The sequence below is a fragment of the Anabrus simplex genome, chromosome 10 (assembly GCF_040414725.1).
Source record: "Anabrus simplex isolate iqAnaSimp1 chromosome 10, ASM4041472v1, whole genome shotgun sequence".
Taxonomy (NCBI): domain Eukaryota; kingdom Metazoa; phylum Arthropoda; class Insecta; order Orthoptera; family Tettigoniidae; genus Anabrus; species Anabrus simplex.
Window position 1 is genome coordinate 62,322,215 of NC_090274.1, and position 144,179 is coordinate 62,466,393.

Consider the following 144,179-nt stretch of genomic DNA (forward strand, 5'->3'; position numbering starts at 1 on the left):
TGAAATATACGAATTTGATGATGATGATGATGCTTCTTGTTTAAAGGGGTCCAGCAGCTAGTTCTTCGGCCCCTAATGGTACGAAATGAGACGAAATTTTATGACAGTTTAAAAGTCCAAAATCCATCCTCTGACCAGAATTCAAAACGTGATGATGAAGAATGAATGGATGAATATGAATTAAAAATAATCAGCCGATCCAATTCCAAAATCGAACCACTAACTAGAATTCAAAACGACGGCGATCAACAATGAACCAGTAGATCCGACTTGCAATGCCCCCCTTCCCAGAAACGATCTTAAAACAATAGCACTACCTTTAATCGATGATGCTTGTTTTCTAAAGGGTTCAATATCCAGGTCAACGGTCCCTCATAATGGTACTTATCGCTAGTAAACTAGAATCATGGTATTTCTCATGTAGCGGTACTAATCAAACGTAGCGTAGACTCACAGTGTTCCACAAATTATGGTACTATTCACAAATATTGTACGTCGCACAGGTAACGCAAACCTATGATGTTTCTCACATAATGGCGCCACTCGTAGGCAACGCAAGCTCATAGTGTTCCTCACCTACTTGTACTAATCACAGGCAACGTAAGACCGTGGTGTTCCTCATGTAGTGGTACTAATCACAGGTACTGTAAATCCACAGTGAACGCTCTCTCGGCTGCTGCTAATCACAAACCTATTGTGTACCTAACATAGTGTGGTGCTACTCGCAAGTGAAGGAGACCCATGGTGTTCCCCGCATGATGGTACTAATTACAAGTAGTTTCATGGTCCTAATTCAGTCATTTCTTGATCGCCCCTTTTAGTCGCCTCTTACGACAGGCAGGAGATGCCATGGATTAATCTACATCTGCATCCCCAACGCACAGGGGGTAAAATACGAATTTAACTAAATGCTTAGTACAGTATACGAAGCCGATGAGCAACGCTCCTACCTGCGTGGGATGAATCGTAAACTAATCTAATTCAGTTCGGTAGAGAATTTTTGTAATTTCATTTCTGTTCGGAGAATATTTCAGTCAAGCCTATTCATAACAAAATTACAAGCGAGGCATGCAGCTTTATGAATTTTGAGTTTAATTGGAAGCTGTGTATGAATGAAATCTGAGTGCTGGACGCTTCACGGTTATAAGCCCATAGACATGCGTTTGGTCCTGTTATATTAACGACAGTACGGCTTTAGTGCTCATCGTCGACGGGATAATCATACAGAATGTGCAAAGATATCTAAATCGGAGGTGAGTGGCAGCAGGAGTGACCAATTGTATCACAAAAATGTTCATTGTTGTGTTATTGTTGATCAGTAGAGCCTGGATAGCTATGCACTATCAAATCTCAAAATATTCCTGTATTCATGCATTATCATATGGAAAAACATGCCCGATTAACTGGAAAATATGCACTATCAAAATTCAGTTCCTTTCCAAATATTGTACAACAACTAATTTCTCCAAATTGCCTTGAGTTAAGCTCATCAATTTGTCTGTCAGCACATTCTTAAGCACAGAAAATCACTTTTCTACGTCACAAGAAGTGACAGGTACGTACTTAAATGAAGACATCTGGGACAAAGTGATGTAAAATTTTACGTCTTTACATTTTCACTATAATACGTCTTTTATAAGGTTGTCGAATTCAAAATCAGGATTTGAACGAATCACTTTTTTCAACCCATCTGTAGCTGCCGCACCTACTTCTCCTTGCGTTGATTGCAGACATATTTGAATGTTTTCAATAACTAGTAACGTTTGCCTGCTGCGATGACAAAGACGTGTGATGAGTGAGATTTCCGGTAGGAAAATCCAGGATAACAAGGGAAGAGGGTTCAGTGCAAAACCAAGGTTTGTAAGTAACACGGTGTCACAGAAGTACGATACAAGTATTGTTTTGTTCGTCTAACATAGACGAGGAAATGAGCCGTCAATGATTAATACACAATTTACGGTTCGATTTATAGCAATATAACTAGGACAGCTTATTGCTAAGACTTACAGAGATCGACGTGGGGCCTTCCGGCTTTTGGCAATGTTTACTCAAGCAACAGATAAGAAAGTGTTTGGTTAGTTGGATTTTAGGACCTCTACTGCTTGTTCTAAATTTGGTTGTCACATGGGATGCCAAGAATACATTCTGTCCGTCTCTCAGTATTAGGAATACTGTGTAACGTGGAAAAAGGGTCCCAAATTCTGCTCACCAACATTCATAAAAGACACAATCATTAAAGTTTATATACCAGTTAACGTCACAAGAAATGTCATATTATGCAATATTAGCTATTAAATCCAAAATATTCAAAATATGCATTATGCATGTATTTTCTCCTAAAAAGGCGAAAACATGCAAACATGTAGGGAAAAAAGAACGGTTATATGGAATTGCTAAGCTATAAAACGAATATTTACAATGTTTGTGATTTGGAACCAGCTTCTTTAAAAACATGCATTTGCATGGAAATCCGAGCTCTAGTGATCAGTTTTATGAGCTTTCGATGTTGTAGGCATTCACATTTCGTTTTCTTACCACTGTGTTATATTAGGACACCTAATGTAAAGGGAGTATATTCTTCTTTTATGACTCCCTGGCGATCGTTCCTGTATAGTTTTTCTAAATTTTTATAATCATCTTCACAATTATCCTTGTTAGTATGGACCAATGACCCCGCGGTTTTATACATCAAGACAATCATGACAAAAACCATAACCATTTAACACGACTGAACAATATTTCTCGGCGTTGATATGGACTAAGCAAAAAACTCTAAATCCATCAATTCTATCATCAAAGTCGGTATAGTAAAACTATATAAGACATAAATGATCGGAAATCGTATTCTCTATAATTTTTATTATGCAGTACTTTTCGGTAGGACCAATAACATAGGTATTTAAAATTTAAATTTTACTTACCTTCCCTTAAACTACCATTTCATCCAGCGTGAATGAAATGATTGTAGTCTGGACTGTAGTGCCTTATCACCTGACTTTACATACCGATTTTCATTAAATTCTGTTCTCTTATTTTCTCGTGGCTCCGTGTGAGCAAATGTACAGACAAAACTCTTATTAGGTATATACCAGCATATGTACCGCTCTTCATACGGGAATTGGTAATCTATTTCACGATTCCTTCATGAATTTATGCGAAGTTACATGCCTGTGTTCAAACGTTGAATGCGCCATGTTAAACTGATATTCTTCTACGAAAGTGCGTGGCAGAAACGTGAAATACGATCAAGTTGAACAAAGTGGAGACCTTATGGGGATAGATCACAGAGTTTATTGAACGGTACAATTTCCTTGTCCGAAGTTGCGCGTAATTCTCTCTATTTCCCGGCTACACATTGCTGTTCATATGAAACCGGGAGTGGCACTGTACCTGAAGACTCATGAAACCAATCGACCAATCGTTGATGATAACCTGCATTATTATCTGTTCTATCGAAGAGACTAAAATGGCATTTTAGTTGAACCATTTAACTCAACTTGAAATGACATGACAGCCTGTAGAACAGTCCATTAGTGATTACTCCCTTCTTATCCTCCTATCAAAAATGCGCACTTTAGAATCATATTTTTAGATATTGATTTCCATTAAGGTTGGTCATGTATATTTTGTGTGTGTGTGGGGGGGAGGGGGTAAATCACTGTTTCAACTTCCTATCAACCTCCAAACCAATCCGGGATTTAGAAATAATATTGACCCTAATATCTACGGAAGGACAGATATAAAGTTTAGCAGAAATATACAGAGTAGTTTCCCAGTTATAAGAACTCAACGAACGGACGAACGAACTGAAAAATCAACAACAAAATCTAAAAAGGCCGCTTGAACTTAGACTGAAAAACGGTCCGTTAATGATATTTCCCTAATTAGTCCTCGTACCAAAATGATGCATATGAGAAAAAGATTTACAAATTGATTTCCTTTAAGACAGGTAGATTTCCATTCAGTTTGGTTGTGTATATTTTGTGGGAGTGCAAAATTACGGTTTCGGTTTCGGATAAACCCCGAGTTAATTCACGGATTTATAAACAATATTGGCCCTAAAACCTACCCAAGGACAGATGGATTCTAAATATGAAGTTTGGTAGAAATATACCCAGTAGTTTTCGAGTTATAAGAACTCAGACAAACGAACAGACACTTACAATTAAAAACTCTCCAGATGGATAGTATTACTTCTGAAATGGATAACTGAATGAAAATTTTGCCAAAATAATCAATGCACAGACACACGGTTGTTACGATTTTATTTACAAAGATTACAAGCCTGCAACTGAAAAGACTGGTCAACTAACTTCTAACCTGTCAGCGAAATATATTTATCAACAGTATTTTCCACCGGAAGATGAAAGTTCTGTATTGCACTGTAGATCGGCATGCATACATGTAACATGAGCAATGGCTACAATTTAACAGACCTGAAACAATTTAACATTTAACCATGGCCTAGTACACATGAGTCGTTTCCAATGTGCTGAACAGATGGTATCTGAGGGAACAAGATCCGGCGGATGTGGTGGTCAAGGAAGAGTTCCACCATTGAGTTTGGGCGGAGCAGTGAGTCGTGTAGGGAGCGCAAGGCCTCCTGAAATGTTATCACAATCAGTGAACCAGCATCAGCTATGTTAGAGGGCTATGATCTTACTACGTATACACGGTGTCCCAGAATCAGCGTTCATTTTTTGAAGTTATACTACCATGTAGTTGCATGAAACACACGCATTGTTGCTATCATCTTTCTGGGCCTGCAGGGCTGGAAAAATTTTACACAGCATAATTTTCTTACTTTTGGTATTTACTGCACCATCTTCATAATATTACAGAAATTTCCAAGTTCTTTGAAAACATAACAAAAGTCTAGGTAAACAACTGACAGGGAATCAACCATAAATACATATCATTGATGACTGATTAAATTTTATTTCGAACTGAGCCTCTATGAACAGCGTGTTAACCAGCAATCTCATTTTCAGTGTCTGTGTCTTGTTCGTCTGCCGGCTTTGACATCCTGCCAGTGTCTCTTGAGCCCATCGATCAGCACTTTCTTCCGCTCTTTTGGTAAAGTTCCTCTCCGTCTTCTGGGTTCAGCCTCAACCCTAAAACCCTGAAATACCGCGCGAGTTAGCCGTGCAGTTACGGGTGCTCGGCTGTGAGCTTGTATCCGGGAGATAGTGGGTTCGAATCCCACTGTCAGCAGCCCTGAAGATGGTTTTCCGTGGTTTCCCATTTTCACACCAGGCAAATGCTGGAGCTGTACCTTAATTAGATTAAGGCCACGGCCGCTTCGTTTCAACTCCTAGGCCTTTCCTATCCCATCGTCGTCATAAGACCTATCTGTGTCGGTGCGACGTAAAGCTATTTGCGAAAAACCGGAAAGCTTTTCACCCTCCTTCAGAAACTAACCCTGTCATTAATTTCACCCTCCGTAATGCCCACCTCTCTCAGACCGTTCTCACACTCTTGGAACCATCTCAGCTTAGATGCCTTTGGTTTTAGAAAATTCCAGATTTTCTTTGTGAGCCGGTCATTATTCATACGAAGATGTACCCATCAGACAGCAATCTTCTCTTTCTAATTGTTGTTGTTATCGGTTTCATCTTGCTGTACACTTCTTTATTGGATCTCAGTCGAACCTGTCCTTCAACCCATCTGTTGCTCAGGATCTTCCTTTGTAGCCCACGTTCTCCTTTAAACAGTTGATTGACTTGTCTTTTTCGATTCATGCACAGGGTCTCAGTAGCATATAAGCCATATGGTCTAACAACAGTTCTGTAATATCATAATTTGGCCCCGAAACTCACCATCTTCTTATTACATTGGTCACCTCTTATTTTAGCCCATTCCTTTGGATTACTTCACCCTGGTACTTAAACTTCTTGACTCTTCCAGTCTTTTCAAGGTCTGTTAACATCCATTCTGGACCGTCACTGATATTCGTCATGTATTTCGTCTTTTCAAAGGAGATTTGCAGTCCTAGTTTCTCTGCTGTTTCTTTAAGAAGGTTGATCTTCTTTATTGCTGAACTGATGTTATAGGCAAATTTGGCTAAGTTATCCGCGGAAGCCACACAGTCAACACACACTCCTTTGTGTTTGGGGCCGAATCGAAACCGATTTTCTTTTCCTTATTCTTTGTTCAGCGATTTTCTCCATTCTCGAATTATCTTTTCCACTTATTTATTTATTTATTTATTTATTTATTTATTTATTTATTTATTTATTTATTTATTTATTTATTTATTTATTTATTTATTTATTCACAAAGCACAAGATACGGATACACCGAGCGCGTTTCACTTGTACTGTCAACAGACTAATTAACAAATATAAGCTTTCATAATAAAATATAACAAAGATAACAAATAATTAACAAGATCAGGTAGGGCCTACACAACTCGCTGATAACAACTAACCAAGTAGAAAACCACGAGAATTTCCATGTTCATAGCCAAGTCGTCATGGGTGAGGATGGCTGTGGTATAACTACTACACATCAACTTATTCTTAAGATATTGTTTATATTCCCTCTGGATGCTGTATCAAGCTCTTGTCTCCTGTTAATAGTGTTAAAGGGAGTTGGGAGATGAATTAGAAAAGATCGCAGAAATATTGAGTGCTGAGTGTGGAGCATGTCTTTGACTCTGGTGGAGAAGGAAGGAATGAGGAGAGAGAAGATTGAGACAAGATATTCCGAGCAGTAATGCCCATTTCAGATACCGTGGAGGAAACTCAGGTCAGCTTCCCGTCGCCTGATGTGCAGATGTGAAACATTTATTGACCTTAATACCTTCTGCGTAGGCAGACTTCTGAGCTTGGGATTTCTGTTTCTTACAAGTGCAGTAGAGATGGACACTGCTCTATCTAACTGGTTAATGTTGGAGGGGGAGGCTGTTGTCCAAATCGGAGAACAGTAGTTCAAGAGTGGCGAAGAGCAGTGGTTTTAGAAATTTCTGTCAAACGGTAGAATATGCTCAGTAATTCCATAGCTTTGGTTGTACATGTTTGTATGGATGTGGTTTATTTACCCAATAACTTCCATCAATGGATAAAGTGTCCGCACAATAGATAAATGAAAAATGTAAAACTACAAAGCTGAGAACTAACGTGCATTATGAGTAGGCTAATTGAAGGCAGGCCAAATATAAAAATTTGTAGATTATAAACGATGTTCACAGGTTATAGATGTGAGATCGCGCTATTCGCACTGAACCACTCATTATAGATATGACGAGGTCCAAAATCTGTTCTTTGGTGGACTGAACTGTTTACAGAACTCGATGAAGAAGGCTGGCTGGCATTGTACAACAAGCTCCAAGCTTCAGTCCTATTACTTCGATCTCATCACGATGGTATTTTCCATTATAGTAAGGTATCGTTGGTTTATATATGTCCTCTTTCTCACTGATAACTTCGTTAGGCTGGCTTAGAAGATGTTTAAACCTGATAGTCGGGTCTATTACGCAGCTTGTTCATATAGGCAATCATAGATATTTGTCTTGAACTACCATTACATGGTATGTCGTGGATCACTTCATGCACCTTTTGTACGAAGTTCTTCAGCAATGAAGGACCTGAAAAGTACTGGAGCCAATACGCTTCCTTGGGGTGGACCATTTTTCTGTATTCTCCATGAGCTGCGCTGCCATTGGAATCGATATTTGGATGGTAAATGGACGATTTGTTTTTAAAACTCGAAGTTTGGGCGCTTTCTTTGCCATGTTTTTACAGCTCGAACAATTTTGTTATGCGGATGTAAAATGTCAAATGCTCTATCTTTAGGCATCGTAATCTCCTTCCTATATTTTTGGTTTCGGAGTTATAACCTCAAACCAAATGGTCACTTTCTTAAAACCATCCTCACCTTTTTTTGTATTTAATTGAGGCATCAAGTGTCATGTTTTCCCTTATATCACATTTTCTCATTCAAACGGTACCTCAACCATTTGAAATGGTTCTCTTCTATAAATCTGAATGTTAACATTTTATTACATTAACAGTTACCCGCGGCTTCGCTTGCGTGGATTTCTAATTTGATAAGTAATCGTTCCTCGGTACTGTACTAAGACATTATTTGAAAAATCCCCAAAGTATAAAAACTCACCGAAAAATTGAGATTCATTTACCCCAGAAACTCTAGCCTTTTGGGGCTAAGATGACCATGCGACATAGAACTGTACATCTGAGAAACAGTCTTCTCTCAAGGAGATTCCAAATACCAGTTTTCACGTATGTAACATCTTTAGTGTTTTTCAGATATAAGCAACCTCATACACAATTCAACTAATGTTTCAATTCTTTCAACCACCTTAACTGGATTTTCTGAAAAGAAAAGAGTACGTGTTTCTCTATTTTTTAGGATATTCCAAATACCAGTTTTCACGTCTGCAACATGTTACGTTTCTGAGATGTACAGTAGATATATTCTTTTAAAAATTCACCTCTTATGTCACTGCTTTTCACTCCTCTCCATTAATTGGATTTTTCAAAAACAAGAAAATAGCTGTTTATTTTTAAAGGAGATTTCAAACACTTATTTTCATGTCTGTAACATTTTCAGTTTTTGAGATATGAGTATCCTTATAAAAAGTATACAACCAATTTTCCACCTCTTTTCACCCCATTAATGGGATTCCAAAAACAAATAAAATACGTGTTTCTTTATTTTTAAAGTAGATTCCAGCGTCTGTAAACTTTCATGTTTATGAGATATAGATATAGTCATTTAAACAATTCACCCACTTTTCACCCCCTTAGCGACGGAATATCCGAAAATCCTCCCTTAGCGATCACCTACACTCTAATATGAACAGTCAGTCAGTCAGTCAGTCAGTCAGTCAGTCAGTCAGTCAGTCAGTCAGTCAGTCAGTCAGTCAGTCAGTCAGTCAGTCAGTCAGTCAGTCAGTCAGTCAGTCAGTCAGTCAGTCAGTCAGTCAGTCAGTCAGTCAGTCAGTCAGTCAGTCAGTCAGTCAGTCAGTCAGTCAGTCAGTCAGTCAGTCAGTCAGTCAGTCAGTCAGTCAGTCAGTCAGTCAGTCAGTCAGTCAGTCAGTCAGTCAGTCAGTCAGTCAGTCAGTCAGTCAGTCAGTCAGTCAGTCAGTCAGTCAGTCAGTCAGTCAGTCAGTCAGTCAGTCAGTCAGTCAGTCAGTCAGTCAGTCAGTCAGTCAGTCAGTCAGTCAGTCAGTCAGTCAGTCAGTCAGTCAGTCAGTCAGTCAGTCAGTCAGTCAGTCAGTCAGTCAGTCAGTCAGTCAGTCAGTCAGTCAGTCAGTCAGTCAGTCAGTCAGTCAGTCAGTCAGTCAGTCAGTCAGTCAGTCAGTCAGTCAGTCCATGTTATTTTATATATGTATAGAAGATTACTATACTGTTTGAATGTAACTAGCATGATTTTATAGTAATTGGACAATAATTAATTTCTGATAAAGTATGAATATTTTTCCATAACTGCCTGTGTCTGTGGACGGTCGTGGAGCGTTACTTAATTTGGTGGTGATTTCGACATTGGATAAGTGAAGGTGTATTCTGTCTACATCCTACAATGTCTCCCCATTTTTGCCAATTCCTGTGGGATAAATTCCTCTCAGGCACTGAGCCTCTCTAGTTATCACCCCCATACATTTTTCACTGTAAAGTAGCCCCCTCTCATGGCCTTACAGTCCGGATAGGCCGTGGCCAACCAAGCGACCGCCTGCTCGGCCTGAAGGGCTGCTGATTACGAGGTGACGTGCGTCCATCTATTATTCTCGGCTTCCTAGACCGGGGCCGCTATCTCACCGTCAGTTAGATTCTCATATTATTCCCACTTAGGCTGAGTGGACCTTGAAATAGTCCTCAGATCTAGGTAAAAATTGAAGCAGGCTTCCTACACGTAGACCGCAGGATCACCTTGTCTGTATATTAAAAGAGTTAACTGAAAACAGCTTTGGTAAATCCGTCCGTCTGTTCTACTGGACGATTTGCTTCATTTCTGTTTTTATTCTCTCCAGAATTACCTGTCGGTGAATCGTAAGGCATTGATAGGTCTCTAAGTTGAGCCAACTTTGAGAGGTAAGGTAAGGGTTATTCTGCCCAAAGGCAGGTCCGAACCTTCGCAGAGGTGTTCCTGAACCGGAGTTTACGTGCGGTAGGGTGGCCAGTTCCTTTCCGCTCCTCCATTTCATTACCCCCCATCAACAGCGCGTGGCAACCCATCCAACTCCTGACCACGCCCAATGTTGCTTAACTTCGGAGATCTCACGGGATCCGGTGTTTCAACACGGCTACAGCCGTTGGCAACTTTGAGAAACCAAATCATTAAATGATCGCTCCAATGATTGCAGGCGTAGGCTTACCCTAACCCGCAATACATTCCGACATAGCAGGTTGCTAAGTGCCTAACACTATTCTCTGCTAGATACTTTTTGATTCACTGACTTTATCCAGCTTTTGAATATACGCAACAGGTGACAGAACGTTCCTAATAACTTACATGATGCTAAGAGAAAAAGAGTCTACGTACGTACAGACAGGAAGTCGACTAGCCTTCTGTATGAGCATTAATAAAGCGCAGGGACAAGCTCTTATGAAAGTAGGTGTCTACTTCCCCGCACCAGTATTCAGTCACAGCCAATTGTATGTTACACTCTATCGGGCAAGCTCGTTTGAAAATGTTAAAATCCAGATATGGCTGAATGGTCAAGCACAGAGAATATTGTATAGAAATAAATGTTATGAACTAAATTACGAATGAATCAGTTATTATGTACCGGTATGTCCATGAAACTATTGAAAAGGGCAGGAATAAACAATATGACTGAGAGAGGCATGTCAAGAAGAGTTATCTGACCTGTTTATAAGGAAAGGTGCGGAGCAGCGCGGGTCCCCTAGTAAAATGTTCATTACTTTTATAATTACAACTTTTTCCGTAACATATTCTCTTTTTCATGTGTGGCCCTTCTCTTATTATTACTCCTTGTTATGTACCCTCAATACTTTCCATATTTTAATAATCCAGCACTGCCTCCACATTCTTAATCCTACACTCTTCGAAAAGCAGAAAATTTCAATGTTTAATTTGTGAATTTTGAAAATGACAATTATCGCGTATCAAACAGACAGGCAAAACATTATTTAAATACAATATAACCAATCAGCACACAGTATTGCCTTCCTTCTTGAACACCATATAATGGTACTTGATATTTCGTACCATTTCGAAGAGAGGAATTTGACGTTTAATAATGTTAACATGCACTTTTATGTTTTACAAATAAAGTGAACATGTTTCCAAAACTCTCCCCTTCGACATACACAGAAATGTTGGAAGCGCCGTAGCAATTCACATGTTTTATGCTAATGTGTGCGGCTTGGTGTTGTCATGTAGCAACTCGACGCCTGTCGAGAGAAGTTCAGGTAGTTTTCTGTGAACTGCTACCCACAAACGCTCCAATGTGTCACAGTAACTGGCATCTTTCACTGTCACTCCCCTGCTTAGGAAATGCACCACCTGGAGCTACCTCCCTACAGCACCGACATGGCACCTCACGACTTCCATCTCTTTGGAACACTGAAGAAGCCTGTAAAATGACATTTTCACGCTGCGAGCACTTGTTACTTTATTTTGACACAAATATATCTTATGATTGGGAGTCATCTGAAAATTTGCTTTACGAAATTAGCGACACAAGACGTGTGCCTTGATGTTACCTAGCAACCGTGCAGGTTGTGATCTGAATTATTGATGGACAGCCGTGACTGAGAGATATATTATCAAAGAGGAGCGTTAGAGTACAGATGCTAGATGTGATCTTCAGGCTGTGATGTGAAGTATTGATGGATGGCCTTCATTCAGAGACATATTATGGAAGAGGGGCGTTAGAGTACAGATGGTCGATGCGATCTTCAGGCTGTGATGTGAAGTATTGATGGATGGCCTTGATTGAGAGACATATTGTGAAAGAGGGGCGTTAGAGTACAGATCGTCGATGTGATCTTGCAAGCTGTGATGTGAAGTATTGATGGATGACCTTGATTGAGAAACATATTATGAAAGAGGGGCGTTAGAGTACAGATGGTCGATGTGATCTTCAAGCTGTGATATGAAGTATTGATGGACGACCTTGATTGAGAGACGTATTATGAAAGAGGGGCGTTAGAGTAGAGATGCTCAATGTGATCTTCAGGCTGTGATGTGAAGTATTGATGGATGACCATGACTGAGAGATATATTTTTAAAGAGGGGCGTTAGATTACAGATGGTTGATGTGATCTTCAGGCTGTGTTGTGAAGTATTGATGGATGGCCTTGATTGAGAGACATATTATGGAAGAGGGTCGTTAGATTACAGATGGTTGATGTGATCTTGCAGGCTGCGATGTGAAGTCGTTATAGCAACGCATGCGCTCATTATTTTGTAAACATTTTTGATTTACGTCTCAGCGATAGAACGACGATGGGAGAGGAAAGTGCTAGGAATGAGAAAGATGCGAGCACAGCCTTTATTAAGTTACAGCCCCATAATTTCCTGGTGTGAAAATGGGATTCCGTGGAAAACCATTTTTAGGACTTCCGACTGTGGGGTTCAAACCCACTATCTCCCGAATGGAAGCTGATAGCTACGTGAACCAAACCGTGCAGCCACTCGCTTGGTATGGACCCTTTTTCTACTTGCAATAATTTTTAGACATTTTAAACCGAGAGGAAAGGAAATACATTCAAGCTGTCTTTGACAAACTACACGGCCTGACAAAAAAAAAAAAAAAAGAAGCAGCTGAAAGAATTGCTCGGATGTCAATGTAAATTAGTACACGTGCGCACCCAGTGGCGGCAGTACCTTATGTTCTGAAGTGCTGGAGCACATTATCTATCTGAAAAATAAATTACTTTAATAACATTATCTACAATCAAATGCATTGCATTTAAGAAAGACGTCAGCCAAAGAATAGAAATTATTCAACTCCCCTCACGACCAGGTAACAAGTCTTGCTTTCCACGCCGGGTGCTGTGCAGATCACAGCTCAGCGAGAATTTAAAAGCTTTTTGCCAGAAAACAGGAACTGTGTCTTTTGCGCATGCGCGCCCAACTTTTCCGATGTGCTGCGGAAAGAAGAGCCAAGACATCGCTTCATAGCGGGTCTTCGTTCGACCACAGAGAGGCAGCACTTGTCACACCAGCATTCCGATCGAAATGAGAACATGGCAGATGGCACCCTCTTGACCCACCAGTAGTATTTAAGAGGGATTCGCTCAAAGCAAACGGGAAAACAAAATACTGTAGAGCTGTTCCCGCCAGATCTTTCAATACTCCTAACTTGCCTATTCCATAACCATTTTTGTAAATCGATGAACTATAAAAATTGTACCTTTTATTTTGTCAAAATAAGGACATGATATTGTAATTTTCTTTAATTACAAAACATCTAGTTTATAAAGTTCACTATAATAATAATAATAATAGTAATAATAATATGGCGCGTGCTGTGTGTGTTGTGTAGGAGAGCTCTGTGTTACCAGCCTGAATTAGCAAGATTATTAGCAGACAGGTCCGGTGAGTGTGTCTCAGTAATTACACCAGACAACTGACGTCTAGTTCTAGTAAAAACATGTCCGTAAAAAGTGTAAATAAGCGTGTGTCGGACTTTGAAATAAAGTTTGTTAAACGGATGGATGAGTTCCAAGCTCGCTTGGAACAGTTGACATCAGCCAGTGCCAGCAGGGCTGCCAACACTAACGACCGCGCCGATGAAAATCTGTCTTCCCTCTGTTCCGAGTTCAAAGACTTTCGCCAGTACATCTCGGCGGAAATTTCTTGTGTAAAGGAGGAGTTACTAGTTGTTCAACAGCGTCTTGACCAGCACGAAGCCAGGGCTGACGAAGCCGAACAATACAGTAGACGGAACTGTCTACTCATACACGGGGTGAAAGAAGAACCGGCTGAGAATGTCTATGCCAAAGTGATAGAGACAGTAAAGTCTTACCTACAAGTGGAATTATCGATGGATGACATCGATCGCTGTCATAGATTGGGACCTCTACGCAGATCAGCTGCGGAAGTCGTGACCTCGGGAAACAGGCCGATTATAGTCAAATTCGTCCGGTTTCATGTTCGCGATCGTGTCTGGCGCGCTAAGAAGCTCTTCAAAGGCACCAAACTATTGGTTACGGAGTCACTGACTGCTTCTAGAAAAGATCTGTTAAATCGAGCCCGAGACCAGCTCGGAGTGCGTAACGTTTGGACCCAGGAAGGAAGAATAGTAGTTATAGGCAAAAACAAAAACAAATTCACTGTGACCACTACAGCGGAACTAAATGCTGTTATTTCAGGGCTAGGTGATTAGTAGAGTACATGACTCATGGATTTACGATTTAATTATAAGTGGTTTTATTATAAGTTTAGTGTGAGTGAATGTTTAAATGATTCAAGTGGCTTACGTAGGCAAGAGGAAACCATGGTAAGTTGCCCTCTGTTTATTTTTGATTATGGCTAACACAGGTAATAACGTAGCTTTCTCCCTGGGCAGGGTAAACAACCTTCGCCTTGATACTGAACCCTCCCACCCTTCTCTTTCCCTGACCCCCTCTCACCCCGCCCGCAGTCACCTGGAGAGAGAATTCTCGTCCTTTCCCCGCTCATTATTGTGTGCCCATGTCAATGCTCAGTCTATAATTGCCCATCACACTGAGCTGAAAGCTATTTTTGAAGGAAGCATGGTAAATGTTGTAGCAATTAGTGAGAGTTGGATGAAGGACTCGGTCCCTCTGAATTCGGTAAATATAGAAGGATTTAATGCAGTTTTTCACAATAGACCGAAGCGCCGTGGAGGAGGAGTAGCTCTATACTACAAAAATAATTTAACGGGGAAGATTATACATACTTCGACATTATCTACCGATACCTTAACTGAATATATGTTTGTAGAACTATCTGTTGATAAGACTAAAGTACTTATTGGAGTTGTTTACAAACCACCAAAAGCAGGAAACTTCACAGACTTCGAAGAAAATTTACTAAGACTCCTACCTATCTACGAACATGTACTCATATTTGGCGACTTTAACACAAACCTGTTAATAGACTCCGTTGAAGCAAATCGTTTACAGAACATACTTACCTCTTGTAACATGTCAGTGTTGCCACTTAATCCCACTCACCACGTGCACACGGCTAACGGATCCTCACACACTCTAATAGATTTACTTATCACAAATAATCCTCAGAAAATACTAAAACACGGACAAACTTCTGTACCTGGTATTTCATACCACGATCTCATATATTTAGCTTATTCTTTGAAAGTTCCCAAAACAAAGCCGAAGTGGATAACCTATAGAGACATGAAAAATTTAAATCCTCAACAATTGATACAAGATGCTAATCTCTGCCCGTGGGACGAAATACTGCACTTGACTGACAATGACGAAAAAGTAAAGAGGTTTAACACATTATTGTTGGGATTGTATAACAAACATGTACCTAAACGTACTGCTAGGGTGACTCGAAAAGCTGCTCCATGGTTAACAAATGACATTAAGTCCGCAATGGCTGAACGAGATGCACTACACAGATGTTACAAGCAGACATTATCATCTGAAGATTTTGAAAAGTACCGTGTGCTTAGAAATAAAGTTAAACAAATAATCAGAAACAAAAAATATGCGTACTTCCAACAATTAGCCAGTAACTTAAACACAAAAAGTACCTGGAAACAACTCAGATCCGTAGGTATTGGGAGGCAAACTACAAACTCCAATACGCATGACATAAATCCAGATGAATTAAATGCCCACTTTACTAGAGAAATAGTTAATACCCACCCTCATATTATACAAACAACAATAAATTCTCTTCAATCTACTCCATTACCACAACGGCCTTTGTTCAAATTTCGTAAAGTAAATGAAAACGATGTAAGAAGAAAACTAACATCAATCAAATCGCAAGCAATCGGAGTGGACGACATCCCGATATCCTTCGTCGTTACCTTGATAGATGTAGTACTGCCAATTTTAACCCACATATGTAACTCATGTCTTTTGGAAGGCTACTTCCCAACTGTTTGGAAGGATGCCTTAATTTTCCCAGTACCAAAAAAATCTCTAGCAAATTCTCCATCTGACTATCGACCTGTCTGTATACTTTCTTCACTTTCGAAAGTCTTAGAAAAACTCATGCATGAACAACTGCTCCAATATTTGATGCATCATTCGTTACTTGATCACCTGCAATCTGGATTTAAAAAAGGACATAGTACATCTACTGCTCTTCTAAAAGTTACGGATGACGTAAGAAAAGCAATGGACGAACGCAAAGTGACCGTGCTCATTCTCCTAGACTTCAGCAGTGCTTTTGACACTATCAGTACGGACATATTAATAGCGAAATTGCATTCCTACCATTTTAGCCACGCTGCTCTCAAATTGTTCGCTTCCTACCTCCATAACCGACGACAGTGTGTTGTCATGAATGATAAGAGAACGGAGTGGAAGTACAAAGTTAATGGTGTGCCACAAGGTTCTATACTCGGCCCCCTGTTGTTTATTTTATATTTGAATGACATCTCTTCTAAGTTGAAAAACTGCAACTACCATCTCTATGCCGACGACCTTCAAATTTACTGTCACACAAAAGTGAATGACATAAATGCAGCTATTGAAAATATGAACCGAAACTTAGAACAGATCAGCTGTTATGCAGCTGAGAATTCTCTCTCCATCAACCCAACGAAAACACAAGCTATTATACTAGGCCAGAGGAAACTGCTTGCCCATCTACACAGTCTACAAATTCCAGTCATTCAACTAAATGGCGTTGCTATCCCATTCTGTAAATCAGTAAAAAGCCTTGGAGTCACTATAAATGAAACTTTAAACTGGGATGAGCATGTCACTAACGTATGCAGGAAAGTTCACTCATCACTTCATCCCCTTAAGATTCACCAGACCGTATTACCTCTCAACTTAAAAATAAAACTGGTTCAAACATTGATACTTCCAATTTTTAACTATTGTGATGTTGTGTTGCTGGATGCTACCAGTGAACAAAATAGGAAATTGCAGAGAGCTTTAAACTCCTGCATTAGATTTATTTTTTCATTGAATTTTGCCTCGCATGTATCCCCTTTTTATGCACAACTATCTTGGTTAAAAGTAGAGAAGCAGAGGAATCACCATGTATCAACCCTTATCTATCGACTCTTGACCGAAAATATACCTGAATATCTCTCCAGTAATTTCCGTTTTCTATCCTCCTTTCATGACCGTGACACGCGATCTGGGTCAACAATTGCAATACCTTCACATCATACATCTGCCTTCAGTAATTCTTTCCTTGTGTCGGGCGCTAGAATATGGAATACTTTACCCCCTGAAATTAGAAACTGTTCCTCATTAATTACCTTCAAAAGACAGTCTAAAGATTTCCTCTTGAATACGTAGGCTATATCATGTAGTTATGTGTGAATGTGAGAGTGAATGTCTGGAGTAAATAGTTCCCAGAAGTTTACATAAATTACTGTTATATTTTATGATTTCCACCTAGAGTAGTTAATATTGAATTTATTTTTCTAAATTTAGACTTAGGATGTAATCTTTTAGTTTTAGAGTTTATTAAGTTATATTACTATTATATTATATACACTGTGTTAAGTTTGAATATTAAGTTTGGATTCAGTATTAAGCCGCATAATGTGGTTAAGTGTAAGAGAGGGCCAAGAGCCCTAACTTCGCCACAAATAAAGACATCAATAAATAAATAAATAAATAACAACATAAGATGTAATTTTACATTACGACGTTGCTGGTTTTATTGAAATGATTTTGGTAACACTGAGTTCTGTTTTTCTGTTTTCGTGAACGTTTTGTCATTGAAGGTGTTACTGTGTGTTTAATTAGTTTTGTATGAGAAATGTGAATATGTGTTGGGGTTGTTTGTGTGTTTGTTCAGTATTGAAAACTCAGTGAGAGCCTCTTAAAGACCGCATATGTTTTGAAATATTTTTTAATTTCTGGAGGGGAGATCGGTTACAGCACACAACTGATTTTCTGCACCAGCCTCCACTGCGCACACCATCGGCAGGTATGTATATTATTAGAACTGTTCTCTATGAAGGGAAGTACGGTCACCAGACTGCAATAGTGTTGTTACCAGGTCTGGTAGCGTCGTGAACAGCGTCAGATCACTGTGAAGGACACGGAGATGGCGCGTACTCTTTGTGAGACAGCGTTATCAGCACTTGGCAGATTTTGAAAGGTGCCTCACTGTGGGTCTTCACTTGGCCAGCTGGTCGAATCGTACAATATCCAGATTTGTGGGGTATTTAGATTTGTTGTTGGACTGTATGGGAACGTCAAGACAGGCATACTCGTCGTCGAGGTTCCGCTAGACCACGTCTGTCCATCACAAGGTAGGATCGCCGTATTGTTCACCAAGCATATTGTAACCCCTTCACATCCGCGCCTGTTCTTATATACGTGGCTACAAGAATCGCACTAAAAGGACCATTATTCCACGAGTTTAAAGTTACATGAGGGTTGGAACTTAAATAGTGACAACGCTGCTGTGGAGACGCTATGCAACGGAATCTAATATTGTCGCTGATAGCACACGTTGGTTACATACCTACCTTACCTCAGAGCAAATGGACTCGCCCTTCACACATCACCTGCGTGCTCACAAGCGAGAGAAACACAGTCAGGTGTGAGCTAGCGGTCTAATGTAACGTTGTCACTATATTTTCCAAACAGGAACAACAGAGTTGGATAAAGATTGAATGTGCCAGTGGTCGTACAGCACGGCAGTGTCATCAAGGCCTTCAAGAGGTTTGCGGGTATCTGCATTGCCTTACAGAACAGTGGCACGTTACGTAAAAGCCTTCAACGATGGTCGGCAAACTGTGGCGGACATTCATCGGGCAGGTCGTCCTACGAGTGAAGATGAAGTCACTAGACATTGATCGAAAACAGACGATTCGTGAGTATTCGCTTCAGTACTGTTGCAGAGTTTCGACAGGTAGTAGACCGCTCCATTCGCACCATGAACGGGACAGGCTCTGCTAAAGGTATACTACGACTTCCACATCGCTGGAAACGGGTTATACACAACGCTGGTGACTACATTGAAGGACAGTAAAGGTCGCTGACATGTAACTCTCTTGTATCTGTTGTAAATAAATAGTTGCCACTATTTAAGTTCCAACCTTCTCATTTTTACATATTTCGAAGCATAATAATTATTTTGATAAATATTACATATTTTAAATATTTTGACGGATATAGCACATTTGAAAGAAAGCAATTCTTTTTTCACTACATTTTTTTTGCTAGGGGCTTTACGTCGCACCGACACAGATAGGTCTTATGGCGACGATGGGATAGGAAAGGCCTAGGAGTTGGAAGGAAGCGGCCGTGGCCTTAATTAAGGTACAGCCCCAGCATTTGCCTGGTGTGAAAATGGAAAACCACGGAAAACCATCTTCAGGGCTGCCGATAGTGGGATTCGAACCTTCTATCTCCCGGATGCAAGCTCACAGCCGCGCGCCTCTACACGCACGGCCAACTCGGCCGGTTTTCACTAATTTTACATCGACATAAGATAGTTTAAAAAGCCCGTGCGTCTCCAACATCTAAAAACAATTTAACGTGGAGGTATTCTATCAAAGAATCGCAACCCTTAGCTATGTTGACGGTGCAAGTGTTTTGAGCTGTGTATATCAATCTTCCCTTGCACACACTTTGTCACATTGCTCTCCTCTCAGTTTTAGTGACTCTTCTGTTGTGATCCCTTCCTCGGTCCTTGGTTTAATGTCACATGTCATAAGCGCCTGTTCTCTTCCTTTATTCCTTTCTTTCTTTCTTTCTTTCTTTCTTTTCTTTCTTCTTCGGATATTGTCCATGCTTCACTTCCAAACAGGGCTACACTCCATACAAAAGCCTTGAGAAACATTTTTTCTAATAAGCATATCTGTGTTTCATGGTATGAAATTTCTTTTCTCTTAATAAAGACCTTCCTTGCTTCATCAAATTTACAATTAAACATTTCTTTGCCGGGCAATTTGAAATATGGGCCAGTGACTTCATGTGAAGTTGAAAGGTCTTTTTCTCCATATAAGAACATCTTAACAGATAGAAGGCATTCGATGACCGCGGAATGTCTTGTTCACAAATGGCATCTGTTTAGTCACTGCTGTCAGCAACAGTATAATGTAAGCTTTAATTTATTTCTGGAAGATAATCCTGATCATAGAGAGTAGTATTTTTCAAATTCGTATTTCTCATTCTTTAGGACGTGTTTAAACTGTCGCTGGGCTGAGTGGCTCAGACGGTTGAGGCGTTGGCCTTCTGATCCCAACTTGGCAGGTTCGATCCTGGCTCAGCCTGGTGGTATTTGGAGGTGCTGAAATACGACAGCCTCGTGTCGGTAGATTTACTGTCACGCAAAAGAACTCCTACGGAACAAAATTCCGGCACCTCGGCGTCTCCTAAAATCGAAAAGTAGTTAGTGGGACGTAAAGCTAATAACATTATTAAATTAAACTTGTCAGTAAATGGTGTTCCTGCGTTTGCCATTCGAAACTTCAACTACCTATACATTAGGTACATAAAATAATGACACAGTTCAACCGTGACCGAGGAAGTATTACCTACATGTCATGCATTTCAAAAAGAAGTAACTCATACAAAGGTAAACCAGTCGAAAAACACTTCTCCAACTTTCCAGACAAAATCAATAGCAGAAATTGGCCGTCTACCATTCCACTGTAACAACAATAATGGAGCTCGGCGCATTCAGAAGTTGTATTAAGTTTGTAAATTAATTCTTGTCTTCTCCCTTTTAAGGCTCTTAAGATGATAGATTCCGGCCAATTTCAAGACCTGCTCTACAGTTTTCTCGTTTGTGAATGTGTTACTTGTAAGGCTTTGCCCTTGTCATTGAAAAGAAAATAATGTTATTCCATCAGGTCTTCGCTCACAAAGAGCACTGAATATTAAGTTACAATTTCTTGGAAGAATGAAGCTTTCAAAATATTATCGATACTAAACATTACATTTATACCTTTTGTTCAACTTAGCGCTGAATGTTAGAAATTGGCACGTGATTTAACAAGGTAAATTATCCGAAGTTGATGGTATAAACTAGTCTTAACAAACTCATTTTTGTTCAGTCGCACAAGATCACAGACAAATACTCAAATATTTAAACAGATTTCTGTAAATGACGATTGAAATTTTATGGACACATTATGAGGCTAGATGACTATCGACTAACAAAGAAAATATTGATGTACTCACAAAGATTAAAGACGACAACGGTTTGGATTACACAAGTCCAAACTGATCTCAATAATGCCAACATCACACCTACAGATATCGAAGACCGCAAAACTTTCAGTCATAAGATCTACACTTGGGAAGTTGCTTCAGAAGATAAGCCCAGTAGATCTAGGAGAAAATGGACTGACGAACGTCGAGCTAAACATAGCGACATGATGATAGAATCCTGGAAGAACAAGAAAAATAACAACAAAAAAACAACATAATTTGCTTTATGTGGTCCTTTAAGGGTCAAAAGAAACTAAATTAATAAATAATTAAATAAATGAATCATAATATATAATTATATAATGAGGCATTAAAAGCAGAATAATAATATTAATAATAGCTATTAACAGACAGGAATCAATCCAGTTTGTAGAAAAACTCCATGAAATATTAGCCGAAACAGGACACCAAATTGCTTAAGAAAAGACAAATAATAATAATAATAATAATAATAATAATAATAATAATAATAATAATAATAATAATAATAATAATAATAAATTGTAATGTAATATATTATTATTGTTGTTATTCATAATGAGATGCCGTTTATTTCTTGCCATATAATTGGCCATTCCATTATGTAACTTTGCATCTGGTCACATTATTCCTTGAAACGTAAGCAAAATTATAGAGAAACTCTGGAATCTGAAGCAACAAGTAGGATGGATTAAGGGAATTAGAGAGGATGTGGAGGAATTGGAAATAACTCTGGAAGATGTGTAAAACATACCAGAAAAACTGAGAAAATTAAAAAGTTTAAACCAAAAGTAGACAAACGACATACAATGAATGGGGTATTTACAGATGAAGAACGACGGAAAATTCAAAACGAATGAATAGCTGCCGGGAAATTCGGAAAGTAAACTTATGAAAGAAGAAGACCAGAAAATGATTGACTCAAATGGTCCAATGAGACCGTAATAATAATAATAATAATAATAATAATAATAATAATAATAATAATAATAATAATAATAATAATAATAATAATAATAATAATAATAATAATAATAATAATAATAATAATAATAATAATAATAATAATAACTGGTATCCTATATAACAACAAACAGAAAGGAATACAGTCTGTAGAAAAACTCCATGAAATAGCAGCTAAAACAGGACTCTACATTTCTTATGAAAATACAAAGTATATGGAAAGGACTAGAACAGGTTTCAACAATCTACCATCAATCACCAAATATGTAAATATCGCTCACGTAGACAAATTTAAGTATCCATGTGAAATGATTGAACCAACAGGGTAAAATCAACAAGCTAACAAAGAAAGGATTGAAAAACTTCAAAGAGCATACAACATTCTTGGAACAGATACAATAAGAGAACTATATCAAGAAAGGCAAAATTATGACATTACAACACAGTAGTTACAAGTGAAGCACTTTATGCATATGAAACTATTATAATTGGTGGCAGAAATGGAGTAAAGATGATCGAAAAAGAAGAAAGAATAATCCTCAGGAAAATATTAGGACCAAAGTGCAAAAATGGAATTTGGATGGAAAAGAAATCACATGAAATATGTCAAGTTACAGAAAAAAAAATCAGAAAACCGCGATTACAATTTGATGGTCAGTTATATAGAATGGATAATAACAGGCTCACAATGAACATTTTAAACTTAGCCTTATCAATGAAAAATCACAATAATTGGCTAAAAGAAATCAGTGAATCCATGAATTAATGAACTGGCATTAATGAAGAAACCTTCAAGAAAGAATAAATTCAGAACCTTAATTCACAAACAAATTTTTTTTGTAAAGCCTACCCGACTAAATACAGGATGGACTAAAAACGTAAAAAGAAACACAGTGAGAAGATGAAGAGATATTGGGAAGAGAAGAAGAAAAACAAAGAAAAAGTGCTAATAAGATCAAACGTGCTCCTTAGTTGGGTGTAACGAATCAATAAAATAATAATAATAAGCGGTGATGCAAAGCTACCAGTTCATATGGGTTACTTTGCATCAGTTTTTAGATCACAATCAAACTTATAATAGAATCGATAGGTCATTTAAATTATACACACGCGAAAATCTAGTAACCCTTACAGTACTCTTAAAGAGTTTTATGTCTTTTCTCCGAAACAATGTTTCATTTTAGGAATTATAAACAAAGTAATACTGTACATGATCTATTCAACTTCTCTGCAATTTATTTGATAAAGTGTCTCAACCACTTTAACATTCAAGTGGAAAAGGATGTTAGTGGGGTATGTAATATATGAGGCGCAATGAACGTGCAGTGTACGAGAAATTCGATAGGGAAGTGTCAGAGGCGCTCTTGAATGGAATTGCATAAGAAAAGAGTTTATGGCTAGATAGACAGAAACTTCCGCAACATACGATAGATTACTTTGCTCGCGATATTGTCAACAATCCAAGCATGTTGTGAAATCTTTTAAAAATTGTGCATGTCAGAGTGATTTCTCATATTATGCATATGTAATTAATGCTGAAAGATCACGTGCATCAAATATGCCCTCATAAATGAGTCCGTTCTCTAAGCAAATATTTAAATTAGCGTTACGAAGACATGAGAGTTTTAAAATTAAAATTAATTTCTAAACCACACGTGCGACGACAACTCTTTGTAAACAAAAGCTACTTTATATGAGGCCACTTAGTTTCGCAATTAAGTTTCGAAACTGTCTTTTATTTGAACGGGCATGCGTGAATTGCACTTGCAACACTACATTACGACACCAGTAACTTTTAGATTCTTCCAACTTTTCGGGAAAATAAATGGTGATTTTGAGATTATAAACGTGTTGATCCGTTACTTGGTTTGCAAAGTGAAGTGGGGATGTAATGAAACGTCTTGATCTGTGCATAGTCCAGATGGTTAATGGAGGCAAATCAACTGTTACAACATTTAAAAGACAGGAGCGTAAAAACGAAATCTAAGTATACTTTAGATGAGGTAATTGTGCGAAGCGACGTAAAGCAACTAGCAAAAAAAAAAAAAAATAATAATAGTAATAATTGTGTCAAAAGATGGCAAGTGCAAATACTTAGGTGTGAGATTTGAAAGTAATCTGCACTGGAAGGGTCATGTTGATGACATTGTTGGGAAAGCATACAGATCGTTACATGTCATAATGAGGCTATTTAAAGGATGCAGCAAGGAATTAAAGGAGAAAGGTTACTTGGGCATGGTTCGTCCACTATTGGAATATGCAAACAGTGTTTGGGATCCTAATACCTAATAAAAGAAATAGATTGCGTGCAGAGGAAACAGCCAGATTTGTAACAGGGGATTTCAGGAGAAAAATTAAATAGAAATGTTAGAGAAATTTGTGTAGGAAACTTTAAGCAAGAGAAGGGAGACTTACAGGATTATATAGATGCTATACAGGAGAGGAAGCAAGGGAGGGGATACGCGAGAGGCTTCAGTTGGGCCACAAGCATAAAATTAGAAGGGATTGTAGCAGAAGCGATTGGGGTAAATTTTCTTTCATTGGGAAGGCGTGAAGGTGTGGAACAGTTTGCCAGTGTAAGTGTTTGATCCTTTCTCAAAATCTGTACAAATATTCAAGAAAAAAATAAACAGCAACAGAGAAAAGAAATGAAATGTTAGAGGGAAGTCGACCAGTGCAGGTTATTGTAAATAAATAATTTTTGTGAATAAATTAATTCCATCCCCTGGTCTATGGAGATTGGACAGCCGAAGTAGAGGACTGCATGTAGGGGTGAAGTACAGCGGGGACTTCGAGAGCCCCGGAGCTGCTACGGCAGCTGTGAAGGACCTTCACGAACTGTGAAAAGCGGTGGCAAACGGGAATCTGGTTAAGACGTAGCAGGTCGTTATGGATGCTAGGTACCAAAATGGGTAAAACAATGCAATGTAAATTTAAATCTTATAGCAGTTGTATACTATTATGTGAAGTGATTCCACATACTGTATATGAGTTGATTATGTTTGTTGGTGCAGAAGGTATGAGTAGAATTTTGTAAATAATATACACTTATTAAGGATGAGCTGTGTGTTTAATAGAAAATTTGTTAGTGGAAATTATTTAATACTGTATTTTACGAAAATGTTTTCTTCTCGTTTTTAATTTAAAATTTAGTGCTTGATAATAATGCATTTTTTGTGTACCAATTTCCACCGAGGTTGACACCTCATTTGAAAATAAAGTGGTTTTAATTTGATTTGATTTATTTATGGGATTTTAACGATGTTATTTTTAAAATAAAGTCGAATGCATTACTGGTATTGAAATCCATCTGGAAGGTAGCAATGTGGACTGACTGACCGTTGATAACTCAAAAACAAAATCCATTCTGTTACGAATATCTACACGAATGAACTCACAATAAGGAGGATAGAGAGTAGAAAGAAGTCTAATAGTATCACGAAATACATTTCTAAGCCGAGATTACCCCAGTTCAACATTGTTGATTCTCTCCTGATGAAAATATTTTACAAAAGATGCTATTTAAATTTTATAAGTGAAGCTTGCACGGTGTGTAGTGCTATTTAGTTCTTCCTCCTGGTTAAACCTTGTTGTTGTTTCTTGTACATTCCGTACATTTTGCAGACATTTCTAATACCCTGAAGTATTCTTTGTCACGGCGACTGAAATACCCCAACTCGATCCGAGGTAATCAGCCTCGCAGGCATTTAATAAAACTACGAGAGCCTTCAATATTGACTGACGTAAACCTCTAGCGGTCTCATGAGGATTCTGCAACGTTATGAGTCACAGCCAGACGGAGAGAATTGCCAGAGCTATTAGTTAACTTGAGGTTCATCCTACGTGTTTGTGGATGCCTATTATACATAGATTAAGAGATGCAAGTTTGCTTTAAGTACGCAGAGTACACTTCGTAAGCGTTAGTCATCGTGTGGTGTTCACATTGTGGGGGAGGTGTGAGTGAAACATGCCTTTATAGAAGCAAAGAAGGCAGTTTCAGCAGCTTAGAACGAGGTCGTGTAATAGGGCTACGAGAAAGTGATTATTCTTTCAACGGTACTTTAGGAAGACTTGGCAGGGATGTGTCCACAGAGCAGTTGTGTTGGCAACGATGGTCAGGAAGACCGAGGTCCGGCCGCGCACGGGCCTTTGCGGTGAGGGAAGATCGCTGTATTTGCAGCATGGCTGTGATGGATAATACTGCACCTGCAGCAGCCATTAGAGCTGTAGTTGACACCACAATAATACAGCGGTGGTCAGTAACAAATCGATTACTTGAGGGACAGTTCCGAGCCCGACGTCCTGTGGCGTTCATTCCCCTAACTCCGAATCACGGCCATCTATTAGACGCCAGCCGTTTCTGTCTTGGTGCCATGTGATGGCCGTAGGTTATTAAGGAATTGGCTAGGTGAGCGCTTGGAACAAAGCTGTCTGCGGTGCGAACAACCTGACCCTACACCTGCACCAGAAGTTATGGTCTGGTGAGCGATTTCCTTTGACAGAAGGAGCACTCTTGTCGTAGTCCCAAGAACTTTGACAGCGGATTTGTACGTCATATTGGTGACTATCCGGTTATGCTGACATTCAGTCGCAATGTTCAAGGGAGTATTTTACAACAGGATAACGCTCATCCTCATACCGCTGCTGTTACCCAACGTGCTCTACAGAGTTTCGATCAGTTGCCTTGGCCTGCTAGATCACCAGAACTTTCGCCCATTGAGCACGTATGGGACATTATGGGACGACCTACCCAGCATCATCCAATACCAACAATAACCGTTGCTGATTTGACTGACCAAGTGCACAGACGTGGAACTCAATTCCACAAAATGACATACGGCACTTGTACGACACTATGCATACACGCTTGCTTGTTTGCATTCCAAATCGTGGAGGCTACAACGGTTATTAAAGTACCACTATGTCTTCTCACACAGTCTTGAAGCTGTGACCTAGAAACTTTAACCAAAGAAATATATTACCTAGACAACTGCTTAGTGTAAATTTCATTCCTCTAATCTCACGTCTTCTTGGTGTTGGGATTTCATTTTTCGCCAGTGTATATGAATTTATCAGAATCGCCCACTGACATATCTTGCATAATACATCTGATAGTCAGCAGGACGTAACTATGTTCTGATGAAGCCGATAGCCGACATACTGGGAGACTGTGGCCCAAAGAGTTAAAATACAAAGATAAAACAGTGTAATCCATGCTGCAATTTGTGAATTATGAATATTAATTTACTTTATATTTGTATACATTTACCGTTTACGTAGTACAGGGACGGCAGTACTGAGAAATACAGATGACGTTAGACGAGCTATAGACGAGCGGAAGGTGACTATACCTTTTTACTTGACTTCAGTAGTGCGTTTTACACAATAAATATTGACATATTATTAGCAAAAATACAAAGATTTCATCAGAGTCACTCTGCTGTTAAGATCCTTGTTTCATACCTCACCAATCGGTGACAACTTAGTTTTAAATGGTATGACCACGAACTGGAAGACTAAGCAAACAGGTGTGCCACAGGGATCCGTGTTAGGACCTCTTCTGTTTACTATATATACCAATGACATCTCTTCTCAGTTCAGCAACTGTAGCTACCGCATATATGCAGATGATCTACAAATCTATCAGCACTATATAGCTGTTTATATTGAGTTTGGAATTCATCAGATGAATCCTACTTTAAACCTTATCAGCTCCTATGCTAATGAGAACTGTACATTAATTAATCCTAGAAAGACACAAGCTTTTATATTAGGGCAACAAAGGCAGCTAAATATCCTAAACAAGAGTTCGTTGCCTTCAATTTTGTTTTGTGGTGTAGATATACCATTTCAGAAGTCCGTAAAAAATCTTGGGATTATCATAAGTGACGCACTAGATTGGAGTGAGTACATAAGCAATGTCTGTAGGAAACTTCACCCGTCACTTCACCCTAACTTCGCCATGAACGAAGGCATGAAATAAATAAATATAGAAGATCACAGACTCCATTCGTAAGAGGAGACAAGTTATAAGGGAATCTCACAAGAATGAAGGAGAGTCGGCTAACAAAGAAAAACTTTAAATGCATCATCAAATTAAAAGCAACTACTAAATGGGTAGAAGAAACAAGAAAGGACATGGAGGAAGTTGGCATCAATACAAAATAAATCTTTAATAGAGACACGTTTCGAACCTAAAATTAATACACTCAAGGGATTCCAGGAAAAGCAAAATGAAAAGTCCAAGAACATGAGGTCAGAGGAGAGGAAGGGGAACCACAGCGAAATAAAGAAGTTCTGGGAGAAGAAAAACATTAATCTGCAAGTCAATTGTTTACCGTGATCCAAAGTAGGCCAGAATGGAACAAAGAAGAAGAAATACATAGATAATATTTATTTAATTTTTTAACTTTTTACTACATAGTCAAAGTAAATATAAGTGAAATTCCAGAGAATGTAGATAAATTGAGGAGCTATCGTCATATGACTACCTCTCTGACTCGGCGAAATTTTCCGATTTTTTATAACTATCTAGAAATTGAGAAAATAAAAAATCAATTATCTTCTCAGTTTAATTGAAGAGAACACGCAGTAAACTCAGAAAACTTATCATGGAAATTTAATTCTTCATGAAGAACGGCTGGTAGACATTTACACCCACAGAGAGTTATATTTTTTTTACAGCTGAGCTGTTACTGAAGTACTTACTAAGTAAGATTAAAGACCGGCTCTTCAATAAGCTCCCTTCTTAATTAATTAAATGAAAGTAGTTCTAGTGGGAAAAATTATCACGAGATATTGCTCGTAATTATTAATTTTATTACAGCAGTGCGCTCACAGATGTCTCCAACTGGAGTTCCCTTTAATTTCGACAGGAATTGAGAGAGATCAAATTAACTTTCCTTCCAGTGGTATTCATTAATATTGAGACACGTGGTATCTTTTAGTTCAGAGAATGTGAACTGTAATCTCTGAGTTGCACACCAACATCACAGATGCTTATGTAACTATATAAAATTTTATAGAGCATAATAGCAAATCCGCTAGCAAAACGTTTTGGATGGTAAAGTCGAAATCGTTCGGATCACCATGACGGAGGAAAAGACGCGAAAAGTAAGGTCAGAAGACTATGTGATCCTTGAACTGTTAGCGCCAGTCCTCGAATATATTGAATGTAATACGTACGCAGGTGTACGCCGTGTTGCTTACACTGTAAGCAAAATTCTAACAAGTGGTTGACTGTAGTGCATGAGTGTAGGCTGTGTTGCCTACACTGTAGGCGCCAGTCTAACAAGTGGTTGACTGTAGTGCATAAGTGTAGGCCGTGTTGCCTACACTGTAGGCGCCAGTGTACGAAGTGGTTGACTGTAGAACATGAGTGCAGGTCGTGTTGCCTACACTGTAAGCAAAAGTCTAACAAGTGGTTGACTGTAGTACATGAGTGTACGCCGTGTTGCCTGCACTGTAGGCGCCAGTCTAACAAGTGGTTCACTGTAGTGCATGAGATTAGGCCGTGTTGCCTACACTGTAGGCGCCAGTGTACGAAGTGGTTGACTGTAGAACATGAGTGCAGGCCGTGTTGCCTACACTGTAAGCAGAAGTCTAACAAGTGGTTGATTGTAGTACATGAGTGTACGCCGTGTTGCCTGCACTGTAGGCGCCAGTCTAACAAGTGGTTCACTGTAGTGCATGAGTGTAGGCCGTGTTGCCTACACTGTAGGCGCCAGTGTACGAAGTGGTTGACTGTAGAACATGAGTGCAGGCCGTGTTGCCTACACTGTGAGCAGAAGTCTAACAAGTGGATGACTGTAGTACATGAGTGTAGGCCGAGTTGCCTACACTGTAGGCGCCAGTGTACGAAGTGGTTGACTGTAGAACATGAGTGCAGGCCGTGTTGCCTACACTGTAGGCGCCAGTACCATATTTCAAAGGCCTGGATTTTAATTTTATCACTGTCCATGACAGTCCGGCTTTATGACCCATATAGTTTAACACTCCATATAGATGTTTTTATGTAAACTCCCGGAAGAAAACATACAACACCCTCAAGGACTGTGTTCAGGGGCACCAGGGAATAATATGCGCATACTGAGGGGTTCTTGTGTTAGCGATTCATTTGTCACGGATATCGGCGATCAGATGGCCCTCAGAAGGCCTGTCTGTGCGCACTCTGCAGCAAGTAAGAGTTGAACAGTGTTTGAAACATTCATTGTAGGGTCCCGCCGACGAGTACATTGAACAACTGCAGCCATTTGAACACGGTCGCGTTGTAGGCTCACGAGAAGCTGGATGGATGTACCGACGGATTGCCGCACATGTTGTGCACAATGTATCAGTGGTGTGTCGCTGCTTTCAGCAGTGGTCTGAGGAACATTTTCACACCCGTAGACCAAGCTCCGGACGTCCGCGCTCGGGCAAAGTCGTTTGAAAATGTAAAGATCCAGATACGGCTGAATGGTCGTAGCACAGCGAATATTGTGCGTAAAGAAGTGTTATGAACTATATTACCGGTATTAAATGTTCATAAAACTATTGAAAAGGGCAGGCAAAACAATATCATTGCGACAGGCATGTCAAGACGAGTTATCTGACTTATTTATAAGGAATGATGCAGATGAAGATGAAGATGCTTCGATGGTCCATGGGGCTGACCCGATGTGACCACATAAGGAACACGGACGTGCGGCAAAGGTTTGGTGTCGCGCCCATCATAGACAAAGTGAGGGAAGCCCGTCTCCGCTGGTACGGCCACGTCATGAGAAAACAGGACGACTCAGTTGCCAAAACAGTGCTCCACATCAACCCAGAGGGAACAAGACCACGAGGAAGACCGGCAAAGAGATGGACTGACAACATCAGGGCAGACATGCACAGTGTTGGCTTAACACCAGAAGATATCAACGACAGGCAGAAATGGAGGAGATGTAGCAAAGCAGCAGACCCTGCAAGTCGGGATTGATGCTAAGAAAGAGAGAGAGATGCAGAACAGAGCGGGTCCACTAGTTTATATTTTTATAAGTCTTTGTTGGCAAGACTTAGAGTTTACAATGCACTGTATCTTCTGGTATGGGCTAGAGAAAAATTTGTTACTTTCATTGATCTGTCTCAGTCTCATCCTTGGCTTTGACAATATGAAAGTGACTGAGGTATGAGCGATGCTAGTAATGCCATTCTTTCTGCAGCCAGTCTCTGCTCTGAATGGTGTGAAAATGTTGCTCATAGATTCGGCTGGTCCGTGAATTTCAGTGGGCTTCGCAGACTGATATGTAATAACAAATTCTGGCTCAGTGAGGAAAACAACGGGAAACTAACTCACTCTTCATTTGCCTAGTACGCCTCTTCAGTGATGCCATCTATGGCAGCTATTGGTCGAGCTGCTGAGGATCCAACAAGCCTTGGGGCCGAGGACTAAACATACATACATGTATATTTACACTGACTGACAGAGCAAATGCAACACCAAGAAGGAGTGGTTCGAAAGGGATGAAAGTTGGGGAAAAAACAGAGACGGCACGGACGAATAATTGATGTTTATTTCAAACCGATATGCAGGTTACACAATGCGCACGGCATCGACTCAGTAGGATGTAGGACCACCGCGAGCGGCGATGCACGCAGAAACACGTCGAGGTACAGAGTCAATAAGAGTGCGGATGGTGTCCTGAGGGATGGTTCTCCATTCTCTGTCAACCATTTGCCACAGTTGGTCGTCCGTACGAGGCTGGGGCAGAGTTTGCAAACGGCGTCCAATGAGATCCCACACGTGTTCGATTGGCGAGAGATCCGGAGAGTACGCTGGCCACGGAAGCATCTGTACACCTCGTAGAGTCTGTTGGGAGATGCGAGCAGTGTGTGGGCGGGCATTATCCTGCTGAAACAGAGCATTGGGCAGCCCCTGAAGGTACGGGAGTGCCACCGGCCACAGCACATGCTGCACGTAGCGGTGGGCATTTAACGTGCCTTGAATACGCACTAGAGGTGACGTGGAATCATACGCAATAGCGCCCCAAACCATGATGCCGCGTTGTCTAGCGGTAGGGCGCTTCACAGTTACTGCCGGATTTGACCTTTCTCCACGCCGACGCCACACTCGTCTGCGGTGACTATCACTGACAGAACAGAAGCTTGACTCATCGGAGAACACGACGTTCCGCCATTCCCTCATCCAAGTCGCTCTAGCCCGGCACCATGCGAGGCGTGCACGTCTATGCTGTGGAGTCAATGGTAGTCTTCTGAGCGGACGCCGGGAGTGCAGGCCTCGTTCAACCAATCGACGGGAAATTGTTCTGGTCGATATTGGAACAGCCAGGGTGTCTTGCACATGCTGAAGAATGGCGGTTGACGTGGCGTGCGGGGCTGCCACCGCTTGGCGGCGGATGCGCCGATCCTCGCGTGCTGACGTCACTCGGGCTGCGCCTGGACCCCTCGCACGTGCCACATGTCCCTGCGCCAACCATCTTCGCCACAGGCGCTGCACCGTGGACACATCCCTATGGGTATCGGCTGCGATTTGACGAAGCGACCAACCTGCCCTTCTCAGCCCGATCACCATACCCCTCGTAAAGTCGTCTGTCTGCTGGAAATGCCTCACTTGACGGCGGCCTGGCATTCTTAGCTATACACGTGTCCTGTGGCACACGACAACACGTTCTACAATGACTGTCGGCTGAGAAATCACGGTACGAAGTGGGCCATTCGCCAACGCCGTGTCCCATTTATCTTTCGCTACGTGCGCAGCACAGCGGCGCATTTCACATCATGAGCATACCTCAGTGACGTCAGTCTACCCTGCAATTGGCATAAAGTTCTGACCACTCCTTCTTGGCGTTGCATTTGCTCTGTCAGTCAGTGTATATATAATATTTTATATTTTTAAAATATAAATGTGAACATCATTGATGATAGACCATATTCCTGATTCACTACTTTAGAGACCTCTGCTTCCGAGGGCATTTTGAACATGTCTTATATGTATTGTATGCAGTTACGTTCTGTTCCATGTAGAAACTGAGTTTTAACATGAAAATAAAGCGTTTCCAGACTCATGTTCATAAAATATATTTTCTTCCTCTACGTTTGAAGAACGCGTTCTGAACGTTTGGCCATACCTTTTTGTTACACCCTGTATAACTCGTAGATTTAGAGAAGGCATATGACTGATGTTATTGTTTGAGTCATCACTCCATAGACTGGTTTGAAGCAGCTCTCCATGCCTCCCTCGCTCTGATAACCTTTTCATTTCTACGTAACTACTATATCCTACATATTCTCTAATCTACTTGTCATATTCATAACTTGGTCTACCCCTACCGTTCTTACGGCCTACACTTCCCTCAAAAACCAACTGAACAAGTCTTAAGATGTTTACTATTATTTCATACTGTGACCGTTCGTGTGGGACGCCTGGTTCGAAGATATTAATAAATTTCATAATGTGCTCAGCTAGAATTCAGTGGTTTACATGATCCTCTACTCAGGGCATGGCCCTTCGGAGAGAAAGCGGTCACATCCTATCAATAGTTAATCCGATAATGATCCAACATCTGTTCAATACACTAAGTTCACTTAAATTAGGCATAAAATGAGAATTGCAATGAGAAATTGGAAGGATAATAACTTTAATTAAAATAAAATTAACTAACTATAATCAGACAACTGGATAAGCAACGTAATAACAAATATACTCGTGCATTATCAATCGCACTGCACTGGAAAATCAAGTCCTTGAAAATTGTCAATCATTAAATTCTAATCTCATCATCGCACAACACTTTGATTCATTTGAATAATTATGAAATATAATGGAAATCAGCAGTTTAAGTCTCTTTTCCTTCATCTTGTTTGTTCATTCACTAACACATTTATTAGCCGAACCTGTCCTCCCTGCTCTACCTTTTTCTTTCCTTTCGCTTCATTATAACCACCTAACTAACTAAATAATAACTTGAATTTCCTAACGGCTCTTTGTTAACACCGAAAAACATTCCAAATACACAACAATAACATTATCGTTCCATAATTAGGTAACTGCATGTCATCATCCAACCTACGGCATCGCATGGCTGCACCTGAAATCAAGTATTAACTACTGACATATAAAAGGAAATGATCAAATGCCAGAAGGTCTGAGTTGCATCTGCATTTCTCCAACCTGCTGAAAAACAACTCTACAGCACCAACTTACTACCTCAAGCAATGCTACAAGTGTTGATATACAGTGCAGGTGTCAATAATCTCAAAATCCAACTAACGTTCGAATAGCTTGTTGAAGATCCTACTTATGTGTTCACTCAAAACATTCCGCTATTTATGTGATATTAAACTTAACTCATGTCAGCTCGTATGCCTAACCAATCTCTTCGTACGCATTCAATCAATGCTAAATAAATCGCTCATTTATCATACTCAAATATACGCGGCGGAAATACCTTTCAATAACACTATCCTAACCTACTGGTCATCTCGAAGAATTAATTTATTACCGCAATACACAATTCAATAAATCTTTCACTAATTATACCGTCAACTATACCTTTAGATGACCCTACATATTTACGCTACACAGTATACACCGTATAATGAAAACAATCATCATTCCCTAAATAAACGAGCAAACGTCATTGAAGAGCTTCACTATTATTCATACAACCAACACTGATCTGATTAAATAAACACATCACAACACTCCGCGGAATTATTTATATCAAAGGATCACCACATCAGTTATCTCATACACTGGTACATTGAAACTTACCTGTAACATTCATGATCACTCATTCACTTCACAGTTATTCTATAATACGGAAACAACGCAGGAAAGATCGCCTAACTCAAATATTTTCCGACGGTGAACGATATTCTAACATACGCAGACGTATATTACAACGTTAAACTAACACCGTTAACACGTTAGAATATTCAAGTTATTTCACTTTACATCACCTGTGTGATATTAAAAAAATCTACGTCTACTACAAGCAGCTACTAGTAAAGCAAAAAGGGCAAGGTTCGTCTACTCATCTGGTCTTCACTTCATCGTAAGGGTATTGGTAGTCAGATTATTTTCCAGCCATCTCATCCATTTCGGCAGAGCACGGATCCACCAGGATCCTATCAGTTTACTCGAACATTTTCTCCATATAGCTTTCCTGGTTCACAAATGTAAGTAACATCTTTGGCTTCAACATGAAACTTGTACAGAAACGATTAGAACGAATTCATACAGATTTACAAGTCCACTTTCATAGACTAATACTGGCCTGTATAAATTAACGTCGTTTAGAGCTATTTTAAGCTTGTTAAATATTATTTAGCCCTCAACTTTACCAATCTTGGGTGTTTAAATACGTATAGAAGAGCTGTGTTCACTATTTGCTTCTCGATCTTTTTCGTTATTCAAGAATTGACATAAAAAACAAAATTCTAACTTCATTATTTACAACAATAATAACAAGGTTGCTTTCCATGAACCAGAGAGCCACTATCTTAACTTCATTACATGTGATTTTGACATTTAAGGAACTCGTTATCACAGAGATTCACAAAGGAACACACGCTACTATTGTTTATTCTTCTCCACATGAAGTACGTCACACCATACGCCTGTTAGATGGTTAGCTGCATACAATTCCAAGTCACTCCATGGCCTCCTTAACGTCTCTAAGACTAGATATGATGTCTGGCCTTTCTTCTTCTCAGTTGTTACCGTAATTATTTATTGATACCCGCTTGTGACTAAGCTGTTTTTCATGTGGTCCGCTGTATACCACGGGGTTCTGAGCTTGATCTTCCTATTCTCGTCCATAAGATCTACCATAAATTTGCGAGTTGTGTCGACTCATATATTACGAACATATAAATTTGCCGTGCGTCGACAATTTATCTTACTTCCATGCCGTCCACATGCATCTATTTAACTTATGACTTCAATGACGCCCTGACATATAACTATACGTCATTGAAAGGTCATAATACCTTCTTCTCATCAAATTTAACGTCCGACTCGTTGGCTGAATGGTCAGCGTACTGGCCGTCGGTACAGAGGGTCCTGGGTTCGATTCTGGCCGGGTCGGGGATTTTAACCTTCATTGGTTAATTCCATCGGCTCGGGGGCTGGATGTTTGTGCTGTCCCCCACATCCCTGCAACTCACACACCACACATAACACTATCCTCCACCACAATAACACGCAGTTACCTACACATGGCAGGTGCCGCCTACCCTCATCGGAGGGTCTGCCTTACAAGAGATGCACTCGGCTAGAAATAGCCACACGAAATTATTATTATGAAATTTAACCAAATCGATCTCCTCTCACCAATTCGATTCAATAAATCATCATTCATCATTCGATCTACCCATCTTATCTTCAGCCTTGGTCCGACTCGTTGGCTGAATGGTCAGCGTACTGGCCCTCGGTTCAGAGGGTCCTGGGTTCGATTCCCGGCCAGGTCGGGGATTTTAATCTTCATTGGTTAATTCTATTGGCCTGGGGGCTGGGTGTTTGTGCTGTCCCCAACATCCCTGCAATTCACACACCACACATAACACTATCCTCCACCACAATAACACGCAGTTACCTTCACATGGCAGATGCCGCCCACCCTCATCGGAGGGTCTGCCTTACAAGGGCTGCACTCGGCTAGATATAGCCACACGAAATAAATAAAAAATCTTCAGCCTTCTTCTGTAACACCACATTTCAAAGGCTTCTATTCTCTTTCTTTGTGAGCTAGTTATCGTCCATGTTTCACTTCCATACAATTCCACACTCCAGACGAAAGTGTTCAAAAACACCTTTCTAATTCCTATATCAATGTTCGAAGGAAGCAAATTTCTTTCCTTAAGAAAGTCCTTCCTTGCACTAATCCGCATTTTATGTCCTCCTTACTTCTGCTATCGTTAGTTATTCTACATGCCAATTAACAACTTCTGCTTCTTTTAACACTTCACTTCCTAATCTAACATTTCCTGCATCACTTAACTTTGTTCAACTGCACTCCATTTCTTTTGTATTGGATTCATTTTTCATCTTTTATTCCTTTCCCAGGACACTGTCCATACCATTCATCAATTTCTACAGTTCTTCTGCAGAAAAGCAAACCAAACCCCATTGCACTACAGGCCTTGAAAGGCCTTGGCCTACCAAGCGACCGCTGCTCAGCCCGAAGGCCTGCAGATTACGAGGTGTCGTTTAGTAAGCACGACGAATACTCTCGGCCGTTATTCTTGGCTTTCTAGACCGGGGCCGCTATCTCACCGTCAGATAGCTCCTCAATTCTAATCATGTAGGCTGAGTGGACCTCGAACCAGCCCTCAGGTCCAGGTAAAATTCCCCGAGCTGGCCGGGAATCGAACCAGGCGCCTCCGGGTAAGAGACAGGCACGCTACCCCTACACCACGGGGCCGGCAGATCTTCCGCAGGCTCATGTAAAATAACAGTATTATCGGCAAATCTAAAAGTTTTGATTTCCTCTTCTTGGATTGTGTTTCCTTTTCCAAATTCCTGTTTGATTTCGTTTAGAGCCTGTCCTGTATAAAAACTGAAAAAGAGAAAGAGACGGATGAACTGCCGCCTTGCGTCACTTCTTTCTGGATTGCTGGATTTCCAAAGCCCTCAATCCTTATCACTGCAGACCGATTTTCGTATTGTAGAGAATTCTTCTTTCTTGGCATCTGATCCCGATCGCCTTCAGAATCTCAAATAGCTGATCCAATCAACATTATCGAATGCCTTTCCTAGATCTACGAATTGCCCTTCTTAATTCTATCCTCTAAGATCAGTTATAAAATCAGGATTTCTTCACGTGTTCCTACATTTCTTCTGAAGTCAAACTGATCTTCTCCCAACTCAGATTCAGCTTGCCTTCCCATTCTTCTGTGAATAATACGTGTGATATTTTACAGGCTGGAGATACTAAACTAATGGTACGGAAGTTTTTACACTTGTCAGCACATATTTTCTTGGGACAGATAACCAAGGGGAAAAGATGTCCGTGATTCGGAGTGATTATGGGATCAGTGGTAGCTTATTACAGGCAATCGAATGAATTTATGATGGCAATCGAACGTAGTGAGAACTGATGATAGAATGAGATCTTGTTAGAAGCTAGAAGACAAGGCTATAATCTTTCACAGTTTTCGTGGATCATTTAGTAAAAGGTGTAAAGTGGGAGGGAGGGATGTCGTTCGGTGGAAATCTAGTAAGCTAGCCTCTGCCGATGGCTTGGTGTTAATGGCAGACTGTGCTGAAAGCCTGCAATCTATGTGTGGTATCTGGGAACATGAAAGAAGATCCAGCGACAATGATATGAAAATTAACATTTGCACTCACTGAGACCATGCGGAAGTGACTGCAAGCATTTGAAGTGTGGACGTACCGAAGGATGCTGAAGATACCTTGAACAGCTAATATGACCAATATAGAAGTTTTTCACCGTGTGAACAAAAAACCAGAAATTCTTACTACCATCAAGAGAAAGGAGCTGGAATACTTTGGTTATATGATGCGGAACAATAAATACCGCCTTTCACAAGTAATTCTCCATACTCTTATCTTCTTTCGACTTTTCTCATCATTTGTGACAACTATAACATGTAACTTTTGTTGTTTTTTACGAATGAGTGAAGCTTGTTTTATAAAATTACTTGGTACGGTTAAACCAATCGTAGAAAAGGAATATACTTTCCTCGAAGAAAGACGTGAAAGATTACTATTTGGAATCTCCTTTAAAAATAAAGAAACATTTTTTGTTTTCTGAAAATCCACTTAAGGGGATTAATATAAGTGAAAAGCGGGTTGAATCTTTTTATGAGGATATTTTTATCTCAAGAACTGAAGATGTTACAGACGTAAAAATTGGTATTTGGAATCTCTTTCAAAACAAAGAAATACGTATATATATTGTTTGAAAGATCCACTCAAGGGGGCGGGCGGTTAAACAGCAGTGACAAGGGAGATTAATTTTTAAAATGAGTATATCTACAGTAAATCTCAAAAACATAACATGTTATAGTCGTGAAAATTGGTGTTTGTAATCTCCTGCAAAATTAAAGGAACAAGCATGATTTTTTTAGTAAAATCCACTTAAGGGGAAGTGAAAAAGGTGGAGATTTTTTAAAATGAGCATATCTACTGTATATATCAAAACTTTACATCTTACAGAGGTGAAAATTGGTATTTTAATCTCTTTTAAAAATAAAGAAACATGTATTATTTGTTTTCAGAAAAACCACTTGTGGGGTGGGGGAGGGGAAAAAGAACTGAAGCCGAGGTTGGATGCGTTTTATATGAAGCCGATATCTCACAAACTGAGGCTGTTACAGAAGTGAAAATAGGTATTTGGAATTACCTTTGAAAATAACGAATCATGTATTTTTTTCGGTAAATCCACTTTTAAGGGGGTTTCTAAAAGGAATGGAAAAGGAGTTGAATTCTATTTATTGGGATACTTATATCTCAAAAATGGAATTTTACAGACATGAACATTAGTATTTGGAATCTTCCCTGAAATAAAGTAAAACGTATTTTTTTGTTTTCGGAAAATTCACTTGCGGGGGGAGCGGGGGCTAAAAATTATAAGAAGTTGTTTGCACTTAGCTTTAAATACTGTTTTAGACATTGGTAGATAGCTGTGCATGTTTCAGTAATCGCAGATGACAAAAGCTGTGGTGAAATCTCCGCAATAAATTTCATGTCTGTTTACGACCTACCTGTAGCCAGGTAACGGAGCTTTTCTTCAGCACTCACGGATTCCGCGAGGAAAATATTTTTCTGTTCTGTGATGGTTTAACCATACCAAGTAATTTTATAAAACACGCTTCATTCATTCGTAAAAAAAAAAAAACCAACACGAAAATCGTCTGATTTTATTTCCCCGGTTAAGTTGGCATGGCTAAATTTATTTCGTTGTTGATACAACTTCTTTGCCCATAGTCTTTCGAGTTTTTCTCATCATTTGTGGCGACATTAACACTCAATGCTAGTCCGATACGTTGTTGTTTTGAAAGATACAGAGGCAAATTACCCTAGGGACAACACGAACACAACCGGCTGCAATGAATTCGGAGTCTTTACTAACCTCGTCTGGTCTGTAGGTGTGCAGCATCTGTCGAACCTTAGACGGTCTGTCAGTTTTGTCTGGTCTGACAGTTTGTACCGTGGTTAATTAAGGTGACTCGCTTGTCCTCTCTCCCCTACACTAGATATTACATCTTGCTTATAGCTCCATCTGTGTCTGTATAGGTACAATCTATATATTAAAAGAGTGCACTAAAAGAAGATCCGTCCGTTCGTTCTACTGGACCGATTGCTTCATTTCTGTCTTATTCTCTCCGGAATTACCTGCCGGTGAATCACGACACACGGATAGGTCTCTACGTTCAGCCAACTTTGAGTAATCATAAAATCAGTTCATAAAATGATCATTCCAATAATCGCAGGCGAAGGCTTACCCTAACCCGCAGCACATTGTGTACTTAGCAGGTAGTTAAGAGACTAACATGGTTTTCCGTGGTTTCCCATTTTCACACCAGGCAAATGCTGGGGCTGTACCTTAATTAAGGCCACGGCCGCTTCCTTCCCACTCCCAGCCCTTCCCTGTTCCATCGTCGCCACAAGGCCTATCTGTGTCGGTACGACGTAAAGCAAGTAGTAAAAAAAAAAAAAAAAAAGACTAACACTTTCATTAATATTCTGATATATGTGATTTCATCCTTAGTAATGTCATTACATTCAGCCATGTTTGATTGCAACCTGTCAAGCCAGAGAGTATACACTTCCTCTGATCATGGAAGAATGCTATTCTCTGCTAGACACTCTTTGAATCTCTAACCTTTCCTAGCTTCCAAATATATTCAACAGATGGCGGAGCGTTCCTAATAACTTACATGCTGCTAAGGGAAAAAAGTCTACGTACAAACAGACCCTGTCATGACGTACATTATCTGGAAACACCTATCGAAGAATAATCTAGGTACGCTAGAAATAGTGAAGGTCATGAATCTTAAAATAGTTTTCTTCCTGGCAAAAAACGCTCCTTCGAGACTAAATAATAATAATGTTATTTGTTTTACGTCCCACCAACTACTCTTTTACGGTTTTCGGAGACGCCGAGGTACCGGAATTTAGTCCCGCAGGAGTTCTTTTACGTACCGGTAAATCTACCGACACGAGGCTGACGTATTTGAGCACCTTCAAATACCACCGGACTGAGTCAGGATCGAACCTGCCAAGTTGGGCCTTCGAGACTAACCTATGAGCTCACAAAACAACCGTTCTATGGAGAAGAATTGAATTTTTTCTTCTACGAACAATACCAAGCTTTACATCACTACCTGCAGGATTAAAAAGCGAATGTATGGATAGATTTTTACCAAACGGACGACATGATGACATCACAGTGGACAAATTCTGAGTACGGACTGCGGCATACCATAACGCGTTTCTTATTATATGTTCATAAAACCATCGAAAATGGCAGCCAAAACAATATAATTACGACAGGCTTATCGCGACGAATCTCCGACCTATTTACAACGAATGCCGCGGACCAGCAAGGGTCATGTAATAATACTCAGGAGTGTCTGTTCAAAAGTTGGTATTTCCACTTACAAGAAAGTAAATCAGTATTTCGTGCACATGCATTGCAGTACTTGAATGTTATCGATTGCCGAGAGTAGGGCCCGGAGGTAGTAGACATGTCATCTTTTTATTGAGTGGTCAGGTGGTGGTGGTGCTTATTGTTTTAAGAGGAAGTGCAACTAGGCAACCATTCTCTATATAACATTAATCAGAGAGAGAAAAATAGAAGGGATCCAACACTTCGAAAAATGAAGGTAACGACCAAAAATGACAAGGGCCACGAAAGGACGTGAAAATGAAAGGCTCCGTAGGCCTCGAGTGGTCTAATACCGTCGGGATGGGAAAAGAACAAGGGTTGACCAAGGGAGGTCGAATAGGATAGATGAAAATGAGGCGCCTGGCATAAGTAAGTGGGAGCAATGCCAGGACTCAGCTAAAGGCCCCGTGGTCACCCACCCACGCTCCAAAGTTCAGAGCCCCTGGGCCCCTTTTAGCTGCCTCTTACGACAGGCGGTGAATACCGTGTGTGTTATTCTACCGCCCCCACTCACAGGGGGAAGAGTGGGCAGATGCAATGCTCCAATATATACAAACACTGTTTCTGGCATCTCGATTGCAAATATACATTTTTATTTTGCACTAGCTGTAGTACCCGGCGGTGCCCGGATAGTTTCTGAATATTTACCTTTAAGATTTGCATTACCAGGTAGTTATGTGTGATGTGAATTTTTATAGAATTTCTTTTTGACTTGCAGATTGATATGTTATGATCTATAATGTAGTTTTAAAATTATTTAGATGTGTTCGATTTCAAGTTTTAGATTATTTAATTTTCGAGTAAAACTTCGTCCTTATGGAAGCTCGAATCGACTGGGAAGTATTTGTTCCTGTCAAAAATTAATAAGTGATAACTATATGTATTTAGCCGTCGCACTATAGATACGATGTACAGGATTTCAACTGTCAGTGAGACTGTCCCCCTCCCGCCCTCCGCCAATAAGAGATATAAAATCTGGATTGTCACCATTCATCTCAGTGACCCAGAAAACTGTAGATTCGACACTGTTTTCGATTATTTTTATATCTCACTCCCCCTCACCCACACCCCAAAGGGGGCTGAACATGAATTAAAAAAAATTCGGAGTGTCACTAATTATTTCAGCTACCATGAAAACTATGGATTCGATAATATTCTAGATAATTTTTATACCAACCCCTCGCCCCCTGCCCATAAGGGTGCTAGGGGTGTCTTACCCTCACGCGGTTTGTCTCCTGATACTAATTGATAAGTGTACCAAGTTTGGTGAAATTGCTCCAGTGGTTTAGGAGAAGATGTGTCATTTACACACCCACACCCACACACCCACGCACACACATACATCAATTTTTATATATAGTAAGAAGAAGAAGATAATATTTTTATATGTAGTTTTTCGATTATTTGCAATTTGTGCCATTTTCAGTTGTTCCTTTTTTAAGAGCATTTTCTTTGGTTCTGGAGAAATTTTCAGTCATATTTTGGGAATTGTTTCCTCTCCATGCCATTTTGTCCCTTCTTCCACGTTATGGTATTATATTATTTTAAGAAATTAAGTCCGAAAACCTAAACTAATAGTTATACAAATAGTAAAATAAAGCATTTCAATATAATATGAAGTAATTTTATTCATCTTCTTTCGAGTCTTTGTTTCTGGATCGTAATAATATTTTAAATTTTGCAGAAATTAATTTTTCGAGTTGTTTCTTATAATGTTAAAATGTTCTTGTAAACTTTAATTTTACAAATACTCGTTTATTACTTGCAGCTCTTGTCAAATTGTTACTTTTTCAATCAATATTCATTGTATTGTGTATATTTCTTTGTCTTAGAACGGCCTCCAAATCAAAGGTCTGTATTATGCACTTTGTAAGTTTGTCTAACTTTTTTTTTTCCTGAGGGTTAGGGGCACGCAGCCGTGAGCTTGCATCCGAGAGATAGTGGGTTCGAATCCCACTGTCGGCAGCCCTGAAGATGGTTTTCCGTGGTTTCCCATTTTCATACCAGGGAAATGCTGGGGTTGTACCTTAATTAAGGCCACGGCCGCTTCCTTCCCACTCCTAGGCCTTCACTATCCCATCGTCGGCATAAGACCTGTGTCGGTGCGACGTAAAGTCACTAGAAAAAAAAATCTGAAGGGCTCTTAAACATTAATTTTTTAACGCCATTTCTTACATTTTATAACACATTTTCTAAATTTTAGGTCATTTAATGAAGTCATTTTAAACATTTTAAGTGCATGTATTAATATTCTTTACGTCAGCAAAATCTGGGTCTTAGCCTTGAGCAATCAAGACCAGAAGCATACAATTCCTTAAATGTTGTACCGAACCTGGTATAGCAGATGCGCCCATTTTCGTCCCATTAGCAAATTTGGACTTCTAAAATTTCAGGAATATTATGGACAAGGCTAGAAATTGGTATATATATATTTTTCTTACGGCAAGTTACAATGAAACTGTTACTACGTAGGGACCGTAGTCAATATTTGACATAAACACTGCAAAAACCAAACTACCAAAAATGTGTTTGTAATTTCGTCCCCCGCCAAATTTATGAAATGTTAAATTAATTTTAATATATTTTTCCTTTCTAACCTTACCAAACACTTTCCCTATAATGAATTATATGAAGGCCATTTATGAAAATTGTTTTCTTGACATTCTTCTCAACATAGCCTTTGACTGTTGCTCGTGGGATTTTAAACGCTTTACTTGCACGTTTGTAACCCATTGTCCTGTCCTTCACTGCCTTCACAGCCTTTTTCATAAGCTCCTTATCCCACAGCTTGCGTTCTCCCACCTGAGAATTATAATAAACCTCATAAATAACAAATAACATGAAGAGGGACGAAATTACGAGCATTCCCTGATAATGGCCGCCAACCACCTCAGTGTAGCGATAACACGCCAGGAACTACACCATACGACTGAAATGTAGTCCAGTATTTCATACACATATCAGTGCCCACTCTAAGAATTTGAATGCTGCACTAACTCAGTTCAGTACGAAAAATGAATCCTCCTTGTTCACGGAAACTGAAGGTGGTGCAGACAGCCAACTCTCACAAGATAACGGGATGAGGCTACGCGTGTGCGCGCGGCTAAACATTAGGTACCAACCGTGCAAACTGCACGGGGACGGAATTTGGCCTTCCTATCTTACGATCCACATACCTTCAATTTTACGTTTCTGGCGTTTTTTCCAACAACTTTCGTTTCTTTCGAATGAAGTGAAATGGCGTATGGCTTTAAGTGCTGGGAGATCCCAGGACGGGTTCGGCTCGCCAGGTGCAGGTCTTTTGATTTGACTCCCGTAGGCGACCTGGTCATCGTGATGAGAATGAAATGATGACGAAGACAACACATAAACCCAGCCCCCGTGCCAGAGAAATTAACCAATGACGGTTAAAATTCCCGACCCTGTCGGGAATCGAACCCGGTACACCTGTGACCAAAGGCCAGCACGCTAACTATTTAGCCATGGAGCCGGACTCTTTCGAATAAAACGATGATATTTCACTTTTAATTGACTCTTGATTTACGTTGTTAATAATCATAACTGAGAGTTTAAGATTCAGACTTTCCTAATTTTGAAATATTGTTTCGGGACCATTGAAGTCTTAATAGCTTACCGAATCGCATTCAGAACCGTTCAGATTTTAAAAACCGTCCTGTTTGTTCCCTTTGGTAGCTTTGTCTGAATACTTTAATCTTCACAAACTTGATACCTTCTTCTAGAATCATTCAGTTCACAGACAATTATTCTAATTATGTACTTTTGTATCTCGCAGCATTCAGTTGAACATTGAATTGTTTATATCGTTGGTGATATAAACCGGAAATTAATATTTAGTTTATCGAAGTGGAATTTCCTCTCGGCTAACATTCAAGCAACTAACTCCCGAGCTGGTTTATAACTCTGTTGGTATTAAGAGCTGATTTCAATATCTTTATGGTTATGAGCTGTAGCTGATCATTAAAGCGAAATGTGGACGCCTGACTATAAAACAGTTCTCTCGTAATATTTCATCAAAATTACATTTTGCGTCCAATAACCTTCAGATGATGCTAGTCCCAGAATTATGAGACTATATTGTCTTTCTTATATTCTACAAAGACTTAAGTGATACGTAGAACACTCTAAAAGCTAATTCTTTCTTATTCACAATACGTTCTTTGGGAGCTTCTGCGTACTTGTTCGGACGTGTACTAGATTTTGTAAATTTTCATGAATTCTATTTCCTGTTGATTGAAGGCCACTTCGGTATAACGATGAACGAAATCGTAGACTAGCTGGCAAAATAAGCTGCATAAGTGAACGTAGTCTCTTACATCCAGTAACTGCATTCAGACTTCTTGCCCGAGGAATGGTGTGATTATTATAACGTGAAACAATGTAGGAGAGCTTGAATTTATCTAGCCACTTGCCGACTACTACCGAATGTTTTCATTCCTCCCCGCCATTATTTCGTTCTTCTTCATTCACTTTCATTCACTCTTCTCATTCTAATCAGCGCCTCAAATTAGGGATCGAACAGCTGGAATAATCTGATGATGAAGTCTACAAGGTTCAGGAATGTGGTGGCTGGCGAAACATTTTGGAACGTCTCCTGGGTAACTGAATAGGTATGTTGTAAAGGGAAGACTTTCCAACTTTCTTCCTTTATCCCAGCTATTTGTGGGGTCGGTAGATTCATCGAAGCTCATTCCGGTTTTAACCGGCGCCCTTTATTATGCCGTGTGATTTTTGGGATGAAAATCTCAACTCAGAATCAACGGGGATCCGAACCTCAGCCTTTCGGGTGGGACTCCATCAGCTAAACCACTCACCAAAGGAATAGTCTCCAAGTACCCTATATTTTAGAAAATCGAAAATAATAGATTCCTTTGGAGCTTACGAAAGGACACCTATAACAAAAAATCCCTCTCCTGAAATTCCAAGGTCAGACACTATAATACAGTAGTCAAGCCTGCAGCCCTTTATGCTGCAGAAACACTGTCTATAATAACTACATATGGTCCAATGGAAAAGTTAGAGATAAAGCAAAGGAAAATACTGCGAAAACTTCTAGGCCCCAAATTCCATAACAACGAACTTTCACACATCAGCAATGAAACCCTGTATAGGAAAACAGAAAGGATTTCCGACACAATAAGGAAAAGGAGAATTGACTTCTATGGCTACATCCTAAGAATAGACCTGAAAAGGATAACTAAAAGAATCTTCGACTATTTTCGCATTAAGAAAACCAAGCCGAACTGGTTTAAGGAAACTGAGAAGGACCTACGAGAGTTACAAATTACAGAAGAGATGCTTGTAGATGGATTCGTGAAGAAAATAACCGAAGATAACATAAAGAGTTTTCAGGACAGGGTGAAGCCCAAACGACTATACAGAATTTCTGAAGAAGAGAGGAAGGCAAGATCTGAAAGGATGAAGAAGTACTGGAAGGACAGGAAAACACGACTCACTAACCATTGATAGATCTATTGTACCCCAAAGTGGGTGAAACGGACAAGAAGCAGAAGAAGATTATTTTGGAAACACTGATTGTGGGACATTGCGAACATTTAAAAAAATGATCCTCTGTCCATTCGGATTATGAAAATAATGACACACCACGGAATTCACGATATCATCGTATAAGATCTATGATTCGTGGCACCCTAAGAGGAAATAAATACACAGTCTACGAGGAGGTACATGGATTATCTCAGGCTGGGTCAAGCTGCCGGAGTGACATGATAGCTATACCACCAGGCTCAAGAAATGGGTTCATAATAGACCCCACAATTAGAAATGAGGGATCATCTACTCAACCACGTAATGCACACAAGGACAAATCTGATATATATAAACTTAAAATTCCGTATTATGCTGAATATTACCTGGATTCCATAGATATTTTAAGACTAATGATAGGAGCAAGAGGCACCATTGCTTATGTATTTCACAACTTCGCCGACGGCAACTTGGACACCCATCATGTTTGATCATAATCATTTAACTTTCCCCACTTCACCCGCACCACTTCAAAATCATCAGGACAGCAATTCTGACAAAACTTCACAAGCACAATTTTGACAAAAATTATTTATGAAATAATTCACAGAACTCTTCAAAATGAATATATTTCTTCTTATCTTTTGGTTTTTAGTCATTAAAGTTTATTTATTAATTATTATTTTACCCACAAAATAGTTTTTTTTTTTGTAGAAAAGCATATATAAAATGAAATATAGGTTTAAGTCTATATATTTTCGTTCCTTTTTACGCTTTTGTTTTAAAGTAGTAGCACAGTCTATAATTATTACTTCTTCTCCTTCTTCCCCAGTTCCTCCAGAATTCGAAGAATATCTTCAGAATCGCTGTCTCGTTGAACCCTGAACAAAAGAGTAGGTAACTAGGTCGGTAAGTGAATTGCTAGTATTTTCTGGGAAAAAAGCTATATTTCAACGAAAAAATTAACAGGAAAAACTTTATGCCACAACTAGTTTACGGAAAGATGAATATAATTCCGAAATACTATGAAAAATAAGTAAATAATTACATTACTTACATTTTCTGATGAGGGATGAGAAAAGCTTCCGCTCGCAAGACGGCAGCTTGGCCGAGACAGTGAGCTTCCGGGCTGTACTGAGATAGTAGGGACTGGTAGCGACGAGATGACTAACTGAGGAATACCTGCCCCTCCCACGCCTTTCTCAAATATGCGACATAAGACAAAAATGTGGCCAATCTGTCGTCCGTGCGAGCGGATGAAGTTTAAGGACATTGGGTGAAAAGCTCGTTGACAGTAGTCAGAAATAATTTATACTCTTACCTATATCTTTGTCCTATAAGGAGTTCCTCATGGGTTTCTATATTATTGACTGATACGATTATAACTGAGGAATAGGTATAATGTAATATACCAATCATTTATAGACTTTTTTTACACTACCTTTGTTGTTGTCTATTCACATTTTATGTAAGCTTTAACTTTTTGGCAGCCTCCAAATGGGGAAAGCAGAAATAAATGAATTTCTTTGTCTGTCTCTTTTACTCGACTTAGAAAGTGTGCTCGAATTTCAAAAAGTTCCGGCTACCTACCATTTGAAAGAAGGTAGTGGTTCGTACAATCATTAACCTTATTAAAACAATAATCACAGTCTTTAAAATTATCTGGGCCACTCTGCAATCTCCTACATCTCTCATTCGTGGATTAGTGGCTGCTAAACTAAGCAAACACCTCAGTCAGTGTTACATCATTGAATGACTCTTGTATTCAAAGAACACTCATTAAATCTTCACCTGTGATACAGTTAGAATTAACGAGCTCTTCCCTACTCTTGTATGAGATTCCTGTTTCAATTTTTGAAGCTGAAACTAGGTTAAATTTTGAGTGCGAGGAATGTAGGAGGAAGTTGAGAACATACCGTGGTTGTACAGGTCATCTAGGGTAGACCAGAGAGAACTTTGGTGGAATTCCTTAAAGTTTTAACCACATTACTGCCGCCTACCCAAACTTTGGCTACAACTCAATGTAACCAAAATAGAAGTTACATGTTTCTACCTATTTTCAGACAGAACCGTCAATGTTCACTCCAAAGGAAACAAACTCCTTCATAACACAACCTAAAAAGGGCTATTTTTTAAGTAAGGTCCGTTTGTGAACAGAAACAAAACATTAGTATGTCCTCATCGCAGAACACTGCCGCCTGTGACTAAAGCCAGTCTTCAAGTACTGTTTTCACTTCGTTGTTAAATCGTTGACTAGCGAAGAACTGCTTCAGGTAACGGAACCAACGAGCTAAAATAACATAGAAGGACTGTATGCCTGACATCGTGTGTTTTAGGAAGTAAGAAGTTACAGTACATTCTCGCCTTCAAGAATTCCAGCCAGCCGTGTGCTCAGCGTACCGCTGCACTAATTGGAGTAAAGTGATTGAAAATGTTCCCATTTTTCAGACTATCATAAGGGGTGCCCGGATCCACGGCTAAACTTTTAACGTGCTGGCCTTTCGTCACAGGGGTCTCTGGTTCTATTCCCAGCAGGGTCGGGAATTTTAACCGTAATAGGTTAATTTCGCTGGCACGGGGGATGGGTGTATCTGTCTTCTTCATCATAATTTCATACTCATCAAGACACGCAGGTCGCCTACGGGAGTCAATCAAAAGACCTGCATCTGGCGAGCGGAAGATGTCCTCGGACACTCCCGGCAATAAAATCCATACGCCATTTCATTATAAGGCTGACTTCTTGGTAGCCTCTTTATTTTTGTCTTTGAAAGTTCATTTTTGTTACCATCCATTTCGATGCACAGTATGATTCTATGCAGTTTGATATTTAGGTTCTTTCTTTCCTTCTTTCTTTCTTTCTTTCTTTCTTTCTTTCTCTTCATAATGGCCCTGAAGACTTGTCTTGGGCATTGGTTTGATCAAACGTACACCAAGCATGGTGAGTACTGTATTTTACTGGTGTTCCTGGAATTTATGAACTGTTTATTGTACTCCGAGCGAGTTGACAGTGCGGTTAGAGAGCGCTCAGCTGTGAGATTGCATTCGGGAGATAGTGGGTTCGATCCCTACTGTCGGCAGCCATGAAGATGCTTTTCCTTGGTTTCACATTTTCACACCAGGCAAATGCCGGGGCGGTACCTTAAGGACAAGGCCGCTACCTTCCAAATCCTAGCCCTTTCCCATTTTTTCGTCTCGTAAAACCTTCGATGTGTTCGTGTGACGTTAAACAAGTAGCAAAAATAAATAAATACATAAATAATTACATTAAACACTTATAGAGGTACTCAAGGGGATGCAATAGTTTAAAAATACGATCAGCATGAGGTTGTAACCTATCGTAGGTTCCTTACGTTGTAAGGACTTCCTTCATAAATACTCATTTATGTCCATGGTTTTTATCGTAATTTACACTTAATTACAACCACAACGCTCGTGTTATGATTTCGTGGCCTGTTCGTATATCACTGTATGACGATTCTCCTTATGCTTTTCGCACTCTCCTACAATCAACTGATCGTGATGTTCACTTCGCGCAGCAACATGGATGAAGTGGCCCTATTCGCACTCTATGACTATTAATGCTCTAAGCTTTCGGTTAACGGTCTTTAATTTTGCACCAGTGATTAAGGCGTATTATAAGTAGTTTTTTGTTATTCGACAGTCACGCCCCTTTGCTTATGTGACAATGGAAAACATGGCGGACGTTCGTTCAATTAACTTCGGACTCTCTGTGTTATTCTAGCTCGTTGAATGGAACAGATGATGATCGCTCGGCGCAAGGTCCGCTCTGTACGGTAGGTGGTCCATCTGCTATCATCCAGAAGATCGGATTAATCGTGAGTTTGAGTAACAGAATGAGGTCGTGCATTGTCATGCAGCAACAAAACTCCAGGTAACCATAGGCCACGTCCCTTGTTCTGTACAGCATGCCGATGAATGTCCGCAGCTGGCACGTTCTGTGCTGTAAAAACAATATAATAATTGAATCACAGACTTTATTTCACACTCGGCGGGACGCTCAATTATCTGAAACGCTTCAACTGCCCACACCGAACCATACGCAATGATGTTACGACTGAAACTGGTGTCGTCTCATGCCCAAGGCATGTCGGTAAACAGCGCGCGACTGCATTTCGACAGACGCGCCAACTTAACAAAGCTACAGCCGATCGGAGCTTTGTTAAAAAAAATTACCTCGTATCTAGGGGTTACTGTGGACAGGATGCTATCTCACAAGAAACATTTAACCAGTGGCGTGCACTGGGTCGAAGTAAATGAAACACTGCTTTACTAAGCTAAAGCAGCATTCATATTATAGTAGGGCCCTCGAGAGTTGAAGTCTGACATTTGAGCGGCGAAAACAGTAACTACAATGTACGCTGCGTTGTCAAAGTTACCTCCATCTGCGGTATATCACCCTTTATACAGGCTGAGTGTTTAAAAAACATGTTGGCCTAATGCAGTTCAATAAACTGTGACTCGTTACTAAGCTTCTGCTAATAATTCCGTCATTTAAGACTGAACACATCATTGCCGATAAATATGAGATTTCATAGTCACTAACAAAACCTTTTTTTCTGGCAATAACCTTAACAAGTGCACATGTTAAATACGAAAGAGAAATGTACAACCAGACACTGATTAACTTACAAAAGATAAACTAACAAACACGTAAATACATAAAGCAACAACAACTAACACAGTGCCACTCCGAATAAAATTCCAAAAGCGACTGAGAGCAAGCCAACTCACGTGGCGATAACATCCTTAATGTGACATCGCTGTTATCGTTGCCATAGCAACAGACCATTTTCGAGCATTGCTAGTCAACCTTTTCTCGCCGGTGGCGCTAAACCCCAGACTCCAACTCTCCATGGTCTTAATATAGTTTCAAATGTCCCTTACATTGAAATAATAATTGCTATTTTATCTTGTTTGAGTGCTTAGGTTTACACACCATAATATCTGGTAGAACTTCGACTATTAACATTAGTTGGTCTGAGAAAGTGGTTCTACATGATATACACCTTGTACTTCGATCCGGTCGAAGCATCGGTCTCTGCTTTGCGTTTTAGCTAAAGTATCTTTACGGAGAGACTTGAAGGATTGTCCTTTTGGATGAGAGAAGGTTTAGAGTTCTTTCTTGTACAAAACCCTTCGTGAGGCTTTCTCGCTGGCAACGTCGTCAACCTCGGTACAGAAAGACATTTCCATTCTGGTAGAATTTGCTTTATTACCAACAAATAAACGTCAGATGGGTGATTCTTGCGTTTCGGGTGGCTTTCGTGGCCTCGGCTAAGTATCTTAGTGTGTGACTCACATCTAAATCAGTAAAATCGCTGCTTCAGTTAGCGCAAAAGCTTATGCAGTGAAGCTATAGGAGTTTGCTTCTACAACGTCTTAAAGAATGCCCGCTCAATCAGTTGCCAAAAGGATTCCTTAAAGAGGCCGACCAGTTGTTAAAGAGCACGCTCAAGGAGATTTTTTCATTTCCTATTAATGTTCCGAACGTCATGATTTATTCACCTACAAAATTCAAAGTTTGGGCGTTAATTAATGTCCAATGGGAAGCATTTCTTCAACATCTTAACGTGGCAAACATTCTGGAAAACCTAATAGCGTAACTGTGAGAGAAATACTGAGAAAGAAAACAGCCGACTTCTTCCACAATTTGAACATTGCTGCGCGAAAAACAACAACCATAACAATAGCAAAGCTATCAGGGAAAGGTTAAAAAAAGAAGAGTTGAAAAATGGTGCTCTCTTTCTAAAAATAACGTAAATAAATTGTCCTCTTCGCACAGCACCCTAAAGGAAATAAATGGTTCGCAGAAAAGGTATGCCTTTTAACAATGGAGTGGACTGAAAGCGTGGCTCCAGTAAGAAGCTTGTATGGCAGAAGCCAGGAGAGAAAACCACTGCAGGCGTGGCTGCGGTGAGACTGAAACCTTGAGACATGTCCATTCGGCTCATTGCGCCACCGCACAATTCGCCGCCTTCTTGCAAACGCCTTTCGCGATAACGGGTGGGAAGTATATGGAGAAGTGAACTGCTTAGCTGAAAACGGTAGTACAAGAAGAACAGATGTTCTAGCCATCAGTAAAGAGAGAGATCGTTCTGTATTATTGGACCCAACAATACGGCTATAGATCATACCATGTTAAGGAAACAGTATTGCTCTTATGGACCTACAAGGAGTGAACACACTCCCTCTTTGATGCCCATAATTCCTCGTAATTAAGGAATATAATTATGTAATTTATATTGTATTATGAAAGAAAAGATGGGGCATTTTGTGCCCGTGGGTTATTAAAATAACTACTTAACATTCTCTCTTTCATAAATACATTCGCAGGGAGGAAGCTCAATGGCGCGAACAGCCATCGCTTTGTTGCCTTTCTTCATTTTTCTTCTGAATTGCTCTGGTACATGAAACGCGTAATCCGTTCAGCTGTGGATCGCCCGCAGCTTGTCACTGTTAAAGAGAAGTCATTTTTGTGTGTGTGTTTCTTATATTCTCGTAGATGTTACTGAAGATTTTGATGCTGTGGTGTGCAGCGATTCATCACGCCTTGAATTATACTGATACAGAAATTCGCTGTGATTTTTAATTTTGGTTTTGTTATTTAGCTCTTGTTTCTTAAGCGCAATTTTATTTTATCCCATTTTTACTACTTCTTTCTCTAGCGCATTTCAATTTTACCATTCTTTTCGTGGGGCAATATGATGGCGCAGTATTACCCGGTGTTGCCTGGGCAAATTTATTAGATACAATTAATTGCATCCCTCTCACGGCTCCCCCTCCCCCGCCGAGTCTATAAACATTATCTGTTGTCTTTCTGTGTAACGTAACGACTAGTGTTATTAGCTACCGTCGGCGGAGGCCCGGGTTCGATTCATCGTACTGCCAGAAACTTTAAAAATGGCAGGTGGGCTGGTATGTGATTGAAATTGTACATGCATGGGGGGCGGGGGTGTCTGAAAAGAGTTGCACCATCTCGGGATGAGGGTACGAGTTTACTTTAGTTTACTATATGTTTTCTGTTTCTGTACCCTAGATTGAAAAAAATTGCAGCTTAGTTTCTTCCTCTTTTCAATTTGAACTTAAGTATTGAGTTTCACGAATATACCTGCCGTCAATATCCCGTGATGCTGTTAAGCATAACCGTTCGATATGGCAACCCTGTTTTCATAAGTTAAATACAGTTTTTTAAAACATGGAATGACCTATAGAATCAGGCGAATAACAACAACTGCACGATCTGCATTCCGAGAAACAGGCAATTTACAATCCAGTATCGAACTAAATCATGGAGAAATATCATGTAAACTCCGTCGCCGTTTATGGATTGTTAGTGAGTGCAAGATGTATCATACTGGGGATGATGGCCGAGTTGTTGAAGGGGTTTGCCCTCAAGGAAAGCTACCTAGCTCCTTTTGAGGAACCATTTATATTCCTAGACATACAAATTGTACAATTCTGTGTCTTACGGCTGAGGCTCAGTTTCCTGAATGGAGGATTATAACAACAGAGCCTCTCAAACGCCCAAAATCTCACGCGTGCGAAACGAGGCACAGAGGTTCTGTACACCGTGCATTGGTCCGACTCGGCTCGGTTCGGAACAGCGTTTTGTCTCGGGGCAACTCGGCTCATCTCGGCTAGGATGGTGGAGCGGGTGAGGAAGGGGGAAACAGGCGGAGCGACAGGGACAGGCGTAGGGAAAGAGAGAGACAGGGAGAGGAGTGGGGGTCTGCACTCTGATGAACCTAGCGATGTCGTGTTTTGCACCAGTGCATGCAGGCCCTATACTCACTACAGTTCGAAAGTAATCATGCATCGTTTGGCTGCGCTACAACTCTTTCGACAATCACCAGCCAGCGGTAGCTTACAATCATAGAAATATTCACTTCGAGCGTGAAGTCGAGGACAAAAATCTGTCTGAAGGTAGGAAAGGATCTTTTGGTTTATATCCGGGTTGTATTGATGGATACAGTAGTAAAGATTGTGTTCCTACTGTGGAATAGAAAGTATATAAATACTGTTCATTAATCACTTCTGATCTGCATATAGGACAGTCGCCCAGGTGGCAGATTTCCTTACCGAGCCTTTTCTTGACTGATTTCAAAGGAATCGGAAATTTATTGAACATCTCCCTTGGTAAATAAAGTTCAGGAAACTCAATCGTCAAAAATTACCAGTGTTTCGACCCAGTGCGGCATGGGCTCATTTCAGTAGGAAGCCACATTTTTGGTCACGCTAGTCCGGGAGAGTATATATAGCAAGTTGAGATGCAGTTCTCCCCTAGTACGTCGGAACTGCATTGTGCTTATCACATGCACAGCTTGCAGTGGGGTCGCTACTGGCGTGCTAGCCGGTCAGTGTATTTTCTATTTCCTGTACCGAAATTCATGTATTTAATTGAAAATATTTCATTATACTGTAAATATTTTCAAAATTAATGCAATAAATTTAAGATATAAAACTACTTTATCATATTATGCACTATTGTTTATAGTACTAAAACAGTAAATAATTGCAGAGTGGAATTATGCGCATGTGACATTATAAATTGTTGAAATTTATTAATATTTTAAAAATTATTTCTGAAAAAATATATAGCCGTACCTAAAAATACTTCGGTACTAAGAATTGTTTGAAAAGTGTGTTAATATTTCTTGAACTATCAAATGTACTATTTACTGTAGTACAATAATATTTAACACAAAGATTGTAAACCCCTCTTCCTCTTACATATACTTGTAGAATGTATATTTGTTGAGGATATAGCAGTCCTCACAATGTTATGGCTATCACGTGGAACGGAAGTTGCTTTTCCTCTCGTGGTTTCTATCCGAACATCCTAAGAACCAAAGAAGATTATTCTCTTATTTTCCTCTTTTCCAAAAGAAGAACAATTTTTACTATTCAGCAATCTCCGTTTGAAGAGCGAGTTATATTACTAGTCATTACGTAATAGATTATAGAGATTGACATATGTTTTCTTGTTTACTTCGGTAACGTTGTACGATGCGTCAAGTACAAATTAATACTGTTCTTTCCTGTATACTTTTGGCCGGTATTCTGTCATAATAACACAAGCTCACCGTGTTCATTAGTAACAAAGCTACTGCGTGGGGCTTGTTATCTACGGTGTAGAGTATTAGCGCGGACAGCACACAGTACTTTATGAATACAAAAGATAAGGATGGATAGTGGTAATGGTACGGTAGCTAGGTCAGTGATAATGTGCTATGACGCATTCACAAAACTGTCTTCACCATGGGAAGAAAACCGGTAACTGAAAGACTTTCAACTTAAAATTGAGGACATGGAAGGCATCAGATAAGTTCGGCTTGGTTATACAAAATACTACTTCAGAATTCATTATCAATCAATCAGTCATTACTGATCTGCATTTAGGGCAGTCACCCATGTGTTGTTTTCCTAGCATTTTCTTAAATGTTTGCAAAAAAATTGGAATTTATTGAGCATTTCCCTTGGTAAGTTATTCCAATCCCTAATTCCCCTTTCTATAAAATAATATTTGCCCCAATTTGTCCTTTTGAATTACAGAATTATCTTCATATTGTGATCTTTCCTACATTTAAAGACGCCGCTCAATGTTATTCGTATACAAATGTCATTCCACGCTATCTCTCTACTGACAGCTCGGAACATACCACTTAGTCGAGCAGCTCGTCTCCTTTCTCCCAAGTCTTCCAAAGGCAAAGTTTGCAACATTTTTGAAACGGTACTCTTTTGTCAGAAATCGCCCAGAACAAATCGAGCTGCTTTTCTTTGGATGTTTTCCATTTCTCCAATCAAGTAATCCTGGCGAGGGTCCCATACACTGGAACCATACTCTAGTTGGGATCTTACCAGTGACTTATATGCCCTCTCCTTAACATCCTTACTACAACCCCTAAATATCCTAATAATCATGTGCAGAGATTTGTACCCTTTATTTACAATACCATTTATGTGATTACTCCAATTAATATCTTTCCTTATATTAAGACCTAGGTACAGTGACCCCCGAAAGGAACTTTCATCCCATTAACGCAATAATTAAGAATGAAAGGTCTTTTCCTATTTGTGAATCTCACAACATTGTCGAGGCCTTTTTGTAGTTTTTCACAATCTTGTAACTTATTTATTACTCTATACAGAATAATATCATTCGTAAAAACCTTATCTCTGATTCCACTTCTTTACTCATATCAGTTATACATATAAGAAAACGTAAAGATCCAATAATTCTGCCTTGGGGAACTACCCTCTTAATTAATACATGCTCAGATAAAACTTCGCCTACTCTAATTATCTGAGTTCTGTTTTCTAGAAACATAGCCACCCATCCAATCACTCTTCTATTTAGTCCAATTGCACTCATTTTTGCTAGTATTCTCCGTGATCTACCCTATGAATTGCCTTAGGTAGGTTAATCGCGATACAGTCCCTTTGATCTGAATGCAAGATATCTGCTATATCTTTCTGAAATCCTACAAGTTGATCTCTAGCGGAATAAACTTTTCCTTAACCCGAACTGCCACCTTTCGAACCAGTAATTCATTATTTTACTCAACAGATGACAAACAACGTTACTTAATAATGTTTCTAAATGTTGTAGTTATCGCAACAAAGAATCCCGAGATCTAAACAGATGATATACAATTTGAATTTCGAGATGTGAAGATAAACTTATGATGTAAATTATTTAGTTTTTACATGCGAATTAACCACTTAGGATAACGCTAAAACTTAATTTCTTTTTCTTTTGGGAAAAGTTTTCTCTGTGTGCAATACTCCTTCATGCGTTCGCTGGTCTTCGTCCGTTGTTCTTCTGTCCAGACTCTACCAGATTTCTTAGCTCTTTCTTTAGGCTTAAATCCCTTCCAAATTTTTCACTGTGTTTCTCAGTTTATTTCTAACATTTGGACTTCACCTTTACTTATATTCCTGCGTCTCTTTAATCCATGCCGTAATGGTCTTCTTTTTCCAGAAGTAATCAAATATCTGGGAGGTAAGTTTATTTCCGTTCATTTACTGCAAATGTCCGAGAAACGCCATCCTCCTCTTCTTTATGATCTCTGAGATTCTCTCCACCTTCTGGTAAAGTACTGTGCTGATCCCGAGTTTACATCTGCTTTCTGTCTCGACAGCGCCTATAACTTTGCTGAGAGTTCGTCTTTCTAAGACTTCTAGTTTCTCCAAATTATTGCTCATGGACAGGGATTCACGGGCAAACAGGCATTTTCTTTTGATCACGGTGTTGTTATGCTTTATTTTGGCATTCCAGGATATGCACTTCCTATTTTAGTTTTTACTAGCTGATGTAACCGTGCTTCGCGACCCGGAATTCTCAGAAAGATTGTCTTTGCGGGTTTCTCAACTGAAGTCAACATAGATCATTACAATGACGTCAGTAGGAATGTAGCGATTAAAAGCAATGTTATCATATAAAATACTCGATCGAATGAAAAACCGCACATGTTCTCACTTGTAACGAACAGTACTACGGTGCCAACCTAACAGTCCAAAATTCCACTCCTCTACCATTATTCCGCAAAACGTGCACACTGCTCACTCCAGTCAGTGCCTAAGAGTAGGGATTGTTTAGCTGGAATGCTAGGATGAATCAGTGTATTACGTACCAGTAGCATCAGAAAATGTATGAACCAGAGGAATGGCAGGCTAAAGAAGAAAGTTATTTAATTCCCCAACTATTTCCCGCCAACACTTAGGCAGGCTGTTGTAATCGGCACGCAGCAGTAATCCCATCTACCGGAGATGAGTGGCAGCAGAAGACACAAAGCACATCACAAAAATTAATGGTCAATGTAATGTTATTGTTGATCAATATTATCAGCTTTCTATATTGAAGGCCTTTACATTAAATTGTGTTCAACTCTGTGATATGAGGCATCTTATAAAATTATTTATAGCGTCGACTGTAGTTCCTTATTCCCCGAATTTACGTAACGATTTTCATTAAATTCTTGTAATCCATTTTCTCGTGACTCGGCCCTGATACTGACTTAGCTACAACATTCCAAATTTATGAATATCTCTGTTATCAAAGCCAGTACGGTAAAACTGTATAAGACATAAATGATGGGAAATACAATACTGTATAACTCTAGTTATGTAGTATTTATCGACAGTACCACTTCTTCTTCTTCTTCTTCTTCGTCTTTTCCCGCTCATGCAGGGTCGACGTTTTCGACAAGTCTTTTCCATTTTCCAAATGGTCCCAAATGGTGTTTTCAGTTAACTGGTTTTCTGTGAAGTCTTCCCGCACGCACATCTCCTTCTAGGTCTGCCTCTCTTCCTCCTGCCCTTCACACCCAAGTCAAGCACTCTTCTTGCTACACAGTTCTCATCCCTGCGCTTAATGTGACCATACCAGAGCAACTGCCTTTCTTGAACTTTCTGTGATGTTTGAGTTACCTTAACACTGCCTCGTATGAAGCTGTTCTTGATGAGGTCTTTCCTAGTAACACCACACATCCATCGCAGCCTTTTCATTTCGGCTACATCCAGCCGTTTATTTTGTGATTGTACTATTGGCCAAATTTCTGCTCCGTATCATGTCAGGTCTCACCATACTTTTGTAGGCTCTCCTCTTCATTTGGACATTTAGTCTCCTGTCACAGAAGACGCCAGACAGCCTTACTCCATTTACCAGGCAGCCTGAATTCGGTGTGTTATTTCCAGATCTAGATTGCCATCATCAGACACAGTTGATCCAAGGTACTTGAAACTATTTCTTGCGTGGAGTTGATTTCCATCCATTTTCACACTATAATTTTCCTTTCCACCGAGTAACAAGTATTCTGTCTTATTCCGACTGATTTTAAGACCCCTATCCTCCAGTGCTTTTCTCCAGTGTTCTAGTTTAAGTTCAAGTTGTTCTCTATTAGTGCTGCATAGTACGATGTCATCTGAAAAAAGCATGCACCAAGGAGCTGGTTCTCTAAGGCTTTCAGAGAGAACATGCATTATCAGATCAAAGATATAGGGACTCAGTGCAGATACTTGATGGAGACCAACTTCAACCGGTATGGTTTCCCTTAGCCCTACACTGCTTCCAACTTGCGTCTTTGCCCCATGGTACATATCCTGAATGATGCGCACATACTTCTCTGGTACTCCCTTGGATCTCATTCATTTCTATACTTCTTGGCGGGGCACACGATCATAAGCCTTCTCTAGATCAATGTTCATCATATGTAATTCTTTTCTCTGTGTCTTTCCATAAGCTGTCTTAGAGACAAAATGGCATCTGTGGTTCCTTTCCCTGCCATAAATCCAAACTGTTCTTCTCCTATTATTGTCTCCCGCCTAAGCCCACTTTCAATGACTTTTTCCCAGATCTTCATAATGTGCGACATGAGTTTTATTCCTCTGTAATTTGCACAATCCTGAATGTCCCCCTTTTCTTTAAAAATGGGAATTATAGTACTCTTCCACCATTCATTGGGCATTATTTCCTCTTGGAATATTTGTTGGCATAGGTTTAGCAACATATCTATTTCCTCTTCTCCCAGACATTTCCAGGAGTCTATAGGAATTTCATCGGGGCCCGTTGCTGTCCATTTTCATTTTCTTCATAGCAGTTACAACCTCTATCCTGCATATCTGGAATACCATCTTCAAACACAAGCCGTTTATTCTCCTCATTAAGCAGCTTTTTAAAATACTCCTCCCAACTCTTCTTAATAATTAGGCTCTCATCTTGAATTACCGTTCCTTGTTCATTCATTTGCTTGATGTGTGTAAGATCTTTTGATGCTCTGTCCCGTGTCTTAGCTATTCTGAAGAACTTTGCCTCGCCCTCTTTGGTATCTAAATTTTCATAGACTTCATTCCATGTCATTGCCTTTGTTCTTCCAACAGTTCTTTTCGGAGTTTTATTTGCTTGTCTGTAGTGTTCTCTATCTTCACCCACTCCAGATTCTTCCCAGGCTTTTCTGGTTTGTTTTTCATCTTGATCGCATTCATGACCTCATCGTTCCACCCCCATGTTTCTTTATCAAGTGGAGCGCCTTTCCCAGATGTCAAACACAGAACCAACTTTCCTGATAGCTTCAGCGTTTACTGTCTAGCTTTTCTGAACACCTTTCACTAACTGTGTTTGTTGGATCACCTTTTCCTTGAATTCACTTCCCAATATTGGTTCATTTAACCTCCACCGTTTGATTCTTGGAGTCATTTTCCTTACTGCTCTTTTCTTCATCCCTGTGCATTCATAGTCAAGCACTAGCACTGTGTGTTGTGGAGCCATGTCTTCCCCTAGTATGACTTTACAGTTCTTTACCTCTCTCAGGTTCATTCTTCTACACAAGAGGGGCTGCTGATTTCATATGGCAACCAGTCATAAGATATATGCTGCACGGTTGCTAGGTAACATTGTCTGGCCATCCATCCACACCTTACATCACTGCCTGTACGGTTGCTATGGTAACATTGTCTGACCATCCATCCATACCTTACATCACAGCCTGCACGGTTGCTAGGTAACATTGTCTGGCCATCCATCCATACCTTACATCACTCCATGGCTAAATGGTTAGCGTACTGACCTTTGTCCACGGAGGTTCCGGGTTCGATTCCCGGCAGGGTCGGGAATTTTAACCATAATTGGTTAATTCCGCTGGCACGGGGGCTGGGTGTATGTGTTGTTATCATCATAATTTCATCCTCATCAAGACGCGCAGGTCGCATACGGGAGTCAAATCCAAAGACCTGCATCTGGTGAGCCGAACTTGTCCTCGGACACTCCCGGCACTAAAAGCCATACGCCATTCCATTCTACTGAATACACGGTTGCTAGGTAACATTGTCTGACCATCCATCCATACTTTACATCACAGCCTGCACGGTTGCTAGGTAACATTGTCTGACCATCCATCCATACTTTACATCACAGCCTGTACGGTTGCTAGGTAACATTGTCTGACCATCCATCCATACTTTACATCACAGCCTGCACGGTTGCTAGGTAACATTGTCTGACCATCCATCCATACCTTACATCACAGCCTGTACGGTTCCTAGGTAACATTGTCTGACCATCCATCCATACTTTACATCACAGCCTGCACGGTTGCTAGGTAACATTGTCTGGCCATCCATCCATACTTTACATCACAGCCTGCACGGTTGCTAGGTAACATTGTCTGGCCATCCATCCATACTTTACATCACAGCCTGCACGGTTGCTAGGTAACATTGTCTGACCATCCATCCATACTTTACATCACAGCCTGCACGGTTGCAAGGTAACATTGTCTGGCCATCCATCCATACTTTACATCACAGCCTGCACGGTTGCTAGGTAACATTGTCTGGCCATCCATCCATACTTTACATCACAGTCTGCACGGTTGCTAGGTAACATTGTCTGGCCATCCATCCATACTTTACATCGCAGCCTGCACGGTTGCTATGGTAACATTGTCTGGCCATCCATCCATACTTTACATCACAGCCTGCACGGTTGCTAGGTAACATTGTCTGGCCATCCATCCATACTTTACATCACAGCCTGCACGGTTGCTAGGTAACATTGTCTGACCATCCATCCATGCTTTACATCACAGCCTGCACGGTTGCTATGGTTACATTTTGTCGCATCACGTTACACAAATTTTCGGATGATCCCTAGCCGTAAGACAATTTGCCAACATTCAACACTCAAAATTATAATCAAACGTAAACAGTCGTATTCACATTGTCTATAACGGAATTTAAGACGAGTAATTACGTAATGAAGTATTACGATCCTACTTATTGAAATATACTGTGTTTCCTAAGTGCCACCACTACTGTGGTAGAAGGTTATTCGAAGCTGAAAATGTTCAGATATCACTCTATTATTTATGAGGAAACCTTCTGCACCCCCGACATCAAAATGTCTTCTCTAGTGTATACAGTGTCTTCAGATCGAAATACTAATGCGATTTTATTTTGTATTCTTGCATCCTACAAAGGGAGTATGGATCATAGGCATCCTAAAAACGTGCTGTTTCTGGGAACATCATCTACGAACCCCAACACTGAAGATCTTGTGAATGAAATGACAACCAAAAGTCTCACTAACAACTTAGCTTGTTTTGTTTCAAGTTGCTTCTATGGTGTGGGATTTTTTATTTCATATATATATATGTATTATGTCTTCTGGTATGGGCTAGAGGGAAGTTTGTTGACGTGGAATGGAAGCTGTACAGAATAAATAAGAAGAAGCCTTCGTGAAGGTGAGAGGGCTTTTGATATATAAGGCAATCCCTATTGATTTAAGAAAGAGGTTCGCAGAGTGTTTTGCGTGGAGTGTAGTGTCTTATGGAGCTGAAATATGGACATTAAGAAAGAAAGTATTTGGAAAGTTTTGAAATATGGTTGTGGAGAAGAATGGAAAAAGTGAAGTGGACAGATAAAGTGAGCCAACGGCCGTTGAAACACCGGATCCCGTGAGACCTCCAAAGTTAAGCAACATTGGGCGTGGTCAAGAGTTGGATGGGTTGCCACGCACTGTTAGTGGGGGGGGGGGGGGTAAGGGAAAGGAGGAGCGGAAAGGAACTGGCCACCCTACCGCACGTAAACTCCGGCTCAGAAACACCTCTGTGGAGGTTCGGACCTGGCTTCGGGAAGAATAACCCTTACCTTACAGATAAAGTGAGAAATGATGAAGTGCTAAGAAAAGTAGGAAAGAAGAGACACCTGGTGGAAACGATAAGGAAGAGGAAAATATCCTGGTTGGGTCACATACTATGTAGAAATTGTCTTCAACAGAGGGTGATGGGGAGAAAATGGATGAAAGAAAAGGAAGAGGAAGAACAAGGTTTGGAATGTTAACTGATGTCAAACAAGGAAAAAGCTATGAACAACCGAAGCAAGATGCTTAGGACAGAGAATCATGGAGGCATTCCAGTTGATACCTTTGACTGAGGCTGTACAGTATTTGTTATTTATAAAATTTCCAGGAATACTTCTCCGCTATAAAACAAAATCAAAGAAAAAGTAATTAAAAGAGGCCAGCGATCTAAATCTCTTCAGGAGCTGGAGAGGTGTCAGCCAAAATTTAGTATCTACAGTAATCCGCTTTCACTACCATTCCTTACACAGCCAGACCCCGCAATAAATGTGCATGCATTTCAGTGGCCTTGGCGGACTGCTGTGTAATAGCAACTTCTGGTTCAGTGAGGAAAGCAACGTGATACTATGTCACTCCTCAGTTCCCTAGTACGCCTCTTCAGTGATACTTAGGTCATCTGTGACAGCTAATTGTGGAGCTGTTGAGGATCCATCCAGCCATACATGCATAAGTATTTTGAATATGCAGAATTATTTCTTAAGGCGACATTCCGGAGATAGAAATCGATATTTTATTCATTTTGGTGACATTTTAATGACTGAAATGAAAGGATTGAGCTTCTTTTTTCTTGTCACAAAGTTATTGCGCTGAATTCAAACAATTTATCACTGTAATGATTTGTTTGCCAATTGTAATTTTTCATTTAAATCCAATTTTTCTCCCATAATATTCTGCCAAATGTAACAAAATTTGTAAAAACTACACAAACTTTAGTACGATATATCTCCTTATATAAATTATGTACAGACAAATCAATATGTTGTGCTTTTAAAGAAGTATTATCTACCTAATTACAAATTTACATTATCATTTTAATTAAATTTCATGAAGAAAATAGCAAAGTACAAGCAAAGTCACCTCCGTACAGGCCATGAAGGCCCTTGGAGGAGTGGAAAGTAAAGGCTTCCACCATTGTTAACCTCGGCACGTGATGGGGTAGAGTGGTTAGCTCTACGCCCGGCCGCCTTTGCCCCCAGGAATTAACCTGGTACTCATTTTTGGTGTAGCCTGAGTGAACCTCAGGGCCATATGCACCTCCGGAAGTGGAAATCTCGTTTCTTAAATTTTAGGGCTTCCTGACGGGGATTCGAACCCACGTCCTTCCGGGCGAACCGAGCACGCCTTTACCGCCTTGGCCAGGCAGCTCCTCCATGAAGGAAATGGACTTTCAAATTTCAAAAGAAAATTGTTATTTTGGAAAAAAAACTATTAATTGTATATGAAAGAAATGTTCGTGATATCTCTACTTTCATGTAGGTGACATTCCCACAAAGTTTCGTGAAAATCCATGCGTTAGGTAAAAATTTCTTTTTATCTCCGGAGAGTCGCCTTAAATATTTGTGAGGTCCACCTCTGTGGTGTAGTGGTTAGAGTGATTAGCTGCCACCCCTGGAGGTAAGGCGCGAAATTTGAAAAGTGGTACTAGGGTTGGAACGGGGTCCATTCAGCCTCGGGATTTCAACTGAGTAGAGATGGGTTCGATTCCCTCCTCAGTCATCCTCGAAGTGGTTTTCCATGGTTTCCCACTTCTCCTCCAGGCAAATGCCGGAATGGTACCTACAGTAACTTAAGGCCACGGCCGCTTCCTTCCCTTGTCTATCCATTCCAATCTTCCCATCATATCATAGACCCACACAAAGCCCCTGTTTGCATAGCAGGTGAGGCGCCTGGGTGAGGCACTGGTCCTCCTTCCCAGCTGTATCCCCGATCCAAAGTCTCACGCTCCAGGACACTGCCCTTGAGGCGGTAGAGATGGGATCCCTCGCTGAATCCAAGGGAAAAACCAATCGTAGGGTAAATATTAAAGAAAGAAAGAAAGAAAGAAAGAACGTTATTTATGGGACTTTTTTCATTCAATATATTGGAGTCAATATTTGGTATGTTTGGATTGAAATATAAATGCATTTTTGTCTTTTTTTAAAATTTAAAATTTGCTTTAGTTGCACCGACACAGATAGGTCTTATGGTGACGATGGGATAGGGAAAGGCTTGGAGTGGGAAGGAAGCGACCGTACCCTTAATTAATGTGCAGTCCCAGCATTTTCCTCATGTGAAAACGAGAAACCACGGAAAACCATCTTCAGGGCTGCCGACAGTGGGGCTCGAACCCACCATCTCCCGGATGCAAGCTCACAGCTGCGCGCCTCTAACTGCACGACCAACTCTCCCGGTTTTTGTATCCATACAAACTCTTCTGTTGCAATCGTAAGGAAATAACTAGAAACGCACAATGTTAATAGTTTATAGCATCATTAGCTGGAAGGAGGTTGCGATGACATGGAGTGACACATTAAAAAATATCTGAACCTAAAAACTAACACGGTGTCAACTGGAGTTTGGCCAACCCTGTCATAAGACCTCTGCAAAGGGTATAATGTGTTCTGGCTTCTGACAACGCTCAGATTAATATATTATGCATCCATCAACTTCAAAACTAACGACAGTATCAAAATGAAGATCTCATATATACAGTACAAGTAACTTATAAGTTTTCCAGGAACATCTCGCCGCTGGAAAATAAACTTAAAGAAAAAATTAATTGAAGGAAGCCAGCGATCTAAATCTCTTCAGGAGCTGGAGAGGTGTCAGCCAAACGTTAGTATCTAATCCTCTTTCAATCTGATCGCGGCCTTACTCTCCAATAGCTTCCCTTCCCCCGGGGAAGCTGTTTCCCTTGCAATGTCGTTAGTGACGGCATCTCGGGTTCTTAGTTCAACTTCAGTTAAACAGCTTATCTATATCCGCCTGTAGTTGCACGCGGGAAGAAACACTTAGATGGAAAGGACGAAAATCGACCAGCCTTACATTACTTCAAACTTCATTTATGATGAGAAGTAAGTTAACGATTATTTGATAAAATAATAATAATAATAATAATAATAATAATAATAATAATAATAATAATAATAATAATAATCAATCTCTGGTAACTGAGTTTGACAAAATCCCTCAGATAAATAATTTAAAATACTTTTGGGAAGTCATTCAACCGTCCAGATTAAATCGGGTAGCGGACAGAGGATTTCTAAATTACGAAAATCCCATAGAATCACATGCAAGAGGTACAAGAAAATGTCAATATCTTGGATCGTTAAATTAAAACTCTGTAATTAAACTTGAAGTACTAACTAAAGCTTTAGAAAACCAGGAAGCAAAATCCTTAGGAGAAATCTTTGGCCCAGTATGCATAGATTGCGTGTGAATAAAAAAGGAGGTCTTCAGTATTCTGACAAAATATCATATACTATTAGAAAAAGAATAGCCTCCGTGGCTCAGGTAGCAGCGTGCCGGCCTCTCACCGTTAGATACCGTGGTTTAAATCCCAGTCACTCCATGTGAGATTTGTGCTGGACAAAGCGGAGGCGGGACAGGTTTTTCTCCGGGTACTCCGGTTTTCCCTGTCATCTTTCATTCCAGCAACACACTCCAATATTATTTCATTTCATTAATCACATTCATTAATAATTGCCCCAGAGGAGCACGACAGGCTTCAGCAGCCGGCACATTTCGTATCCTCGCCGCTAGATGGGGCTTCATTCATTCCATTCCTGGCTCGGTCAAATGACTGGAAACAGGCTGGAGATTATCATTATCATTAGAAAAATGCGACTGAAATTTTATGGCCATTTTTATAGAATGGGTAATGAAAGACTTACTAAACATATATTTAATTATGCCTTCTCAATAAAAATCAAGAATAATTGGATAATCGAAATGGACAATGTCCGCGTCTGTGGTGTAGTAGCTAGAGTGATTAGCTGCGACACCCGGAGGCCCGGGTTCGATTCCCGACTCTGCCACGAAATTTGAAAAGTGTTACGTGGGCTGGAACTGGGTCCACTCAGCCTCGGGAGGTCAAGTGAGTAGAGGGGTGTTCGATTGTCTCCTCAGACATCCTGGAAGTGGTTTTCCGTGGTTTCCAACTTCTCCTCGAGGCAAATGGGAGGATAGTACCTAACTTAAGGCCACGGCCGCTTCCTTCTCTCCTAATTGTCTATCCCTTCCAAACTTCCAATCTCCAAAAGGCCCCTGTTGAGCATAGCATGTGAGGCCGCCGGGGCGAAGTACTGGTCATCCTACCCAGTTGTATCCCCCGACCCAAAATCTGAAGCTCCAGGACACTGCCCTTGAGGCAGAAGAGGTGGGATCCCTCGCTGAGTCCGAGGGAAAAACCAACCCTGGAGGGTAAAGAGATAAAGAAGAAGAAGGAAGAGGAATTGAAAAGACCCTCAAGAAATCAGCATACCAGGTGAAATTATACGGGACAGTCCTAGCTTTAGAACGTTGGTGACCGGGCGAGTTGGCCGTGCGCGTAGAGGCGCGCGGCTGTGAGCTTGCATCCGGGAGATAGTAGGTTCGAATCCCACTATCGGCAGCCCTGAAGATGGTTTTCCGTGGTTTCCCATTTTCACACCAGGCAAATGCTGGGGCTGTACCTTAATTAAGGCCACGGCCGCTTCCTTCCAACTCCTAGGCCTTTCCTATCCCATCGTCGCCATAAGACCTATCTGTGTCGGTGCGACGTAAAGCCCATAGCAAAACAAAAAAAAAAAAAAAAAAAAAAAAAAACGTTGGTGAGCAAACATCATTTTGCTGAAAAAGCCAAGATGAGAACCAACACAGCATGGAAGGAAGAAGACAAGAAAAATGAGAGCGGAAGGATGAAGAGACTTTTGGAAGAGAAGAAAGCAAATTCAGATGCTAAATAAGTTCAATAGCGCTCCTTAGTTGGGCATCTGTCTGTTAGGTCATCAGCCCATAGGCTGGTTGGATCCTCAAATAGCACCACCAAAGGGTACATAGTTATAAGGAAACCCCAAAAACCAATGGCAGCACAAAAATGAGGTGTACTAGGCAAGATAAGGAGTGAGGTAGTTTGCCATTGCTTTCCTCACTGGGTCAGAAAGTACTATTGCAGCACGACTGACCCTATGAGCATAATGATGTGAAAAATGAACATCAAAACATCAGGAGATCCCCACTACAGACGAAATTTGGAATAACTTCATATGTGTCTTCCTTCAAATATCTGGGAGAAGTCATACTACTTTCTGGACTGGACAGTAAAGCCAATTTAGAAAGAGCCACCAACCTCCAGAAACCGTACGGAGTAACCTGGAATCACTACAATAAAAGAGTGTTATCACGTAATGCGAAACTTCCTCAATACAGGACAGTTGTCTTGGCGGAAGCATTATACGGCTCAGGAACTCCACCTGTAGGAGGCCACTCTAAAATTGATGAAATTTGAAAGCAAGAATGAAAACTTCTTAGGGAAGATTAAAAGAAAAACTACAGCCCTGTACATAGCAACAGATAAGTTTACTCATGTCGTGCGTAGGAGACGCATGAAATTCTATGGGCACATCTGTAGAATGGAAAATAAGTTACTAGATTTACAAAACAAACCTGGTTGGATAAAATTAACCAGGATTTGCAAGAAATAAACGCTACGGGTGATATCATAAAAAAATCAAAGTCTTTGGTATCCTGTTTGCATATCGCACATTCGTGAAAAAATCTAAGAAAGGACTTCTGGTAAACAGTGGACAGAATAACTAAAAAAAAAAAAAAAAAAGCGAAGCTATGAAGGGATTTTGGGATGAGAAGAAGAAGAACTGCATTTGAGTTGAGTTGAATTGAATTTATTGATAATTTCACGCCACTGAGGCTGAAAAGCCCCTTTACGTAGCATCTTCATATAATAATATACAGGTTTATGAACACACTAACTAAATTTTTATATTAAAATATTAAATTGAACTTCTTATTCTTTTCCTACCGCTTTTTCCCCAAACCTGTGGGGTCGCGGGTGCGAACTGTGTCGCACATATAGATTTGGCCCGTTTTACGGCCGGATGCCCTTCCTGACGCCAATCCTATATGGAGGGATGTAATCACTATTGAGTGTTTCTGTGGTGGGTGGTAAGTGTAGTGTGTTGTGTGAATATGAAGAGGAGAGTGTTGGGACGGACAGAAAAACCCAGTCCCCGAGCCAGAAGAATTGACGAGAAACGATTAAAATCCCCGACCCGGCCGAGAATCAAACCCGGAACCCTCTGAACCGAAGGCCAGTACGCTGACCATTCAACCAACGAGTCGGACCAAAAGTAAATTGAACATTAAGCTTAAAAAATTAAAATACAGATACCAAATCCTGTAAAATTAAAACATACATTATGTAATAAGTAAAGCATTAATCCTATTTATTATTTTAGACGGCAAGAATGTAAAGAATCTTAAGCTAAAACAGAGAGCAAAACAATTTTCTAAGAAATATAAATATTTCTGATTGTTAGGCAGAGTAATGCCTGATCTCAGCCCCTTGCGTACTCCTCCAGGAAAAGAGATGGTAAACACCAAAAATCAAACCCCATGGCACTGCAGCCTTGAAGGGCCTTGGCCTACCAAGCGACCGCTGCTCAGCCCGAAGGCCTGCAGATTACGAGCTGTCGTGTGGTCAGCACGACAAATCCTCTCGGCCGTTATTCTTTGCTTTCTAGACCGGGGTCGCTATCTCACCGTCAGATATCTCCTCAATTCTAATCACGTAGGCTGAGTGGACCTCGAACCAGCCCTCAGGTCAGGTAAAAATCCCTGACCTGGCCGGGAATCGAACCCGGGGCCTTCGGGTAAGTGGCAGGCACGCTACCCCTACACCACGGGGCCGGCAAAAGAGATGGTAAGGACTGCTTTAGTTGAGCGCATTTAGTGTTACTTGCGAAACGGTGAAGATTAAAGATGTTAAAGGTACGCGACGCAGTGCAAACAAAGGATTTGTTAAATTGAAGAAGAAGGTAAAGCCGTCAGACCAAGCTAACAAGTTCAAACGCGCCCTTTAATTTGGCATAAAGAAAGAAAATAAATAATAATAAGAAGAAATGAGACTGCTTCTCTCAATCTACTGAGAATTTACCAGAAGAGACGAATACGATCCGTGATGATCCACACAAGATCATCCTCAGAGGTCCGCAAATTCTGATTTTGGAAAGTAAATAAGTTTGTCCTTTTTCTCGATACTTTTTTCTGTTTAAGTATCACCTGAAATAGATATTTATTCAAAATGAATGACACCTCAAAATAAGTGACACTATCCATTATGTTGTTGTACTATGAGAGAAGTATTAAATAAATGCATTATGCAGTACTACTATTTAATTATCCAGTACTAATGTCACGGAAAGTCTTTATATCTTCCATCTACAGATAGTGGAAGCCTTCGCTTTTTATTTCTCCGTGGCCTAAATGGAGATTGCTCCGTTATATTTCTTATGAAGTTATCTGAACCGTAACCAGCAGGCGGGCTGCATGGTATAGATAATAGTTTATCCGTTTAGAAGCCGTACTGATCGCAGGTTGAATTATTACGATGAATATTATGTTGTTTATTGCCAAAGGTAATCTTTGAAATATGTTCGTAGAGATGGCGCACGGCTTATCTCCGCCATACGTTCTATATCTAGTGCATTAATACTGTCATAAATTCTTGAAGTCTTAGTGCAATATGAATTTATTACAACCGACGGAGGTTGTTCGAAATGAGACCGTTTCTCTTAGTCTGCGGAGAATTTACCAGAAGAGACTAATAAGACACTTGATTATAATACTACATGATCATCCTCAGAGGTTCACAACTTCTGATTTTGGAAAATAAATTTGTCCTTTTTCTCTTTCTCTTTTTATCCCCCTGTGGGTTGGGGACGCAGACGAAGAATACACCCACGGTATCCCCTGTCTGTCGTAAGAGGCCACTAAAAGGGGCGACCAAGGGATGATTGTATTAGAACCATAAAACTACTTGTGATTAGTACCACCACGTGGGGAACACCATGGGTCGCTTTTACTTGCGCGTAGTACCACTATGTTAGGTACCAAATAGGTTTGTGGTTAGTAGCAACAGAGTGCGTTGCCGGCTTCTACAGTACCTGTGATTAGTACCACTTTAGGAGCGACACCATGGTTCTGACTTGCCTATGATTAGTACCCACTATGTGAGGAGCACTACGGGATAGTACGAGTCCCTGTCGTTAGTGCACCTATGTGAGGAACACCATAGGTTTGCGTTGCCTGTAAGTGGCACCGCAGTGTGAGAAACACCATAGGTCTGCGTTACAAGCGCGTACTACATTACCTGTGAGTAGTGCCATACTGTGTAGAATGCCACTAGTCTACGCTACTTTTCATTAGTACTGCAACATGACAAATACCATGGTTCTAATTTCCTAGCGATCAGTACCATTATGAGGGGCCGATGACTTGGATTTTAGTCCCCTTTAGACTAAAAGCGTCATAAATTCAGTAATACTATTGTTTCACGTCATTTTCTGTGAATGTGAGGCATTGCGGTCGGATCCACTGATTGTTTTAAATTCATATCCATCCATTCATTCTTCGTCCTCACGTTTTGAATTCTGGTCAGTGGAGGATTTTGGACTTTTAATTTATCATTCCATTTCGTCCCATTTCGTACCATTCGTACCTTTAAACAACAAGCATCATCATCATCATCATCATCATCATCATCATCAACATCTTTCTCTTTTCAAACCTTGAAGTTATAATTGAGGCGCTGAGATCAAAAACGGGACCATTCATCATTTTGATGGCATATGAGTTGTTACTGTGGTTCTTACCTTTATGATTCCGCATCTGTTGATGCTAAACTGGGACTTGCTCAGTAATTCTTTCCCTGTCTAAGTCAGTGTTGTGTCGAGGGAAAGTGAAGTTTAGGACAGTGATCAGGAGTGAAATCAGGCGTCTGACTAAATAACCTGGGTTTCTTTAGTAAGAAAATCCTTCCATATTTTCCCTTTCATGCTACAAGAAGAGGTACTGATAGTTTATTGACTTATCTTTCCATGACAGTGTCGATTTTGACGTATGTTTTGTTATACGACGCACGTTTATACCCTTATTTGGAGGCTATAAAATTGTACGAATTTTGGAGTTAAACTTTATTTTTCGATAAAATGAGTGTTGTTTAAATAAAAAACGGGACTTGTCAATCATTTTCTATATCAATTCCTACCACATGTCTTTATTATATGATTACATATTCTGGTATATGACTTTAATCTACTTAATGAGGGATAGGTTAACTACAAGGTGTAGGAATATTGGTTTCAGAAAGGGAAGAAGCACTCTCCATGCTGTGAAATGCTTACTAGAACATGTTCAAAATACAATAAGACACTCAGGGAAAAATATTTTGTAGTCTTCATAGATTATAGAAAAGCCTTCGATTTCATAAATAGGGAAACACTCATCCGAAAACTCAGTATGTTGATTGGTGAAGCACACCAAATAAGGAAAATACATTCAGACATCTTAAGAACTACTATTTCATCTAAATATCTGATGATATCAGCTTCTCCAAGCGTTTACTTCAAACTAATGGTGTTCTACAAGGAGATTCGATTAGCCAATTAATGTTTAATATTATTTTACAGGATTATATGCAAAAAAATATTGATATGTCTCAAAACTGCCATTCAGTGATATGTACCGTTCTTGATCTCAGCACCTCAATTCAAGACCTCGCGGAATAACAATGTAACCAAGAAATCAATCATTTTTCAGGAGAGAGGAAAATTATTTTCGGGGTCAATTTCATGGTATACACTACTTGAACCAATTGTTTATGCAAATGTAAAAATGAGTTCATCTATTTAAAACAATATGTTATTGTTATAACTTAAGTTTTTAAAAATAATGTATGAACTACGAGTGGTAGAATGGAAAATAATCTGCAAGTATGTCTTATGGTGCATGGCTATGGATTTCCCTTCCAGTCAGTGTTAGGAAGTAAACCTCTTTAGCTTCTTTCAAGAGGTCTTGCCGAGATTATCTATTAAATGTATAACCAGCTTGTGTGAATGCCAATATGAATAATTTATTATTTCAGTATTCTGTTTCCTGAAGTTTATTTTAGATATTATGTGGTTAAGTGTAAGAGAGCGCCGTGAGCATAAACTTCACCACAAATGATGGCATGAAATACATAATAGAAGAGAAATCCTGTACGTGCACTTGGAACAAAAGTGATAGCAAATAATGTTAGTGTAATGAAGCAATCCTGACTTTTTTCCTCTGATCTTAGAGGATCGAATTAACAAGGGCAAGCCCACATACATGAAGTTCATAGATTTGGAAAAAGGAATATGATAATGTTGACTGGACCAAGCTATTTGACATTCTAAAGCTGATCGGGATCAGATACCGAGAAAGAATTATCTACAATCTATATAAAAATCAGTCTGCAGTGATAAGAATCGAGGGCTATGAAAAAGAAGCAGCAATTCAGAAAGGGGTGAGGCAAGGCTGCAGCTTGTCCCCCTCCTTTTCAATGTTTATATAGAACAGGCAGTAAAGGAAATCAAAGAAGAACTTGGAAAGGGAATCACAATCCAGAGAGATGAAATCAAAACCCTGAGATTTTCCGATGATATTGTTATTTTATCTGAGACTGCAGAAGATCTGGAGAAGTTGCTGAATTGTATGGACGGAGTTATGGGTGAGGAGTACAAGATGAAAATAAATAAGTCCAAAACAACAACAACAAGAACAATAATAATAATAATAATAATAATAATAATAATAATAATAATAATAATAATAATAATAATAATGTTATTTGCTTTACGTCCCACTAACTACTTTCTAAGGTCTTCGGAGACGCCGAGGTGCCGGAATTCAGTCCCGCAGGAGTTATTTTACGTGCCAGTAAATCTACTGACACGGGGCTGTCGTATTTGAGCACCTTCAAATACCACCGGACTGAGCCACGATCGAACCTTCCAAGTTGGGGTTAGAAGGCCAGTGCCTTAACCGTCTGAGCCACTCAGCCCGGCAAGTCCAAAACAAAAGTAACTGAGTAACAGTCGTACGAAGTCAGGTGATGCAGGTAATATTAGATCAGGAAATGAAGTCTTAAAGGGGTTTTGTTACTTGGGTAGTAAAATAAAATAACTAACGGTGGTAGAAGTAAGGAGGACATAAAATGCAGATTAGCACAAGCAAGGAAAGCCCTTCTTAATAAAAGTAATTTGCTCACTTCGAACACTGATATAGGAATTAGAAAGATGTATTTGAAGACTTTAGCTTGGAGTGTGGCATTGTATGGAAGTCAAACATGGACGATAACTAGCCCAGAATGAAAGAGAATAGAAGCTTTTGAAATTTGGTGTTACAGAAGAATGCTGAAGGTGAGATGGATGGATAGAATCACGAATTAAGAGATACTGAATCGAATTGGCGAGAGGAGATCGATTTGGCTACATTTGACAAGAAAAAGGGATAGAATGATAGGACACATCTTTAAGACACCCACAACTTGTTCAGTTGGTTTTTGAAGGAAGTGTAGGCGTTAAGAACGGTAGGGGTAGAAGCAGAACAGATGTGGGATGCAGCAGTTTCGTAGAAATGAAAAAGTTTGCACAAGATGGGGTGGTATGGATAGCTGCATAAAACCAATCTATGGAATGATGACTCAAACAACAACACAATAAAAATAACAACACTAACAAAAAATGTGAAAAAAGTTCTTCAAATTCAGTAGTAGACTGATGAGGATAGCTGATCATCGTGTAGACTTCACTGTGATTGTGGCCAACCTCCAGTAATGGAGAAGGCACTGCAAGAAGAAGTATCGAGCGAGTTTGCCGCGTGATGTGTCATCACCTGTGATGAGTTTGCATTCGGGAGGTAGTGGGTTCGAAACCCTTGAAGATAGTTTTCCGTGGTTTCCCATTTTTATAACAAGCAAAGGCTGGGGATGTACCTTAATTAAGGCCCGCTCCTAGGCCTTTTCTATCCCATTGTCGCCTTAAGACCTATCTGCGTCAGTGCGACGTGAAGGAAAAACAGTCATCATCATCATCATCTGTTTACCCTCCAGGTTCGGTTTTTCCCGCGGACTTTGCGAGGGATCCCACCTCTACCGCCTCAAGGGCAGTGTCCTGGAGCTTCAGACTCTTGGTCGGGGGATACAACTAGGGAGTATGACCAGTACCTCGCCCAGGCAGCCTCACCTGCTATGCTGAACAGGGGCCTTGTGGAGGGATGGGAAGATTGGAAGGGATAGGCAAGAAAGCGGGAAGGAAGCGGCCGTGGCCTTAAGTTAGGTACCATCCCGGCATTCGCCTGGAGGAGAAGTGGGAAACCACGGAAAACCACTTCGAGGATGGCTGAGGTGGGAATCGAACCCACCTCTACTCAGTTGACCTCCCGAGGCTGAGTGGACCCCGTTCCAGCCCTCGTACCACTTTTCAAATTTCGTGGCAGAGCCGGGAATCGAACCCGGGCCTCCGGGGGTGGCAGCTAATCACGCTAACCACTACACCACAGAGGCGGACTAGGAAAAACAGTAATAATAATATTATTAGTTCGACGTCCCACTAACTACTTTTACGGTTTTCGGAGACGCGGAGGTGCCGAAATTTACTCCCGCAGGAGTTACGCCTCTGTAAATGAAATGAAATGGTGTAGGCTATGGTTTTTAGTGCCAGGAGTGTCCCAGGACAGGTTCGGCTCGCCACGTACAGGTCTTTTTATTTGACGCCCGAGACGACTTGCGCGTCGTGATGAGGGTGAAGACGACACATACACCCAGCCCCTGTGCCAGTGAAATTAACCAATGATGGTTAAAATTCCCGACCCTGACGGGAATCGAACCCGGGATCGCTGTGACCAAAGGCCAGCACGCTAACCATTTAGCCATGGAGTCGGACACGCCTCAGTAAATCTACCGACACGAGGCTGACGTATTTGAGCCCCTTTAAATACCACCGGACTGAGCCAGGATCTAACCTGCCAAGCTGGGGTCAGAAGGCCAGCGCCTCAACCGTCTGAGCCACTCAGCCCGGCAAAAACAAGAAAAAAAACCGGGCGGGTTGGCCGTGCGTGTAGAGGCGCGCGGCTGTGAGCTTGCATCCGGGAGATAGTAGGTTCAAATCCCACTATCGGCAGCCCTGAAAATGGTTTTCCGTTGTTTCCCATTTTCACACCAGGCGAATGCTGGGGCTGTACCTTAATTATGGCCACGGCCGCTTCCTTCCAACTCCTAGGCCTTTCCTATCCCATCGTCGCCATAAGACCTATCTGTGTCGGTGCGACGTAAAGCCCATAGCAAAAAAAAAAAAAAAGAAAAAAAAAAAGGAGATCTCTTCATTCGTGATTCGATCAGCTGATCTCACCTTCAGCATTCTTTGTAACACCACATTTCAAAAGCTTCTATTCTCTTTCTTTCTAAGCTAGTTATCGTCCATGTTTCCCTTCCGCACAGTACCGCGCTCAAGACGACCGATTCAGGTAGCATAAATGTGGTAAGAGTTATTTTAAAATCCGACTACCTCTGCAAGTTTTGAACCCACTATCTTCTGGTCGGGAAGCCGACACTCAGCCACAGAGGAAGGTAACGGTTACACCAAAAACAGTTATGTGCTTATTGTTACTTAGTATCTTGAGAGAACATTCATCAAACGGACGTCGCAAAGTGAAATTAAATTACTATGCGTTTAACATGAATTTATAATGGAGGTCTGTTGTGAGTATGCCAGAAAAATATAGGCTTTGTTTGTGCTGGCGGCAAGAGATTACACAGTAAAATAGAGGTAATTACGCAGAAGACGCTATCCATCTTAATAAGTTCTGATATTGAATAGGCAAGGATGGATGTGGTCCAAGGAAAAGTTCTTTGTGTAAACAAGACGTCGGTGAGCTGGCAACGCCTGAGTCATGCTGCTTCTTTTATATCAAGAAAGAACTCTCCCTGGAATTATTCCACTTGGGCTGCCAACGAGATCACATAGCCATGAATGTGCGCGCTCGGAATTCCTGAGCCTATTCCACACGCCACAGTTGTTTCGCGGACTCCGACAATCGGCCCGGTGAATGGCAGCTGATTCTGTATCTTGGTGGTCAGTTTTCTGCAAGCCAGGTTTATATTTGTTAACAGTCCGACTCGTTGGTTGAATAGTCAGCGTACTGGCCTTCGGTTCAGAGGGTCCGGGGTTCGATTCCCGGCCGCGTCGGGGATTTTAACCTTCACTTGTTAATTCCAATGGCCCGGGGGCTGGGTGTTTGTGCTGTCCCCAACATCTCTGCAACTCACACACCACATATAACACTATTCTCCACCATAATAACACGCAGTTACCTACACATGGCAGATGCCGCCCACCTCATCGGAGGGTCTGCCTTACAAGGGCTGCACTCGGCTAGAAATAGCCATACGAAATTATTATTATTATTATTATTATTATTTGTTAACAGGAGGGAAGAACAGAGAGGCGTCCGCCTATAGGTTTATTTATTTATTTATTTATTTATTTATTTATTTTGTTCGCTTATTTTTACTTAATTGTATATTCATTAATTTACTTATTTATTTATATATATATTTTATTCTGGCAACATGAAGACCAGGTGACATTTTAAATCTAACCAGGCATTTAACAATTATAATTTATTGCCCCCTGAGCCCATCTTTAAAATGGCGCAGAACAATTAATTACATTATTTGACTATATTTGACTATAGAGATGAATTAGAGATCATCAGCAAAGGGAAAATTCACGGTTTATAGCTACTATAAATTGAATTCTAATATTTAAATATCGTCATATAAGAGCTTTCTTTTGTTTTCTTTTTTGCTTTAGGTCGCACCGACACAGATAGGTCTTAATTAAGGTACAGCCCCAGCATTTGCCTAGTGTGAAAATGGGAAACCATCTTCAGGGCTGCCGACAGTGGGATTCGAACCCACTATTTCCCGGATGCAAGCTCACAGCTGCGCGACTCGAACCGCAAGGCCAACTCGCCCGGTCATATAAAAGCCATCCCTCTCCATGATGCAGTGGTTATTGTGATTAGCTGCCAGCCGCAGATGCCGGTGTTCGATTTCGGGCTCTGACATGAAATCTGGTACGAAGGCTGGAACTGGGTCCACTCAGCCTCAGAAGGTCTACTGAGAAGAGGGTGGTTCGATTTCCACCTTAGCCATCCTTGAAGTGGTTTTCCGTGGTTTCCTCTTTTCCTCCCCAGGCAAATGCCGGGGTGGTATCTAACTTGAGGGCACGGCCGCTTCCTTTCCTCCTCCTTGTCTATCCCTTCCATTCTTCTCATCCCCCCGACAAGGCCCCTATTCAGTGGCTATTCGAGATACCGGTCCTCCTTCCCACTTGTATCCCCCTACCAATTGTTTCACGCTCCAGGACACTGCCCTTGAGGCGGCTGAGTCCGAGGGAGAAACCAACCTTGGACAGTAAATGGATTATGAAAGAAATATAAAAGAATAATGCTAACTTAAAGGTAATCCCAATTGTATTCTTCCTCTTCCTTTTATTCTTGTAGTGCCGTATCCTTCATCAGACGTCGGCGATCATTCTAATTATCATAGTCTTCTTGGTGGATACGCGCAGTAGCGAGGCGGTCGTTTGTCCGTACCTTTGCCTCAGGGTCTCCAACCAAGTCGTGAAGGGTCTCCCAGAACGTTTCTTCCTCTCAATCTTTCCTTGCATTATAATTATTTTTTTTTCGTTCCTAGTGGTTTAAGGTCGCAATAACACATCGAAAGGATGGGATTGGGATGGCAGTGGCCGTGTGGCCGTACTTAAAGTACAACCCCAGCATTTGTCTGGTGTGAACATGAGAACCCATGGAAGACCATCCGCAGGTGGTGCAATTCGAACCTATTTGCCGAATGCAAGTTTTCCGTGGTTTCCTGTTTTAACACCAAGCAAATTCTGGCACTGTACCATCATTAAGGCCACTGTCGTTTCCTAACCTCGTTTTCCTGCTAAACCATTTTCCAGGATAAGTGGTCTCTGTATCGGTGAGACGCAAAAACAAAGGAAAAAAAAAGTTTCTCCAGAGAAGAACGTTCAGAATTCCATGGACCGACCATCGCACAAACTACTCCATCCTAAATATCACTAATAATAATATAACAAAAAATCAATATACAGGAGCGCAAAATTAAGACATTACAACTGAGATATTAAACCTGTACCACTATACGCCTTGATCATTGGAGGGAGATAAGGAAAATATTGAGGAAAATCTTTGCTCCAGTCTACTCAGAGGGAAACTGGATGAAACGGAAGTCTCGGGAGATTTATCAGCATTCTGAAAAAATCACCGACAACATCAGGAAAATGCGATTGAAGTTCTGTGGCCACATTCTCAAAATGAACAATGACAGGCTCACCAAAAGATTCTCAATCTTGCTCTCTCTATGAAAGTCAAGAATGACTGGCTTAGTGAAATAGAGAAAGACATTCAGAAAATTGGCATTAAGATCGACTCCAGTTCAAAAAAAGCAGTCAACAGCCATTATTTTGCTGGAAAAATTAATACCAGGACCAATAAACCATGGACTAAAGAACGGAGGAAAATGTTCATTTCCCAGATGAAGAGATTTTGGGAGAAGAAAAAATCAACATAGGCTAAATAAGTTCTATCGCGCTCTACAGATGGGCATAACGCCATAATAATAATAATAATAATAATAATAATAATAATAATAATAATAATAATAATAATAATGTTTAGACTACCAAAGAAAGTTTTGCATTTTGGGCGAAGAGACTTGGGAACCTCCGATACATTCCCGCATGATGTTCTCGGTCCCCCAGAACCCGATGACCAAGAAAAAGTAGTATGTCTACTAGAGCCTGGGGTAATTATATTGTAGGTTGATTCTTTCATGCTATCAAGTTAAAAGTATTGGGGACCACGATCTATGTCGGTGTCATGGTTACAACTGAAGTAGTGAGCTTCAGATGTTGCTGAAGATGTTGGCGAGCTGTGCAAAACCAGACAAACAGTCATTACTTTTGTAGATTTCAGAAAAGCATATGAATCTATAGTCCGTCAAACACTTTTCAATACTCTAGAAGAATTTCAAGTGGATAAAAAACAAGAGAATTAATCAAACAAACATTAACTGACACTACTTCAAAAGTAAAATTCCTAGGCGAAATATCTTAGCCTTTTCCTGTTAACACCGGGGTCCGTCAAGGGGATGGTTTATCACTGTTACTGTTTAACTTGGTATTTGAGAAAGTAATCAGGACCTGGGAAAAGGAAACTAAAGGAATAACCCTTGGAAAACTACGTAAAGACAGAATTCACGTGCAATGTCTGGCCTTTGCTGATGACATAGCAATCCTTTCCAATAATAGGCATGAAGCAATTCATTGCATTGAAAAACTATATGAAATTGCCATCAAAATGGGACTTCAAATTTCGTATGAGAGAACTCAGTACATGGAAGGAGCCTCATGATACTTAGATGGCCAACCTATGATAACTAAATTCGGCAAAATTGTTCAAGTGAACCAATTTAAATATTCGGGAGAAATTATTCAGCCCTCTGGTTTAAACCGCGAAGCAAATAAAGAAAGAATTTCCAAATTACAGAAAGCATACAGGATCACTTGGAACAGGTATAATAAAAAATCAATATCACTGAATGTAAAACTTAGACACTATAATACAGTGATCAAACCTGAAGCGTTATATGCCTCAGAAACCTTAATCATTGGTGGCGGATCTTTAACCAAAGACATTGAGAAACAAGAAGGCAAAATTTTACGACAAATTTCTGGCCCAGTTTGTATATATATATGGAATATGGAGAAAAATCATCCCAGGGGGTATGTTGTCATTATGAAAAAAATTCTCACACTTTTCGGAAAATACGATTGAAATTTTATGGACACATTACCAGAATGAACACTAACTGGCTAACTAAAAGAATTCTCAACCTGGCCCTTTCATTAAAAACCAAGAACAGATGGCTTCATAAAATTGAAACAGATCTCCAGGAAATCAACATCTCAGAAAACATTGTACAGGACAGATGTAAATTCAGAACCAAAATCGACAATCACCACTTTGAAGACAAACCCAACATCAGAGCTACTATAACTTGGACAGAAGAACGAAGGAAGAAGCTCAGCGAGAGGATGAAGAGATTTTGGGAGGAAAAGAAGGCCAACACATCAGCTAAGCAAGTTCAACCGAGCTCCTGAGTAGGGCATAACGATGTAATAATAATAATAATAATCGCATGTGGCCTCCAGAGACGGCTGGTGCAGGTCTTCCAAGTTGACGGCTTATGGGCAACCTGCGCGTCTGTGAGGATGGGGTCCTCTCTATGATGTATTATAATGTTGAAGAAACACACACACAAATCCAGCCCCCGATCCATCGGAATTAACCAATGAAGGTTATAATTCCCGACCCGGCAGGGAATCGAACCCATGACCCCTTGGACCACACGCCTGCTCGCTAACCATTTAGTCATGGAAGCGGTATTTTCCCAATTGTGTTTTCCTCAGCAGAGATGAATAGATTGTCATGGAATATACAGCACATCCAGAACAAACCTATAAGGTGATCGAATTCGCCAGCCTCAAAAGTCCCCAAACTCATCGTCTGCGAAAAACCAGAAAGATGTACTTCTCTACAAACCTGAACTTCTGAAGAAGATGTGGTGGTTTATTTTTAGTGTTAATAGCAAAAAACCGACGGCTGTCTTACAGATATTCTCTCCAATTTTTTGAACATTTTCTTACAAGTTGCTTTACGTCAGACCGACACAGATAGGTCTTATGGTGACGATGGGACAGGAAAGGACTAAAAGTGGGAAGGAAGCAGGCGTGGCCTTAATTAAGATACAGCCCTCTGGCGTCAGGGACACTCAGCTCGGTGTGTATGTACATATTTCTTTCTTTCTTTCTTTCTTTCTTTCTTTCTTTCTTTCTTTCTTTCTTTCTCAATCCGTTTGCCCTCCAGGGTTGTTTTCCCCTCGGACTCAGCGAGGGATCTCAACTCTGCCGCCTCAAGGGCAGTGTCCTGGAGGGTGAGACTTTGCGATCGGAGATACAACTGGGGAGGAGGATCAGTACCTCTACCAGGTGACCTCACCTGCTATGCTGAATAGAGGCTTTGGGGGGATGGGAATATTGGAAGGGATAGACAGAAAAGAGGGAAGGAAGCGGCCGTGGCCTTAAGTTAGGTACCATCCCGGCATTTGCCTGGAGGAGAAGTGTGAAACCACAGAAAACCACTTCGAGGATGACTGAGAAGGGAATCGAACCCACCTCTACTCAGTTGATCTCCCGGGGCTGAGTGGACGCCGTTGCAGCCTTCGTACCACTTTTCAAATTTCGTGGCAGAGCCGGGATTCGAACCCGGGCCTCCAGGGGTGGCAGTTAATCACCCTAACCACTTCACCACAGAGGCGGACGTATGCACGTATTAATGTGTAATTTTATTGGTGACGACGCTCTTAAGAAATCTCTCCGTGAATCGTGTTGCTGCTCACAATGAGTAATACCAGGCAGCCAGACTTTATTTTGACGAAGGTCATTAACTGGAATATGGGAGGATGTGGTCAGACAGTCAAAGTGGGCCGCTGTGAAATATTTACGACAGGGTCTGTTTGTTTCGCGGCGTACGCCAGACTCTTCTCCCTGCTGCGATCATTTTGCTCTGTGCATGTTGCTTATAGCAAAGGCTAAATCATAATAAACCAAGAAACACGTAGGTAGCTGGGAAGTGCAAAATCATAAACATGCTTTAGCAACCACATTATCAGCCTTCAGGTAAAATAATATATGAGTATCAGTCAGTCAGCATCATTATTAACCGGGCGAGTTGGCCATGCGGTCAGGGGTGCGCGGCAGTGAGCTTGCATCCGGGAGAGAGTGGGTTCGAATCCCATTGACGGCAGCCCTGAAGGTGGTTTTCCGTGGTTTCCCATTTTCACGCCTGGCAAATGCTGGGGCTGTACCTTAATTAAGGCCACGGCCCCTTCCTTCCAATTTCTAGGACTTTCTTATCTGATCGTCGCCATAAGACCTTTCTGTGTCGGTGCGACCTAAAGCCACTAGCAAAAGCATTATTATTATAACTCCGCCATTACCCGGTCCCAAGTCCAGGATGAGAAAGGAGTAGGGTTGGCAACCAGCTATATAACCGCTAACCACCTGTGTGCGGGGGAGGGGGACGCAGACGAAGAATATACCCACGGTATCCCCTGCCTATCAATCAATCAATCAATCAATCAATCAATCAATCAATCAATCAATCAATCAATCAATCAATCAATCAATCAATCAATCAATCAATCAATCAATCAATCAATCAATCAATCAATCAGTCAATCAATCAATCAATCAATCAATCAATTTTGATCTGCATTTAGGGCAGTCGCCCAGGTGGCAGATTCCCTATCTGTTGTTTTCCTAGCCTATTCCTAAATGATTTCAAAGAAATTGGAAATTTATTGAACGTCTCCCTTGGTAATTTATTCCAATCCCTAACTCCCCTTCCTATAAAATAATATTTGCCCCAGTTTGTCCTCTTGAATTCCAACTTCATCTTCATATTGTGATCTTTCCTACTTTTATAAACGTCACTCAAACTTATTCGTCTACTAATGTCATTCCATGCCATCTTTCCGCTGACAGCTCGGAACATACCACTTAGTCGAGCAGTTCTTCTTCTTTCTCTCAGTTCTTCCCAACCCAAACATTGCAACATTTTTGTAACGCTACTCTTTTGTCGAAAATCACCCAGAAAAAATCGAGCTGCTTTTCTTTGGATTTTTTCCAGTTCTTCAATCAGGTAATCCTGGTGAGGGTCCCATACACTGGAGCCATACTCTAGTTGGGGTCTTACCAGCGACTTATATACCCTCTCCTTTACATCCTTACTACAACCCCTAAACACCCTCATAACCATGTGCAGAGATCTGTACCCTTTATTTACAATCCCATTTATGTGATTACCCCAGTGAAGATCTTTCCTTATATTAACACCTAGATCCCCAAAAGGTGCTTTCACCCCCATCAACGCAGTAATTAAAACTGAGAGGACTTTTCCTATTTGTGAAACTCACAACCTGACTTTTAACCCCGTTTATCAACATACCGTTGCCTGCTGTCCATCTCACAACATTTTCGAGGTCACGTTGCAGTTGCTCACAATCTTGTAACTTATTTATCACTCTATAGAGAATAACATCATCCGCAAAAAGCCTATGTGTAAAAGCGTGTGTAAGAAGCGACTGAAAGTGGTGACCAAGGGATGATTTAATTAGAAGCATGACACTACTTGTGATTAGTACCACTTTGCGAGGGAAAATCATGGGTCTACGTTACATAGGAGCAGTGCCATTATTATCCGTTTTCTTTTTTTTTCAATTTGTTTTACATCTACCGACTCAGATAGGGCGACGATGAGATTGGAAAGGCCTAGGAGTGGGAAGGAAGCGACCGTGGACATAATTAAGGTACAGCCCCACCGCACGGCCAACTTGCCCGGTCAGTGCCATTATTTGAGGAACAGCACGAGTTTGGGTGTTGCCTGTGATAAGTAAAATCTCGTGTGTATTTCACCGGTTGGTTCCATTGCGTTCAGAATGAGTTTGCGTTACCTACGAGTAGTATCACTATGTGAGGAACACCATAGGTCTGCGTTGCCTACGAGTAGTATCACTATGTGAGGAACACCATAGGTCTGCGTTGCCTACGAGTAGTATCACTATGTGAGGAACACCATAGGTCTGCGTTGCCTACGAGTAGTATCACTATGTGAGGAACACCATATATCTGCGTTGCCTACGAGTAGTATCACTATGTGAGGAACACCATAGGTCTGCGTTGCCTACGAGTAGTATCACTATGTGAGGAACACCATAGGTCTGCGTTGCCTACGAGTAGTATCACTATGTGAGGAACACCATAGGTCTGCGTTGCCTACGAGTAGTATCACTATGTGAGGAACACCATAGGTCTGCGTTGCCTACGAGTAGTATCACGATGTGAGGAACACCATAGGTCTGCGTTGCCTATGGGTGGTACCATAATGTATGATACGCCGTGGTTCTACATTGCCTATGATTAGTACCACTTTGTGAGCGACACCATGAGTATACGTGACCTGCGATTAGATTCAGTATGTGAGGAACACCACGGGTTCTGCCCGTGATTAGTCCCACTATATAACGAGCACCATGGGTTTATGTTACCTGTTATTGCTGCCGTTATATGGGACGTACCTTGGGTCTACACTACCTGTGATTAGTGCCACCATGCGAGGAACACCATGAGTCTACGTCTAAGTACCACTATAAGAGGAACACCATGGTTTTGCTTTAACAGTGATGGGTACAATTATGAGGGGCCGGTGACTTGGATTTTGGACCCCTTCGGACAACAAGCATCATCTCCGAAAATGAGGAATTGTTTATTGGATCCACTGATTATCTTGGATTCATGGTCATTTTTTCACCATCATTAGTTTTAGATTCTAATCAATGGATACATTTTGAAGTTTTAATTCTCGTTTCATTTCGTTGCACCTCAAACCATTAGAGATCCATGACCTAGATATTGGCCTCTTTCAAACAACAAATATTATTATTATTATTATTATTATTATTATTATTATTATTATTATTATTATTATTATTATTATTATTATTATTATTATTATTGTTATTGTACCGGGCGGTACACCTCTACACCGTTTATTTAAAAGTTGCGCCAGTTGAAACTCCTCTTCTGGAGGAAGGTTGAACTTTATCTACTCTATTAATTCTCTACTTTCTCAGAAGATGTCACCACGTGGAAAATTTTGAGTTTTTGAACGGTGTCACTTTTGATGTGTTTTTGTTTCGCTTGAAGTAAGAAGTGTGAACTTTCTCTTCTAGAGGACACTACTGAAGATCAACAATAGTGCACCCTAGTGCGGAGTCAAAGAACTATTTTGTTGGAGAAATTTTTATTTCAAAAGTTTGTTTCTTGTTAAATTTCTTTCTGTTATGGTTTAAGTTGGCTGTATACCCCTCTTTTTCCCCTTGTTTTAGATTTATCCAATCCCGAATTTCTTTTAGTAATTTCTGACCAATCTGGTGTATCTTCCCCCAACTTGTATCTGTTGCGGGGTCCTATCCAATAAAAACATTGTGGGCGGGTGTTTTCTTTCCCCTAACGCCTAGAAACTTCCGCGAGAGTATTTAAACTGCTGATTTTTGGGTCTCTGGGCCACTTCTGTTCCATCTTTCAGTGTGTTAAGTACCTAGCAGGAGGCGGGAGGCGCCTCTTTCTTCGGCAGCGGTCAACAATAAGGTAATGGCCGATTAATAAATTCTTTCTTTTCTTGCTCAGCAGTTTAACTCTCGGGGCGGGTGCGAAGCGTTCCACCATGTAACCTTTTCCTAAAATGTAACTAGTCTTTTCTTCTATTCTCTTGAAAAGCTACATACTGGGATAGAGAGTGCTAACCCTCTCGAGCTCCCACTCATAATGTTTTGAGGTGAACTTATTGTTTCTCAACCTATTCTTCGATAACGTAAAACAAATTGTTCTTTTCTAAGTCACCTCTGTAGTATGGGATTAGCCCTTGCATCAGTGGCCTAAGAGCCAAAGTAGGCCTTAAAATCAAAGTGTATTAGGAGTGCAAGTTCGCCTCCTCTCAAATTGTTTTAGAGGTCATTTAATTAACCTGCTTTTCATTTAATAGACCTCAGTAGATTGGGTATTTTACCCCTGGGTTTGTGTCCGTTGTGGACAACTTGAAGGTGGAGTTTGGTGTGGCCTGGGAGAGGCTTAAATTAAAGAGCGTGTGGCTCTTTTGGAAACGGAGTGTTGTGTGCCTCGAGGAGGCTTAACTGTGTAATTTGGAGCAAGTGCTCCAGGGTTTGATTGGGGTCTTCTGCCCCTTTGTTAAAATTTGTATATCGGAAAGTTGGGCTAGTTGCTCAAGAATTGTGAACTCAGGGCTCGAAGCCCAAACTCTGTAACCCCTGTAATTGTACATTTCAAATTGTGTTTCGGCTACTAAGTACCTGTTCTTTGTTATTACTTAATATTGAAAAGAAAATATAACCTCGTTAAATTTTACATTAACTTTGATTCCGTAGTTTGAAACCCATTCACGCCCGCACCTTCTTACACCTCTACCTACCGCTAAAACACGGTAACAAGTGGTAGCAGAGCGTGGTTGAATGGGTCTCAATTTAGCCCCTTTTGACGGCTAAACATTGTTTGTTCCGAACTCTAACTATTTTCCCAGTTGCTGGAATTTTTTGAGTTTTTCAAAATTGTTCTGTCACCATGCCCGGCCCTCGCGATGTTCTCCTTCTTAACTATTTGCGCAAGGAGGAGTTGATCTATGAATTAACTATCAGAAATGTGCAATCTGGAGGCACGGTTGCAATAGACACTAACAAGCTTAGAGAGTCCCTTGATTTGCCCATTTCCATCCCCAATTTGGGAGAGAAAGAAATTGACGACTCTCTTTCCACGATCACGGAGAATATTACTGGGCTAGCTTCTGTAGTTAGTTTTTTTGATGAAAATGATCCGTCTCCTAATCAAATTAAGCGTGTGCAAGGCAGGCTATATCATTTTTCGAATAGGGTTAACGATCTGTTGTCTCTAAAACTGAATGACGTTCAGAGGAAGGAAGCTAGTACGCTCCTGGAAAATATTTCTGAATTATCTAGTAAGGTCACTCAATTGTTAACTGGGGAAGTTCCTCCCAAATCTGATCAACCCACCATAGTGAATGCAGGTAGTGAGGAAGCGCCTCCCAAGGGAGAAGTTAATAGGATAACCGTTGCTGCTCAAACTATCCCTGCCCCATTGGACAACGAATCTGAACGTCGTGCATCATTGAGTAACATCCGTTCTGAATTGACTTCCTTGCCATTGAAACCTTTACCTACTATGTCACCCGGATTTAGTAGCTTGCCTCATCCATTGGCAATGTTGCTCAGAGGTATATCTAAGTTTTCTGTTAATACCACCAGTGACGTAATTTCATTTTTAAGATTTCTAGTGGAATTTCAGGATCATGCCCTTGTTTTTTCTCTGTCTCCATGTCAAATCTTGCAAATTATCTATCCGTATGCTATTGGTATTCTCTCCGACAAAATAGTAAGAGCCATAGCTGAACAGTCATCCATCGAAGATTTTCATGCACATCTACTTGCTAATTTTATTCCTGCCCGCGCAAGGTCATCTCTGATTCAGAAATACTATTATCGAGTACAGAGGTTGGATGAAAACTTGGCTGATTTCATACAAGACATTAAGTTTTATACCAGGGTGTTTGCTCTTCACTTCCCTGAGGATCAAATTGTACAAGCTATTGTGGAAGGCATTTCACCATCTTATAGGTCATACTTGTGTTTTGCGGCGTGCCCGCAAACTTTCTCTGAACTTGAAGCGTTGGCCGTCTCAGCGGAAGGAGTTAGATACGCCGATTCTTTGCGTGTAGCGAAAGAACCCCCGCCTTCCTTTAGTAACACTCGGCCTCCACCTCGCCGACCAGTCACACCCCGTAAATGTTATGCTTGCGGGTCGCCTGACCATCTTCGCAATAAATGTCCATTGGTCAAAAGTAGTAGGGCAAATAATGGAGCTGGTTCAGCACAAGGCTGTTTTAAATGTGGGGCCTTCTCACATATCGCCAAGAATTGTCCGAACTCAAATAGCACCCCCTCCTGCTCAACTTCTGGTGCAAATTCCATCTATGCCAATAATAAAAAGTGACTAGTGGCTTCGGTTGAGTCGACTAATCCATCTTCCCGAGACTCAGCCCCTAGTAAACAGATTGTAAATGCAGAGAACGATCAGCCTTCAAATTCATCTTTTGAATGCCCTAAAGAATGTCTTAGGATTGCGGCGGATACCCCCGCACCTGTTCCTTTCCTTAAGATTGAGTTAAATAACGAGCCTATAACAGCTCTCTTAGATTCAGGTAGTGTTTGTTCGATTATTGCGGCTGAATGGTATTCTAAATTGAAATCGGTTTGTAAACTTCCTGACTATGTCTCTTCTCCTGTTCAATACGTTTCGGCTAATTCATCTCCATTAGAAATTCTAGGTTCCTTACTGGTCAAAATTCGTGTTTTTAAGTTTACATGGAAAGTTAAATTGTTTGTGGCCAAGCAATTGTCTTGCCCCATTATATTGGGAGCTGACTTTATTTCTCACACTGGTCTTGTGCTCGATCTCCAGTCTAGGTCGTGCACATTCAAATTTGCTTCTAGTTGTAAAATACCACTATTAAAGTGTAATTCTGTGTCATGTTCTTCTATTTCGCCTACCCAGGATGAGATGTTGTTAGACCTTAGACATCTACCTGAGGAGCAGGCTGATAGTATTCGCAAACTGTGTCAGTCGTTTCCCGAGGTGTTCTCTGATACTCTTGGTGTCACTGACCTTATTGAATACAAAATTGAGGTTACGGATTCGATTCCTGTCCGTTTTCCACCGTATAGGCTATCTCCACCTAAAATGAAGGCTCTGAAGGAAATCATCGATCAGATGTTGAAGGACGGTATTATTAGGCCCTCTAAGTCAGCGTATTCTTCGCCTTTTTTTTCTAGTACCGAAACCCCAAGGAGGCTTCAGGCCTGTCATTGATTACAGGGCTCTCAATCGGAAGGTGGTGTTACAATCTGTGCCCCTTCCCGACCTTCATTCTTGTTTTTCATGGTTTCGTAAGGCCAAGTTCTTCACCATCTTGGACTTAAATCAGGCCTATAATCAAATTCCCCTTGCCGAAGAGTCTAAACACCTTACAGCGTTTGCCACGGACTGGAATTTATACGAATACAACCGCGTGCCTTTCGGGCTCCCCACGGGGGCAGCTGTGCTCACTAGGCTACTAGATAGGGTCTTCTCCGACATCAAATTCGAGTACTTATATCACTACTTAGATGATGTCGTAGTATTTTCAGAGACTTTTGAAGAACACCTAGATCATCTGCGAGAAGTTCTCGATCGCCTTCGTAAGGCTGGGTTAACTGTTAAGTTGTCCAAGGTTGCCTTTGCTAAGCCCTCTATGTCATTCCTAGGGCATATTGTGTCACCCGATGGTGTAGCAGTCGATCATTCTAGAACACAGGCCATCCGTGATTTTAAACCTCCCAAGGACATTAAAGGTATCGCCAGGTTCATTGGTATGGTGAATTTCTTCAGAAAGTTCATTCCTAACTTTGCTAATAGAGCGGCGCCCTTAAACCTTCTTCGTAGGAAAGGCATCAAATTCGAGTGGGGACCTTCTCAACAAGCCGCTTTTGAAGATCTGAAATTAGCTCTCTGTAATGCCCCTGTCCTTGCTATGCCTGATTTCTCGAAGAAATTCATTGTCCAAACCGACGCATCGTCGTCAGCAGTAGCGGCAGTCCTTCTTCAAGAGACTGAACTAGGGAGGCGACCCATCGCCTATGCGTCTAGGACATTGTCGGCTCAAGAAGCCAAGTATTCCATCTATGAGCTCGAAGGTTTGGCAGTCTTATTTGCCTTAGAAAAGTTCCGTCTCTATCTGGAACATGTCAAATTCGACCTGGAGACAGATAATCAAGCCTTAAGCTGGGTCTTAGGTAGGCCGCGTCGTACTGGTCGTATAGCCCGCTAGGCTATTCGTATTTCCGCCTTCCAGTTTGATGTTAGACATATCAGAGGTACCGAAAATGTTGTTGCTGATGGACTCAGCCGTATGTTTCATAACGACGTAGAGACCCACGAACCGGTCGACAGTTCATCACCTTCCGAGTCCATACTATCTGGTGTTAATGCCATCTTAACAGATGCTCCCATGCTTTTTAGGGATATTGAGAAATACCAACGTGAAGATCCGACGCTGGCTCCGATAATGGAAACCCTTTCTTCTGGGGAACATGTTGTCCCTTATGTTCTGAGGAATGGTGTTTTATGTTGCCCTTCGAGGCATGATAAGATGATGAAAGTTGTTGTTCCAGCAGTTCTTGTACCTATGATCTTCAAGTATTATCATGAGACCCCATTAGGAGGGCATCTGGGTATCTTTAAGACTCGTGAAAAGATTCGTGACATGTTCATCTGGAAAGGTATGGACGGTGAAATTCGGGAACTTGTAAAAGCTTGTAAATCTTGTTTGATCAGTAAACCCACCATGTCCACTAAAGTAGGCCTTTTGTCTTCTCATCAAGCGTCGCGCCCCATGGAACGCCTGTATATTGATTATGTAGGACCCTTCCCCCAGTCGAAGGGAAATGCCAACAAATTCATCTTTGTATGTGTAGATGGTTTTACCAGATTTTCTTGGTTATTTCCGACTAAGCTGGCTACCGCTCAGTCCACCATTACCTGTCTAAATTCTATTTTTGCTTCTTTTGGTCCGTGCCAATATATTGTATCTGATAATGCTAAGGCGTTCACATCAAATCTTTTTCGTAAATTCTGTTTTGACTTGTCCATCTCTCATGTAACCACTTCTGCTTATTACCCTCAACCATCTCTGGCTGAACGGGTTAACCGTAATCTCAGGTCCGCACTTATTGCCTATCATCATGAAGATCATTCTAGGTGGGACACGTCCCTGCATTGGTTAGCTTTTGCTTTGAATTCGGCGGTTCATGAATCACACAAGTTTACTCCAGCTTCTTTGATGTTTAAGTTTGTTCCCAACTCGCCGCTCTCTAACCTCTGGTCTCTGAATGACATTCTACCCGAGACAATAGATCCGGATAATATTAAAGATCTTTGGAAGAAGGCTAAAGCCAATCTTAAAGTGTCTCATGAAAAGGTTAGGGAAAGGTATGATCGTGGACGGAGACCCACCCCTTTGAAGGTAGGTGACCAGGTTATGGTCAAGAATTTTGTTCCCGCGGGCAAGCTTGCCCCCAGATTCCATGGGCCATGCATCATTCTCGATTTTCTCACACCGGTTACATTGTTACTAAGCAATCCAGCCACCGAGAGGATATTTAGGGTTCACCTGTCCCAGGTGAAACCGGTGTAAATTTAGTTTCAACTTGCTTCATATAATTTGAAAGGATATGAAGGTTATATTTTTTTTTTGAGTTCAACTCTTAAGGCATTCTGCTCCTTCTATTTTATTTTATATGCAAGCATTTCTTGTAAACCTCCCCCGATTGTTAAACTGCCATCCTGTCCTTGTCACGGCCATTACCACGCTCCCGTCTCCTGCTCCACCACACTCAGTGGCTGGCTTAGATGAAATGCCATGGATATCTGCACGCCGCTGGCCCCTCAATCTCTTTACATGCCTGTGCCCTTAAAAGAAACATGATGGTCCAACACAATTCTGCCGCCTAGCTTTAATGTTTCAGTGCCCCCGCAGCCGCGCAGCGCCGTGCAGCAACTGGGGAGGGGGATGGGCCCCCTCCTCTCCAGCGAGGCTGACATGTGCACGGCGAGCCGGAGCTCTCCTCCCGGCCAAGGCGGATGTGCGGCGCACGACCTGCTACTGGCCCGCAGCCTGTATATGTTCACCGCGGGCGCGGCGTGTTTCAACACCTCTGCTCCCCTCATAGTGCGGGCGAGCGGTATCTCAGGGTACTTAAGGGGTCCGAGCGGCCTCCTTTTGGACGCAAGCTGCAACGGCCGGTCCGGCCATCCAACTTCATCAACATCAACTACATGGACAGTTACTATAAGAGATAACTACACTTGGGAATTCAACAGCAATATTTGGTGGACATTGCAAATTTTTCCTTCACTTTTAAGTATTAAAAGCTTATCTTCAGAAATTCAACTTCTATAAACATAAAGACTTTACTTCACCTGCAACAACAAAATTTTGGAACCGAATTAAGAAATTTCTCAAATACTTCTGCAAGTTATCTTTATCTCAACATCAAAACTTGGAACTTATTTTCAAACAAAAGTTTATGTTCTTCTGTGTTACCCCTTGGAGGAACTTTTGGGGGGGGGGGGGAGGTCTGTACCGGGCGGTACACCTCTACACCGTTTATTTAAAAGTTGCGCCAGTTGAAACTCCTCTTCTGGAGGAAGGTTGAACTTTATCTACTCTATTAATTCTCTACTTTCTCAGAAGATGTCACCACGTGGAAAATTTTGAGTTTTTGAACGGTGTCACTTTTGATGTGTTTTTGTTTCGCTTGAAGTAAGAAGTGTGAACTTTCTCTTCTAGAGGACACTACTGAAGATCAACAATAGTGCACCCTAGTGCGGAGTCAAAGAACTATTTTGTTGGAGAAATTTTTATTTCAAAAGTTTGTTTCTTGTTAAATTTCTTTCTGTTATGGTTTAAGTTGGCTGTATACCCCTCTTTTTCCCCTTGTTTTAGATTTATCCAATCCCGAATTTCTTTTAGTAATTTCTGACCAATCTGGTGTATCTTCCCCCAACTTGTATCTGTTGCGGGGTCCTATCCAATAAAAACATTGTGGGCGGGTGTTTTCTTTCCCCTAACGCCTAGAAACTTCCGCGAGAGTATTTAAACTGCTGATTTTTGGGTCTCTGGGCCACTTCTGTTCCATCTTTCAGTGTGTTAAGTACCTAGCAGGAGGCGGGAGGCGCCTCTTTCTTCGGCAGCGGTCAACAATAAGGTAATGGCCGATTAATAAATTCTTTCTTTTCTTGCTCAGCAGTTTAACTCTCGGGGCGGGTGCGAAGCGTTCCACCATGTAACCTTTTCCTAAAATGTAACTAGTCTTTTCTTCTATTCTCTTGAAAAGCTACATACTGGGATAGAGAGTGCTAACCCTCTCGAGCTCCCACTCATAATGTTTTGAGGTGAACTTATTGTTTCTCAACCTATTCTTCGATAACGTAAAACAAATTGTTCTTTTCTAAGTCACCTCTGTAGTATGGGATTAGCCCTTGCATCAGTGGCCTAAGAGCCAAAGTAGGCCTTAAAATCAAAGTGTATTAGGAGTGCAAGTTCGCCTCCTCTCAAATTGTTTTAGAGGTCATTTAATTAACCTGCTTTTCATTTAATAGACCTCAGTAGATTGGGTATTTTACCCCTGGGTTTGTGTCCGTTGTGGACAACTTGAAGGTGGAGTTTGGTGTGGCCTGGGAGAGGCTTAAATTAAAGAGCGTGTGGCTCTTTTGGAAACGGAGTGTTGTGTGCCTCGAGGAGGCTTAACTGTGTAATTTGGAGCAAGTGCTCCAGGGTTTGATTGGGGTCTTCTGCCCCTTTGTTAAAATTTGTATATCGGAAAGTTGGGCTAGTTGCTCAAGAATTGTGAACTCAGGGCTCGAAGCCCAAACTCTGTAACCCCTGTAATTGTACATTTCAAATTGTGTTTCGGCTACTAAGTACCTGTTCTTTGTTATTACTTAATATTGAAAAGAAAATATAACCTCGTTAAATTTTACATTAACTTTGATTCCGTAGTTTGAAACCCATTCACGCCCACACCTTCTTACACCTCTACCTACCGCTAAAACACGGTAACAGTTATAAATGGCCTAATTACATTTTTACCGTAAGGACATCACTTTAAATTAATGGTCCTTGATACTTTCAGATGATATACTATATTTCACTGACGAAGGGGAATTGATTCTCCAAGAAATGCAAAGGATTTTAGGAGTTTCTCCAAGAAGCAGAAGATGATGTAACGCTTTCTTCATGAAATGCAAAGTAACACAAGTAATGTAAAAGTTTCTTTAAAAAATGCGAAGAATTTCTCCAAGAAAAACAAAATAATCAAAAGTTCCTCTAGGAAATGGACAGGAATTTAAAAATTCCTCTAAGAACTGCAAAGGAATTTAAGAGTTTATTCAATACAATTAAAGAAATTGAAGATATTCTTCAAGAAATTAAAAGTAATTTAGAAGTTCTTCCAAAAAATAGAAAGGAATCCGAGTGTTTCTCAAAGAAATGCAAAAGAATTCAAAAGTTTCTGCAAGAAATTCAAAGCAATTAAAAGGTTTTTGCACGAAATAATTTCAAAGTTTATTCAAGAAATGGAAAGGCATTCAAAATTTATTTTAGAAATGTACAGGCATTTAAACGTTTCCTCAAATAGTGAAAAGTAATATAAAAGCGACAAGAATTTCCATGATTTAACTCGAGACACTGCCCATGACACCGATGCCCAGGTTTGGATTATTGTAACTTATGCAAAGGGATTAGAAAAAGCCATTTTCGACGGTACAACGTCCTTATGCGGAAATGAAGAAAGAATATATTGTTCCATCTACATTTCCCGCGGAAATGAATCTTTAATCTTCTTGAAGCTATTAACTTAATCTTGACGGCTAGTCTAAGCCAGCTGTAATTAAAAGAGCCATGAGCACACAAAGCTAGTCTTCATCACTTTGAGCAGGCCTTGGCAGCAGGTGTCTGACTCCATAGCAACGGGCAACATGTTCATTAGGTGAGTTAAGAATGCGGACCTGTTTTCTATTGTGCATCATGATACAGCCACTGACCACAGTTCATTGTAATCTTACACCACGCTAGCCTTCAACACTGCACGATATACCGAGTACAGGGACTGTGAACCACATATGTAATGAAAAAATTTTGTGTTTTCACTTCAGACCTGTGCCTTATTCTGTACTTCCTTTTGATATATTTACATGGATTTTAAATAAAATATTGGCAATATTGATAGAACACAACATTTAATGAACTAATAAGTACAACTGGATTACATTCCTTCAATGTAGTCATCTTTTGGTAAATGTCGGCAAGCCGCTGGGGACCGTTGGCAAGGCGTTCTCTGTTGATGACAGCGACGGCGCACCCTATTGCGAGGAGTACAGATGCCACGTCAGGAAATGGGCGGCCTCGGAGGGTTTCCTTCAACTTCGGAAACAAGAATCATGTCTGGTGAGTGCGGAGGCTGTTTCAAGACCTCCCAGTGCCACGGTTGCAATAAGAGCTTGAAATTGTTTGCCACATACGATAGGGCGATCGTCTCGCAGTAAAGCTGGGCGTTTGTGCCGCATAGCCGGACGCAGATGTCGCTCCAGAAATGGGCAATAGTAGTCGCTGTTGACGGTTTGTCCCTCAGGCTCAGCATGCGTAAGAATAACAAACTCGTAGTCGCATGTCACAGTCAGCATAAGCTTCACCCGACCGGGTTTCTGTCAAAATTTCTGTGGATGTGGCGAACCTGGGTGACGCCATTCATTAGATTGACGCTGTATTCAGGATTGTGCCCACGTCTCATCAATGGACACAGTACGCTGCAGAAATGACTCTCCTTCGTTGCGGTATCTGTCCAGGTGGATACAGCCAGTACATACCGGTGCCATTTCTGTACGTCGGTGAGTTGATGTAGAACCCAACGGGGGGCCTTTTTCCTCATGTTAAGACATTTTGTCAGTACGTGCCGCACCGTTTGATGTCTGAGAGCTACCAACCTCTATAGATAATTCCCGGACAGTCCATCGAGGATTTACGGAAACAAGACCACTCACGACGTCAATCCGACCTTGAGGAATGGACGGCCGGCCTGTGTGGTGTAAATCCGCAAACTCATTCCAATAAAAACGTTTTGTACGGTAATGCATTCACCCAACAGGCTTCACGTAATCCTCGATAATATTCCTATGCATTTTGTACATAGGCAACCTCGACTTTAATCCATTAACCTTTTGAAAATAGGCTTTAGAGCGGTGAAATGGACACTCTTCACTTCAACGCCCCAAAGCAACAAAACTTCCAACTGGATGCCCGTCAAATGCACACTACACATGAACAACAGCGCCTCCTGACCACTCCCATGCCCCATCTCCTGCGAGTGTCTGGACTACGTTGTCGCTACTTTATTTACAACCCTTGTATGTCTTATGGCTGGGGATCGTCTGAAAATTTGCGTGACGGAAGTGAAACACTAGCAACCATGCAGGGGGTAATGTTAAATTTAGTAGATTTACATCCGATATTTCTGGAACTATCCAAGGTAACAATATTTTTGACAGGACAGAGATTGAAATCTGATACATTTACTGATCTACTTTCTTGGCTCTACAATTATTAGAAATCAAGATATGGATGTTTAAAGTCAAGTTCTTATTTTTTATTAATTTATTTTTAAACACATGTTTATGATCAAACTATGTGTGGTATCTCTACCATTGGAGATCCCTATAAAAACAACAATCCTGTTAATGAGAAGTAAAAATTTCAGAGCTCTAGTTTAAGTGGTTTCTGAGAAAATTTGAAGCATTCCCCTGAAAAAGTAGTTTTTCACAAATCGCACTTGAAAGTGTAATGGCCACTGACAAAACATAGATGCTACCATGTTCCTTATCTCATATACATCAGATAGGAAATAATGTAGCAACCAATGTATCCAAATTATGCAGCAGAATGTTTACTGTAAATCAATATAAATTACTGCCTCCTAGAGCAAACAGTTCCCGGGATATCTTGTCTTAACTGACCGAGTGCTCACGAAATCTGGAGAAATGGTTTGCACAGCATAACATTTTTTTTTCAATTTATAAATACCTGCAGTCATCCAAAATCAATGAAACAGAGATCAAATTAAAGAGGACACTCTAAAGAACAATTTTCCATAAAGAGCTTCAAATCGACATATTTTACCATCGCCACCTTTTATAGTCCTCTTAACAGCCGTACAGGCTTCGTCTTATGTCTGGTTGCCGTCTGAAATTTGCAGCCGTTAATGGATTGCCATGACCGGGGGACATATTTATGATCATTCGATTTTCGTAATGGGAAGAGTGGTTATTTCTTTACCTCTTATTAGGTACTAGTATGTAGGTCTACCTTCGATGACCTAAATTACTGTGTGGGAAGTAATTTGAAATATGAAATGAACATGTGAATGTATCTTATGAATGAAATATCCACAGAGTTGACAGTCATAATTATTTTCAATGCCCGAGTTAACTCGGATGTCAACATGTCTCTCGCTGTCCCGAACACGAGTTAACTCGGATTTCAAGCATTGCGCTCTTCTCCGCCTCCGACATCAGTCTGACGCTGTAGTTTTGTTGTTCATCACATGCTCTGTTTAGAATGCGGACGATTCAAAAATCCCCTTCCCATAATTTGACGATAATTCTGTGCTTTGTGTTTTTCTTTCACTACAGTACTAGAGGACCCATCTTCACAAGTCTGCCGTAATCATATTGTTTTGCCTGCACTTTTTAATGGTTTTATGGACATTTAATAAGAAGTGCGTTATGGTATGCCGCAGTTTGTAGTCAGAATTCATCAGCTCAGTCGTTTTATATAAAATGGTTGTCTTGTGAACTTGTAGGTTAGTCTTGAAGGAGCGTTTTCTGCCAGGCAGAGACCTTTTCTAAGATACATGGCCTTCATTCTTCCTAGTGTAGCTAGGTTATCCTTCGATAGGTGTTCCCAGATAATGTCTAAGGCGTATATCATGATGGGATCTGTTTGTACGTAGACTTTTTTCTGTTAGCAGAATGTAAGTTATTATGAACGCCCTCCCATCATTTTAATATATTTCGAAGCTGGGTAGGGTTAGAAAATGAAAGAGCATCTAGCAGGGAACCGTATTCTTCCATGATCAGAGGAAATGTATACCTCTGGCTTGACAGGTAGTAATCAAACATGGCTGCATGCAATGATATTACTAAGGATGAAAATCACATATCAGAATTCTAATGAATGTTTTATTCGCTTAACAACCTGCTAAGTACAGAATGTATCGCGGATGAGGGTAAGCCTTCGCCTGCAATTATTGCAGCGATCATTTAATGATGTGATTTTATGATTACTCAAAGTTGGCTGAACTTAGAGATCGATAAATGTCTCGTAATTCACCAGCAGATAATTCCAGAGAGAATAAAACAAAAATGAAGCAGTCGGTCCAGTAGAACGGACGGACGGATTTGCCAAAACTGTTTTTAGTAAACTCTTTTAATATGTAGACTATGGTAGAATCCGCCTTGCCAATACACTTCTTATTATTGAAACTATTTATTCATCGAAAATGTTTCGAGAATTATATGCATTCTCTTCATCAGCGATTATTAAAGTCTTACTCAATTACGACATAAAAACAATAGAACAATTTTTATTTGTTTGTACGGCTTGGTACACCTATACGATGCACATTTGAATTTTCCGCCTTAAATTACTCCTCTACAGCTGAAACTCTGAACTTTAAAACTGGATTAATTCAACCGTTTATCTGAAGATGTCACTTTGATAATTTCGAATTGCTTTTGTTTACTAATTATCAAGAAGTGTGGATATTCTCTCACAGATGTCTCTACCAAAAACTTTGATCATGCACCCTGGTGCGAAGTGAAGGAACTTTTCTTGAAGATATTTCGTATTCATAAGTTGTTGTCTTTACTAAATTTCGTTCTTTCGTTGCTGGGTCGGCAATATTAATCCTTTCTTTCTGCCTGTTTTGAATTTACCCAATCAGTAATTTCTGTAATTAATTTCCCTCCAATCACAGGTTTCTTCTTTATTTTTGACTTGTAACTTTTAGCCGACCAATAAACGCATGTGGGTGTGTCTTAATTATTCATGAAAGGTCTCGAATCTTCCACAAGGGGATAAAAGGTGCTGATTTTCTGGTCTCTCGGCCACTTCAACATCTAGCTTAGTGTATGGAAGTATAGCAGGGGGCGGGTTGCGCCTCTTCCTTCGAGCAGCAGCTCTTCAGCAAAGGTAATGGCCTTTTAACATCTTTATTTCTTTCTTGCTCAGCAGTTTAACCCCCGGGGAAGGTTCGAAACCTTTTCAAAGTATCCTGCCTGTTCAAAAATGTAACTTAGTGCCGGCTTATGTAAACATTTTCTTATTACTTTAACTGTAAATCGGGGATAGAGAGTGCTTTACCCTCGCGAGCTCCCCTTCAATTTGGATTTGAGGTGACTACGTTTTCATAACCGATTTTCTTCTCTTCATTAATGTGTTAAATTATTTTTCTTATACGAGTCACCTCTATAGTATGGGAATAGCCCCTGTGTATCGGCTTAGCGCCACTTAGGTTTTAACGAGCTTTCATGTAGGAGTGCAAGTACACGCCTCCATTCATCTTGATTTTTTGGGGCCATTTAATTAATCTGTTCCTTTTCCACGAAGGCCCAGTAGATTGGGTACTGGATACCCCTGTTTCTTGATAGGTGTGCCTTGAGGGCAGTTGATAGTAATGTTGGTTGTTGCCTTTGATAGGCTTGAAAGATTGAGAGCGGTCAGCTCTTTCTGGTATTTTGAAAGGTGCCTCTAGGAGGCTTGATATTACTAGGCGGGAGCAAGTGCTCCATGTAATTAGGGGTTTTCTGCCCTTTGGTATTTTGTGGTTGTGAGCTGAGAGCTCAGAGATGGTAAAAGGTGGGGCTTGAAGCCCAGATCATTAATTTGTCTCTAAATCCTTGCTTTTCTGGTCTTGTACCTGATTGACTTGTTAAGTTTTCAAATTCTATGTAAACATTTGTTAAATCTTGTTGTCTATTAAAAATATAACCTTTATTTAAATTTTAAATTCATCTTTCGGACTTGTAGTTAGACCCATTCCAGCCCGCACCTTCTTTCACCTCTGCTGATCCACCAAAACACGGCAACAGTTAAGCCCAAATTTAAAGAACTATTATATCACAATTTATAATATAAATGAATAAAGAAATATTAGTGGTACATTAGAAAATTACTATGGCACAAAATATTCAATATTTAGATGATATTAAATGAGAATCACTTCTTAAATAAACTCAAGATATCTTATCATTCCTCCTTTTTTGCTTTTCTTCTCTAAATGATTACATGCTAGTTTATATAATGGATGTTCATAATGCCACACTGGCGATCAGAGGAAGGGTGTATACTCGGCTACGAGCTCTGCACATTTGCACAGCACACACAGAAATCACAAACATTTACGCATTCACTGCTACAATCATTAACATTCCATTCAATATACACTCAAGACATACTTTCCGATGGTTGCAACACAGCGGCTCTGGGTTCGAAAAAGAACCCCAAAGTAGACGAGAAACTTGTCTGGAGAAATAAATGGAAAAAATGAGGAAGAAACACTGGACGCAACCAGCCACCAAGACTACATTTGAGAAGGGAGGGATCAATATACAATTGGGCAGGCGCACGTCAAGTGTCTGTTTGAAGTCTTTGAGATGCAGAAAATATTCAAGAGGTAATGGAAAATACATCTGTGACAATTTGAACCCCACTGATGGCTGCCCTGAATGTTTTTTTGGTGCTTTCCCATTTTCATACCACGCAAATGCTAGGATTGCACCACAGTAACTTCATTCTCGATCGTAACCCTTTCCACAGTGGACCATCTCGCGTCAAAACCTGGGTATAATAGAAAAATGGATTTACAATCCTGCACAATTGTGTTTGTTTTTAGAATTTGGGGGTCGCTGAATCTGAATTTAAATTCAATATGACCGATCCAGTATGGCGGATAAAAAATTGTAAATTAAGCGGATTCTAGTAAAACTACGGCTGTAAGGAATTTTGAGGTCGATGATAACGGATTAGATGTCAGAATTACCGTATTGAATTGTTTTATTCGATATTTATATTTTCAGTTGAAATCGTAGTCACATTCGTCGCTTGCGTCATTATCGCTATCGGAAGGATCTTTGTCGTGTTCTACACTGGGAGATAGTTCAAGAAGCAGATCTTTTACTTCAGATGGCATCAGTTTATCTTCTTCAGTTTTCATTTTCTGGAAATTCGAAATAGGTGAATCCGAGGATGCCAGAAGCCGATGGAATACGTCATGCATAGCTTTCTACCCCGGGAATATATGCGCCTAATTATTATTATTCATGATTGCACAATAATTTCCACTAATATTGTGCGTTATTGCACAATAATTTCCACAATATTGTGCGTTATTGCACAATAATTTCCACAATATTGTGCGTTATTGCACAATAATTTTCTATCGTCTGGCACTGCCACCGTCCACCAAAAACGCGCGAATATGCGCACGCAAATACATTTTTTGAACTCTTTTAACTATACTGTTAAGATAGTAGGAGAGCCATTTACAAAACTGGAGTCACGCAAAGGAAATTTTGTATTCAACGATTTCGGATATTATCGGTAGTACGCGAAGCAGGTTAAAATGCACTTTAGTTTTAAGCCGATATACTTCATTACACCGTTTAAAAATGCCATACACATACCTTCTGAATTGCTACCCATCTTATTTTATCCTGACAACTAGGCGGGATCGCTTTCATATATTAATAAAGGACACGTAAAGAAAAAATCGTCTTCCGGTTAACTGTTTACCGGCACGAATCCTACAGACTTGTGTCTGGGAGTGCCATCTAGACAATATTTCGTGGGATGAAAGTCGGAACGTGCACCTTTTAATATTGAAAAAAAATTCTTAACAGACAATCAATCAATCAATCAATCAATCAATCAATCAATCAATCAATCAATCAATCAATCAATCAATCAATCAATCAATCAATCAATCAATCAATCAATCAATCAATCAATCAATCAATCAATCAATCAATCAATCAATCAATCAATCAATCAATCAATCAATCAATCAATCAATACTGATCTGCATTTAGGGCAAGGGTCCCCATACCACGAAAAACATAAAATTAAACACTTTCCTCGATTGTGCCGAAAATTGAAGGGCTAAAGGGTCCAGAAAGATTTTAAATTGTGTGTCTTGGATAGCTCTACAGTATCAAACTAAAAGAACAAATTTCGAAAAATGACTTCCGGTCTAAATGCAGTTCCGGAGAAACAGCCTTAAATCGCTTGTTTCTTTACTTTTCGCTTTGGATTGAAATCGCAGCCAAATGAACTTATTTACATAATTCTTTCTGTAATGCGTTCCTTGGTTCAATACCATCAGGCGTTTTTTTAATTTTGAAAAATGTCCTCTCCGAATGTAGTAACTCATACAAACACTTCTATTTCCAATCTTTGACTACACTTCCGTCACACATTTTCTGGCAGTAATTTTTTTAACGCAAATATTGAGATGGCGCCCAACCATGAGACATATTTCTTGAAAAAACTCAAGACTGAAAGACGGCCATATTTAAATGTGCTATGCTCCAGAAATCGCGGGATTTTTAATGGTTTGGAAAATTTTTCATAGCTAGGGTAAGCCATGATTGTAACAACTTTTGGAATGCATAGAAAGATCACACTTTCTTCTGCACAAAAAATGAGTTTTAATTATCATAATCGTGCAGCAATTTTAAAATATAAATTTATGAAAGTAACATGTTTTACAAACGAAAAAAATTCTGACGCAGCTATGGATGCCAGTTCGGTTAATATTTCGAAATTTGACTTTGTGGGCACATCTACTGAAACACACTAATGCAGGTTCTAACCTAATTAGTCAATTGACTCCAGTATTCTGGTTTACGACAAGGAATTTGCATTCCCACTGTTCTTTATTTGACGACGGTGTTGCATTGAGTTGCTGCAGGTACACGGGAAACACCCACATTTTTAGGAAGCGGTATAGAATAGTATTGCAGAACCCACTTCAAGGAAGCGATGTAAAACTGCGTTACACTTCACACCAATTTGAAACGAGCTCATTTTCTACATTTACTAACCTGAAGCGCCAGAATCATATTTACTTAGTGTGTAATTGTTATCCTCATCCTCATTTTCAGAAATCGTGTCTTCCATAAGAACATCCATTATGGATTCGTTGTCAAAAGTTCGTACACTTGAATTAGACATGCTAAATATTCACAAGAATTACGCAAACAAGCCTGCCTCTCGAACACACTCTTCCTGACCGCATGTACCGTACGTACGTTCCCGCTCATTTCACAGCTGAGAGTCAACGATGGCGCAGCCTTAGGTTATGTAGGAATGTGCCTGTGTTATCAATGCCTTCAAAGAAGAGCTCTCGATTTATCCTCATAACTAGTATATTTTATGCTTATAGAAGCATTCAGCAGTATCTTATTGCAGTCACAGCTCGCTGAAACGGCAAATACAATTTTTTAGCTACAGTGAAATCATGCCCGTAGATTCTCCGAGCTCCGTCAGCAGCAATGAATTAGCGCGCCCGTAGTTTCTACGAGCGGCGTCTCCAATGTGTTAAATGACCGTAGAAAAACGCACCAAATGAACCCCGTCTATCAGTAACTTTCTTCAAACAGCCCCACCTATCTATCGTCCAATTTTAGGCTTCTTTCTTCGTTCCACGAAATTAACACTCGTTCCGGATCAGTACTTCAAATAGCATCGCATCGAACGAATACCTACAGCCATTCATTTCTGGTCTCCGCTACGAGGTTATGGAATACGATCCCGGATGATATTAAAAAGTCTTGCTCGTCTAGGACATTTAAAACAGCCTACCGTAAATTCCTCCAGAGTACATACAGTTGACTCGAATGAATGTAAGAGTGAATGACGTGTGAATGAAACCAAAAATGACGTACTAGATTTAAGTTCTTATGCTATCCCACTTACGTTCTTACTACTCTCATTTAAGGCTATAGACTGTTCATAGAAATAGACTACATAGTAACATCGATTTTAGTACACTCAGATCGTAACAGACTAGTTAATTTATTTTAGCCTTATATTTGAATAAGTTTTCCTTTAAGCTAGTTGTAGATATATTCTTTAGGTTATAAGTTGATATTTTTTTTTGTTATTATCCACTCTAAATTTATCCTATAATTTTTAATCAGTAGTAACCTTAATTAATTGTATTATTGTAATTCCTTATCTGACATATCTCAATAACAGTAATTGATTACAATGATACTTTAGATTAATACTGTAAAAATAAAATAAAAATGTATGTGGTTAAGTGTAAGAGAGGGCCAAGAGCCCTAACTTCGCCACTTAATAAAGACACAAATAAATAAATAAATAAATTATAAGGGCTTAAGTGAAACTCTGCATTCACTCACATTAGCGCTCGTAATGATAGAATAAAACATACTGCTAATCTAATCGACCGCATAAAGATGATTAAGAAAAGGATTGTATTTTTTTAGGAATAAATAAAGAGTATAATTATATTCTCATACTTATTACATTTTATTTAGCAAACTTCGTAGCTCATGTCCCTAGGACGTTTTCAACATTGAATTGCTTGCCAGAAGGGCTAGAACTGTGGATTTTGTTTCCCATTCCGTCCAGCTTTTGAAGCGAGTTGTTGCACCATGCTTCGCTATACAGTAAGACCTATCGGTATCGGTGCTACATAAAATAAAACCTGCACTGCAGAAAGAAAACTGACAACACCGCTTCCCATCCCACTCACTTCTAGGCAGCCCTTGGAGGTGCCACTTGTTTTAACCTATAGAGAAGCACAATAATATACGACGAAGATAGTACCGTGTTTTGTCATTTTGGCAACCCTGGCCGTCACCCTAGGTTAATTCATTACTGAACATACTGATAACGTGTCTGCCTGCTGGGGAAACTTTATCACAGCCGTGCACTTTCACCACAAGTGTCACATACCAGACTTCCGGTTCTGATAAACCGTACTGCGGGATTCACTTCCGTTGACTGTCTACTTTTCGCTTTGAGACAAAATGTTTAAGCGTTCTGCTCCTACAACATACTCGGCATGGATCGCATACGTACTGTCCTTTTTTTATCCACCGCAATACCCCGATTGTTGCTGTGGGAAACTTGGTGGCATACATTATAATGATCCCCACACAACGATCTGTCAATTGCGATCAACAGTATTCTGTAAGAAGGAAGTCAGCTCCCGGAAGTTTGGGTTCGATTCCCAGCTCTGCCATCCTCGAAATCGTTTTCCGTAGTTTTCCACTTCTCCTCAAGGCAAATGCCGGCATGGAACCTAACTTAAGACCACGGCCTCTTCCTTCCCTCTTCCTTGCCTATCTCTTCTAATCTTCACATCCCCCGAAAAGACCCCTGTTCAGAATAGCAGGTGCGGCCGCCAGGGCGAGGTACTGGTCCTCCTCCTCAGTGTTCCCCTGACCCAAAGTCTCTCGCTCCATGATATTACACTTGAGGCGGCAGAGGTGGGATACGAGGGAAAACCAACTCTGGGAGGTAAGCGGATTAAGAAAGAAATATTATTATTATTAATGTATGACATAGATGTATTTCTCTGCGCCCTTCAAGAATGCGACTACCCTGCCAGGTTTGAACCCGCTACCTTGGGATCCGGAGGCCAACCCTCTTCCACTGACCCACAGAGGGAACTAACCAACTATAATTTATGCTGCTCATCTTTCGATCGTAGTTGTCGTTGTTTCGATCATCAGTTCATAGACTAGTTTGATGCAGCCCTTCATGCCACCCTATCCTGTGCTAAGTTTTTCATTTCTACGTAACTATTATGTCCTACATATGCTCTAATCTGTTTATCATATTCATTCCTTGGCCTAACGCGGCACCTACACTTCCGTCAAAAACTAACTAAACAACTCCTGGGTGTCTTAAGATGTGTTCTATCATTGTCTGTTCTTCTGGTGAAATTTAGAAAATCGTTATCCTCTCTCCAATTCGATTCTGTATCTCATCTTTCGTGGTTCTATCTACCCATCTCACCTTCAGCATTCTTCTGAAACACTACATTTCAAAAGAGTCTATTTTCTTTCTTTCTGAACTAGTTATTGTCCGCGTTTCACTTCCATACAATGCCACGCTACAGAAGAAAGTCTTCAAAAACTTTTTTTAAAATTCCTATGTCAATGTTCGAAGTGAGAAAATCTCTTTTCTTAAGAAATGTCTTCCATGCTTGTGCTAGGTTGCATTTTGTGTCCTCCTTACTTCTGCCATCGTTAGTTAATTTACTACCCAAGTAACAATATTCTTTTACTTCCATTAAGACCTCATTTCTTAATCCAATATTTTCTGCATCACCTGAATTCGTTTGACTACACTCCATTACTTTTGTTTTGAATGTTATTTTGATGGCGTATTCCTTCTCCAAGACTGCATCTAAATCATTCAGCAATTTCTCCATATCTTCTGTAAATAACTATATCATCGGCAAATCTCAGAGTGTCGATTTCCTTTTCTTGGATTCCCTCTCGAAATGCCTCCTTGATTTTCTTAACCGCCTGATCTACATAAACTTTGAAAAGTAAAGCGTTGTCTCACACCTTTCAAGATTGCTACTTCGTTTTTCATAACACCGGATTCTTATCACTGCAGACTGATTTTTGTACAGGTTGTAGAGAATCCTTCTTTCTCGGTATGAGATCCCGATCACCTTCAGGATCTCAAATAGCTTGGTCCAATCAATATTATCGAATGCCAAGAAACAGCGGAGCAAGCCGGCAGTTTCTCACCTTAAAGTCAAATAGCACATTGATGGTAAAATAGACTGGTGCGTCATCTCGTCGGTCAACACAGTGTGAGATATGCTCATTCTCTGGGGTTCAGAAGTGAACTATTTCCTAATCACACACAGATGTCCCTTGATTCACCAGGCTATAGAAGACATACGGTCAAAAGAGAGTTTCCCCAACTCAAATCATAATGTGAAGTGAATTATGTTCCATTTATTGAAAGAAGTTTGGATTCTCCTTGTACCAAACGTAAACTTTCCTACCTCTAGTAATTATATAAATATTATATTCATCGATAAAACATAATGTTTTCTTTCTCTGGTTGGGAACTGGTGATGGAGCATCTGACATGCTTCTTGACTCGATGTGAAATCCATACCTGACAGCTCATTCACTGCTGAAGGGCGAAAGGGTGTGACTTTCAAATTCTTTCGGATGTTGTCTCTCATAGCTGGGCGCAAAATATCTAATTTAGAAGTAGGTACTGTAGTCTTACAAGTTGACTTAACTGGAGATCGGGTTATTGAACACCGAGTGAGTTAGCCGTACGGTTATCGTCGCATGGCTGTTGGCTTACATTCGGGGGATGGTGGGTTCGAATTACACTGTCGGCATCCATGAATATGGTTATCCATGTTGACGCAAGTGTAATAGACTAGTATAACTTGGAAACGATATTATCTAACCTATGGCTAATAATGGAAATATCGAGATCGATTTATTATTATTATTATTATTATTATTATTATTATTATTATTATTATTATTATTATTATTATTATTATTATTATTGTACCGGGACGCCTCAACTCCGTGCATTTAAATAAAGTGCCTTCAAGAACGCAATCTATCATATAAAAATTGAAACATCTAGTACAAGAAGTTGGGACGTTGATCAAAAGATGTCACTACTAAAGTGTTAAGAGTAATGTATTATTTTAAAGTTTCCTAAACTGACTGGATTTCTTTTGTTTTTCAGGGCGTATCACAGGTTGCAACAACTATTCCAAGAAGGTGGGACTTTTCTCCATAGATGAGTCTATTACAGAACTGATGTCATGCACTCTGGTGCAAAGTGGTATAACTAGAAATTTAAAGAAATTTTGTGTTTATAGGTTTTCTGAACAGAATTGACTTTCCTCATTTTTGATACTTCTAGGTTTGCAACACTTCTTACTCATCCCGCCAGCTTGGGAGTCGGGCCAATCATAATTTTTGTGTATTTAATTTTCAGCCAATCATAGGCTTCTTGTAACTTTTTTCTGTCCAATAAAAATGAGAGGGTGTGTCCGGATTTTTTCCAGAGCCTTCTCGAACCCTCCTCTCGGGTATAAAAGCTAACGCCTTTTCGAGCTAACTTGTCTTATTGATCGTCGGGTTACTGAGAGAGTATGTTAAGAGAGGAGGCAGGGCCCTAATTCTTTGACAGTCAGAACATCAGATAAGGTAATTAACAGTTTCTAACTTAGTAGTTAGCTCCGTAAGCCGACTCGAGGGGCAAGTTCCAATCTTTAACTCTGTTAACCGTCAATTTCCTAAAATGTAAACTTTATTTCTTCTCATGTAAAAGCTCAAGTAAGTCAAAAGTACTTAACTGAAGTCCGGCTCCATCGCTAAATGGTTAGCGTGCTGGCCTTTGGTCACAGGGGTCCAGGGTTCGATTCTCGACGGAGTCGGGAATTTTAACCATAATTGGTTAATTTCGCTGACACGGGGACTGGGTATACGTGTCGTCTTCATTATCATTTCACGCTCGTCACGACGTGCAGGTCGCCTACGGGAGTCAAATTAAAAGACCTGCATCTGGTGAGCCGAACTTGTTCTCGGACACACCCGGCACTAAAAGCCATACGCCATTTCATTTCACTTAACTGAAAACCAGGGATAGAGAGTGCGTTACCCTCTCGAATTCCTCTTCAGTTAACCTTGAGGTGACTACGATTTTGTAACTATTTTTTACTTGTAAATTGTAAATTAAGTTGTCCAACTAGTCACTTCAGTAGTTTGGGATTAGCCTCTGCATCATCGGGCCACAAGCCCCAGTAGGGTTTTAACATTTGATTTCAAGGAGCGCAAGTTTCAGCCTCCATACATTTTGATTTTGGGCCAGTAACTTTAACCTGTACTTTTCCACAAAGGCCCGGTAGAATGGGTACTCAATATCCCTGTAATATCTCTTTCATGTAAACTTAAAAGACTGCCAATATGGTGTTGTAAATTGTAGGTTGTGCCCAGAGAGGCCTGAAAGTGTATTTTTAATTGAGCAACGACGCTCTTATCACCAATGTAAACTTAAATGTTGCCTTGAGTAGGCTGAAAGGGTGTGGGAGCGTGTAGAGCATTGAGGAACTTTTCATGTAATGTAATATATATTTGTGTAACATTTGAGTGGTGCCTTTGGAAGGCCGTAACTTGTAACCTTTGGAGCAAACTGCTCTGAAAAATTGTGATTTAGAATTTCCTGTGACAGAAATTGGGAGATTCGTCTCCTTGAATATCTGCCTAAACGCAACACTAGTGATGTTGGAATCTTAGTAAATTATGAGCTTGAAGCTCAAAATTGTGACTTACCAATTCTTGGTTTTCCTATTTGTCGAGTTTGTACTAAACTAGCTCTGTACCTGAAATCTTGTTCTTTCACCAAGTGAATAGTTTTGTTAAAATTTAATATATTTATTTTAAAGTTTTAAATTAATCTTCGACTATCGTAGATATACCCAATCCAACCCGCACCTTCTTTCACCTCTGCGTTCCACAGAATACCCCGGAACAATTATTATTATTATTATTATTATTATTATTATTATTATTATTATTATTATTATTATTATTATTATTATTATGACTTGTGAGGTATGGCTGAGAAGTTGTTTAGATGTATTAGTACTAGTATTATTTGTTACGTAGTTCTGTACGAATTTTACTGTATTTGGTATAATCATGATCGTATTATTTGTGAGGTTACGTCATGAAACATCTGCTGTATATATGTTAATATGAGTTCATTTAATGTAAGAACACGTAATTAATAGTATATAATTTATTATTACCTCTGTATATGTGATGTAAAATCCAATGATAGATTGTGCAACACACTGTAATAGTCTAGAACAACGCAATGTGCGACTGTGCGACTTGAATTGTGTAGAAAATTCCTTACACTGTAAATACGCTATTGGAGACTCTCGAAATTACGAGAAAACATGTTGCGTCATATTCTTCTAGAAGCCTGGCCAATCAATGTATATAAGGAGGCAGTCTTGAGGGTAGAGTTGAGTTGTTTTAGTGAGGATTGTCAGTGCAAGTCGTTTGTTATGTTGGTAGGTGGTTAACATACAAGTGTTGCAGTCTCCTATCTTCTTCTTATTCTTCGTAGTAGTGTTTTGTTCAAGGGGGCAGTTACTAGTGTGTGTGTGTGTGCGTAATTTGTAAATAAAAGTGTACACAACTGACAGCATTTCGTGTGTGCGTCTTTATGGTAACATCCTTGTTTTACCACTTTCCACCAGGCAATTGCTGGAACCGGTGCCTTCCCAATTCAAGGCCTTTCCCCCTCCTTCCTTCATGGGAAGTGGCAAAAGTTTCCTAACGCATAGACGGTATCCCACTTCCAGATGCATCCTTTACCGAACATGTCTTAAAAATTTGGTTCCCAGGCCAATTATGTTTTCTTCGATGGTCGCGCCTTCCAAAAACCCAGCCTATGATTTCCTCATAATAAGTACAATTCTTTGCCAATTAAGCGGTCGTTCATGAATTTTCACCGCAGTCCGCAGACTTTCTTCAAGAGAAACAATGCTCAAATTTGCCATATTATCGTTCCCTAACCTGTCCGGTGTTAGATCGATCTGTTATAACAAATAACTGCATAGACACAATTTATATCCAGGAGTATCTATATGTAAAAAAGAGTTTAAGAAAAACAAGTTTGGCAAATCCCTCCACCCGTTCTACTGAACCGATTGACTTCATTTTTGTTTTATTCTCTCCGGAATTACCTGCCGATGAATCATGTGATGTTGATAGGTAACTAAATTCAGGCAACTGTGAGTAATCATAAAATCAAATCATTGAGTGACCACTCCAATAATGCAGGTGAAAGCTTACCCTAACCCTAATGCGTTCTGTACTTAGCAGTTGCTAAGTGAGTAACACTTTAGTTAATATTCTGATATATGATTTTCACCCTAAATAATGTCATTTCGTGCAGCCTTGTTTGATTACTACCTGTCAAGCCAGAGAGTATACACTTCCTCTGCACATGGAAGAATACTATTCCCTGCTAGATACTCTTTGATTCTTTAACCTCTCCCAGTTTCCAAATATATTCAACAGATGACAGAACGTTCCTAATAACTTACATGCTGTATAGAGAAAAAGTCCACGTACAAACAGACACATCATAAACACGCCGTAGACATTATATGAGAACATCTCTCGAAGGAGAACCTAGCTACACTAGAAAGAGTGAGGGCCATGTATTTTAAAAAGTTCTCTGCTTGCAAAAAATGCTCTTTCGAGACTAACCTATCAGCTCATAAGTCCACCGTTCTATACAGAAGAACTGCGATTATAAATACCATTGCCTTCTACGACACAATACCAAACTTTACATCAAGAAGTGCAGGATAAAGAATGTATAGATTTTTACCAAAAAACGCCAGAATGGATGAATTCCGACTACGATCTGCGGCATACCATAAAGCGCTTCTTATTAAATGTTCATTAAACCACTGAAAATGGCAGGCAAAATAATATGACTAAGACAGGCGTATCAAGACGAGTTATCTGACCTATTTATAACGAATGCTGCGGAGGCGGACGGTTCCTTTGGTTTATTTTAAAATCTATATTGAAAACAGGTGTAAAAAACTGTATGTCCACTCTGTATTGGTACCGCACTCTCACACAATACTTCAAACACTTAATTCCTGTTCCCCGATCCAGAAAGCTTATTCGTGCAACGAGTGGCCTGTGAACAATCACAAACAATGACTTGCTGAACAGGACTTGTCTTTCGAAGAGGCAATTCGTCAAGATTTGCTAGCAGCCGGTGAACTTTGACTATAGTGGCAGCGTGTTAAGGCTGGAACCCCACTAATGACGACACACAACTTGTGTTATAGTTTGATCGTTCTTGAGAGAGAGCTGCTTGTGACAGCTTCTCATCAACCTGATTCTAACTCACTGAACCGCACGTGAGTTCAGTTAACCGCACAAGGAACTGATAGCCAATAGCAACAGCAACATTAGCTCCACGGAAGGACTTACCTGACATTAAGAAGCCCCTTCAAACAAACAGAATCGAAACCGAGAAATATTATCAGGTGCAAAATCGTCATCGTGTTGTTCTTCTTCTTATTCTTCTTATTCTTCTGTACAGAGGTGTAAAAATTATTAGACTCAAAGGAAAAGTTACGAAATAGAAAAGTCTTAGTTTTCCACTTCGCCCTCAGTTGTCCATCGAATTCGCACCACGTAACTTCCTGCCTTTCAGTCAAATATTAATTCGACTAAACAAAATTTGTGAAATACGATACCGTATTACTTGTATTTTTTTATCTTTATATTTGGTCAGTTGACAATCCTGTAATACCAGTTTTGTATAGTACAGCAAGTATCACAAAGCCTAAGTAAATCAAAATATCACAAACCACGTCATATGGTTCCATTTTATCTAATCACACTCAACAGAGAGATTAAAATACTCAACAATGGGCTTGAATAGTGGTCCATTATTCCAAATAAGCTACAATACCATCTTCTTCTTCTCCTTTTTATCTCTTTACCCTCCAGGGTCGGTTTTTTCCTCGGACACAGTGAGGGATCCCACCTCCACCGCCTCAAGGGCAGTGTCCTGGAGCTTCAGACTCTGGGTCGGGGGATACACCTGGGGAAGATGACCAGTACCTCGCCCAGGTGGCCTCACCTGCTATGCTGAACAGGGGCCTTGCGGGGGGATGGGAAGATTGGAAGGGATAGACAAGGAAGAGGTAAGGAAGCGGCCGCGGCCTTATGTTAGGTACCATCACGGCAGTTGCCTGGAGGAGACGTGGGAAACCGCGAAAAACCACTTCCAGGATGGCTGAGGTGGGAATCGAACCAACCTCTACTCAGTTGATCTACCGAGGCTGAGTGGACCCCGTTCCAACCCTCGTACCACTTTTCAAATTTTGTGGCAGAGCCGGGAATTGAACCCGGGCCTCCGGGGGTGCCAGCTAATCACACTAACCACTACACCACAGAGGCTAATATTGTTTCCAAATATGAAAAATAATGAGAGAGATATGGGATGATCACACATCTTCAAGGTTGAATAAAATGTAGGATTTTTATTTGGGGAATATCTTGATAGCGAAATTCGTCCGTAGGAAAACTTATTGGGAAGCGCAGATAGGGAAAAATGTCCCCCAACGATTCATTCAGATGTAGATAATCCCGCTTCATTAAAAATGCACTTGTTAGAGTCAGAAACATCTGCGAAGTCTTCTGCACCTTAATTATACTTCTCTCAATTAAGTAGCCATCTTAAAAGAAGTATTCTTATTATGTGATCGATTATGCCTTGTTAATGAATGCATTTATAACATTTCGTGGCGCGAGGTTGTGGTCTGTTTGAAAAGCAGACGAGATGTCCGGTGTTAGATTGTTGTATTCGGGATTGCGACGAATTTCAGAACTGTCTGTTGGTTGCGGTGGTTAGTGGAACGTATAATTATCTAGGGCAATACTCTTATCGACCTGATACGAGGCACGAAACGTTCACGTCATACTTAACACTTGAGATATTGACCAGCCTAACGGACTGCGGCCAACACGAGTTCCAGTGTGGCGACATATAGTCAGAAGATTATGGTAAGTAATAATAATAATAATAATAATAATAATAATAATAATAATAATAATAATAATAATAATAATAATAATAATAATAATAATAATAATAATATTTAAAGAGTGGGAAAAGGATATCAAGGGTGTGAACATCGGAAATTTGGGAAGCAAGGTCAATGTGAAATGTTTAGCATTTTCTGATGATCTGGCAATCATTACGAAGACCAAGGATGAAACAAGGTATGCTATGCAGAGACTACACAATATAGCATCAAAGGCAGGCCTCCAGATATCCCACGAGAAAACCAAGTACATGGAAAATCTACGTCAAAATAGCAAAAGAACTCCGCTAGAGATGGAAAACGGCACAATTTCACACGTGTCCTCCTTCAAATACCTTGGAGAAATTGTACTACCATCAGGATTAGACAGTAGTGCCAATGTAGAAAGAAACACCAAACTACATAAGGCATACAGACTGACGTGGAATTACTACAACAAAAGAGTCATATCGCGTAATGCAAAATTACGACACTACAAGACAGTTGTATTGCCTGAAGCTTTATATGCCTCAGAAACCATATACTTAGGTGGTCACTCGAAAATTACAGAAATTGAAAATCAGGAGTGGAAAATTCTCAGGAAAATGTATGGTCCTACGAAAGAAAATGGAATGTGGATTAAGAGGAGAACAGCGGACCTGTACTCCTTTACCGACAGGTTTACTGATGCCGTACGGAAAAAGACGCCTTAATTTCTATGGCCATATCTACAGCATGAACAGCGACAGACTAACGAAAAGATTATTCAAAGTAATCAACTCAAAGAAGGTCAAAATAAAATGGCTAGAAGAAACTAAGGCGGACCTCCAAGAAATAAATATCACAGACGACATCATGGAAAATCGTGGAGCTTTTAGAACAAAAGTAGCCAATCATAAATTTAGGGAGAAACCCAAAAAGATAACTGGTAGGAAGTAGTCGACAGAACGCAAGATGCAACACAGTGCATTCATGAAGAGATTTTGGGAGGATAAGAAGGCACAAACCATCAAACCAACTAACAAGTTCAAACGCGCTCTATGAATGGGCATAACGAAGAAAGAAAGAAAGAAAAGAAAATAATAATAATAATAATAATAATAATAATAATAATAATAATAATAATAATAATAATAATAATAATAATAATAATTCGCCACAGAGTGCTGAATGGGAAAAATATATTGGTTTCTTTCAATGATCAAAAAAGCCTTTGACTTGGTGGACAGAGGGGCCCTTGATAAGTTCATCAGAGAATTAAAGGTCAAAACCAAACTGGTAAACATTATCAGAGAAATCGTAATAGGCACAACTTCTAAGGTGAAATTCATGGGTGAACTCTCTCAGTCATTTGAAATTAAGGTAGGTGTGCATCAGGGTGATGGATTATCACCACTGCTATTCAACTGTGTCCTGGAGAAGATTGTGAGAATTTGGAATTCCGAACTTGAAAATCAAGGGATAACCCCTCTGCTTAGGGAGAAAATCGGGAGGAATCAAAGTCAACTGCTTGGTTTTCACTGATGATTTTGCGATACTTTAAGAAAATATTGAGGGAACAGCCATACAGATGAACCTCCTAGAATAGATCGCTAGCAAGACAGGACTTAGGATCTCGAAGGAGAAGATCAAGTCCATGATGAATAACAAGCATGGATAACAATTCCTTGAGGCGGAGTTTCGATTAATTCAGGGGATTGGAAAGTTCAAAAATACCTCATACAAGAGAACGGACTAGAGAAAGCTGCTGTAGACGATCGTATCTCAAAAACTGAGAGAGCTTATAGACTGACTAAAAGCATCTACACGAAGAAATACATCTCATAGAATGCCAAAAAAGAGGCATTACAACACTGTAGTAAAAACAAAATTAGTGTATGCCAGCGAATGCCTCTCGAGATTCTAGAAAGAAGAATAATACGGAAAATATTGGGACCAATCCAGACTGAACCCGACTGGACACTTCGGAACAGCAATGAAGTCTACAAAAATGTGGAGAAAATTTCAGAGACCATAAAAAAGAGGAAGTTATCTTTTCTCGGACATTTGTTCAGAATGGACAAAACCAGACTAACCGAAAAGGCCTACCTGTCGAACAAGAAGACAACGAGGGCATGGATTAAGGAAGTTCGTAATGTACTATAGAAGTCCAACATCCAGGAAGTTCAGATGTTAGATAGGAAAGCATTTCAGACCATGATTCAAAATTTGGAATGGTTTAAAGTCGAAAGAACCGCAAGGAGGGGAAACAGCCTGGACGGATGAAGAGAAGAAACAGCATAACGCCCATATCAAGAGAGAAAACATCAGAGAAAGAAATGATTTGTAGCGTAATCCTAAGTGGACAATTCGCAAATAAAATGTTAATAATAATAATAATAATAATAATAATAATAATAATAAAAATAATAATAATTGTTTTAACTTCCCAGTTTTCCGAAGTGTGTTTTTTGTTTAGACTACCAAAGAAAGTTTTGCATTTTGGGCGAAGAGATTTGGGAAGCTCCGATACATTCCTGCATGATGTTCTCGGTTCCCCAGAATCCGATGACAGAGAAAAACTAGTATGTCTACTAGGGCCTGGGGTAGTTATATTGTAGGTTGATTCCATCATGCTATCAAGTTAAAAGTATTAGGGACATCGATCTATGTCGGTGTCATGGTTACAACTGAAGTAGTGAGCTTCAGAGGTTGCTGAAGATGTTGGTGAGCTGTGCCTATTTTTGGTCCGTGAGAGGTATTTTATTTCCCTCAAACCCTCCGGACAAGTCCGGCGAGCCTCCCGATCCGCCACCTGGGACGCACCCGATAGGGGAACAGGCTGAAACCCCCATGGGGGATGATCAAACCTGAAGCGTTATTTGCCTCAGAAACCTTAATCATTGGTGGCGGATCTTTAACCAAAGATATTGAGAAACAAGAAAGGAAAATTTTACGAAACAATTTTGGCCCGGTTTGTATAGATGGAATATGGAGAAAAAAATCATCCCAAGAGATATATTGTCATTCTGAAAAAATTCTCACACTTTCGGAAAAGACGATTGAAATTTTATGGACACATTATCAGAATAAACACTAACAGGATAACTAAAAGAATTCTCAACCTGGCCCTTTCATTAAAAACCAAGAACAGCTGGCTTCGTGAAAGTGAAACAGATCTCCAGGAAATCAACATCTCAGAAGACATTGTACAGGGCAGATGTAAATTCAGAACCAAAATCGACAATCATCACTTTGAAGACAAACCCAACACCAGAGCTACTATAACCTGGACAGAAGGACGAAGGAAGAAGCTTAGCGAGAGGATGAAGAGATTTTGGGAGGAAAAGAAGGCCAACACATCAGCTAAGCAAGTTCGACCGTGTTCCTGAGTAGGGCATAACGATGTAATAATAATAATAATAATAATAATAATAATAATAATAATAATAATAATAATAATAATAATAATAATATGCATTAAAGAAATGAGAGAGTATGTAGAAGGACTAGAAATAAAAATGGACGATATGCAAAACAAAATATAATACTTAAAAAACAGAAAAACATAAAAATAAAATTTAAACAAAAATGCACAAATGATATACGAGTATAACTTTAAGTGTATTTACAGACGAGAAACGACAGAAAATTCCAGAACGAATGAAAAACTACTGGACAATCGGAACGAAAACTTGTCGGAAAAGATGACCAGAAAATGATTGACTGAAGTGGTCCAGTGAGACCATAAAAGCCTAATAATAATAATAATAATAATAATAATAATAATAATAATAATAATAATAATAATAATAATAATACTGCAATAACACGATCTGTGAAACAGTAGAGTTGCACAGTTCACTCGCATCCTGTTACGGTTAACGCTCTGTTAAATAACCCTGTGGTTGGTATTCCTCTGACGTCATTCGGTAAATGTTTCCATTTCCGTGCGGTGAACACAGAAAATGAGTTGTTATGTGCGGCAGTTAGATGGTGAGGAATGACGAGCAGGTTTGATGTTTGAGCCCTTGTATCTTGAGAAGTAATGGAAACTCAAAGGAAGGAAAGATGAGGAAGATGTAGCGAGAACTCGGTGGAGGAGGGAGAAAGTGTGATGTTTACAACAAACATGGAGTCACGACCACTCTAGTTCTAGGAAATGTGATGACAGATGGACAAATTTTCTTAATTTCATGTATATCTCACACATGCATTTTGAGCACGCTGCAGCCTTAGGCACAATTATAGCCTAAGATCATTGAAAACAACGCCATAAGAGTCGAAATGTGGCACTGCAAGAGCTTCTATTAATTACCATTAAGTTTTATTTAATAATAATAATAATAATAATAATAATCATAATAATAATAATAATAATAATAATAATAATTTCATGTGGCTATTTCTAGCCGAGTGCAGCCCTTGTAAAGCAGACCCTCCGATGAGGGTGGGCGGCATATGCCATGTGTAGGTAACTGCGTGTTATTGTGGTGGAGGATAGTGTTATGTGTGGTGTGTGAGTTGCAGGGATGTTGGGGACAGCACAAACACCCAGCCCCCGGGTCATTGGAATTAACCAATGGAGGTTAAAATCCCCGACCCAGCCGGGAATCGAACCCGGGACCCTCTGAACCGAAGGCCAGTACGCTGACCATTTAGCCAACGAGTCGGACATATAATAATAATAATAATAATAATAATAATAATAATAATAATAATAATAATAATAATAATAATAATACGGAGTGGAGCCAAGCTCTGCATTAGAGACAGAGTGGTTCGAGTCCCGCCGTTGGCTATTCTGAGAATGTATTTCCCTGGTTTCCCATTTTCACTTCCAGGCAAATGCTGGGACAGTTCCTATTCATAAGCCATAGCCGATTCCTTCCACCTCCTTACCCAGTTTCACTCACCATCAATCGTTTCATCTTCATTTATTCCTCAAATGCGGTTAGCTTCAGGAAGGGCATCCGGCCCTAAAACCATGCCTTATAATTTCATCCCCGACTCAGGAAATGAGACTAACGGGTAGACATACTACAAAAACGATTGCCTTTACGCCCCACTAACTACTTTTACAGTTTTCGAAGACGCCGGGGTACCGAAATTTAGTCCCGCAGGAGTTCTTTTACGTGCCAGCAAATCTACCGACACGAGGCTCACGTATTTGAGCACATTCAACGTAGCACCGGAATAAGCCAGGATCGAACCTGCCAAGTTGGGGTCAGAAGGCCAGCGCCTCAACCGTCTGAGCCGATCAGCCTGGCAAGAAGAAAAATATGGACGTCGGCATAACTATAAGCTGTATTCTCATGTCCAGAAGATCTCTGATGTCATGCGGAGAACGAATTGCTTTCTATGGCCACTTGCTAAAAATAAAACCAACACGATTATCGAACCGGATCTTTACCTATTTTAAAGATAAGAAGACCCAGCCAACTTGGTTCAAGGAGGAAACTACAGTTGGAACAGGGCCAGATTAAGAAAGTCAACAAATTTAAGTACCTGGGAGAATGGCTGGAACCCAGTATGTCAGAAGGGGTAGCACTAAAAACTAGTGTTAGCATATGGACTGATCAAGAACAGTTGTATCCCTTTCAGACCTGAAAGAAAACTGGAGGTGTGAATTTTTGTTTGTACATCAAGAACTGACTAAAATGCTCCTCAATACACATATTAATAGTTTATTTTACAAAATAAAAACTAACATCCGAAAAACAGGACCCACACAATTGTGCGTATCCAAATTCAAAACCTCGTTGTATCACGTAGCTTCAAAATTTACGTTCACTAACCAATGTACACACTTCATTGAATATATTCCGGTATTCAGTAAAGCTTCTAGATTAATATAAACGCAGTAAATAAATACTTACTTTCGGCACTACTGCTTCCTGCCATCTCGCCGATCAACTGTGCTTTTTAAACTCTTCTTCCTTCGCCCTGGCGGTCAGGCGCATACTAAAATCAATTGAAATACACGCCACGTGTCCTGCACAATCACTGCAGTCCGGTGTAGCGCCGAAAAAACATCTAATACGGTCAGGGATAACTAAAATACGAACCCGCACAATTGTGCGTACTCGGTCTGAAAGGGATAACAAGAAATGTCTCTCTCGTAACACCAAATTGAGGCACTACCAGACAGTTATACGCCCTATACGTCACAGAATGCTTCATGATAAGCAGGAAAGGATTGCTGGACAAACTGGAGGTCCAGGAGAGGAAGGATGCTAGGACCGATCAAAGTAGATGGCGATTACAGAAGGCGACCAAACCAGGAGCTATACAATTATACACAAGAACCTCGTTTATCCGGATTAAGTGGGACCGGAACTGATCCGGATTATCGAAAATCCGGATAATGCGGAAAAACTAAAAAAGTAATACACTACATGTTATATAATATATTAACATAAGTTGTACAGTAATACCTTTTTTTCAACTGCACAAAAAAAATATAAGAATACTTTTCTTACATTTACGACTCTGTTTTATGCACTAAAATAATGTGTGAGCTTTTTCTGTTTTACATTTGTATAGCGTTTGCGCGCAGCACGATCACGAAGATGTTTTACTGACATCAGTTCCGCCGGTGTGGTTTCAGCCTGGGATTCTAAATAGGCCATCAGTTTGTCCAGCTGCATTGTTACATCTCCATGAGTCATTGTTTCTTCTGATGGAGCGCCGGTTTAATTTTCGAATTCACCATTACTCTCGTCATTACCTGCCGAGGAACAAGAGGCAATAATTTATTCATCTGTCATTATGCCGTAGCCTGAATTACTGTCATTTTTCAACCAGTCATTTATGTCGTTCACATCTACGTCCGAGCATCTGGGAGTGCGTGCAAATATGTCAAGGAACTCAGAAGAGCCCGCGGTTCCCCATTCTCAATTCCAGGCGAATGCCGGGATGGTACCTTTGATAGACCACGGCCGACTTACTTCCAATTCTTGTCCTTAACTATCCTTGGAGGAAAAGACATTATAGAAGATTCGACCCCGTAAAAGAAATACTGTACTAGTAAAAATACATTTTTATTATTTTCAGTTCGGATAGTCCGGAGATCCGAATTGATGAGGGCCGGATAAACGATGTTCTTGTGTACTGAAGAAATCACAGACGTAGCTAGGAAGAGGCGTCAGACCTTCTATGGACATGTCATGAGGATGAACCCAACTAGGACGACCTACCGACTTCTCAATTACTGGGCAAACAGAAAGATACGGACACCATGGCTTACAGAAGTGTAGAAATACATGCAGGAACTGGGAGTAACTGAAAACGACATCAGAAACCGAGCACCTCTCAGAAGGATATTCAAACAAAAGAGGTTTCAGGACAGACCATCATGTAAAAAAAGAGGCGCCATTTGGACAAAGGAAAGAAGAGAGAAGCATAGCCAGAGAATGCGCGAGCATTGGGCAAATATCAAGTCCCTCTCCGAGCAGAAAAGTTGAACATCGTGGCCCATTCGAAGAAATAATAATAATAATAATAATAATAATAATAATAATAATAATAATAATAATAATAATAATAATAACGTTATTATTTATTACACAATCTTCTTGCAACAGCTGCAGGTTGCCCAACGACAAAGACTACCTTAACAGCAATAATGGATGTAGATACAATAGATAATGAGATCGTATGAGGTTAAATGTAGGTAAAAGAGTGAAGCACGTCAAACATTTATTTTAGGTCCGCAAGCATGGTTCTTGAAGATCATGATGGACTTCTTGAGTGTATTAATCGCGATGTTAATAGATGAAATCTCTATTTAGCCCAAAGGTATTGCAGAAGTTGCCAAAATATGTAGACCCTCTGACGCATGGCATTTGGTCTCACAGACCTAATATATATAGTTGTATCTTGTCAAGACTATATTACTGCAGAAGTGACATTTTAAAATACTTTACGTCATGAGGATATTCAAATAATACAAGCGCTGTAAAAAAAAAGAATAGCGGCCAACGTAGTCCAGACACTCGCAGCGGATCGAGCATGCGCAAATAGGATATGGGAGCGGTCAGCTGGCGCTGTTGTCGATGTGTAGTGTGCATTTGGGAGTGTTGTTGCTGTGTGGCGTTGAAGTGAAGAGTGATGATTTCACCGCTCTAAAGCAGGTTTTCAAATGGTGATCAGCGTTCTTGGGAAGAATGCATAAGAATGTTATCGAGGATTACGTGAAGCCTTTGGCGAGAATGCATTACCGTATAGGACGGTTGTACTATGGGTCAAGGCATTTCGTGAGGGTCGGAATGAGGTCTTGGAACAGCTTCCGCACTCACCAGACATGAGTCCTTCTGACTTCGATCTGTTTTCGAAGTTGAATAATAATAATAATAATAATAATAATAATAATAATAATAATAATAATAATAATAATAATAATAATAATAACGTTATTATTTATTACACAATCTTCTTGCAACAGCTGCAGGTTGCCCAACGACAAAGACTACCTTAACAGCAATAATGGATGTAGATACAATAGATAATGAGATCGTATGAGGTTAAATGTAGGTAAAAGAGTGAAGCACGTCAAACATTTATTTTAGGTCCGCAAGCATGGTTCTTGAAGATCATGATGGACTTCTTGAGTGTATTAATCGCGATGTTAATAGATGAAATCTCTATTTAGCCCAAAGGTATTGCAGAAGTTGCCAAAATATGTAGACCCTCTGACGCATGGCATTTGGTCTCACAGACCTAATATATATAGTTGTATCTTGTCAAGACTATATTACTGCAGAAGTGACATTTTAAAATACTTTACGTCATGAGGATATTCAAATAATACAAGCGCTGTAAAAAAAAAAAAGAATAGCGGCCAACGTAGTCCAGACACTCGCAGCGGATCGAGCATGCGCAAATAGGATATGGGAGCGGTCAGCTGGCGCTGTTGTCGATGTGTAGTGTGCATTTGGGAGTGTTGTTGCTGTGTGGCGTTGAAGTGAAGAGTGATGATTTCCCCGCTCTAAAGCAGGTTTTCAAATGGTGATCAGCGTTCTTGGGAAGAATGCATAAGAATGTTATCGAGGATTACGTGAAGCCTTTGGCGAGAATGCATTACCGTATAGGACGGTTGTACTATGGGTCAAGGCATTTCGTGAGGGTCGGAATGAGGTCTTGGAACAGCTTCCGCACTCACCAGACATGAGTCCTTCTGACTTCGATCTGTTTTCGAAGTTGAATAATAATAATAATAATAATAATAATAATAATAATAATAATAATAATAATAATAATAATAATAATAATAATAATGTTATTTGCTAACTACTTTTACGGTTTTCGGAGAAGCCGATGTGCCGGAATTTAGTCCCACAGGAGTTCTTTTACTTGCCAGTAAATCTACCGATACGAGGCTCACGTATTTGAGCACCTTCAAATACCACCGGACTGAGCCAGGATCGAACTTGCCATGTTGGGGTCAGAAAGCCAGCGCCTCAACCGTCTGAGCCACGCAGCCCGGCGTTTTCGAAGTTGAATGAACGCCTCCGAAGCGGCCGATTTCCTGGCGTGATACTTGTACTCCGCGCTATAGGGCGCTCAGCCCTGTCATCAACAAAAAATTCCTTGCCAATGGTCCTCAACGGCTTCCCAGTATTTGGTAAAAGTAATAGACTTTGCTTGTGACTACTTGTTAGTTAATTAAATATTGCGTTCTATCAAATTGACACTACTCTATTTATTGTACTATCAACACACTGGGAATATTTTCTACCTGCTTCCCTTGTCCCATTGTCGATACGTCTGTGACACGTTCGTGCAGAATTACAAACGTGTCATCCACGAACCTAGACCAAAACAGTATGTTATCAATTTTATTGCCGTTCTCTATTACGGTGTCTTCTAAAAAATCCAAATATGTCTCCGCCAAAATCCTTGCCAACTTAGCCAAAGTGGCCTCAAAACTTGTTATAGAATCGGAAGTCGCGATCGGTAAAACCTTTTATCACGAATAACAGCATGATGCCCGCCGAGGTTTCTAAGGACTTTCTCGTGGAAAATAAAACAAATTCTAGGCCTCAAAAAGAAGGTTAAAGACGAGGAACTCATTATTACAAAGGCCTATAAGGGTAATGCAACGGTCTTTATGCATAGGGACGGTTACATTCAAAAGACAAAAAAAAAAAAAAAACCATTTTAATAATAAAAACTTTTACTGGGGAGGGGGCCCTCAACCCCGACACGGCGCGTCCCATATGGCTGATAGGGGAAGCTCCTGTAGATATGCAGGAGAGGTGTGAATAAGGCTTAGCCAAATAAGCACCCGCGGATCAACTGAGGTAAACAGAGAAATGGTCAACGGCCTCGACGGCAGAAGAGGACATATCCCAATGGCAGAGAGGGCGGAAGAACCGAATCAAATCCACTTTGCGTCTGACTTGTAGCAAGCGGCAAGTGGTCAGCGTCTGATCACCAGAGGTGCGGCTGTAAATATGCTCCAGGAACTAACAATCCCTGGTTCTACACCACTAGCGAAAGCTAGAAGATTGCTTACAAGCAGACATGACTCGTACAAGTAAAGACAAAATTACCCCAGGTGGACAATCCACCCACTCTAAAGTGGCAACCAAGCATTCGGATTCTGGGGAGCTTGGGCGAATACGAGAGAGCAAATCGGAGTGCTCTGATAAACTTCCACGAAAGACTCACACTTTCATTGGCACATTCAACATTCAGACACTGATTCAAACAGGAAAACTGCACAATCTCACAACAGAACTTACAAAGCAGAAAATCCAAATTCTGGCCCTGCAAGAAACACGCTTCACCGATTCAGAAACGATGGATTACAATAATTATAGGATCTTCAAAAGTGGAACAAACAAGAAAATTGGTAAAGGAGCAGCATTGTTAGGAATGGCCTTCTGTGTAGACAAAAAAGTTTTGGATTCAGTAATAGAGGTGAAACCCATCAACAATAGGCTTATGACCTTAAGAATCAGGCATACAAACAAAAAATACACCTTTATTAATGTGCATGCGCCAACAAATGGAGACAATAAAAAGGAGCCTGAAAAAACAGAAAGATTCTGGGAAGAACTTGAAACAGAAATGGCCAAAATCCCTAAAAATGATGTGAAAATTCTACTCGGTGATTTCAATGCACAGCTTGGCAGGGAATACAAATACAGGAGGACAGTGGGAGACTATCCAGCCCACAGATTCACCAATAAAAATGGCACACGCCTCATTGAGTTATGCCAACAAAATAACCTCAAAATTATGTCAACATCACTCCGGAAGAATCCCAAAAAGCAAAAAACTTGGCGATCACCCATCCATCATTTAGGAGAATTTCAGATTGATCATGTGGCAATATCATATGATTACCAAAAGGAAATTCATGATGTGCAAGTGCGCAGAGGTGCTAACATCGATTCGGATCATTATTTAAGCAGAATCAAAATTAAATTCACACCCAAAGGGAAATTCAACAGGAAAACATCGGTGATTCCAAAATTTGATCTGCACAAAATCAAGGACTCCAAAATTTCAGAAGAATGGGAAAAACGACCTGCAGAGAGCTGGGAGAATTTCCAGACTAAAATCATCGAAACGGCGAAGGACCTAATCCCTCTTCGCAAGAAACCAAAACATCCTTGGTGGAATCAAGAATGTGAGACCGCACTAGAAGAAAGGAAAAAGGCATTTCAAAACTACAATTGTAACAAATCAGAAGAAACACAGAAGAAATTCTTCGAAGTTCGCAAGCATGTATCCAAGATTTTAAGACAAAATAAACGGAAATACGTCAATGTCCAACTGAAGTCAATTGAAGACAACTTCAAAAATTACAACACACACGATTTCTACAAGACCTTTGCGAACCAAATTAAAGGATATTCCCCACAGAACCTTTGCTTTCGGAAGCACGATGGTAAACTAGCCCTGACAAATAAGGAAAACTGCCAAGAATTAGCTACATATTTTTCACAGCTTTTAAATTGTCCAGAACCCAAAAAGAGATTCCCGAAAGTACAGCCAGAAATCATACCGGAAAATTCGTCACCACCAACTCAAGAAGAAATTTATTCACATATCAAGAAACTTAAAGACAACAAAGCATCAGGGGAAGACGGAATTGTAGCTGAACTTCTGAAAAATTTAGGCCCAAATTCACTCAGAGAAATTACACAAATAATCCAAAACATTTGGCAAACCGAAAAGCTCCCGGATGACTGGAAGATTGCTCTAATCCATCCACTACATAAAAAAGGCAGCAAGTTAGACGTAAACAATTACAGAGGAATCTCACTTGTATCAGTCACATACAAAATACTATCAGCCTGTCTCTTGCATAGAACACAACAACAATTAGAACCCAAATTATCAGAATTTCAAGCAGGATTCAGACCAAACAGGTCATGCCCAGAACAAATTTTCAACCTCAAAACCATACTTAAACTACGAGCCCTCAGACAAAAGCCGACAGTATGCACATTTGTAGATTTCAAAAAGGCATATGATTCGATAGACAGACCCTCCCTATTCCAAATTCTAGAAGAGAGAGGACTAGATCCCAAAACCCTAGAACTCATAAGACAAACACTAACGGGCACAAAATCTAAAGTGAAATTTATGGGAGAAATTTCAGAACCCTTCGACATTCAGACAGGTGTGAGACAAGGTGATGGACTCTCTCCAATTCTGTTCAACGTCGTCCTAGACAAGGTTATGGAAGAATGGGAAAAGGAACTCAAGAAACATGAATCTTGGAAACCGATCCGATTGGGCTTTCCCAAAAACAACCTCTACGTACCATACCTTGCATTTGCGGATGATCTGGCGATTTTAACAGAGGATGAGGAGACTGCCATCAAGCAGCTTGAGATACTTAAGGAATCTGCAGAAAAAGTGGGACTACAGATTTCATTTGAGAAAACTAAATTCTTCTGTTCAAAGACAGATATCACGAGCCTGAGAACAAAATACGGTAAAATCGACCGGGTCTCGTACTTTAAATACCTCGGAGAATTCATCGAACCGACAGGCCTTGAGAAGATCTCACAGCAAAACCGTCTCCAAAAAGTCAAGAAGGCATTAGGGTTAGTTCAAGACATCTACAACAAAAAATGCATGTCAAGACAGACAAAAATTCGGCATTACAACACAGTCATAAAACCAACAGTCCTTTACGCAAGTGAAACATTGTCACTTAACAGTAAACAAGAATTAAAAGAAATAAAAAAGCAAGAGAGGAAGATCATCAGGAAAATCCTAGGAGCAAGATATACCCAAGATGGTTACAGGCTACAATCAATCAAAACAACAGAAAAAGTTTCAAACATTGAAATTGACATTAAGAAAAGACGAATGAAATTCTTTGGACACCTCACAAGATTACCAGAAAATCGACTGTCAAAAAGAATATTAAATTATGTTAGCTCACTTAAGAATTCAACACCTTGGCTGGATGAACTTCGAAAGGACCTCAAAAACGCAAACATATGTGCAACAGACATTTTAGAAAGAGACACCTTCAGACACAAAGTCAACAAGTGGGAAGTTACATCAGAGCAACCAAAGCAAAAACAGTGCAGACCGAAATGGTCGGAAGAACGTAAACAAGCCTTCTCAGAGAGAATGAAAGCCTATTGGAAGAACAAGAAGAACCCAAAGAAAGCTTGATTGAGTTGTTTGCTTAACGTCTTCCATTATTGGGAGAATACGCTAATAATAATAATAATAATAAAAACTTTTAGTGACCAAAAAGGACCCGACACAAGTTCTTCAACGTTAATTAAAACAGGCCATAAATAATGCGTCTTTTCTCTTTTCCGAACAGGAGAAGCACAAGTTAATAAGTATGAATCCGGGCCTACCAACAGCAAAAGCACTTCCCAAAATTCACAATTCCGAGATCCCCATTCGACCCATAAGAAATTACAGACCCAGTCCCTTATACAAATTGGCTCAGTTTATGCAGAAATTTCTTAGACAGTACTATAGGTTCACTGCAAACAAGTCTATAAGGAATTCCACAGAATTAGTTAATAAATTAAACAACTTCGAACTACAGGCCCATTATACCGTACATTCGACATTGTGAATATGTTTCCAAGTATTAACACTAACAAGCTGCTCCCTGTCATTAATAAGAATTTAAAGACTTACAGTCACTCGAGTGAATTTGAAATACAAGATTTCATGAGCATCATTAAATTACTATTGAATAACAACTACTTTGTCTTAGACAAGGTCATTCATAAACAAGATGGGTTAGCAATCGGGTCTCCGGTCTCGAGGATTTTGGCGGAGATAATTATATTTGAATTTTTTAGAAGACACCGTAATAGATAACGGCAATAAATTCGATAACATACCCATTGTTGATAGCCTTTAGGTTCAAATGTATATAAATCCACAGCCTGTTTCCAGTCATTGGACCGGGTCAGAAATGGGATGAGTGAAGCCTCCATTTAGTGGTGAGGATAGGCATTGTGTTGGCTGCCGAAGCCTGTCACACTTCTCTGGGACTATGATTAATGACTGCCAAATTAAATAAAATAGTAATGGAGAGCGTTACTAGAATGAAAGATGACAGGGAAAACCGGAGTGCCGGAGAAAAATCTGCCCCGCCTCCGCTTTGTCCAGCACAAATCTCACATGGGGTGACCGGGATTTGAACCACGGAACCCAGCGGTGAGAGGCCGCCGCACTGCCGCCTGAGCCACGAAGGCTTGTTAATAGTAATACTAATACAAATAATAAAACATATTTTAAACGGATGCTTTTGCACATGTATGTTTTTGTTATCTTACGATGTTTCAATATATACTGTATTTCTAGTAAGTAGTACAAGCGCCTCTTGGGGGAGGGGATATGCCCTCATTATTCCCCTCCTTATCTGTGCCCCACGTCACTGAGACACTACGTCATGTTTAACGTTGTGCTCGAATTAGGGTTGGTTCCTCGTAAGAACTAGTTTTCTAATTCGCAATTCTTAGTAGGGAAAAACAATTCGTGTTAAGAAATGAAGTCGTGAGGATAAACTAACTTTTACATAAGTCGTGTTAAAATGGCCTTGAAGTCTGCAGTAATTTCTTCACCTAAAACGAACAATATCCACAAGGTTTTTTGTACTTAACACGAAAAAACTATCGCACGTCTTCATTTTGAACCAGTGTAATAAGTTCGTTACAAGCACTCAGACTAGCTAGCCGCAAGTAAACAAACCAATTAACCCCCGGGGAGATCACAATTCACCAACTATAAACTAGAGCAGGGCCTCTCAAGGTGCATGCACTGTACACGGTGCAAAAGACGACTTTGCTTGGTTTCCCAGAGTGCAGACCCCCACTCCTCGATTTGGAGCAATAACGCTGTCTCTCTCTTTCCCCACGCCTGTCTCGCTCACTCCCCCTGTTTCCCTCTTCATCACTTGCTCCGTGGCGCTCCAAATCCGAGCCGAATTGAGCCGAGCTTAACCGAGTAGCCCAGAGACGAAGCGTTGGTCCGAGCCGAGCCGAGTGGAACCGATGCACAGTGCACGGAGCTCTTGCACCTCGATTTGCACGCGTGAGATTTTGGACGTTTGAAAGGCCCTGTACTAGAGCACTGCAATGTATGATTTTCACTCCGTCGTATTCCTTCGGAGGTGCTGGACTCGAGCGTATTTCCTCCGAGCGGAGAGCGCTCGCAATAAGGGCAATCGCAGGAAACATCAGGCAATCATTTGAATTCCTATTAGAAACCGATAAAATAATGACATAACATTGACATTTGTTTTGATTTGTCTTTATATTATTTATATTTAACGTAATACTCGGTGCCATCTTCGTTTTATAAACAAGAAATTTTAAACTGTTTCTTTCTCAGTAAAGAATATGTTATAGAAGCGTATATTAAAATATGATGGCATTCACGAAGAGAAATTCAATTTGGAAATAAGTATATGGGTTATATTGTCTTCCAACTAAGGAAATTACATTTTCTTATGCGGAGAGATCTTCTTAAAAGCAAGCAAGGACTTCTGTTAGAGAACGGAAGCTGTGCTATACTCGTGCTCCGTGTAGGCCGGAGAGATCTTCTTTCTTCTGCTAAATTTGATACGTTCCATGCAAATTACTAGGACGGTTTGCTTCCCGTTCAATTCCGCGTCATTTACATTCTGCAAGTGATGTTTGCTCAGAACTATGCACTCCACCAGAACTTGCCGAATATCTATTTACCAGTGAATTTCTCTCCGTCGAGCTCTTTTCTCACGCCTCATGAAGCTACCTCAACCGTCACGAGATCTAAGTTGTGTGTAGTTAGATACAGGACTACAAGGAATTCTATCTGATCCAAGATAGGGAAGACCATGGACACAATGCGCAAACGCAGGGCTCCCTTCTACGGTCTTCTACGATGGATGGAAGACTCTCGATTAAAAAAACGCATTTTTATACCATATTTACGCGAATAATACCCGCATATATTTAAAAAATAAGGCAAGAAATTGGGGTGCGGGTTTTATTTGAGTCAATGTTGGCATTTTTTTCAAAATCAGCCTTCCTAAAGTTAGGGTGCGGGGATTATTCGCGTAAATACGGTAGTTAAAAAAATCCGTGGTACGTTAACGTCAAGAAGACCTCGAAGAAATGGGCCTACGAGCAGATGACGCGTACAAACGAGTCTTTTTAAGAACAAGCATCGCGACTTTTGGGACTTCACGGGATGCGAAGTGGACAACTAGTGCAAAATGGTCAGATGGACGCCGTACACGACGCAGCAAGCTAGTGAAGACTTACTGGATCAATGAAAACTAAGTAAACGACAAAATGTATAAAGAAACTTATCGTCGTCCCTAGTTGGCCGATTAACGAATAATAATAATAATAATAATAATAATAATAATAATAATAATAATAATAATAATAATATTATTATTATTATTATTATTATTATTATTATTATTATTATTATTCTCTCTTCCCGTTATGGCCTGCTAGGGACCACGTACCACATCCCTTAATCTTCGGTGTTTTCTCTTCCTTTCTTTCCAATAATCCTTCATTCTTTCGCTGTGTTTCTTCTCCTTCTTGTACTTTTTCACCCGAACAACTATATTATTATTATTATTATTATTATTATTATTATTATTATTATTATTATTATTATTATTATTATTATTTAAACTACGCGCCTCCTCTGAGGCCATCTATGTAAACAAACTTGAACTTGAGAACTCCCAGAAATTTTTGTCTTCTACATTTAGATGTCTCTACCGTCGATTTACGTGCTCCCTCTCGTGGGCTAAACTCTAATTATTTCATAGAGTACTGTTTATTTTTGATGTTTGTAAACCTGGTTGTGAGGATTTTTTTGATGTACCGAAGTTGTCAACACTTCAGCTGGTTTCTCCTCAATTATAATTAACCCATCAGGAAACTTGTAAATATTTTCTCTAACCTATTAAAACCGGGGGTGTGTATAGGAATCCAGCCAATCAGTAAAGGGTTCTGTAATCTTCCCCTTGTGGCACTATAAAAGCGGGGCACTTGTAGGGTCGTATTGTCTGAGTTGCCCCAGTATTTGGAAGTGCGTCGTATCCGAAGGCAGACAGGGGCGAGCTCGGCATGAGGCAGATCCAGCGGCACAAGGGAATGGCAGAATTTACTTAGATATGTGATAGCCCCTGCGGATAGTTTGAGGGAAAGGTTTTCAATCTCTTTTCTTTTAATGTAATTTTGTAAAACTGGTGGTTTAAATGTAGAATCTCGGCAAGTCTGTGGAGTCTGTTCTATTCCCTATTAGAAAATATCTAATTTAATCGAACAAGGAGTGTTGTTTCCCATTCGACCTTGCATCGGGTGACCAAAGTTTCCAAAACCTCTAAATTTCGTAAATATTTTTGGCACTAATATTTCTCATTTAGTCACCCCCGTGTAGTATAGGATTAGCCTCTGTATTATTGGGCCATATGGCCATTTAACTATTTCTTGAAAGAGTGCAGCAGTTTCGCCTCCTTGATTTTTGTTTATGGCCGATTATGTGCAACCTTTTCTTTTACCATTAAGGCCACGTAGTATGGGCAATTATGGCCCTGTATACTCATTTCAGGGTGTAAAATCTCCCTTGAGTTAATTCTCTTTGGGAACAGTGATTAGTATACAGTGGATAAGCCCATCTTGGGGAAACGGTGCATGAACACATTAATGTGAGGTGGACGTTATGTTGTGCCATAAGAAACTGACGCCTCCGAGGGGATGAACTATGTTATTCTGGAACTCAGGCTCCTGAGTAGCGTAACTTATGGGAGCAAGTAAATTAACAATTTATTATTCTTTCAAGCTTTGTACCTGATTTTTGGACTACAAAGTCCGTGATATTGTTACAACTGATGAGCTTATTAATAAGCTGTTATATTTGTTGGTTATTCATTCAAATTTTCTATCAATTTTAAACTAGAAAAAAGGAAAGATATAAAATTTCCAAATTTGTCATATTAAAATTTGCTTTCAGTAACCCCTTGTCCAGCCATTCAACCCAGGCGCTTCCGAATCCTATGTAAGCCACGGAAATCCTGTATCAATTATTATTATTTGCTTTGTAAGAAACGGACCCCTCTCTACTCATTTGACCTCCCGAGGCTGAGTGGACCCCGTTCCAGTCCTCGTACCATTTTTCAAATTTCGTGACAGTGCCGAGAATCGAGCCCGGGTCTCCGGAGATGGCAGCTAATCACACTCACCACTACACCAGATAGGTGATTATTATTATTATTATTATTATTATTATTATTATTATTATTATTATTATTTTGTTGTTGTTTTGACCAACTAAGGACCACGTCATTTCAACTGTTTCCTTTGAGACCGAGCTCGATAGCTGCAGTCGCTTAAGTGCGGCCAGTATCCAGTATTCGGGAGATAGTGGGTTCGAACCCCACTGTCGGCAGCCCTGAAGATGGTTTTCCGTGGTTTTCCATTTTCACACAAGGCAAATGCTGGGGCTGTACCTTAATTAAGGCCACGGCTGCTTCCTTCCCACTTCCAGCCCTCTACCGTCCCATCGTCGCCATAAGACCTATCTGTGTCGGTGCGACGTAAAACAAATAGCAAAACATAGTTTCCTTTGAGCTTTCATGTTGGTCCAATATTCCTTCATTCGTATACGGTGTTGTTCCTTTCGCGCTTTCATCCATTCCTTTCCAGTTTTCAGCTTCGGCTTTGGTTGGAAACTCTGATATTCTTGGTATTTTTTCTTAAGCGGGTCACGCTTCTGGATATCTTCAAATGAGATCCCAGTCTCCTGCAGATTTTTTTGTACCTCACTGAACCAGCCCCCTTTGCCTTTTTCTCTTGGAGGAAAGTGAAAATGCTGTCGGTTAACCCTGTTGACTTTATTCGGGCCATGTGACCATAAAAAAGGTTCTTCCTTTTCCGCATCCTGTGGGTTATTTTCTCCACATGCGAGTATAACTCCTGGTTGTGCCGTCTCCTAAACTCGCCATTTTCTTTGACTGGTCCTAAGATTTTCCTCAAAATCTTATTTTCCTTAGCCTAAAATTTCTCCATCATGCCCTTTTTGTTCATGGCGAGACATTGCACTGCATATAGAGCCTCTGGCTTGATGACAGTGCAATAATGTTTGATTTTTTCATTCAGAAATATAGATCTTTTGTTATAGATATTTTTAGTCAGATGGTAAGCCATTTCCATTTTATTCATGCGTGAAGCAAAGGCTTCTTTATCGGATATGTTAGGTTCTATGCATTCACCAAGATACTTAAATTTTTCAACCCGCTTGGCATTTCCGTGAGTCCCTTCTAGCTCACTTGACGCCAATTTGATGGTTATAATGAATTTCCTTTTCTCAAAGGACATCCGAAGGCCCGCCTTTGCAGCTTGTGTTTGAAGCTTGTTGATGAGCTTTGTGGCCACATCCAAGGAATCAGCGAAAACCGCAAGATCGTCTGCAAATGCTAGACAGTCAATTGAAAGTTTCTTATTCTTGTGGCCTAGTCTGACTCCGCTTTCGACTCCTTCATAACACATTTCTCTGCGCCATTCATGGGTCACTTTCTCAAGAACGCAGTTGAACAACAGAGGTGAATTTCAAAGGCATCTGAAGTCGCTCCTCTGAACTTCACTTTTGAGATGGTGTTGGTGAGAGTCTGTTGGATGATCGCTCTTGTCTTACTGTCCAAGCCAAATTCCTTTAAGATCTTAATTAAGGTTGTTCTGTCAATTGAATCATACGCCTTCTTAAAGTCGATGCAGGTTCATAATCTGCTCCACACATGACCGTCATTAACTGAAACCACCTTGGTAATCACCCAGCTCTGGATCCAGCTGTTCTACTGCCCTGATCTGAAGAGCTTTCGAGAGAATTTTGTAGGTTATGAGTAGGAGGGAGGTGCCGCGATAGTTGTTAACATCCGACCTGTCGCCTTTCTAATGAAGTGGGTGGATTAGGATATAATATGTCCAGTCACTTGGAAGTCCTTCGGTATTCCACATTTCATCTATGGTGTCCGTTAATTTCTCCACTCCATTATTATTATTATTATGTTGTCCGCCTCTGTGGTGTAGTGGTTAGTGTGATTAGCTGCTACTCCTCGGAGGCCCGGGTGCGATTCCCGGCTCTGCCACGAATTTTAGAAAATGGTACGAGGGCTGGAACGGGGTCCAGTCAGCCTCTGGAGATTAACTAAGTAGAGGATGGTTCGATTCCCGCCTCAGCCATCCATGAAGTGGTTTTCCGTGGTTTCTCACTTCTCCAAGTCAATACCGGGATGGTACCTAACCTAAGACCACGGCCGATTCTTTCCCTCTTCCTTATCTAGCCCTTCCAATCTTCCCATCCTCTCACAAGTCCCCTGTTCAGCATAGCCTGGGAGAGGTACTGGTTCTCATCTCCATTTGTATTCCCCGACTCAAAGTCTCATTTTCTTTCCTACAATCCTTCATTCTTTCGCTGTGTTTCTTCTTCGTCTTGTTCTTCTTCCACTTTTACATCGGAACGACTATATAATTAGTGAAGAATATACAGAACTCTACGCGCTCAAAACTTCGATCTCTGGATTTTGACGGATCTTAAAATTTTGATAACTTTTATACACGGAGAAGTGAGATTTCCAAAATGAATTTGAACGTGGACGTCGTTAGCGCTCCTTCTGTGGAATTTCAATGGAAATAGGGTCACAGATGTCGTCTAAGGCACATTACTTCACATCTTCTTCCAGATTTTCAGTTGTTTGAGAGAATTCCAGCTTATGGTCGGGTTCAGGGCAGTTTAAAAGACCGCTGTTCAACCGGAAGGGTTACAGAGGTGTCCTGTTGGGTGGTTAGCATGAAGAATCCTCTCGGCCTTTATTCTTGGCTTTCTAGACCGGAGGCGCTATCTCACCGTCAAATAGCTCCTCAGCTGTAATCACGTAAGCTGAGTGGACCCCGAACCAGCTCTCAGATCCAGGTAAAGTTCTATGACCTGGCCGGGAATTGAACACAGGGCCTCCGGGTAAAGGGTGGCAACGCTACCCCTCCACTGCAGGGACGAATCCTCAGTTAAACCTAGATGAACACTGTCTGAGTTTTTGTTCCATAACTCTGTTTTACTGCGTATTATTGAACTCTTTCCCGAGTGTGCAGTTGCCTCAACCCCACTGATTCTCAGGCTCATTGAGTTGGGACTCGAAAGATCCCAGAATTTGCAATTGGCAGGGCCCACTTAAGGAACAGCATACCCCGAACTTCCGTTCGTTTAGAGCAGGGGTGCTGAACTTAATTTTCGGGCGGGCTGAATTTCAGATACCTAAACGAACCGCGGGCCAAATTATTCCCTAACAACCAAATCCCCTCACCCCGTCCTACCCTAACACAGAAATGCACCCACACATCCAGGTGACCCCTTCTTCAATCACCAACCAATTAACCAACTTCTCACATGGCTATTCGACAGTACAAACAACATCCTGACACACAATACAAAATTGAGGAAAGTAAATAATAATCTGTAACACTGGATAAACTTACCAGTTAATGAGAGCTACGCGGCGCGGCACACTGTCTACGTTTGGAAAGGGACATTTTCGTTCACCATTCTATATATTAAAAGAGTTTATTAAAAAGAGCTTTGGCAAATCCGTCTGTCCGTTCTACTGGACCGACTTCCTCCACCTTTATTTTATTCTCTTCGGAATTACCTGCCGGTTAATCATGAGACAATTGTAGGTCTGGTAGTTCAGCCAGCTTTGAGTAATCATAAAATCAAGTCAGTAAATGATCACTCCAATAATTTTAGGCGAAGGTTTAAGCTAACACGAATACATTCTGTACTTAGCAGGTTGCCACTAGTCAAACCAGAGAGTAAATCCTTCCTCTGATCACGGAAGAATACTATTTCTTTCTAGATATTCTTTGATTCTCTAACCATCCCTGCTTCCAAATATATTCAACAGATGGCAGAGCGTTCCTTATTACTTACATGCTGCTAATAGAAAAAAGTCTACGTACAAACAGACCCCATCATGAAATACGCCTTAGACATTATCCAGGAACACCTGTCGAACGATAACCTAGCTACACGAGAAATAGAGACGGCCATGTATCTTAAATGAGGTTTCTACCTGGAAAAACCCGCTCCTTCGAGACTAGCTTATGGGCTCACAAGACAACCGTTCTATATAGACGAACTGCGAATTAAAGTACCATTGCCGTATAATCCTTACCTAATTTTTAAGTATTCCTAATTATGCACCTTAGAACTTTTCTACCGCCGAGTGAAAGAAACGTCACGTCAAGAAGAAAACGACGAATAATTCATAGATTTCTCTTATGGTTTATCTCCAGAAATTACAACAAATTTCTTACTAACTATGTATTTCAAATTTACGAAAAGCATTTACTGAAAATTATGCCCATTGTAAAAGCTCAGCAAGGGTGCCACATAAAATGCCTTCGCGGGCCGTATGTTGGGTAACGTTGGTTTAGAGCATCGGCGGGATCAATTCGGCTCAATGAGCAGCGCTCCAGCTCAGGAAGGTAAAGGGGCAGAGTACAGCCTAGCAGCTGCTTGCACGGCTCTCAATTACAAGTAGAGAAGGAGCAGAGACAGCCTAGCTGCGGCTTGCACGGCTCTCAGTTACAAGTAGAGAAGGAGCAGAGACAGCCTAGCAGCGGCTTGCACGGCTCTCAGTTACAAGTAGAGAAGGAGCAGAGACAGCCTAGCAGCGGCTTGCACGGCTCTCAGTTACAAGTAGAGAAGGAGCAGAGACAGCCTAGCTGCGGCTTGCACGGCTCTCAGTTACAAGTAGAGAAGGAGCAGAGACAGCCTAGCTGCGGCTTGCACGGCTCTCAATTACAAGTAGAGAAGGAGCAGAGACAGCCTAGCTGCGGCTTGCACGGCTCTCAGTTACAATTAGTGAAGGAGCAGAGTACAGACTAGCAGCTGCTTGCACGGCTCTCAGTTACAACTAGTGAAGGAGCAGTGTGTACAGCCTAGCAGCTACTTGCACGGCTCTCAGTTACAACTAGTGAAGGAGCAGAGTACAGCCTAGCAGCTGCTTGCATGGCTCTCAGTAACATCTAGTGACGGAGCAGAGACAGCCTAGCAGCTGCTTGCACGGCTCTCAGTTACAACTAGTGAAGGAGCAGTGTACAACCTAGCAGCTGCTTGCACGGCTCTCAGTTACAACTAGTGAAGGAGCAGAGTACAGACTAGCAGCTACTTGCACGGCTCTCAGTTACAACTAGTGAAGGAGCAGTGTGTACAGCCTAGCAGCTGCTTGCACGGCTCTCAGTTACAACTAGTGAAGGAGCAGTGTGTACAGCCTAGCAGCTGCTTGCACAGCTCTCAGTTACAACCAGTGAAGGAATTGAGTACAGCATAGCAGCTACTTGCATGGCTCTCAGTAACATCCAGTGACGGAGCAGAGACAGCCTAGCAACTGCTTGCACGGTTCTCAGTTACAACTAGTGAAGGAGCAGTGTGTACAGCCTAGCAGCTGCTTGCACGGTTCTCAGTTACAACTAGTGAAGGAGCAGTGTGTACAGCCTAGCAGCTGCTTGCACGGTTCTCAGTTACAACTAATGAAGGAGCAGTGTGTACAGCCTAGCAGCTGCTTGCACGGTTCTCAGTTACAACTAATGAAGGAGCAGTGTGTACAGCCTAGCAGCTACTTGCACGGCTCTCAGTTACAACTAATGAAGGAGCAGTGTGTACAGCCTAGCAGCTACTTGCACGGCTCTCAGTTACAACTAGTGAAGGAGCAGTGTGTACAGCCTAGCAGCTACTTGCACGGCTCTCAGTTACAATTAGTGAAGGAGCAGTGTGTACAACCTAGCAGCTGCTTGCATGGCTCTCAGTAACATCTAGTGACGGAGCAGAGACAGCCTAGCAGCTGCTTGCACGGCTCTCAGTTACAACTAGTGAAGGAGCAGTGTGTACAGCCTAGCACCTGCTTGCATGGCTCTCAGTAACATCTAGTGCCGGAGCAGAGACAGCCTAGCAGCTGCTTGCATGGCTCTCAGTAACATCTAGTGACGGAGCAGAGACAGCCTAGCAGCTGCTTGCATGGCTCTCAGTAACATCTAGTGACGGAGCAGAGACAGCCTAGCAGCTGCTTGCATGGCTCTCAGTTACAACTAGTGAAGGAGCAGTGTGTACAGCCTAGCAGCTACTTGCATGGCTCTCAGTAACATCTAGTGACGGAGCAGAGACAGCCTAGCAGCTGCTTGCACGGTTCTCAGTTACAACTAGTGAAGGAGCAGGGTACAACCTAGCAGCTGCTTGCATGGCTCTCAGTTATAACTAGTGAAGGAGCAGTGTACAGACTAGCAGCTGCTTGCACGGTTCTCAGTTACAACTAGTGAAGGAGCAGTGTGTACAGCCTAGCAGCTACTTGCACGGTTCTCAGTTACAACTAGTGAAGGAGCAGTGTGTACAGCCTAGCAGCTACTTGCATGGCTCTCAGTAACATCTAGTGACGGAGCAGAGACAGCCTAGCAGCTGCTTGCACGGCTCTCAGTTACAACTAGTGAAGGAGCAGTGTGTACAGCCTAGCAGCTACTTGCACGGCTCTCAGTTACAACTAGTGAAGGAGCAGTGTACAACCTAGCAGCTGCTTGCACGGCTCTCAGTTACAACCAGTGAAGGAATTGAGTACAGCCTAGCAGCTGCTTGCACGGTTCTCAGTTACAACTAATGAAGGAGCAGTGTGTACAGCCTAGCAGCTACTTGCACGGCTCTCAGTTACAACTAGTGAAGGAGCAGTGTGTACAGCCTAGCAGCTACTTGCACGGCTCTCAGTTACAACGAGTGAAATAGCACGTATCTTATCACATTAAAACTGCCAACAGTTTTATTTTGCGTAATGTCTCGCTCTATTCAGTGTATTGGATTATGGTGAAGTGACAAATTAATTAATTTTGTATAACCCCTTATGCTTAGTAAATAGTTTAATAATATTAATTTCATTAGATTATGCGTAGGAAACAAATTTAAATATTTTGACATGTCATAACTAAATACTCCTTCGACTACTACCGTTACTCATAGACATACATAAAAGCTTGTTTAGGAATATAGCGTACGATTGTATTGCATAAACATAATATCCTCTGCCAGGTACATTGCTGTGGCTTTGCTTGCGCCTTGACTCTGCATGTCGCCGTCTAGTGTTTACAGTACAAACTATTAGAAGTCAGCTGCTCTGGGCTCCTCCCACGCTCATGCCGTTAGCTCAACGAGCGCGGCTCTGTATGGTTTAGAGCAGAGGTGCACAGCTGGGCGCCGAGGCTAGCCCAGTGCGGCCGGGCTGGCGTGACGTAAATGCGGGCAGCTTACGTAGCAAGCATACATCACAGTGAAGTGAGAGAGCGAGGTGGAGCAGTAACGTTCGATTGTGACTACGAAGCTATCCTCAACTACTCAACGAAATATTGACGGATACATTATTAAAAAAAAATCCGAATTTTTCCGGTTTAATTTATACTGCGCTCGATATAAGCAGTAAGTTTTATTCTCTTACATTTATACATACAAAGACAACTGACACCTTTTAATTTTTGTGTTACAGTTTACAAAGGTACAGGGTTTAGGCGAAAAAGCTACGATTTTCAATTCCTGGATGGGAATGACAGTATTTCCATTTAAAAATATTGTAACATATTTACATAATTTAACAAGTTTACTGCTTGATTTTACACAGTGTTATGTGACTTTCTCTGTTCACTGTATTTCTGAAAGTGGTATTTAAAACTTAACTGGCGTTCGATGATAATAGCTGAATGTCTAGGGTGTTTCGTCACGAGCGACGACATAGATATTTACTATTCAAGATTAAGGTACAACGATGTAAATGCATCTACCAAATAGATATACGGAATGCCTTCAAATAAATAAATAAATGAATTCCCGGTAAGCGTGATTGGATTGTTGGTGAGTTTACCAGATAATTTAAACCCAAACAACCACTAGCCAGAGCTTATCCACCATGAGCACTATTATATTATAAATGTTTCTACAGCACCTCTTAAAATATAATAGTGAATCAGTGGCGTGCACTGAACCCCAGCTACCCCAGCGCTGCTGGAGTAAAGAACTTTGTATTAACATTTTCTAATTATTCCCTAGAACGCTTTTTATAATGTTTCTTCTTCTTGTTATTTGCTTTACGTCGCACCGACATAGATAGGTCTTTTGGCGACCATGGGATATTAAAGGCCGAAGAATGGGAAGGAAGCGGCCGTCGCCATAATTAAGATACAGCCCCAGCATTTGCCTGGTGTGAAAATGGGAAACCACGGAAAACCACCTTCAGGGCTGCCGACAGTGGGGCTCGAACCCACTATCTCCCGGATGCAATTTATAATGTTTAAGAAATTGCGAACATCTAAGCCAAGCCAAGTACAGCTGTCTCGACAATCCGCTCGCGGACTATGCATTGCCCTGCACAGTTACTTTTTGGACATCCCTGTCTCGACAATCCGCTCGCGGACTATGCATTGCTCTGCACAGTTACTTTTTGGACATCCCTGTCTCGACAATCCGCTCGTGGGCTATGCATTGCCCTGCACAGTTACTTTTTGGACACCCCTGTCTCGACAATCCGCTCGCGGACTATGCATTGCCCTGCACAGTTACTTTTTGGACAGCCTGGATTTATTGTATTGGTTTGTTATTTTGTTTTCATTTTAAAGTGTCGGAGAACGTATAATGTATTAACAGAGATAACTTGTCCTTTGTACATAAACAACTAACGTCAATTGAAGACGATACAGAATGGAAGTTCACTTGAACAAACCACAGAAGCAGAACAGGCGAACGGAAATAAAAGCAATAAACTTTCCCTATAAAAGCACAATGGCTTATTTAAATACTTGCCAATTAACGTTTGTCTTTGAAACACACACTCGTGTTAGCAATGATAAAATAAACCTTTGACAGTATTCTAGTCGAGGTTGCACACAATCATTGTATATATGGTGTCGGCTGATCAGGGCCCTTAAAACTAATATCACTACGCCAAGAAGTAGCATGTTTTACTCTCCTCTAAATTCATTCAACTACCAGTTAATTAAAAATCTGAGTTCCCACCAGACACAATGTTTTGTTTCGTATGATGGTAAACAGGATAAAACATCAGGATTCGTCCTCTTAAGTTTTAATTAAGTTACTGTGTTTTTGGGGTGATAGTTCTCCAGTGGGATCGCTGTAAGTAACTAGCTGTTAATATAATGAAAGACCTTCAATGCGGCAAGCACATTAATGAGGTCATAAATAAAGGGTGTCCGCCTCTGTGGTGTAGTGGTTAGTCTGATTAGCTGCCATCCCCGGAGGACCGGGTTCGATTCCCGGCTGTGCCACGAAATTTTCAAACGGGTATAAGGTCCGGAGCGAAGTCCATTCAACCTCCGGAGGTCTACTGAGTTGAGGTTGGTTGGTTCCTTTCCAAGGTTCCCCACTTCTCGACCGGGGAACACGAGAGAAACTTCGCAGAAGGGTGTATTTACATGTGATGTTGTCATACATGCGGGTGTCTCCTGGGCAACGGACAAGGACTCTTCCTAGACGACTGATTCTCTTACTCCAGTAGCACTATTACTAATCAGTATGGTTAATAAATATTTCAAAGAGTCCTTTTCAGGACCAAAGCTAACAATCCTGTCAGTAAACATAGAGGACATGACATCGAATAAAGAGGCCATATTACAGCAAATGTGCCATACACACACATGTGACGTTCTTTGTGTTTAGGAAACTCACAGATGTAGTACACAAAACCGACCAAAAGTACCAGGAATGCGACTTGTCCCCGAGAGACCACACGGGAAATACGGCAGTGCCATTTTTGCAAGACCTGAACTGAATATACTATCAACCTCCGTTTCTGAAGATGATTATATAGAACTGATATCAATAGAATTATCAAACTGTATGATAACATCAGTTTATAAACCAACAAATGTTCCATTTCACTTCTCCCACCTAAAATGGCCAATATAGACGTTTTGCACCGTATGAACAAAGAACCAGAAATTCTCACTACCATCAAGAGAAGGAAACTAGAATACTTTGGTCATATGATGCGGAACTCTAAATACCACCTTCTGCAAGTAATACTCCAAGGGAAAATTAATGGAAAACGTGGTCCGGGGAGAATTAGGACATCATGGCTCGGCAACTTGAGCCAGTGGTTTGGGGTGAAAAAGCTCACTCTGTTCAGAACAGCTATGAACAAACAACAGATCATGCTCTGATCGCCAACATTCTGCGAGGACATGGCACATGAAGAAGAAGAAGAAGAAGAAGAAGTACGTTAATCTTCTAGGAGGTACGGTACATTTTGTTGTGGATGACTTCAATAGCCACAGCTCCATTTAAGGATATAGAGATGACAACGAAGATGGACTAGCTGTTACAAATTGGGCTGAAATGAATCACTTGTCTTTAATTCATGACAGCAAGCTTCCACCGTCCTTCAATTGTGGCAGATAGAAACGTGGATACAATCCTGATCTCATATTTGTTACTGATACCATATCCCATCATTGCGTAAAGGAAGTCTGTGAACCTATTCCTCATACTCAGCACAGACC